Source organism: Barbus barbus (assembly GCF_936440315.1).
Source record: "Barbus barbus genome assembly, chromosome: 16".
NCBI lineage: Eukaryota > Metazoa > Chordata > Actinopteri > Cypriniformes > Cyprinidae > Barbus > Barbus barbus.
Window position 1 is genome coordinate 8,707,817 of NC_136744.1, and position 114,100 is coordinate 8,821,916.

Genomic DNA, 114,100 nt, shown 5'->3' on the forward strand with positions numbered 1-114,100 from the left:
CTGTACAGTTTTATTTAGCAGGAGCGGTTATAAAAGCTTCAACGCTAATGTAGTTTTTTTTTCCGGTTTCATTAGCTGGACCCAGTGTGCGGTACCCTCTACCCATCAGCCATTTTCTGAGATCACTGCCTGAGTACTGATACATTAAAATCTGCTCTGACAGGTGCAGTTAACCTAACCGACTGAAATCCAGTCCCATCTATAATGATCTGTCCTCCAGGGTGGCACCTTCCTGTTTTGAATAAATATCATCTATGTAACATCTCTAACTGAAGGACATTCAAATCCGAGCGGTTTGGGAGTTGCTTTGATGTTTGAAAAGAGGAGAGGAAACCATGCATGTCAATGTCCTCTCACGCGCTCTTGTTCCAGGTCCTGCTGTTACATAATTTAATAGTGTGGGCTACAGCGAGTGCACACGTGCAGGAGAACAGTCAAATCAGATGCTTCTTCAGATGCTGCGGCACTCTTTAGGCTGATGTTTCAGGGGCGGGTCAGTCGGTGGTGGGCCGAGGCAGCAGGGGCACAGGTGAGGTAGCCTCTATGAGAGCTGGGTTCAGAATGATTGGCAGGGACATCGGCGGGATGCCCACTTGCAGCGGAGAGGCGAGGGGTTGCAGGATGAGCGGAGACTTGCCCAGAGGACGCGGCTGGGACTCAGGAGGACTCATCTTTGCTGGAGTGGGCATCGGAGGTGTTGAGGGAGGAACTGGAGATGATCTGTCTGATCCTGCACAGAGGAAAGAAAGCAGAAAAGTTCACAAATTTTGACACTCTTCATTAAGAATTTTTTTTTTATATATACAATAGAAACTAGAAATTATGAATTGGTGTGACAGTTAAAACTATTGTAAATAAATGCTGTTCTTTATAATTTTCTATCCATTAAAGCAGGGGTGTCAAACTCAGTTCCTAGAGGGCCGCAGCCCTACAGAGTTTAGTTCCAACCCTGCTCCAACACACAAACCATGTCGTTTTCAAATAAGCCTGAAGGAATTGATTAGCTAGATCAGGTGTGTTTAATAGAGTGGGGGAACTATGACGTCACTCTGTAGGCGGATCGGCTGTTGGCATGAAACTGGTTCCCTCGACAAAAACCCAATAGGATTTTCCCATAGGCTTTTGGATAATCGCAAAAAATAAGCTCTGTGTTCAATCATAGTTCATGAAACTTACACGTTTTGACCGATAATAAAAAAAATAATGCAAATTTGATGAATTTTGAAGCCTAAATACAAGCGCCAGAACTAAAAAGCTAACATTAGGCTATAAACAAACTACAGCACCACGGTCGCTCTCCTTCAACGTCACCACCACCATGTTTCCGACCACTTTTAAACTTATTTTTAGAAACATTTTCCATGATAATTATTACTCTGGATGAATTTTAATCCAAAAGAGCACGAGACTGTAAAAGCGGATTAGAATGAGTTCCTGTTGGGCGTGATGACGTTGAATGTCTCCGACAGCGCCTGTAGTCCCATTTAGCAACTTGTTAGCAACCGTCTTTTTAAAGAAACGTAACAGCTTTAAAAAATCACGAGTGGGGTGTAACTGGTGTGTTTTATGTCGTAGAATAAAACGTGAAAGTATCTTGAGCCTGTGTAAACCACAGACCTTATTTAAGGGATTTAACCAAAATCCCATTCAAAAAACCCCTTGACTCTGGGATGATGGAACCGGAAGTGCTAAAATGCTAACTCGCTTCCGGGTTTTCGCCTACAAAGTGACATCATAGTTCCACCACTCTATTAGGGTTGCATCTAAACTCTGCAGGGCTCCGGCCCTCCAGGAACTGAGTTTGACACCCCTGCATTAAAGGGGCTGTTTGCACCTGGTAACTTCATGCGTTTTTTCTGATCGGATAGCTATCCGATCGTGAAATGCCCTCCGAAACGCATTCAAGACAGATATAAATCCGATCGCTCAAACCACTTCAGGAGGTGGTCTGGGTCGCATTCCAGATGAAACTGGACAAGTGTAAATGCATCTGGTTGTTGAAACCACATATCCTAATTTTACTCCTCCAAAATATTAAAATAATAAACTTGTGAGAGCGTTTTATAGGCTAGCTGAGTATCTCTTCAGCGAGCCGACGTGCAAACTGCCGCGAATGAAACAAAGTAATGCTGCATTCACGTGCTATCGGAATTATCATAAATACTAGCTTCCTAGTCGGAAATTGGACATGAACGGCCTCATATGGCCAATTTCAGACTAGGAAGCTAGTATTTACGATAATTCCCATAGCACGTGAATGCATTAGTCGCAGACACTCATCAACACACAATCATCTTCATTAAAAGTAGTGAGACTAACCTATCATTTCAGTGCTGATGCCGCGAGCTCTCCTATTGCGGTCTCTGATATTGAAATTAGCTGATAATGAATAAAATGCAGCGCATATCTATTTCGTTGGCGTGAACTCCGTTAAATTTGCATATAGCGCGGGAATTGAAAAACGGATTTATATCCATTTTGAGAAGACATTTATGTGGCCAAGTGTAAATGCATGAAGTGACCAAGTGTAAACAGGCCCAAAGAGTCATAAATGTATCCATTTCCACATACCAAACAGCCAATTATTTTAAATAATTACTTCTTTTTTTTTTTTTTTTTAAAGAAGTCTTATGCTCACCAAGGCTGCATATATTTGCTCAAATATAGTAAAAAAATATATATTATACAGTAAAAAAAGTAATATTGTAAAATATTGCAATTCGAAATTACTGTTTTGTTTTGGAATATATTGTAAAATGTAATGTATTCCTGTGATGCAAAGCTGAATTTTCAGCATCATTACTTCAGTCTTCAGTCACATGATCCTTCAGAAATTATTCTAATATGCTGATTTGCTGCTCAAGAAACATTTATTATCAATGTTAAATAAAACTGAATTTTGTGCATTCAAAAAAATAAAAAAATGTATATAAAAATTACGCAATAAAAAAAATTATATTAATAAAAAAAACTTGATAAATGTTAATAATAACAACCACCATTATTGATACATGAATACTACTAATAATTGAGCACCCAATCATCATATCAGAATGATTTCTGAAGGATCATGTGACACTGAAGACTGGAGTAATGATGCTGAAAATTCAGCTTTAATTACAGGAATAAATTACATTTTTAAATTTATTATGATAGAAAACATTTAAAATGAACAATTTCAGAATATTACTGTTTATAGTGTATTTTTTATTAAATAAATGTAGCTTTAGTGAAAAGTAAAGTAAACATTTTGTGAAAACTATACCCATAGTAACATTATACCACCCAGTCCAATTCATTATGTTAAATGTGTCTAAATGATGCTTACGATCACCGTTGGCACTAGGTGTGTGCGTATCCTGAGGTGACGCAGGTCTGCTGGGGATGTTTGGCTCTACGAAGGCAGCTGGCACTGATGAGGGGGCTGGCACAGGGGGAGAGGCTGCAGGCGGTGAGATAGGCTCCACAGGAACATTACACACAGGTTCTGTACAAAAAAAAAAAAAATAAGATTTCAGCTAACCAAATCCAAACCTGTGTTGTACATGGTTGAACTCAAATACTAAATGTGAGTATTGTGTTTGAGTGCCCAGTACCTGGAATGACAGCCTGTTTGAAGAGCTCCTCCTTCAGACGGGGCAGGAAACAGTCAATTCTCTCCCAGGTGATTTCCCACAAATCTGAGTAGCCTGTACGAGAGTCTGCGCTGTGAAAGATCCCTGCTGTGTCCATCACCAGCAGCATGTTCTTCAGAGACTCAGGGATGGCCTCCAGCTGTGCACCAAAGTCACACACACACAGATTTAAGAACTTTTTTGCTGTAAATCTATGAACATCTTATCTAGGAGTAATTGATATCAAAATAACAGAATCTGCCCTATTGTCCAAATCAATACTACACCTTTGTGTGAAGAATACACTGAAATCTTAGTCATTGTTAATATAATACAGGTTTGAGATGACGTGAAGGTAAAATGAAGAGAACATGTTGGGGTGTATAATTTCCTTTAAGTCAATACAGGTGATTCTCGCTATCCGAGAGCATCTTACCAGAAGGTCGCTGGAGCCAGCGTGCATGTACTTGTCCATGAAGTCTAAAATGGTGAGCCAGAGGGCGGCAAATGTGGGAAGAGAGAGCAGAGGAGAGAGATGCTGCAGGAACACCTGAGGAGACAAAGACACTTACAGTCACTCTTTAAATAAGGTTGAAGTTATAAGGATTAATGAGCAAAGAAGTCCAAGGCCAGACCTTAGAAAGCAGTGTGCAGGCCCTCATCCTGGTCTCCTCCATGCCTCCCACATCAGCTGGACTGATGTTGTCTAGGAGTTTTGTTAGCAGAGGAAACAGGACCTGAAAAAATATAGAAATCACCATAATTTCTTAGTTTTACATATTACAGTTTTGTAAAAATTAAAATGCATGTTAAACTAACACTATATAGCCAAACAGAACTAGTTTACCTTGTTGAAGCAGGACTCCCACTCCACTGCATCTAAAGTTTGTAGATCATGTACAAGAAGTGCCCTTTGTAGGTAGGTGAGAGCTTGCATGCGGACTTGCCTCCGTGCATCACAGCACAACCAAGCCATACCTACAAGGCCAAAAACGACAAGTTATAGAGCATCTCTGAACATACACCTCCTTTAAAAGGGATAGTTCACCCAATCTATCATTTACTTTCTTACCTGTAAGACTTTCGTTCATCTTCAGAACACAAATGAAGATAATTCTAATGAAATCCGATGTCTGTCCTTTCATTGACAGTCTACGCAACTACCACTTTGACACTTCATGTTCATAAAGAGATCATAAAACGAATCTATATGAATTCAGACAATCACTTTATATAATGAACAGAATTTAGGCTTTTTTATTTATTTATTTTTGGCATTATTGCCTTTAATTGACTGGACAGTAGTGAGATGGGAAGCGAAGTGGGAGAGAGAGGGGGGATATAAACTATAATCAATGCACAGTGATTGGGTCTCTTCAGTTTCAATTCATATAGGTGAGTTTAACAATCTCTATTATTTTTTTTTGAAGCATCAAAGCGGCAGTTACGTAACTGTCAATGGAGGGACAAATATTTAAGATTTCATTAAATGAATGAAAGTCTTACGGGTTTGGAACGACATGATGGTATGACAATTTTCATTTGTGGGTGAACTATCTCTTTAATGCATTCAGAATAACATCAGATATAAGAAATGAAATGATCACTTATTTTACAACAAAATCTTTTTTGTTATTCTAAGCGTTTGTAATTGACACTGAAGCTTGCTAATATGTTTTTTGGCTAGTCTCTGACCTTGAAGGAGAGGACACCAGCAGCTGGACCATAGTGTTTGAGAGTCGGCCTCGATCTTTCTGCCAGTATCCTCGAGATGGCGCTGTTCCTCTGCCCACGAGCTGTAGATGCCAGCTGCTCGCGTGTGCAGTGTATGCATCAGGTCTAACAACTATATGGGCAAACAGGCTGTTTTAATAATCACTGAACACTCAGGGGCATATCTGGTGTATTAAATGAATATTTGCTTTTCTAACAGACTCACATTCATCTTATTAATAGGGACAATAGAAATGAGTTATACAACCACTACTGAGACATAACAGGTAAACAGGTGGAAAGAACATGACAAAAGACAAAAAATCATGCTATACATTTGATACTATGTTCAGACATCACGATATTGTTTTTATGTGCACTATTCAGGTTATGAATATGGGGAAAGCATGCTTCCCCGTGCAAACATCACAAAGACATGTCGGGTCATATTGCAACAGAAAATGATAACTAAATAAGGCTATATTTAAATAATTAACTTTTTTTGTAATATACCTTTTTAAATTACAATTAAGAGCATATTTGTATCAATATTTAATGACAATTTAAAAACCTGAGTCATATTTTTAACAGCAATACAAAATACTACTATGATAATTGGATTTTCCTAATGTACTTTACGTATTGAAATAATATTTTTTCTGCATTACTGTAATAAAAATGAGATTTTGTAAGCAAGAAACTAAGAATTAGGAGGTGTGAAAAGTAGTCATGAATAAAAAAAATCTCAAAAATAGGCTTGATTTTCTTTAAGCAAAATAAGGCAATATGTATAATAAATTAAATTCCATAATAATATAATTGTATATATAAAAAATTGTTGTTGTTATATGCATGTGTTAATTTAATTTAATTTCTTTATTTTCTTAAATATGTGGGTAGATAGTATTTATAGAGTTGTAACTTTTTAGTTTTAGTTACTTTTTCTTATTTGTAAGTCGCTTTGGACAAAAGCGTCTGCTAAATGACAAAAGTAAAGTAAAGTAAGTAAGTATAAAAAATTATTAAATGAAAACATTTAAAGATTAAAAAAATGAATACAAAGTTAGCCTTAAAGGGAAAAAGTACAGATAATCTTAATGACAATGCAATAGCAGTTGTATCATAATTTGTTTTGTATCATATTATTGCTTACTTTAAATCAATGTGTACTTAATTTTGAAATTGTTAATTAACTTAATTTTTTTCATTCATTTTGTTATTTAATAATTCACATTTAACTTATTAAATAAAGCTCTGCTCGAGAGCATTTTGGCTTTTTGCTGTGGTATCAAAACTTGTTTAAGAAATGTGAAATTGTACTGGTATTAGTTTTGACAAGTAATATTTTAAAAGTTCTAAATTGAAACAAACTTCAAAGCACAGCATGAACATTTATTTTTCTACTATAGTCTAGAGTTTCAAATGTGAAATGATCACATGGCTCTCCCCCACCGAGCAGATCGGCAAACATGACGATGGACAGATTTAGGAATTAGGGTAAGGGCTGTTATACTTACGTCCAGACTAACCTGAAAAGACACCGTGTGGTAACTGGCCGGCACGCCCTCATCTTCCTCATCGTCGCTATGGGAACGGGCGGGCCGCTGACTGGACGCTTTGGTTCTCCGCGATGTGCCTTCCTTCTCGCGTGGCTTCTTTCGGAGCCGGCTGGATTTGGAGTCATATTTGTGGCTCTTTTTCTTCTCGTGGGCGCGGTACCCTGCGAAGGGTGTGAAAACAATCAACAGAGTGACTAACAAGGGAAATCAAATTAAGAGCTTTCAAAAGCACGCTGCCCCATTCTCACAATTGTCAAGCACGGTAAAAGCCTGCACCGCTTGATGAGAATGAATCACAGGTGCTGATTTTTTTTTTTTTTTGCGACCTTTTCTCCATGTGACTGCCCATCTTCACACCCTTTCATTTGCTGGTTAGAAGAACCTGTCTCTGACAAATCTTGGTCAATTTTGGGATTGCAATCAAAAATATTGTGTTCGGTTTCAGTGAAAGAAGAACAGAGCAGATATCTACCATATCATTATCGCAGTGCTGCATCCATTAGATGCTCAAAACTCAAAACTTTGATCTGCCGCCCTCAAAGTGAGCATGTAAGCCCCTGATGACAGCAGGTATCTCCCCAAGTAAACAGAGGCCTCCAGCTCATGAAAAGCCCATGCCGATTGGCAGAGCAGAGCTACAAAGTGCTGAATGAGTCTTGACTAAGCCTACTGTAGATCGCAGACCACCCCGGATAGAAGAACTGAGAGACAGAGTGAAGGATAAATGGAGAGGGCACACAAGACAGTTGAATTGCCCCCAAGTTAAATGACTCACCAGTGGAGCACAGCTCAAGATACAGCACTAAAGAGTTTACAGGCACTGACACATCCAATTACAAAGCCACGGAAGTGAGGCAGACACTCTAATCCCCCAAGGAGTCAAACTTTCCAGATGAAGTTCAAATAAAATGTCCTCCAATGGGTTTGTTTGGAATGAAAATTTCAGTGTTTGAAATGTAACCTGTGCTATGGCAACACTCAATATTTTGTTAATGTGGCAGCATGTAAACTGGAGCAATGGCTGTGTCATGAGGTTATGTAAAGATGATAATTCATATTCATTAGATAATTCCTTTGTTTCACACAAGATGGGCAGGTTTCAGTGTCAATGATCCCACACCATATTCAGCAATGAAAGTAAACCAGAAATATCCATTTCAGATCGCATGCATAAGCAGGGGGCATTTTTATCTTCATAAGGGCATTTGATTTCTAACTGTATTAAATATATTTGTCAATAAATGCAATTAGAAAAATACACTATAGGGCTGTTACCAATCAAATAAAATCAGTATCAACAAAAGCCATCGTTGCACTGCAGAGGTGGCCAATTTTTTTAATTACAATTGCATTAATAATGCTATGAGACAGGGGGGGGTTATATATTATATAAAGCAAAAACCACCAGTTAGTGGCAATAAGTTACTGTCTTAAGTGAGTCTTTGTATCATTAATTCAACCAATTAGTTGAAAAAAGGCTGATTCATTCAGAAATGAAGCAAGTGACTGTTTTAATTAATGAGTCATTGAATCATTAACTGCATTTCAAAATCAGAACTGCAATTGTGCTGATATTTGTGAAAAACAACACTCTTGCTTATGTGATATTGCTTAACTACATCATATGCTTGAAATTTAACAAGCATGAATACGGGGATTTTTTTATCTTGTATCTTGAATTTTAGGGAACTTTTATTCATTTCAGTGGTGTTTTTACTAAAAGCCCCAGTTCATTTCTGACTCTGGTACTTTGTTGTATAAGAAATACATACCTCCATTAAGGCTAGCCTCCACGAACACTCGTATGGCTTTAACACAAAGTTCAAAGTTTTCTGGAGTGACATGGGCGGCATCGCGTACGATGAATGAAAGCGAATCCACACACTTGATGAGGGATTTGGTGTCATGCAGACCCATGTCCTGCCCAAGAGTTAAACTGTACTGGTTAATGAGAGGATGGGCCAGGGGCTTTGAACCTGGAGTCACTACTGCCTTAGATCCATCCAGATCATCTTTACCCACCTGCCCAAAACAGAAAGAAGTTATATGTCTATTCAAGTCAACATGCATAATAATGATAGGACATACACTGCCCTTAGTGAGGGTGGATCTGTCTCTAACAGACTTCCTGTATGGGGTTTTATGTGAACACTTACTACTAGCCAGCCCACGTCCACATCGGTAGCTGAACGAGGTATTCTGGATTTGCCGTGCTCAGTGTAAACCTCAGAGTCAGACGTATATCCCCGGTCAAGACTAACTTCACTATGATGATATGAACTCAGTTCGCTATCTGACTGAGCACCTGGAACAAAGGGATTACACAAGATAAGCCCATCTGGAAAAGGACTTTAGGCCACACTCGACTGTGTCTTGAGGTGCATTAACAGATAAAATGGTTAGCAATGACCGAATCACCTGTGTCATTGTCTGGGTTGGTGTTGGCAACCTGCAGGGCAGCCGGCGGTTTGACCCCAGCCCCAATGCACTCCAAAAGTGAAAAGAGCGTGTACCAGTCATCAGTGCAGTGGATGTTGGCAGCATTGGTTTTAAGCAGCTCATGCAAGCCATAGGCCACCTCTCGACAGACTCTGGACAGGACGTGAGGCTTCATCATCAACAGTAAGCGAAGAGAGAGGAGAACCTGTGCAGAGAGAGGGAAGAAACCACTTAGCTGCCCATTTGGCCCGCTTCCCACATTAGAGCTTGTACTGTATGTGTTGAGTTTGTGTACCTGTGAGCCTATGTCCTCTCTGCGCAATAAGCGTATAGAGAGTCTGAGCAATCCCACCACTGCTCTCTCCACCAGGAAGCAGCTCTCACTGGCATGGACGCATAACTGGTACAGATGATCCCGTACCGTTTGCCAAACACATGATACTCTGTCCCTGCAAACACAGTCATCTCTCTATTAAAATCTACAAGCTGCTGTGTCTTCGTCTGACTCCATGGACTAGTAATTCTCAATGACGTAACGCAATGTGTTAATGAGTGCAGTACCTGTTTTCAAGAATAATACGTAGCAGCATCTCCAGACAAAAAGCAGCATCTTCTTCATCATATGTTTCCTCATCAGGGGTCACCGAGATGAGAGCCTAAAAAACAGAATATTACATAAACAAACCTTTAAGTAATACTGTAATTAATACACGAAAGAAAAAAAAATGGTTTTGCTCTTGTATACACCCAGCCTTTCTAAGTGGACCTCACCTTCATGAGTTCCTGTAAAGACTCCAATTGCAGAAACTTGCTTTCGGTAATCAGCTTTTCTGGGTCACAGTGCTGACGTGAAGAAAGAAGAAATGTGAGAAAATACTTTTATTCACGTAGGCCAGCATATTTTTCAGATGGAGTAATGATTCAGACCGACTTTTATTTAACCGCAATACCTTTTATAAGTGAATGTGTTCTGTACCTTTATGCAGAGCAGGGCAGTTTGTTTGGCCTCCTGGTTCTCAGTGGAGGGGCCTCTGAGCCCAGACTGTTCACTCAATGTTAACCAGCTTACAAAACTCAATACAGCTGACTCACCCCTGACAGAAGCACAGCAGTAGAAAAGAATAGATTAACTTAACTAAGTCATCCAGGACCTTCAGGCACCTCAAAAAAAGAGCTGTTTTAGGCCCCATTTACACTAAACTTTTGCTACGGATATGCCTATCGTTTACACTACTCCTGCGTTTTCGAGGTTCAAAACGGAGACTTCTGAAAACACTGCAGACCCCGTTTTAGTTTGAAAACTCCGGGTTGCGTTTCAGTGTAAACGGACCAAAACGGAGACTTTTGAAAACGATGGCGTGGCTGCCCACATTCGCACTGCGTATCCTTGATGACCGCGTAAACAATAACATCATGCTCATTGTTGTACTCATAGATATGTATAGGTAGATTCCCCATTCGCACCAAGCACGTAGACGCATCCGCCATCTAAATAATAGGAAATCTACCTATACATATAACTATGGTTGTACCTGCATGAATGGTCACGTGACATGCTTTTTCGGTTGTGTAGTGTAAACGGAGATCGTTTATGAAACGCAGAGGAAACGAGGATCGTTTTCATTCTAAAACGCAGTTTTAAAACTGGTGTAAACGGGGCTTGAGATTTAGATTCAAAATCAGATTGACCTGAAAATGGCAAATGACTGTGTGGTTTAAACACACATTTCCAAAAGACTGGTCAAGATTTGGGCTTTTTGAGATTTCCAGCAAGATTTAGATATCCTGATGGGGTGGATTACAATTTGACACAAATTATGATATTTTACAGATCACGATCAACATTATTGTTCTTACAAGACTTATAAGACTGATTTTCACTGAAAGTGAAACACGTTCATCGACTACATAGCATACCCAATCTCTGCAGCATCATTGTACATTACGGTTTGGTGAAGAAACACTAATAAAACAGCAACACTGATAATATGCATCTTTACATTAATTTTCAATGTTTTAGTACCTTGTAGAATCAAATAAATGTGCATATAAACAATTTAAAAAATGCCACATTTCACAAAACAAATGTGAGAATGTTAAGTTAAGAAGTGCATATATTACTGCACAAGAATTCACAGGTATAATAACTATGTAATAGCTGTGTATTAACTATTTAATAACTAAAACGATGCATTATATAATAATAACAGATCTTCAGAGCCATAGTGCTTTTAATGTCAATCACTAAAAGCAGCTTGTCTAAAGAACCTGGAAGCATGTGTGTATATAAAAAAAAAAAAGCTTAAGTACTTTCAAAAGATTATCTTCAATATACCTGTTCGATGGTGTCTCTTCACGTTGTAAGGAAATCTTCTCATTAGGGTCCACAAAGTCCTCAACCTTTCAACAAGAATGGCAAATTGTGTCAAATGTGACAGTAGGTGGCACTATTGCCTGATTTAAATAGGACTACTTTCTCCTAAGCATGCAAGTGTTTGTTGGGGATTTAAAGTGATATGTTGGCACTTCCATCTCACCTCAACCATGGACTTGGGTAAGAGCTCAGCCCTAAAAAGCTGCAGCATGGAGTCCATGATGTTCTTCCATCCTTCTCGTAAAATGTCACCATGACGATGGGCCAGGCTGAACACGGTCTTGGCAGCAACTTGAGCCTTCCTGTTACTGCCAAACACAGTGGGCAGGTTCTCTACAGACTAAAGGCACACAAATCCCAATCAGATCTGTTCACTCATGACTTAAAGCTGCTGCAGGAGACTGTATGCATCTGATCAGGATGCTTTAGGTCTTACCTCAGAGCTCAGAGTAGTAAACTTGCAGAGTGAAATGATTAAGTTATCAAAGACATCACTGAAGCCATAATGTGCAGAGATCATGGCACATTTCCTGAAAGAAAGAAAAACGAGTGTGGCATCTTCATCAAAATAGTTTGTAGAAACAAAACTCTGGCAATCATTAAACACAGTTTAGTTTTGATTTAAACGCTCTGTGCAAAGCCAGTCTACCAATCTGCAGGTCTTACCTGAACCCAGCGATGGCTTTCTGAATGATAGTGTCATCTAGGCTCTTGTCAAAAACATAGGAGAGAGCAGCAACGGTGGGTCCCCAGGTCATGGTGAAGAGGTCACGGTCATAACTGCTTTCAGGCACATGCAGGAATATCCCTTCAGACGAGGCTCCTCTGTGCAGCAGAACACTCCACACATAGTTCTCCTTCACCAGCCCCGTCTGCTCGTCAGGCATCACTATCTCATCGTTCCTGCAGGACCACATATGTTTATTTCGGCTTATCACGTTTGAGCCATTGTATACATCAGTATATCCATACACTTAAAGACCAGAGACATGAGGTTTATAACAAAGATAATAAACATCAGAGCTCAACAAGAACTTTTTCAGTTGTTCAGAAGATTTGAACTTGTTCTTATAATAGGATGCATAAAATTGATCAACAATTAAAGTAAAGATTTTTACATCGTTACACTGTTGCTGATCTCGCAAGAAGTATTTTTCTTATATTAGAATGATTTCTGAAGGATCTTGTGACACTGAAGTAAGTAATGTCTTGTGACACCGGAGTAATGTTATATATATATATATACATACATACATACATACATACAGGTCCTTTTCAAAAAATTAGCATATTGTGATAAAGTTCATTATTTTCTGTAATGTACTGATAAACATTAGACTTTCATATATTTTAGATTCATTACAACACAACTGAAGTAGTTCAAGCCTTTTATTGTTTTAATATTGATGATTTTGGCATACAGCTCATGAAAACCCAAAATTCCTATCTCAAAAAATTAGCATATTTCATCCGACCAATAAAAGAAAAGTGTTTTTAATACAAAAAAAGTCAACCTTCAAATAATTATGTTCAGTTATGCACTCAATAATTGGTCGGGAATCCTTTTGCAGAAATGCCTGCTTCAATGCGGCGTGGCATGGAGGCAATCAGCCTGTGGCACTGCTGAGGTGTTATGGAGGCCCAGGATGCTTCGATAGCGGCCTTAAGCTCATCCAGAGTGTTGGGTCTTGCGTCTCTCAACTTTCTCTTCACAATATCCCACAGATTCTCTATGGGGTTCAGGTCAGGAGAGTTGGCAGGCCAATTGAGCACAGTAATACCATGGTCAGTAAACCATTTACCAGTGGTTTTGGCACTGTGAGCAGGTGCCAGGTCGTGCTGAAAAATGAAATCTTCATCTCCATAAAGCTTTTCAGCAGATGGAAGCATGAAGTGCTCCAAAATCTCCTGATAGCTAGCTGCATTGACCCTGCCCTTGATAAAACACAGTGGACCAACACCAGCAGCTGACATGGCACCCCAGACCATCACTGACTGTGGGTACTTGACACTGGACTTCAGGCATTTTGGCATTTCGCTCTCCCCAGTCTTCCTCCAGACTCTGGCACCTTGATTTCCGAATGGCATGCAAAATTTCCAGTGCTGCTTCTCTGTAGCCCAGGTCAGGCGCTTCTGCCGCTGTTTCTGGTTCAAAAGTGGCTTGACCTGGGGAATACGGCACCTGTAGCCCATTTCCTGCACACGCCTGTACACGGTGGCTCTGGATGTTTCTACTCCAGACTCAGTCCACTGCTTCCGCAGGTCCCCCAAGGTCTGGAATCGGTCCTTCTCCACAATCTTCCTCAGGGTCCGGTCACCTCTTCTTGTTGTGCTGCGTTTTCTGCCACACTTTTTCCCTCCCACAGACTTCCCACTGAGGTGCCTTGATACAGCACTCTGGGAACAGCCTATTCGTTCAGAAATTTCTTTCTGTGTCTTACCCTCTTGCTTGAGGGTGTCAATGATGGCCTTCTGGACAGCAGTCAGGTCGGCAGTCTTACCCATGATTGCGGTTTTGAGTAATGAACCAGGCTGGGAGTTTTTAAAAGCCTCAGGAATCTTTTGCAGGTGTTTAGAGTTAATTAGTTGATTCAGATGATTAGGTTAATAGCTCGTTTAGAGAACCTTTTCATGATATGCTAATTTTTTGAGATAGGAATTTTGGGTTTTCATGAGCTGTATGCCAAAATCATCAATATTAAAACAATAAAAGGCTTGAACTACTTCAGTTGTGTTGTAATGAATCTAAAATATATGAAAGTCTAATGTTTATCAGTACATTACAGAAAATAATGAACTTTATCACAATATGCTAATTTTTTGAAAAGGACCTGTATATATATATATATATATATATATATATCTCATTTTAAATGGTAATATTTCATAGAATTATGAAATAATGAAAAAAATCTTACCCTAATTTACACCAAACTTTTGAAAGGTAGTGTAATGCACTCTAAAGGTATGTAGAAGCAAATATTTTTTTTTTTTTTCCACTTGTAATTAGAATTAGCTCATAAACTTTTGCTGCCAAACAATGGCATAAAATTTGATCTGTCCAAGACAGTCTCACAAATCTCTCACTGATCTCTACAAACTAACATACTGTGTGTCAGCCAAACAGATTACTGTACTTTAGTGCCAAATTTATATCAGAATTCGCAACAAAATTCAATACAAAGAAAATAAAATATTAATTTTGTGAGCCATTTGTACATTATCAACAGTCAGGGGTCATCCGTGTTGTTGAGCCCTAACAGTTATATTTCATAAAATCATATTACAAGTGTTCAATAAGTAGGAGATAATGAAAACTATATGTGAGCACTAAAGCAATAACTAACTTGATGGCATTGTAGATGTCTTCCAGCATGTCTTGATCAAAGTCATTTCCTCCATTCACACCTTTGAGATTCTTCTTGAATTGCTAGACAAATAAAACAAAACAACAAACAGGAGGAGGAAACTGATTAAAATGCCTTCATTCCATCCAATTACAGCGACATCCTCCAACTATCACCTTTCAAATCCAATAATTGGTCTCGGTTTATTACTGCTGGTGTCACTTAATAGGTGTTAGTGTTAAGCAGGCACCATGGTCTAAGGCCAAACTCAGCTCAAATAAACACACAGAGGTCCGCTGCTGAGTGATGGCGTTAGGCCACTGTTATACTGCATACTTTCTTAATGGCAGGTAAAGCAAGGGAAACCTGAGCTCCCCCACGAGAGAGGGATGAACAGAAGGAGAAATAAACAGAGGAGTAAACAGAGGGTCTTTCCAGGACTGCATTTTCCATGGCTGGAGAGCCGGAGCAGACGCACACACGCTAGCCGACACAGAGATAAGACAGCTGGACGTGCCGTCTGCCAAAAGCCCAGTCCTGCCTCGTCTCCTGCTGCTCGCCTTTCACTTCGCGCCGCTTATCCCCTCTGTGCTCAGGCTGAATACCTGCTGATTACCATTCCCACTGCTCCCTGTATTCCTTTACAACACCAGTGCTTTTAGCAGGAAGATCTGTGTGATCATCTCTTTAAATGGATCTGGTGCGAATGCATGGAAAACTCAAGGTGTCCCGTGCGTGCAGATGAAACGATGCCACCAGCCACAGCCACGTATCTGAGCATATGTCTCATGAAAACATGTCCACGTCACATTTCACACCAAGAAAAAAAAAAGGATTTATTAATTTAATTTATTTTTTATTTTGCCTGTGTTCTAAGCCTATTTTTAGACCCATGAAGTCGAAAATCAAGCATATTTGCACCCATTCACATTTGCCATTATCATCATTACAGTAATACAGTAATTCTATACTCATTACATAATATTTTCTATACCTAATTATAGTATTGTAATATTCCTAAATAACAAATACAATACATATATGTACACACACACACACACACACTGTTCAAAGGTTTGGGGTCGGTAAGATTTCTTTCATGCTTTTAAAAGTATTTATTGCATTTTAAAAGTCTCTTATGCTCACAAATATTATTTGATTTAAAATACAGTAAAAAAAAAATGTATATTGTGAAATATTATTACAATTTAAAACATGTTTTCTACTTTAATATATTTTAAAATGCTAATTATTTATCCGCATCATCACTCCAGTTTCCTTCAGAAATCTATTATTTGAAAGAAATCTTTTGTAATATTCTTATTTTCATAGTTCTGTACTGCCATTTCTGATCCCCAAACATTTAAAAAGTAGTGCATATATATTTTTTCACATTTAGGTAATCAGATTTTTTTTTATTAATTAATTAATTAAATGTATTTATTTTTAATTATGGTAATGACAACAGGATGTTTTGTATTACATTAATGACATTTGCTTAACTGTCATAATGCAAAAAAAATCTTAACGACAAAACATTTTTCAATATAAATTCACAACTGATCACTACTTTTTTTGCTTTTGGTGTAAAACTTTTTTTTTTTTTTTTTTTTATTGTGTCCCATGAGATTCACCAGTAGTTTCTTATTGTAATACAATTGAAAATAGAACTTTAGTTTCAGTGAAGCATGATAGATAAACATGGTTAAGCATGATATACAACAACAGCAAAAAGCAAAAATTGAAAATCTTCAGATGAAGTCATTAATAATATGTTTGTAAATGTGTGACTGCTGTGGCTGAGCTTAAAGCTCCACTAAATCGAGGACAGTTGTTTGAAGCACGTAAAAGTGAGACATGGCTACACAATAGTAATCTGCATGTGTGGCAAATCTAGACAGATGGTTTCATAACATACTTACATAAATAACACGTAATACACTTATCTTAAACTGTCAAGTCATAGAGCTGAAACTGATTTCTCAGATTGCATGTGTGGCCCTAAACATGTGAATGACTTTTGGATGTCCCTGTGGTTAACAGGAACATGTGTGGCTCACCTCCAACGTCATGGGGATGTTCTGCTTTCGAACGTTATGGTTGTGCTGATCGGTGTTTAGCATGATGACTGCATAAGCCAGGGCGAAGCCAGCGTCATTTAACTGGAAGGGATTACTGTTCACTTTCTGCACACAAATGAACAAGGCCATACAATTGACTGCGAGCACAAGAATAGCATCATCAAATCACCTAATATGTACGCTCATCTTTACAGGAGCTTTTTGAAGATCATTCGCCACTAGAAAAACATAAAAGGGCACAGTAATTCCTCCGGGATCTCCTACTAGTGTAAATGTCAGACACTGAATCCATTCCAGTTTTGATACATCGCTGCTTCGGGGAGGGCACAACCCTCTAAGTCTACGTGGCATAATCATGTAGTGATTGAGAATGGCACATAATCATGTAGTGATTGAGAATGGCGCCTAAGAAAAGAAATTTCTACGAATACTTTCCAGGTCACACGCAGAGAGCTGCCTTTAATATGCAGTCAGTGAGCATGTTCGAAATGTCCTCGGATCGCCTGAGCTGCTTTCTGCAGGCCAGATGGATGTGTCTCACTTCCCAGTGCAACATTTTCCTCTTCCCCGATTACCTGCGTGACTAATGACCCCGTCCTTGATCCCGAGCGAACTGCTGTTCTGCTGTCCCTAATTACCTGATGATGGGGCCAGTTGGTGGCCAGGATTGCCTTGGAGTGTGGTAATGGAAAACTGTAAGAATGCTTGTGTCTGTGACTGCAGAGAACCTACAACCTATTTAAAGAGTATATATGTGTATTCCTGCTCGAGTGTAATATATATATATATATATTCATATTCATGTCAGTCCTTGCCAGTACATGCTTGTGTGTATGTGTGTGTGGCAGCTGACTTACTTGCCAGTTGTCAGTGAAGGTTTCCAAGAGCCGATGAATGACAGGCGCTTCGCCAGGAAGACGGAATGCCTCCAGATACAAGCGGAGTGCCTCGTCTATGCGAAGGCCTTGGAAGGTGAACGTGCTGAGGAAGAGATAGAGATGGCCTTAAAATAACTTTAAGGTATAATTATCCCAAGCTCCAGACTCACAGTTACTTTGAGCCTGATAGTAATCATGAGCGAGAATAACATCTATAGCTAAAGGATCACATCCAATTTTCAGGTATTAGACTCAGACAAGAAGTTGGAAAAACAAGAAGTTGGTGTTGACGGATGTAAATGCCACAACCATCTCAACTACCTAATTTAATGGTCCTACCAACTCGTTTTAAACCTGTAATAACTCTATTTATTATTTTTTTTAGGACCATGACCATATTTATATACACACATTATACATATTTACACTATAGCCTAAATTAAATCTGTACATCACATACAATTATTTCTTCAGAAGGCCTGGATTAAACCGCTCGACTCTATGAACTTTTTGAAGCTTGAAAGTTGCATGGACTTTCAGTGGAGAGACAGAGGTTTCTCAGGTTTCATTACAAATACCTTCATTTGTGAAGATGAAAAAGTCCTTGAAATTACATGAGGGTGAGGGTTTTTCTTTCAAGGATGAGATTTTTGATGAAATATGCATTTAAATATTCAGTGGTTATTCTCATTAGATTTTTTAAAACTGTAAGAGAGTACATTTTCCACATTTTATTCCATTATAATAAATACATTTTTCTGTTAACACTTTAGTTTAGGAACCAATTCTCACTATTAACAAGTTGCTTATTAGCATCCTTATTATTAACATTGGCTGTTTATTAGTACTTATAAAGCACATATTCTACATCCCTAACCCTACCCAATACCTAAACTTAAACACCTTACTATTAATAAGCTGCAAATTAGGAGTTTGTTGAAGCAAAAGTCATAGTTAATGGTTTGTCAGTAGCAATAATTAGACCTTAAAATAAAGTGTGACCATTTTTCTTCAAGTAATCCTAAAATGGGTTTCATTGTTTTTAAACAGAACATAATTGATTTTTTCTTCAGGTGTGAAATATGACCTTAACAATTCCTCACTATTTTCATAAGATTTAACAAACCACATCTCCGACCGATGCTTTGAGTTGTCAATATGCAGCTAGCCTAACCCTCATACCAAAAAACATGTTATAAAGAGTAGGTTTACTTGACAAAACTGTCGAGTAAGTCGGTGTTCCTGCGGTCGCTGATAAACTCTCCGATCATCTTCTTGTCCAGGCGGGGGTTTTCTCTCAGCCACTGGGCCACTTCATTATTGTCCATGGGGCTGCTGAGCAGGCCTTTCTCCTGCAGGATCTGAATGCCCTTCTTGGGCTTCTGATTGAACTGCTCTGTACCCGTGATCAGAAGCTTTGAAGTACGAAGAATGTAATTTTAATACAAATTTGAAGGTTTTAATATTCACAAAGCAAATAACTGCACATGAACAGCTCACCTTCTTCTTGTTCTTGATCTCTAAAAGTTCCTGAGAGTCTGGAAGCCAGCTGGTGAAACGATGAGGCTTCAAGCTTTTCTTCTCTGCAGAATTAAGACAAAGCAGCATTTGAGTACTTTAAATCCCTGAATGTTTATTGCAAATCAGTGAGTATTTTGTCTTAGTTGTTTGTTGCATTTCACAGGCAAAACATCAGTAATGTACCCGTGTCTGTCTCCTCCTGGTCCTGTCTACCTAATCTCATCTTCTCTGCCATCAGATGACCACTGGTGGGAGGACAGGCAGTCCTCGTGTCTGACACTACAGCATTCTGCCCATTAGAACTGGGTGAAGATTTGCCAGCCTCTGTATGCAGTGAACAAAGGAAGAAGAGTTTGCCATTATGAGAAACAAAAAAGCTCATTCCTTTTTTACATTACATTGCTTCTGTTAGTGTCTCTTTGGGATTCTTGATTCTGCCCACCTGTTGTTGAATCGGTGATTGTATTATCTCCTTCTACTGTCATTGATTCTGACTGGTCCTGCTGTGCAGCGCTGTTGAGCACTTTGGCCTGACAATGAGCCTCTGTGCTGTCAATCACTGTCAGTAGGGCTTCGAGTGACAGGAGATGGGTTGTGTAGAGATGCCCAGACACTGGAAAGGCATTCTGGAGTACAAAAACACTATTAATCAACTTCATAATAATGTCAGAAATGTGCAGGGATTTCTATTTGAGGTGAAACCTCTCCTGTAAAAAATAATAATGGTAACAAAAAATAAAAATAAAAAATAAAAGAAATGACAGCGTAATGCATTTTGCTAAAGCATGAAAAGGGTTTCTTTGAAAAATTCAAATTGGCAATGCAATCATCAGCCCATGACAGTATAACGATTTAAATGTTGTAATTGTTATGAGCCAGGAGCAAAGAATCATAATACAATGGTTTATATAAATAAAATAACTATTAAAAAAATTCTCATTAAAAAAAACAAAAAACAGAAAATATAATTTAAAAAAAGATTATAATAGTAGTCTTAATGTTATTAAAATAACACTGATACAAAGTCGAACCAAGTGTATTTTACACAATTGATACATTTTCAGTCCATTATATTGTCATTATGTGAACTAATGATTGATTTTTTTTTTAACTGTGTAGCTCACAAAATTTTGTATCAAAAGGTAATGCAATTAACTTTACATAACTAGAGGCACCGAACTGTATCCAAGGACTATTATCAAACTCCAGATCTATTTCTTTCTCACTAGTCGCTCACCTTAGAGAGCAGTTTGGTGAGGTCCTCAAACATGTTGGAGCAGTAAAAGTCACAGTCATAATTTATGTAGAGCTCTGTGACAAAGCTGGGGATTCTCCAGAGTTGCACGATGGCCTCAAGGGCCATCTCCTTCATCTCATAGGGCATTTTAGGGTTCTCTGAGGTAATGATGTCCATTAGCTTCTTCAGGTACATCTGTGGAGACATACAAAGAGTGACTTCCTGCATCTAAGATGACATCTCACCACAGGAAGATCATCATTCAGTCACGTACCTCAAGCTGAAACTTCAGATGTTCTCGCATGCTTTCAAAGAGAAGAAAGCACACGCGTATGGAGGCGGCATACAGATTCATTCGGTCCACGCTCAACAACTACAAAGAGACAGAATACTTACTACAGCTGAAAACATCCAAGAAATGCACAAGTTAGGTTAGAGAAGAACAAAGTTTCACCTGTATGAGGTGCCTACAGAGCTCATCTTTGACAAGGCAGAGCAACGACTGGTAGGGGGCGATGTGTGCGGCTTCTAGGGCCACATTTAACAGCTGGAGGCCCATGTGCATCATCACATCAGTGTTATGGCGGTCATGTGGGTTGGTGAGAGAGATGAGGAACCGGAAGAGCTCTCTCAGGCACGGGAGACCGTACGGGATTAGAGCAGCACCTGGAGAAACACAATGGTACCAATTGGTGTGAAGTCATTTTGTTGCCAGGCCTTTGACGTGAATTTTGGATACACTATTCCTCTTACCCTCTTTCTGGGTGGACTGTGTAAAGCGCACACCTCTTGGGTTCACGTAATCCATGTCATGAACCGATGCCGAATCCGACTGGTCAGCCAGCACGTCTCGGTCTTCCAGGACTTCAGGAATGGACTCGACTGAGGCCGACTGGGCACGCTCCACTTCCCTGCCCTCAGACTGATGACACAGTACACCATACCATCAAGCTCTGAACACATGCACTTGGATAGTTTATTGACGGTCTGAGGGATACCTGTGATTCCAGTCTGCCTGGCTCTGCGGAGGGTGTCATGGGAGTGGTGGCCGTTGAGCTGCTCTGCTCCAGGTCTGTGAGATCTTCCTTTGATGTGGTTTTAGAGCCGGTGTCTAAGCCACTGTCAGTGGTGGGGCTGTCAATGGAGGACGCTGCACTGTCTGAACCAGGAAGAGTAGAAGAACCTCCACTGTGCTGCTCTATGAAAGGAACTCCACCTGAAATAGACACGCTGGGATGAGGACAGGGTGACAGCACATGCTATTCTGCTTAACATCAAAACAGGATGATATACTAAATGTTCAGAGGATGATTATGATGGCAAAATGCATTGTACACAAAATACATTTCGGTGAAGTCTGGCAAGTAAGAGAGTGTACTCAGAGAAATTAATGTTTTTTATTCAGCACGGATGCATTAAATTGACCAAAAATGACAGTAAAACATTAATAATGTTACAAAAGATCTTGGTAACACTTTACAACAAGGTCCCATTTGTTAGAATTAGTTATTGCATTAGCATAACACTAAGCAAAGCATTTGTTACTGTATTTATTCATCTTTGTTAACATTAGTTAAAAATGTGTAAAAATACAGCTGTTTATTGTTAGCTCAGCTCCATTAAATAATATTAACAGATACTTTTGATTTTAATAAAGCACTAGTATATTTTGAAATCAACATGAACTAAGACAAATAAATGCTTTAGAAGTATTTATCGTTAGTTCATGCTAACCAATGTAGTTAACTAACATTAACAAATGGCACCTTGTTGTAGTGTTACAAAGATTTCTATTTCAAATTTCCATTTTTAGCATTATTTTAAATTATAACAATATTTTACAATATTACTGTAAATGCGATCAAGTAAATGCAGCCTTGGATAGCATAAGAGGCTTCTTTCAAAAACATTTTAAAAAAATCTTATAGTCCCAAACTTTTGATCAGTAGTGTAAATGAAAATGACTTAAAACACAAGTTGAATCAAACTGACTTATGTTGGTATACCTGAAAGGTTGTTGGTGAGGGTGCTGGACTGGCCTGTCTCCATCTGTCCTGAGGGACTGTGCACCATGTGATGAGGGGGGCGGGGAGAACGCTTCTGTTTCTTCCACTTGGACGACTCGCTCATTCCCCCGGCTCTCATCTTTAGCTTCAAAACAAACACAGACTTGTTAAATCAAGCCAAACGCTGCAGTTCACTACACAAAGAACCAGGCAGGAGCGCAAGATGAAAACATAATCTCATGACACCTCAAATTACCATAAAAAATAATGCCACCACTCAAAAGGACGCATAAGCACACATAGTCATGTCATTTTATCAAAAAACTCGGGTCTTTATGTAATGCTGAGGTGATTGTGTTTTAAATTTGCAAAACTAATGTGATTTACATATAGGATGTTATTATTTGTATAGGGATGAGAAGCAACAATTCTGGTACCAGTTACTTAATCACATTAATGTTTCTTTTATTATTTTTGAAGAAACATCTAACAGTAGTGCACCCTCGCATGCAGAACAGCAGAACTGAATGATATGTTTCTGGAGAAAGATGGGTTTTTTTCCTTATTTTTTGTCAATTGTTAAGCAAAAATGTTGTATAAGAATATAGTTACCCCCATTTCCATAATTCGAGTAGCAAAATTATTTTCAACAGTAGGTTTCTACAGTAACAAATCAACACAATTGTGGTAATAATGGCTTTTAAAAACAGAGTTTGTCAGCATAGTGTTATAACTGTATTTCACATTCAAGTGAATGCTACCCATTCATTCTTCTACAGGGAATTTCAAAAAGTCTTCAAAGCAAACAAATATTGAAAATCGGACAAGACAAAGGTACAGGACTGTGTACTTAATGGCTTTAATTTGGAAAGAGCTAGAAGCCCATAAAGTAGGGCTGCACGATTAATTGTATTTTATTCATGATCACAATTTCTGCTTTTCTCAATTGATTTAATATAATCGTATATAATATTATATATATTACTACTATACAATATAATATTAATATAATTGTCTGCAATATTTGCCCACTGGTTATTTATCCTGAAAAAGGCTTTTTTTTTACATTTCCTTTCTCCTGAATTAGTAACAAGCCTCCACAAGCTTTCATGCTTGTGGTTACCAGATGTCAAGAGTTTAAATTCCCTAATCAAAGCTTCTCTTTTAAATGGATACGTTTTCGGTCCAGTGTTTTACTTTATCTTTCCAAGCTGGCAACCTTGCGCACATGCTCTCTCCACACTAGGTGCACTTACGCAACAGCTGTGCCACAACATAATGTGTGTTGTTTTAATAAAAGTTAACAATTATTGTAATTACCTAAAAGGAGTTTAACTACTTTTTAGAAAACCTTCCTGAATGTTTTACAGGTTTTCATATAATATAGACTGTTAATGAAGATGACAAATATAATAAATCAGCAAACTACAGAAAGGTAAATTTATTCTCTTGATTTATGCTTATGTGAAGGTGCAATAATTATAAAAAAGAAAATTAAGTTTATTCATTACTGTGCAGAATTAAAAAAAATCATCTGATTGATGATTTCTTTACAGAATCTTGGGTAACATACTATATGTTACCATCAATATACCATCAATTAACAAACTCCGTTCACAGTAAGTCTATCTTTTTAACTCGCTGTTAAAAAACAACTCCCCTATGGAGAAAATGAATGGGATTATTACTTCCAGAACCTGATTATTGCACTCTATAGTGGTGCAGGAAACCGTCTAGCATTTTAGTATGGTTTTTCATATGCATTAGCAGAATGCAGTTAAATGCGTTTTTAATAAAAAATTCAAAACAAACTAAAACAGTATTAAATAACCATCTAATGCTTGTCTCAGCTTGTTTCACTAGCTTTCAAGAAACACTGTATTCAGTGAATTCTAACATCAACACGAGACCAAAAATGTAACAAAGAACTTCAACCTGGACCTGTTATACTGTCAAAACACTATCATAGGTTAAATACATGGGGGTTGTGCAAGGTTAAAGTGAGTCTGATCAGAGACGATCTCTTCTTCCTTACCTGCACTCGTTTGTTTTTCCATAAGATATTGTAAGCCTCAGGAGAGAAGGGGCAGGCCCCGGGATTAGTGATGGACATGTCACAAGCTCAGAGGGAGACGCATGACATGGGAGCACGTAGAACTTCATGCATGGGGTGTACATGGGAGAAATCGACACGCATACCAGGACGACATCCATGCACACACATTCATTATGAGGAACTCAATAACACTCCCATTCAACGACATTAACCCGATGCATCTCTGACAGCATACGTTACAAACAAACACCTTTTAATTGGGGAGACTAACCAAGAATAAAAAATAATAGGTGCAATAAACAGACCAGGAACACACAGAGCATGCAAAATGGCAGTCAAATAGGATTCCTGGTCTTTAAAGAATAAAACAAAACAAAAACACTCGAATGAATATAAATTCAAATACAGAAAGTAACATTCAAATGAAACTATGGAACCAAAATGAAAATATGAAAATAAAAGCCCTGATGTGGTTTCACCTCAACTCAGTGTATTTGCATAAAGTATAACGCTGGACCTAAACTATAGATATGTTACATTGTTTACCCATGACTGTTCATCTAATATTCTTTCTTTAGAATGAGACTTGTCTCTAAATTCACTTCATACTCCTGTGAAGTATTATGTACAAACCCTAATATTTCCATATTCAAATAACTTGAACAATCCATAGAAATAGCTACTTGCATATTTTCATATATATATATAGGGATGTTTTTGGTCTAGAACAAGTTAAGCTTCATTGACAGCATCTGTGGCACACTGAAATTGGAACAGGCCAGGGGTTCCCCAAGTTTATTGCCAGCCAAACCCCTTCGGCAAAAGATTTTCTTCAAGCACTCCCTCAGATTTTAAGTTAATAATAATTTAACAACACATTTGCATGACATGCAGAGAAACTTAACATTTTGTCTTTGTAAATGTTTCGATTTTTATATATATTTTTACTACTGCTATCAAACGATTAATCGTGATTAATCGCATCCAAAATGAACGTTTTTGTTCACATAATATATGTGTGTATTATGCATATTTATTATGTATATAAACATGCACATGCATGCATATATTTAAGAAAAATGTTGTTTATATATTAAATATATTTTTATATAATATAAATTATATGAATATAAATATATATACATAAAAATGCATGTCAATTTTCAAAATATATACTGTATGTGTTTGTATTTATATATACATAATAAATATACACAGCACACACACATGTAAACAAAAACTTTTATTTTGGATGCGATTAATTGTTTGACAGCACTAATTTTTACTATTTTTAATTTTTACAATTATTACTTTTAAATATAAAGTAACGGGCTGCATGATTTGGTAGGAAAAAATTACTGGGATTAATTTGGAATGTACTCCAAATTGAACTGCGATATGATAAATGTTTCAATATTTCAAAAGCACAAAATTCTTAACTACTTTTTGAATAGTAATAGTAAAATTATATTCACTTTCAAGCTAATTTTTCAGTTTAGATAATACAAAGCATGCTACAGACATGGTCAAAATAGCTTAAATTGTATTGGATCGAGAATATCCCTATAAAAAGATGATGAGAACTCATTTTTGTTGCTATGAAAACTAGCTGCTTTAATTCCTTAGCGAATCTCCCCTCCATGCATTCAAACATAAAGCCATGCGTCCCGGCGTATTTAAATGCACTAGCTGCGACCCAATAAAAACTGCTGTTTTAATGCATGTAAATGTGCTATACCCTCTCTAAGCCCGTCTGATTGGTGTTTCTAGGCTGATCTGCATAAATAAAATCCTGTGTGTCCAGAATACAGCCTGGGATCTGCGAGTTGGAACAGGCAAATGGGCACAGGATGAACTCAACAACAAAAATCAGGTATGAAAAGACAGGAGAAGAGAGAGTATTTGATCCCTAAATAATTGAGATGAAAAGAAGCAAAGGTCTTTCAAATGCAGAACCAACTGTGGCTGGAAAACACAGTTAACTCTCACTATATACTATTTTCCATCTCCTGACCTGATGGATGACACACACACAGGTATAATAATTATGCAACAGCAACTGACCTCACTTATGGGTAAGGACACCTCTACATAACAAAGCTCATAAAGTAAATGAGAAATGAGGAAGGCAGATGGGAAACAGGTGCAAAGGGTCTGGAGGGAGAATGGAGATCTAGGGAGGATTTTATATTTACCTTCTTCATGTTAGTGCCCACATAACTCTTGGCCTCCTCTTTGAACTGTGGCAACCTGAAAAACAAATATTACAATATTACGGAGAGATACTGCATGCATTTATGGCGACACTTTTTTATGAGTGTTATAGAGGTGAAGTGTGACATTTTTGAACTACTACTAGCACAAATGCAGAACCACTGTCTAAGTTGCCCAGCTGGATGTGACATAATATTGAACCAGTTGCATGAGTTTGGGATGAAACCGTGTTTGTCTGAGCAAAGACAGTTTTCAATTTAATGCAAAGTAAAAATTAAGTGCAATATAAAAGCCAATTATTTAATTTTGGAATTATGTCTTCATAATTTGATGCTTAACTTTCTCACAAATTATAAATAGGTCTTTACGCATGTAATTTTGAAGATGACATATGCGTCATATATTTTAGAAAAGGGGTCTCTTGCAAAGGTTTGTGTCATTTTCTGGGGCCTTTGCCATTAAAAAGTCTGAAAATGAAATACTACAAATGTTCAGAGTAAAATTCGAGCCACATCTGGTTTCCCAAACCGCAGATTAACTCACTCGTTCAGGAATCATTATTCTGAGAAACCTCTCTAAAAACCAAAACGGAGGAGAGACAATATGTCCGCAGAGTCAGCATCTCTGTTCCCAGGGCGTGACTTTTGACCCCCTGCGCTGGTTCATTAGCTGAATTAGATGGACGATGTTCTCAGCCTCGAACGCATTGTCTGCATGTGTGCGTGTTGTGTGGACACTGCAGCTTTTCCTCGAGTGAGATGTCAGCGCTAACACAGGCAGGCTGGGAGACGGTTCCTGATGTTAACTCTGCTCCGCGTTAATGGAGTGTTGTCTTGCCGGCTTAATTATAGGATGATCTGTGAGTACAACAGATTAACATCCCTAATGCTTTCAGCAGGCTGCTTAAGCCTCCTTCTGAGCACTCAATAAGATCCGCTGTTCATTACTCTGGCTCTCTCAACCACACACACACACTACATTCACTGCTTATTACCCTTAGGCACACAGAAATACACACACTCATTATTAAGGCCTTTCACACCCTCATTGTGAAGGCGACGTGGACAAGAGGGTCTGGGCAATAAGAACATGCACAATGGGAGCGGCAAACTGGTGTTGTGAGTTTGTGTGTGCACGTATTCCTGAGATTAAAAGGTGTTATCAGCTATAATTAAAAATTATTAATGAATGTTACTCATCTGAAGGACATTTACAGTGTGAGAAATTATAAAAACAAACAGAGGATGTTTACATGGTTTGAAAACCGGGTCAAAACACTGTTATATTATTCAGACACTTCTTTTTAATGCAAAAATATGATCGGTTCTTTTTTGATTAAGCATTTCATAAGAGACCAAATTTTGTCATTATGTCTTTGTTGCACGTACATACGTGTGTGTGTGTGTCCCTCATCTATATGCAGATGGGTAGAGTGAGATGTGCTCCGCGGTCTCATCCTCTCGTCTGTGCAGGATGTGACTGGAAGTCTAATGCGAGTGGATATGCACCTCTGATAAATGCCACCCCATAATCATGTTATAGCATTAGAGCAGCAGTACACTATGACCTGCACGAGAAGACTAAGGGCTTCAAGAAGAAGAACTGCATGTTAGATATGAACTAGTCGGAGCTCAAATTTAAAACTACATACAGTATTTCTAGATTGTTCATGATTATGATATATGGGCCATTTCAAGTCCATAATAATGTCAGTGAACTATATATGCATTTAATACTTGTATCTAGACATTTATGGCCAAAAACTTGTTAGAAATTTCACAGAAAAACGCAACGTTTGAATATCACCTTGGAATTTAATATTCTTAATATTCTAACATAGACAAATGATATCGTGAATAATTTACGGTTCTAAAGTAGGCCCAGATGGTGAACTTTTGTCAACATTTTCCACACTGATTTTAAGGGAACGCCTGTGAAATTAAGCAGCATTCATTTACTACACTCCTATTTGTAGCTTTTTCTATTGGACATATAATTGATTTAATTTAATAAATAAATACAATTCCATTCAACATTTGAGGACAGTAAGGTTTTTTAATTAATAAATTATGTATTTATTTTTTTAAGAAATGTTTTAAATGATTAAAAGTGCTGAATTATTATTAAATTATTAACATTTTAAATTATAATTGACTAAAGTAAAGTTTAAATTATTAAAGTGACAGTAAAGACTTTTACATTGTTTAAAAATATATACATTTAAAAAAATGCTGTTCTTTTGAACTTTGTACCCGACAAATCCTTACAAACATGGTGTCCACTGTCCACAGAAATATCAAAGCCGCGCAACTGTTTTCAACATTAATAATAAGAAACGTTTCTTAACGCAGTAAATCAGAATATTAGAATAATTTCTGAACAATCGTGTGACACTGAAGACTGGAGTAATGATGCTAAAAATTTAGCTTTGCACCACAGAAATAAACTGCATTTTATTGTAATATAATAATGCAGATTTTTGGTATTTTTGATCAAATAAATGCAGCCTTAGTGAGAATAAGAGACTTCCAAAAACCTTACAAATTTAAGGTTTCCCCCCATACACTGTGGTCCAGAGAGAGGGCACTGCAGAAACCGATTCTGTGTGGGCCTGGTAATTAGCCATGCTTTGCATTGTCAGAGTCTGATGCTTTCACCTGTCCCTGTCTGCGTGTGAGGGGGAAGTCGGAAACCTCCGGAGGTAATTGAGAGAGGCCTGAGAGTGAAACTAGAGCCTGTTAAGGAGACAGACCCAGTTCCTGTAATGTTTGGTCTCAGGTTCGGTTTGATTATGTGAACAGCACGAACACGACTCTGTTCCTAATCCCCATCTCTGCATCCCCTCTTCCATAGTTACCTGGAGAAGAGCAGCTGCACCATGTCCACCAGCGTGTGCTCAGCTGACTTTCTCAGCAGCTCTGTGATGAGAAAAGAGCAAAACCAGAGAGAGAAAAAAAAAGAGAGAGAAAGTAAAGGAAATGTTAGTCCACAGGACAAGAGCAGCACCTCAGGGGCTCAGAGTCCAGACTCTGTTTGGTCAGGATTAAAGAATGGGTTTATCACAGTCCTGAGAGCACAGGAGGCAGATTCACATATTGAGCAGTTCAAGATTCAGGATGAACAACATTTATATTTTATACAAAGCGATTTACAATGCATTTAAAGCATACATTTTCCCCTGGGAATCAAACTTATGACCTCGGCATTGCAAGAGCCATGCTCTCCCAGCTGAGAAGATAAAGAAAATTGAAAATCACAAACGGAAAAAAAAATAATACACTTACCACTTAATCTCATTTCAAAGCATATACGGAAACAGGACTGCATGATCTCACAAACAGACTCATTGGTCAGATGGGCTCCAACTGGAGTCAGCAGCAAAGTCCTTAAAACCTGGAAATAATCATATAATTATTAATATAATAATGATTAAAAAAAAAAATTAAAATCTTGTACTCAAGCCACTTATCTGGATGCATTTCAGACTAGTACGTAGTACTGGTTTATCAGATTAATTATCTGATTCCCCAGATTTTTGCGTTTTAATATGTTGCAATTCTATTTTATAAGTGCAAATATTACTTGTTATATATACACTGATGTTTATATACAGATTAAACTGAGATGCAAGACATTTATAATGTTACAACAAATTTCTATTTAAAATACTGTTATTTTGAATTTTCCATTTATCAAAGAATCATGGTTTCCACAAAAATAAGCATTAGAATAATTTTCAATAGTGATAACACCACAAAATCAGCATATTAGAATAATTTCTGAAGGATCATGTGATCCACTGACGACTGGAGTAATGACGCTGAAAATTCATTAGTGATTTGTGATCACAGGAATAAACTATTTTTAAAATATAATAGCCAATATTTGAAGTGGATCAAAAAAGTTCCTCAAAGTTGTCCTAAGACAAGAACGCATTTTGATCAAAGGTATTGATCCACTTCAAATGTTGACTGGTGTATATTAAAATGTGAGCTATTTTAAACTGTAATATTATTTCACAGTTGGATTGTTTTTACTGTTTTTCAACCACCTCAATTTTGAACGGTAATGTACTTTTACATGTATTTAAAAACAAATAACAATTATTTAAAATATGTATTAAGATATTGTTTATTTTATTATTTTAATATATTTATAATGAATATTATTATTGAAAATATTCACAATAATTAAAAAAAAATTATTACAAAACAAAAAAAGAAAAATTGGCACCACCACACAATATGTAAGAGATCTAGTGTGACTGTTTTCTAGTGCATTACCTGGAGGATTTTCATCAGCACCACCTCATCACTGGCAGGGTCAGTGCCCACAAATCTCGCATGTGTGACTGCATCGGCCATGTTCTCGATGCCCTCTGCTGCCCCTTCATGATTGGCATCTGTGGAGGACAGGGACGGTGAAATTTAAAACAAACTAAAAATGTCCTAATATATTCCCCCTCACTCTCTCATTAATGTTCCTGATTCTCAGCCAGATAAGTTGTACGTGGGTCATAATGACATGACCATGGTTACATGATTAATCTTACACAATTAACCTGGTCACCGGTTCAACCCCCACATCGCTATCAACTGACCACGCTCCATGTGAAGAGCGCCGAACAGCCATCTGACATCTAATCACCAGATGTGTACGCTTTTGTGGACGGCCTGGTAAATTGGCCGTCTAGGCAACGATGTTTTGAAACCCAAGTAGGGCCAGATAGCAGGCTGGAGCCAGGCTGCTTTTTCTTTCCCATCGCCTTTAAAGAGCATTTCATTAACTAATAAGCACAGGCTGCCTGGGGAGGAGGCTGGGGCTGTGACTGCAGGTAAAGCCTTGACACAAGAGTGCATTCCACTTATTAGCAGGCAAATAACACACAGAAAGACAGAGAGAGAAAGACTGAGACACCGGACAGCCTTTACTCTGAACTCTGAGTGACAACCCAGATAGTTATTAAGGTCTGGAGAAGGGCTTCAAATCGCCCAACTCTTGAATAATTGCCCAGTGATTAAAAAGGAGGGCAATATACTGGTTGAAGCCAGGTTCATTTCTACCACCGTTATGCAAAGTGTTGTCAGATATGGAGGAGAAGCTTGTATGGTGTTGACCCTCTGCTAAGCCCCGCCCCCTGTTACTGCTACCAACACTTTCAAGCGTTACTACAAGAGTCTGCCTGTTCTGACACTATTAAACACAGAGAAACAACTGGATTCATGTATACAAAAAAACTATTAAATAATGTGCTTTTCAATTTTTTTGCACTTAAATGTGTTTATTTTTTTATAGTAATTATGCTTAAAATGATCAAAAGTGTAAAGAAAAGAAAAGACTTTTACATTGGAGACACTACAGGTAAATAGTATAAAAACTAAATACAATTCCAAGTTACTACTCTTATTACATTTTTGTTGTATTACGCTGATGCACATCCCTAATATATAGACACGTCCTCTTCCAGGCAGTTTTATAACATTTTATATTGATTGGAAATTCTTAATTATTGCCCTGATGGTGGAAATGGGCTTTTCTTAAAGCCACTTCACTAATTTGTGAAGCTCAATTATCTTTTTCTGCACATCAGAAATATGTTCTTTGGTTTTTCTCATTGTGATGGATGATTAAGGGAATTTGGACATTGTTTTCCCTCCTATTCATATTTCTGTGAAACAGGAAGCCATGGCTGGATAATTTTATGCTCACAATCCCCCTGGAGTGCTCAAAATTGTAAATATTAATGGGAATATACTTCAGAGATATTTTACTCATAAGAATTTCTAGGGGTGCCAATAATTGTGTCCAACGTGTATTTGAGAAAAACATTTATTTCATAATGATATTTCCCCCATTTTAAATTCTTATTATTCAATGAAAGGTTAGATTTGTGTGAATGTTTAAAATAAAAGATCAAAAGGATTAATGCAGATTAATTTTCACAGCCTTCTTTGATCATATTTACCAAGGGTGCCGATATTTTTGGCCATGACTGTGTGTGTGTGTGTGTGTGTATATATATATATATATATATATATATATATATATATATATATATATATATATATATATATAAAAATGTAAAATGTATTATTTTCTTTAAAACATTCTATACAAAGAATCAATAAATAATACCTCATGGATCCCACAAAAATATCAAGGATGTCAAAATGTTTATTGATGTTTGTTTAAGAAACGTTTATGTCCAAATGTTTCTTGCACATCAAATCAGCATATTAGAATGATTTCTGAAGGATCATGTGACACTGAGGACTGAAGTAATGATGCTGAAAATTCAGCTTTGAATAACATTCAAATACTGAACAACATTCAAATAGAGGACTGTTATTTGTAATAATATTTCACTAAATTACTGTTTCTACTGTATTTTTGATCAAGTAAATGCAGCTTTGATGAATATATATTACAATATCATATGGCCTCCTGTACTGCATCTTATAGCTATATATGATTACTAGATATGCGGTAGGGCAGGCTATATGAAAACTAGGGGTGTCCTCGACTAAGGATTTTCATAGTCGAATCGGTATTTTCGGATCTTGCCGATAGTCGACTGATAGTCGAATCATATGTTTGGGGGCGGGGCAAAATACATTATCAAGAGTCAAGTCAGACATTAGACAGTCATAAATACTGACGATAACACACACGGAAAATAGTCTAACGGACGCATCGCAGATACAAACGGGGTAAATAATGTTTTATGTATTGATTAAAAGATAGTTAACATTAAACGTCAACGAAACCCTAATAAGAATTCACAACATTTGTTACAATAGTGCTCTCGTTATACCGTTATTTATATGACATAGTTATTAATGTTCAGCATAGGGATGCGCGGTATACCGGTATTGGAAAAGTACCAGTATATATTATATTTCAAACGGTACGATATCATAATTTTGCTCAATTCGGTATTTCATACGCTACGGTTGCAAAATGCACCTGTAGGTGGCAGTGCTTCCCAGTAACAGCTGCGCAACCGGTAAATGTGACAACAGAACAACGCGATGGATCAAACAGATCAGCGCACCCGAAATTAATAAACAAAGAGAACAGTAGAAGTGAAATATGGCATTACTTTGGATACAAAACAGATGACAAAGGTGAACGAACTGAGGTTACTGTACCTGTATGCAAGCGTTGCTTTAGGCCTAAATCAAATCTTTAAGCATTTGCCGCTTGCTCATCCTGATCTTTTCAGAGAATTAAGAGATCCACAGGTGAGTGCATCATTCATAAATTCAGATTTAATTTGAACTTTTATTTACAACTGATCAGCGCACATACAGGCATGATACAGTAGCTCAAATGTCCGTGTGAGACACGCCAGAACCAGTTAGTCACGTAATATATACACTTTCATACATTTCATACAGTCGAATATTAATTGGATTTGAATTGAGCAAGAGTTTTGCTATATTAATTTTAGTATCAATGATATGAAGGGGATGTTTTTGCTAATATGAAGCAGCCGAGAGAGTGAGATTTATATTTAATGCTTTTTCTTTGGCCGAGTCTGAAATCTGAAAAAAAAAAAAAAAACTGAGATAGAGAGAAATAATAACGTGATTTTGAACATTACTTTGACTGTTAGAATAACACTTTACAATAAAGCAACATTTGTTCCATTAATTGCGCAACTTCAGTTGTATTTTTTTCTTCAATTGCAGTCAAAATGTAACCAATGTTCCCTGTTGGTTTTTTGTTAGTTTGATACAAAGGTATTAAGATCTGAATCTGTTATTGTTATTATTATTATTAAAATTGTTTTAAATTCACTTATTTTTTGAGGCTGGTTATGTCACCTATGGTATCGAGCCATCCCTAGTTTAGCATTTCTGTTTTGAACTGCGCGTGCTGAAGATGACCAGTAGAATGAAGCATATGATAGCATTTTTTTTATAAAACAATGGGATTTAACTCATTTATGTCATATAGAATACGCTTATTTATACAACATAACGTTAATATTACGACTTTTAGGCTATCTGCACAAAATGTCCTGAATGCAGAAGTGAACGTGTCTGCACGGCTCTGAATGAACTCCTTTTGTGGACGCGTTCTTCACGCAACAACGTGCAGAAACATGGCAACTAAACTCTAAAAACTCACAGCGTTTTATTATAACAGTGTTCTCATTATAATGTTATGTATATGACAGTCATAGTCATTATTAATATTATTGTTGTTTGTCCTGCTCGCGCTGCGTACTGACGACATAATCACCGTGGTACTACAATGAAGTGCTTTACTGCAGTGCAACTCAACCAAATGCATCTCATACAAGATAAAGAATATATACACGTATATATAAACCGGCCAAAATGCTTTGAAATCGCTTGTACCCTATCTGATCAAAGAAAATCCAGTCTTTCACTCTGCCTGTGTCAGTTTGAGTCGTGTTAAAGATTTAAATGCCTGCCGCCAAGATACTTCTGTCGCTCATGGGTTATGGAAAGTGAAACTTAAATCTATATGGGTGGTTGGATTTATTCACGCACGTTAAAATATTTATTTAAAGCTTCTTTCTTTTCAGATTCTTATTTACAGCATTATCATAATAGGCTGTATATTAACTTATTGGGAGAAACCCGGTAGTTCTATTGTGAAATCAGACATTGAGCACCCCCATATAACCAAAATGGCATGATCATAACACCCGGCGAATATTCGACTGTGACATTGGGAGTCGAATCAGGCTCCTCATATCGAAGCATCAAATCTTTGACTATTTGGGGTCACCCCTAATGAAAACACAAATGCTTTGTAAAATTAAAGCATTTAAATGGTTTTAAACATCAGTATACTTTTTTTTTCTTTTTATAAATGACTATTTAGAGTTAAATAACATGCTGACGTGGCACAGTGACTGAGCAACTAAATTTCGAGTGAAAATCTATGAGTGAACTGAACGGCAATGAAGAGGCAGGCTCACAATAAACACGGGACCCCCTTCCAAACAGCCCATCTCCACGGAAACAAGAGCCATGGTCTATTCAGCACAACATCAGAAGTCATCTAAAATACTAATCCTCACTTGGCACGGTCTACACAGCCAAGCAGGAGAGTCATTGTTGAAATAACTGAAGTCTGGGTGGGGCTGGAGGGTCTTTGTGCATGTGTATGAGAGTATCAAAGAGGTTCAAACAGCTGTCGTGTACTAAAAGGTTAAGTAAAAGTACATTCAGACACCAGGGTGTCCCTTAAGTGAAAGAACTGCTCATCGCAGAAAAGCAAACCTGCGTTAACCCCTAAACCATGTGTGCATGGGCACTAATCTGGCAAAAAAAAGCTTGTCCATTTTTGATCTGCTTTAAATCTGGTGTATTGTGTCACAAATTATGTAACTTTTTTTAAAATCCGGTCCCTACTTTTTAACTCAAAACTTTGTAGGATCTGAAAAGCACTTTACTAAACACTCCACGTACATTGGTGTGTGTGTGTGTGTGTGTGGCTGTTGTAGTTTTTAGAGGGATAAGTGGCTGTGTAAGTGAGCCTTCGGTTTGAGTACCGGCCTGGGAAAAAGAAGAGTGGGAAAGGGAGAGTGGGAAAAGTGGGATCTGGATATCTGTCAATACGGCCATCCCCCCGAGCCCACCGACCTCAGGCCTGAGATTGAGGGGAATTAGCCCTCGCCAAATAAATTCACAGGGGGTGTGTGTGTTTGGTGACAGTCAGACCCCCCAGTGTGCTGTAAGAGCCCAGGTCTCACTGTAAACCAACAGCAGGACAGGCCTGGTGCGTCTGACTGATAAAAATCAGATGTTTTGACTCCTGGTGAGAAAATATAAAATATTCCTGCTTCAAAAGAAGTGCTCAGTTTGATCGTTTGGCAACCAAAACTGCAGCATACATCAAGAAGAGCTGGTCACAACTTCAATGTGCTAATGTAGGACCGGTGAATGTCTATGAATTCTCTATGGCAGGGGTGCCCAAACTCCGGTGTCCTGCAGAGTTTAGCTCCAACTTGCCTCAACACACATGCCTGGAAGTTTCTAGCATGCCATGTAAGAGCTTGATTAGCTGGTTCAGGTGTGTCTAATTGGGGTTGGAGCTAAACTCTGCTGGACACCGGCCCTCCAGGACCGAGTTTGGGCACCCCTGCTCTATGGGGACCAACACAGAATGATCACTGTATTCATGTGTCTGGCCAATAGATGGCAGTCTTCGGTCTCTGTACTGTCATGGCAGCGAGTTGAACAGTCACTCTCCAAAGAAACCTCAGTAACCTCACGGGACAAGCAGCTCACTTCTGTCCACTATAGAGGACATTTGGGTTTTGTCAAGACTATGCATGCATTTTAAAGAAGACATCCCAGACTTTTCAGAGAAACCAAAGGTTTAAGAGTTTGGACATGAAAACCTGATTTTAGGTAAATAAAAAAAAAGAATATGAGATATTCGAAGTTACCACTCTTATTACAGTTTTTGTTGTATTACAAGGTTTCTCCAAAACACATTAATACAACACTGTATTAATACAAAACCAATAATCATAATGTGTTAAATTGAGAGAACAATTTTTTCCATATAAAAAAAAATTAGGAGCACAATATTATGTAAACTAAATTTTTTTATTAAACAAAAAACAAAATCTGTAATGCATTTCATATAGTCGAGCACATACGTGCATACTTTGGTTCATGTATATTTAGATATTGAAATTTCAATGTTCAGGGAAATAATAACAAACAACAATAATAATTTTCCTTAAGTCCAAATGTCCTCTACATGTGATATACAGCAAAATAAAAGATTTTAAAACTGTAAATAAACAAATTAATAAATGCATTAAAATATAATATGTATTATATATATATATATATATATATATATATATATATATATATATATATATATATATATATATATATATATATATATATATATATATATATATATATATATATAGAGAGAGAGAGAGAGAGAGAGAGAGTCCACAAATGATCATTACTCATGATCATTACTGTTATAAATGAATAAACAAATAAATACATTTGTCAATAATGACAAATCTTGTTTTTTTTTCGTGCTGGTTCCCAGGAGTAAAAAGTTAGTCTTCAGCATCTCATCCACACAAACAATAAAATAAAACCCCTGAAAGATCCGAAGAGTCAGTGATCAATTACAGTCTATAACCAACATCCAAAGTTAAGAGCCCTGTATCAGAGCAAGTTGTGAATCAATCAGGGCTGTTAACGTAAGGCCTCTATAGCGTGTGGCTGTACTGTATGTCTATGGAATGCTAATTGGGAGTAATGATAATGTCACTCTTCATGGCAGATTAGTGCAGTCTGAATGAGCATAACCCATCAGTCAGCACACAGCCGCTCACATACCTAAAGGTCATTTAATCACACACTCATACGAGTGCATTAATATGTCATGCTCGTCAGGAGTGCTCACCTGGGATTATCACAGCTCTGCGTATGTGAGAGAGAAGAAAAATAAATGTGTGAAAGAGTACTGAAAAAAAAAAGACTGTTACTCAAAAAAGAGAGCCTGATTACATGCGAAATTGTGTTCTTTCAATTCATATAGTATTTTCCTAACCTGAAAGAAAATTGTTTTTTGTTTTTTTAAATGAGCATACTTAATTGATTTCAAAAATGCTATATTTACAGCAGGTGTGCTTCTGCTAATACTGATTGAGAGCATGACTTCATTTGTACTGTAGGAAATGTATGCATTTGTGACTACTATGCCTTATCCTAGATGTAAAGAGAGACAAGGTTTGGAGCACAGGTTGCCATAGCAACCCTTCCTGAGTTTCCTGACAAGATGCTGGCATCATGGCAGATTAGGAACAATGGTGCATCTGGGGTGACAGCAGCTCTCACAGTGTCCAGGATTCATTTATTTCATCTGTGTTTCTGTGTCAATTGCATTCCAATAGAAATCTGTATGATTAACTTGCGGTGAAGTTCAGTTATTTTATTGTCTAATTTATTTATTGTTTACTTTTTATTTATCTTTTTACTTTCTTTTCCATGTCACAATGTCATTTTGTTTTCTTAGTGTCACACATTTACTCGTTTGATCAATGACCAACGAAGGTCTTACAGGTTTGGAACGACATGAAGGCGAGTAATTAATGACAGAATTTGAATTTTTGGTTGAATTAACCCCAAGTCTTCTTGTGTTTTAAATCATAACTTTGCTTTTGATTAACATTTTTCTAAACCCTGAAACTCTTGTTTATTTCCAGGTTTAAATTAGATCTTTATTCAATGTGCAATGTAGAAAAATCAAATGGACAAAATATCTACATCTCAGACATACACTGATTCTGGAACCATGCTATATTACCTTAAGGGTTTGAGCACCTTTAACATTTGTAAAATCATCTTTTAGTTGTGCAAAGCATACAGCTGCTTGACAACTGCCATCATAGTATTTATTTATTTTTTAAATTAGAGACGGCTTGTATCTTGAACAAGGAAGAGGACAGTCTGTGCCGATGACAACTGCTGCAAAACAAGCTCTCCTGCGTCAGTGAGAAAATACAGTCCATCCATCAGGAACAGCGACTCTGGTCAAGTTTCATCAGGACTTCACCACTGAGAAGTGCACTCGGTAATGTAAAAATGTGTTGTTAACATTGACCAATGAACTATGTTTTTATGATTAGTGTTAAAGTGTAACAAAAATTAAAGACCATTAAAAGGGATTCAATAATGCATTCTACCAAAAATCCTCATGTTCCAAACCAAATATGTTGTTTGTTATTTTCTTTTTTTCTGAACTTTCTCATTTAAATTTGGTACATCATGATTGGTTATGATGCATGTGAATACATAGATAAGACTTGTGTCATTTTTGGAGCCTGACAGCCCCTGGACATCATTCATTTTCAATGTATGAAGCAGCTGCTAAACGTTTCTTTAGTGCTTCACAGATGAACCCAGGTGAACTATTAAAGTTATCAATATTTAGGCTAATATGCATTAATATTTATACAGTATACACCACCGTAAGTTTCTGGTCTGTAAAATGTATTAAATGTTTTTGAAAGAAGTCTCTTATGCTCACCAAGGCTGCATTTATTTGATCAAAAATAGGAGGAACAGTAATCAGGGCTATACAGTGAAAAAAGCTATGAAAAAACTGCTCTGTGCAATGAATAAATTTACCACTGTAGAACACGTGTGATACAGTTTTGCTTGTTCATAACACAGCCGCTTAATAGTGTGAAGGGATTTCGTTGTGCTTGTTTGTGTGTGTGTGAGATTGATTATACTTGGTAGTTAGGGGTGTGCGATATGACCGTTTTTGATCGTGGATGATTAAAATGTCTAAATGCTTTTGAAGAAAGTATCGTGCTACAGCGCACATTCTATCAGAAGCAGTTCTGGAGTCTTCGCCTCATTTACTGTACAATGCGACAAACATAACTCTGCAGTAGAGTTACACTCACCAGACACTGCACTTATGCCCAATCACAAAACTTCATATTATTTACATCTGCTTTAATGCCTTGCGGGTTAAACATTTAATACACGTGCTTTTCTGACGTGCGCTTTTTCTGAGTGCTTACATGAAGCACGTGCACACCGCTCACTAAAACAGCGCCTGATTACTGGACGAAGTTGTCTTTCGCGTCTGATTGATTTTGCGTCTAATACTGTCAAAAACACATAAGGTTTACATATAAACACAGTTAGTTATGTCTTAGATGAAAGTAAACAGTTGAGAGAGAAACTGATGTGTGCAGAACTAAACATGCTGCCGCTTGTCAATAATGGAATAGTTTACCCAAAAATATATATTCTGTCATTATTTACTCACACACATGTTGTCCCAAACCTGTATTAATTTATTTCTTGTGCTGAACACAAAAGATGATATTTTAAAGAATGTGGGTAACCAAACGGTAGCTGGTCCCCATTGACTTTGATATAGGGGGGAAAATACTATGGAAGTCGCTGTGGACCAGCAACTGCTTGGTTACCCACATTCTTCAAAATAACTTTTATATTCAACAGAAGAAACTAATTCAGGTTTAAAACAACTTGGGCGTGAGTAAATGATGGTAGACAAAATTAAAACAGCGTGACAATTGACAGACAGATTACAGAATTCTCATTTTGAACTATTCTTTTAATGTTAATAAGACAACAAAACACAGAAAAATCACTCACTGCTCATGACTGATGAACTTTAATACAGTTGCTTTAAAAATGTATCATTGATGCATATAGTGTATATAGTGTTTTATTTTAATATTTGTTCATTCGATTTCTGAAAAATAAAGCACTGCTTGTGTGTATTAGTAATGTATCTGTTTGTTCTTATTTTCTAATAACAAAAATAAAATAAATGACAGATTTTTTATCTTCGTCCACTTTGGCCTAAATGTCTGCATCTGTTTCTCAGGCATACTAAAAACTTACCTATCAGGCCATATGACAAAAACTTGTTGACTGATGTGAGAGCAAGGCCTGTGATTGGTCCAGTTGTGTCCTCTGAGCGGACCACCTCCAGAAAAGGTCTAAGAAACACGTTGGGTTCCACATCGGAAAGATCTGGAATGACAAAAGGGAAATCTCTAGGTCAGAGGGGGACAATTCAAACTACTGACATAAACGCATGACGAATGAGATACGAGTCAGTTACTATGTTCTGCTAGTAGGACAAATTATTCAATTGCTAAAAATAATTTTGTGACACACAATATACATGAACAATGATTTAGGAGAGGTTTGTCACAACAAACCTGTGTGCATACATGTGCAAAAGATGCAACAGGACAGAAAGGTACAGCCAGGGAGCGGGTCAAGCGAGGGCTGTTTCTTATTCACCTTGGTAGTGCTGGGTATCTTATTACAACTCTGTTTCCAAAAGCTCTTGTTTAAAGCAGCTGTGTAGGATGTAGGATTTAGCATTAATGAAAATGACTGAAATGGCCAGGGTGGGAGGACTCTGCTGCGAGTACGCTAAAGCAACAGCTGCTGGGAAAATTAAAGCCTCTCTCTCATCATTAAGGATGCAACAATATCGTGTTTTAGAGAGAGTAAGAGCAGTACTTTTCTGGTCTTTGCCGCTATTGATACATGTATTTTAAGTAATGCTATAAAGCCTACTGTATTATATTTGATACACACATTTCTGAGGCTTCTAAATGATACTGTTTTAACAACAAAAAAACGGCCTTTTAACACAATTGTAAAAATGTGCCACTTCAGGTTGTGGTTCATGTGTCTTTTTGTTGTGATCTCTTTTGATTTTTACTAGAACGCAAACTTCACAATGTTATCATATTTCAAGATTCTGAACTAAATTAGGCTTACTTTATTCATACTTTTTTTTTAAAGAAAAATTATATTAAATTTGTGTGCAGCAAATGCGATCCAGACTTTTGAGAAGTGTTTACTTGCACATCTCTCAATAAACACTGTATTGTATTGTGTTTCATGTTTTGCCCTCCACAATAAAAACTACAGATCTCTGATCATAAACTAAGCATTTAAAATCTCACATATTAATGGGATATAAAGAGTGACAACTGATATTTACATGCCTTTTATTAAGTAGTCTGCTACACTGTTTAAAGAATGTCATTGATTTATATTATCAGAAATTTAATCTATTAAAATTGCATTTTATTTTTTGACCACATAAATATCAGCGACTGTAGCAAATTACAAAATTCTGTTCAGATTGGGCCTCAGAACAATTTTTTTTATAACATTCTAGCCATAAAAGCATGATTTATCAAATTAAAAAAACACATACACAAATTCGATTTTTTTCTGAAGGTTCAAAAAACTGCTGCATATTTAAAACGAATGTAGATTTTTTTGGAGTATTACTTCTAATGTCAGGCTTTGCAGGGTCAACATGAAACAAGGACCAAATTTTTTTTTGTGTGTTAACCACAGTCTGTTTTGTGCAATGAATTATTGGCTACAGAGAGAATTAACCCACCACATTTAATAAAACAAATACTCAATTTACAATATTTTTTTTACAGTAATACCATTAATATTGGTTATTATATATTGGTTATTGGTTAATATAGTATAATAATATACACACACTACAAAAATAAAATAAAATTGCATAAAACATGCATATATTAAGGACGAAATATCAGATACATTCTGCACAGTGTGTCCCATAAGAGACATTTCTGATGAGAACAGCAGAGGTCAAGAAATAAACGGCCAGTTGCACGATACAAATTCAGGCCTGGAGCACTGAGTTTATTGATGAGCTTTTATAAGAAATAAGCCGAGTTCACCACACATAAAGCCTTAATCTAACAGAGACAACAAAACAGCTGCAGCCGAGGATGCAACATACTTCATTATCTCCGCCGAGCTCTTTATTTGTGGATGGGAAAGAACCCCGGACCAATCCACCCGGGCGCAGGGAACAGCCCCTCTGAGAACGCCAGCGAGAGGGGGTGAGGGTTACCAAATACAAACCAGGTAAAACAACAATGGAAAAATTAGTGGAGTCACGAAAACCTGCTGCGAGTATCGAGCTGGGGCGCAGCTTGCCATAGCAATACTGGGCGGATTAGGGTTCCCCCGAACAGCTACTTTGACGCAAAAAAACAACTCGTGACTTCAAAGCCCAAGTCGAGCCTCAGAGCGCACATATGACCGCCGAGTATTAGCTTGTGATATCTAATACGCCTGCGGCTTGTTTGGAGATAAAATATAAAATCATTTGGAAATTTCCACACTTTGTCTTATCCGTGGGCAAGTTGCTTCTAGACTCTCTTCCAAAAGCAAATCTTCCCTCGCACACTTTCGTTGGGGAACTTGATGTTTTCTTTGTATTCTCATGGGGAAAGGCTCAGTAATGCTCCTTTCCTACAGTGAAAACTCTTTGACAGTGCTGCTGTATCTGATAACAAGGGTCTCAAGAGCTTACCACTCAACCCGAGTTCACGAATAGAGAAAGAAATCGTGGACGGCAGAAGAATAACAAAAGTTACTTTGAAATCAAGTCGAAGAAACGTTCGCGAAGCTTCAAAAACACAGGACAAATAACTCCGCGGTTAACGCATTTCATCAACCCCAGAAACTTTTAAAGGTGGGCTTAGACTATATTACTTTACAGTGGAAGAGGGAGTCTGGAGTGAAGTGGGGGTGATGAAGGGAGAGGGATCTCAAATTAATCTGTCAATAGAGGCTAATAAAGTCTTCATCAGAGGCGATCACCCCGTAAGTGCCACCTTCACTGCATCTAGTCTCTCAGATTGGAGAACTCAATTGTGTTGTATTGATCCGGCCGGCCATCGGCGGCCTGTCGTTCTGCCTCCCCCCACGTGCAGCAATCTTCTTAAATAAAGGCTAAATATGACTCAGTACTTCAGTGCAATCTCCGGGGCCACGCAGGGAAATAAAGTAACCGAGGTGGTGGACCATGATGGTGAGACAATCAGAAAGTAACCAGGGTGACCTCTGTGTGACATTGGCCAAAATAAAAAAGGGATTAAAGTCGGTTCCATCCATCCATGTATGCTCCGGCTAAGGGTTTTGAGTCTCCAAGTATGTGCGTGTCCTTGGAGAACAAGCTCAGAGAATTGAGCAACGGCACGGCAAGGCTCCTAACAATCTCCCTTCAGATTCAATGTGCCTGTACATAACTAGCAGAGGAACGGTTAGCAAAAACAGAGACTATATCTCTCATTTCCATAGTATTTATTGCTTCATTATGCACAAATACCCCATTTTCATTAGATTTCAAGTTGTGGAAAACGTCAAGTTTTTCCCACCGCATTGGCAATTGTGCAGCTGCCCGTTCTGTTGTGCTGGCTGTAGGTCTAAACTCTGATGAGTGGACCGAGTCTGGTTTAAGAGCCGGCCTTTGCAGCCGAGTGTGACTGGTACCTCTGCAAATAGCCCCGGACCCTCAGGCCCCTGGGAGCACCTAGAGAAGAAGATGCCGCCGCCACACATTACACATGCACATCAATTGGCAGTGGTGCAGAAAGGGCTTAAAACAGAGCACAGTTTAAGCGATTGAGGGTCTGAGCTATAAATGTTAGTAACAGCAACGTCGAGAACAGCATTGAAAAAAGCACATAAAAGCAGGGTTTAACTGACTTAAATGCATCCAGAGGAGCAGTTAAAGCAAGTCTTTTAATGTCACCTTATAAATGGGTTTGAATTTAGGCTCAAAACATACATTTCATCATATAGGTTTTATTGTTTTAAAGTTGGCATGAAATGAAAATAATGAATCCAGATACCAATGACAGACTTCTTTCTGGTGACGTATACGACCTCTCCAATTATTTAGTGCAATTAAACTCGCCCTATATGCTCGCGTTTATCTGCTTCTATTTTTGAGCACGATTCCCACATTTCAAAATCCAGACAACAGACATCCTACGGTTTTTTTGTTTTTCCAATAATCTTTTACACTCGTATGTACGTCAAAATACAGAAGAAAAAGATCTGTTGCTTCTTTGGATTTGCTATGCCCTTTGATTTTAAAACCCTTTATACTATAAATAAATAAATAACAATGAAACAAGTCAAATTATTTATCTAATGATTTATCATTAGTTTTAATTTGACTTGTTCAGTGTTTCTTACAAGATGTTATTTGATGTGAACCTGATGCCAAACTTATTCATCTATTATTTAAATGTAGGCATTTAGCAGATGCTTCTATCCAAAACAATATATTTTAATGCATTGAAAATATAAATGAATAATATCTTCATATTAGATGTTTATTTATTTATTTTTATTATTTTAAGGTATTATTTTTAATCCATAAAGCTCCAAATAAACTGTAGTAAATATTCAAATCATCATTCAATTTAGTAAATTATTCAAAAATAGGTATTATATAATTTTTTGAATTTCCTGAAAAAATAACAATTTTGACATTTATACAATGATATAAAATGACATCAACATTTTGGTCATACCACGCAATATATATAATATATAGCATTAGTAGGTGATTATTTAGAGACTATAAATATTCTTCTGCTCTCAAAGGAATGAAAAAGAAAACAGAAGAGATTTAAAATGACCCAAATGATCCAGTATCCAGTTTCCTAAACTGTTTGAGCTTTCCCCCCCTGCAGTAAATGTAACTAAAGCACCGACAGATCAGAATTCCATAAGAGCCGCATTACATCACACAAACAAGAGGCAATTTTCCAACTGTCTTTATAGACTAACATGTGCGCGCATATGTGTGTGTGTGTGTGTAGGACACAGCTATTCAGAGCAGCAAGTGATCAGGCTACAGCAGCAGTAATACAAACAGTGGCTGACTCTCAGTACTAGACCTGCTGGGCCTTTGTGTTTGCCTAATTTAAAATCACAAAAGAATGAACAACTTAATTTGTCAGACTGCTGTGTCACATATTTTAGCCAATCATACGGGCCAAGTGTCTTCTGTCAGGCTGAAAACAGCTATGGTTGATTGATCAAACTCTGTTCAACTGAGGATTGCAAGAGCATATAGAAAAACCTGTTTGGAAATTTGTGTAGCATTTCTATACTCTTTGAATAAAAGAATAAATGAATGTGCATCGGACCTTCCTAACCCACTCACTCCATACAGCCAAGAGCCAATTGAGACTCAATTGAGACACGGTTCACAAGCTCACGGTGAAAATTACCTCCAAACAAAACGACCCTCAGCCCACAAGCGTTGCGAATGGGGTTGAACAGGGGAGGTGGGGGGTGGAGCATCCCGTGAACAAGCCAGCAGCCCAAAACCAAACACTGATGGTTATTGATCTGCTAGGTGGAATTAGAGCCGGGTCTTTCCAGCAGCCTGCTCTAATGCTGCGGGAGATGGGACGAACTAACAAGGCCAACACGGCTAAGGCAAACCCAGGGAGACTTCTCATCTCAGGCCCCAAAACACAGCCTGATCCATCTGCGGGGAGGAGTTTGACGCATGTCAACATGCCTGCTCTTTTCTCTCCTGCCTCTTGAAGAAAATTGGCACTTGTCGAAGAGGGCAATTAGGTTGTAACAATGTTATGGAACTCCATATGGTCGTTCGATACAACCCACAGTGGTGTTTTATAAATGCGTTGAACAATGCTCGCCACAACCTAAACAGGCAATTTGAAAGCCCCAGAGAAATTAAAACTTTTCAGAGAGCTTCCAAAGTAACTCATTGAAGATTTTTTTTTTACCCTCACAGTGCGATATCAAAGCTGTATTTTAGCATGAAGGGATGAAATTTATATTGCACAGGATGTCATCTGAGGGTACATCTGATTTTGCCATTCGGCCAAGAAAAAGGAAAAACAGCTTTAAAATACATAAACTTAATAACCTCCCCAAAAAGCTTTGAAAAGTAAAAACTAACAAGAGCTCTTAAAAGCCAAACTCAAGTTGAATATTACCATTCAAAAGTTTGGAGTCAGTTATTTTATTTTTTTATGAATATCAAAAATAATCAAAAAGTCAACAAAAGAACATCAAAAGTGGCAGTAAAGACATTTATAATGTCACAGATTTTAAGATTTTTATTGCAAATAATTGCTGTTCTTTTGAAATTTCTATTCAAAGAATCCTGAAAAAAAAAGCATCACAAAACGATTGTCATAAGCTATTTCCACAAAAATATTATCAGCAATAAGTGTCTTCTATAACAATACAACAATAATAAATGTTTCACGATCCAATTCAACACTTCGTACACTAAGTAAAGTCTGTAAGATTAGGGGACCAATATACAGTTAATAAAGGAATTTCCATATATATTTTTTTCACAGGTATTTTCCCTGTATTAAGAATTATGCATTTTGTATTTTAGGGTTGAAGGACATGTCCATAAAATTAACAGATAAAGTCTTGGCAGAAAATGAACAGTACCTTTTCTACAAAGTTTCTTCTTAGTGTATTATTTCTTAAAGATCATTTAACACTGAAGGGCTGCTAAATTGTGATAATTTCACAATACTACCGTTTTACTGTATTTTTGATCAAATAAATGCAGGCTTTAAAAAAAAAAAAACTCGCTACTTTTGAACAGTAGTTTGCCAGTAAAAAAGCATAGAAAAAGAGAAGAAGAGAGGGTAGGCCATTATAAATAACATTAATTGTTGCAATGCATCAAGAGGCCTGTTCTTCAAGATCAAAGCTCTTAACATTAGGTAAACTAATGAGAAGGGGGTCTGGAGAAGTGGTCTTACATTAAACTACTAATGACCGGGAGCCCAAAGCACAAGGAGGAGTGTGTTTTTTATGTGAGGAATGAGAAAGTGACAGCACAGCACTACCTTCACTGCACAAAGATAAACAACTGGCCTGTTTAGCTAGCCCTCACCCCTAATCCCAGCCTTTTCTGCTCTCTCCTCCACCTCATCACTCTCTCCTGCACTCGAGGGGTGGCCGGGGCTTTGTTTGCTGCACCTTGAGGCTGATATTAAAAAAAAAAAAGTGCAGAAGAGATTTTGAGTGACAAAAGTAAACAAACAAACAGCAGGGCTAAGGGCGACCTTTGACCTAGGGGGCTTTGTTCAAATCACCCTCCAGTCATTCTGAGCAGATTCAAACGCTGTTAGTTTGTTAGTGACAGAGGTAAAATGCTGCTAGTGTGAGAATGAACTCTACTTTGAAGAGGGAAAAAGACAAAAAGAGGGAAGAAGGGAGGGATAAATGAAGCTTTTTTTAAAGAATGACATCTAGACAAGAAAAGAGACCCTGATAAAACCATCAAAAGCTACAGATGTCTTTTTGTTTCTGACATTGATAATAATAAATGTTTCTTAAACAGCCAATCAGCATAATAGAATGATTTCTGAAGGATCAATTGACACTGAAGACTGGAGTAATGGCTGCCAAGAATTTATCTTTTCCATCACAAGAATAAGTCACATTTTAAAATAATGAAACAAAAACTTTTTTCATAATATTGCACTGTATTTTGATCAAATAAATGCAGCATTGGTGAACATAAATTTATTTCAAAAACTTTTGAACAGTAGTGTAAACTGATAAATAGGTTCAGATTATGGTTAATAACTAATAATGCTATTAAAAATCGAATTAATAATATTAATAATAAACAATGTTCAGAATTTTTGTTGCATTTACAAAACTTGTCAAAAACGTACACTTTGGACCTTACATGTCATTATTAAATGCTGTATTATACTATATTATAACTTACAACTTTCGCAAAACATTTAAGAGCTTTAATTTATTCCTTGATGTAATATTTATTTTTAATTGGTACAAAACCAATTATTAAGAACTTATTGGGGAAACAACAAGAGGACCCCAGTCCAAACATGATGCATTCACAAACCATGACTTCATTAGTGCACATTCCCTGCCTAGCCAGCACCTGTTATCCTGCAAATAAAATGTATTTTTTATGCTGCATACTTTGAACAGAAGCCACATTATTCCGGCTGACCACAGAGCGGAGAGGAGCCGGGCAGTGAAGAGCAGGCCGGAGCATACAGTAATGTGTTTCACAGCTTGCTGTCTACTCATGATGGATGGACTTGTGCTCCAAAATACTTTACGCTCAATCACCTTATAAATAACGGATGTTTTATCATGCTGAATTAAAACATTTGAAAGATGGCAAGCATACGGATTCCAGTTCCGCCGAGTGTGCGTGTGTCTCCACCGAGTGCTTCCTGAGGAATGTGCTGCTGAAGGTTACTTCCTGGGCTCCACAAGTCTACGGTGGGAAGTCTCCAGGAAGCATCCCAGTAGCGTTCAGAGTTGATTTATTGTATGACACGGTGGCAGAATGATGTAGCCATCATAATGTGGTAAGAGTTTCAATTCTGATACATCACTAATCATGTAAAGCTGCTACAAATTTTACAATACCACTTGCCTGATGTATCTGGACATGGAGATTCTTTTCTTCTGATGCAATTCAGTGTATTAGAGTTCACATTTGGAAACATCCAAGTCCGTCTCTCTTCCTAGGAATATCCCTTTATAAAACATCAGGATTCCAAACACAACAAATCCATATAAACATTGCTCTGTTTCTAAGAACATGAGCGAGAATCGGATATTATGGCTCACTCTATGTTTTTTGTTGCATTCACTACGACACCTGATGAAACCCCATTTGTTTTGTTGCATTTGCAACAATTTTAGTCAACATATACATACATATCCCTAAGAGAGTCTGAAATATTTTCAAACAAACTGATGCATAAGATACAATTCTTCATGAATCAGACATTGTTTATTGTTGCATTGACTGCGATGTCTGACAAAAGCTCATGTTAGCTCACAAAATTTCCCAACTGTCACCAATAGTAACTTTAAAGGGTTAACTAAACTAAAATAACATTTTAGTCAGTCTGGAGCATTATCAGACTAAAGAAAAGGCTACATGATCACTGTTACCATAACTTACAAAACAAAACATTCTTTTTCTAATAATAATTTCACTCCACTCATGCTTGGTTGTCTAATTAAATTTAATCCTTATCCTTTTTATTTAGAAATGGCGCGCTCAGACGTCCCCCAGTGTGTCCTTCAGCCGAGGCGGCCCCAAATTAGCGCCTCTATTTAGAGGAAAAACAAACAGCCGATATGAGACCCGCTGTTTCCGTTGCCTCCTTTGAACGTGTACCCTTGCAGATACCCTCCTGTGTGTCTTGAGTGAAGGTATGGGCATCCGTGGGGGGTTTGACTTGCGTACAGCGAGGGGTTAAGCCTGGGAGAGTGGTCAGCTCGGTACAATAAATCACCACACATGCTCTGGCTTGGAGCTCATTTCACACCACTCCTGATGACTACTATCATCCACAACAGCATGGAAAGAATGAAGGAGAGAGAGCGGACTGAAAGAGGGAAGAGGAAAAGAACAAGGGAGCGAGAAATGGAAAAAAGCGAGGTGACGAGAGAGAGAAAGAGGGAAAAAAATCTGGGCCTTATTTGTTTCACCTGCTGTATTCCTTCAGTTCCACACTAATGGCATTCCCATGGGGTGTGAGAGCATATCCTGCAACCACGCACTGTAGATTTAGACAACAGGCCTCGGCTACTGTGTTAGCAAGACACTGTGGCGCATACTAAAACAAGCCCTGCCTACAATTAGACCGCGTTTGAGTCAGTATACAAGGGGAAGAACAAAGGCTGAATGGTGTGCTTCTGTATTAAAAAAAATCCTGACCTATATTCCCTTTGAAAAGTTTGGGTTCTGTAAGGCTACATTATTTGACCAAAACAGTAAAACTAAATTTTAATTTTAAATATTTTAAAATGCAATTAATTTCTGTGATGACAAAGCTTAATTTTCCGCATCATTACTCCAGTCTTCAGTGTCACATAATGATCCAACAGAAATCATACTAATATGCTAATTTACTGATCAAGAAATATTTCTCATTATTATCAATGTTGAAAACAGTTGTGCTGCTTAATAGGCTGTTTTTAAGGAGACCATGATGCATTTTAGGATACTTCGGTAAATTGAAAGTTCAGAAGAACAGCATTTATTTGAAAAAAAAATATTTTGTAACATTTTTAATGTTGTACTGTCACTTTTGAATAACAATGCATCCTTGCGGAATTAAAGTATTAATTTCTTTCAAAAAGAAAATAAAAATAAATCGTTACTGACCTCAAACCTTTGAACAGTAGTGTAGTTCAATTCAAGTTGTTAAAATCATTCCTGTAGTGAAAATCATTTTTTTTATGTTGTTTATTTGTCTATGTGGTGTTTTTAATATGCTTTTAGACAAACCATGTGCAAATCCATTAAATCAACACCATTGCTGAGTATTGTCTTCTTAAAACTGTAGTTTCCCGGAGTCACGTGACGTGCTCATGAACCTAGTCGCACTTGAGTAGAGCGCCGTACGTTTGGCCTCTTTTTATTGATTTTTTCGTTTTGTTTGAAGTTTTATTCATCTGTGGTGCTTTACCTGATGGCATGCAGTCGTAAACAGCAGGAGTTGTCTCCATCGGCTTCTCCGATTAAGAAGAAATCCAAGCTACCGACCGCGAGCGATATGGTGGACAAGATGACGAACACTGATACACACTTTGAGGACATTCTAAGAACCGAGTTGACAGCGATGCGGAACGAGTTCGCTTCTCACATGTCAGTTGTTCAGTCGCTATGCTCTAAACTAGATCTGCTTACAGGGGAGATGAGAGAACAAAAGCATGTTGTTGCAGATCACGATAGGCGAGTAGCCGTGCTCGAGCAACAGGTTGTGGACTTACAGGATCGCAATAGGCGCAGCAATCTGCATCTGGTTGGATTGCCTGAAGGTTCCGAAAAGGACGACCCTATGGGCTTTTTGAAAAGATCGCTACCGACGTGGCTCCTGTTCTCTAGCGGGCAAAGAGATTGAAGTGGAGCAAGCGCGTTTTTTACACATACACATATGGGGTGCCTTGAAACTCTCAACTGCCTGTTCACCGATTGCACAAACTAATCCTTCCTTCTGAGGAATCTCCCTCCTCTGCTGTAGTCATCTATCTCTTTCTTCTTGAGCATTCATACAAACCTTTATCTATCACAACTGTTTGGGTTAAGGATCTTAATGCGGATGTGCATGTTTTATTTTCCGATCAGGTATGGGGTATGTTTAAATTGTCTTCTAAAAACCCTAATCACCAAATGATTCATTGGAAATTGCTGCATAGGGTTTACTTGACTCCAATGAAACGTTTTTATATGAATCTGTCGTCTTCTCCTAAGTGTAATCTCGGTTCCCAAGGAGTTTTAGGCACATTTTTGCATTTTTTTTGGGAGTGCCCCTCTCTCTCACCTTGTTTGACTCCGCGCCATTTTTTCATGAATGACTTTTGGGACTTCACCTTGTCCGCCCAACAAAGATCTTTACTGTTAGCTGCTCTCACAGCAGCAAAAAAATTGCTTGTCAACCGCTGGAATCCTCCTCACACAATGGACAGACGAACCTGGACTGTGTATTTGTTGGACATTATCTCGATGGAACTCTCTTCTCGTATACATGGATCTAACGTGAAAACTGTAAATTCATGGCATTCAGCTTTTAATGTTGTGTCTTCTTTTCTAAAATCTTTGTAGAAGTTATTTTGTTGTTTGTTTATCTATTGATATTAATTCATATATTTTTATTATTATTTTATTTATTTATTTAATTGTATTTAATTGTATTTAATTGTATTTTTGGGGGGTCTACCAGGGGGGTGGGATGGGTTGGGGTGGGTTCTGGATTTGTACGGCTGCTTTTTGGTTTTGTACTGCTCTTCCACAGAGTGAAGTTCAATAAACAGTTATTTTTAGTTTCCCAAAACTTTGTAGTTTCCCAAAGGCTGAGCCAGAAACACGGTTTGAAACAGCCCTCGGTTTGCTACGTCACAAAATTCAACAACCAATCACGTCAAGGGATAGATTCCCATCACTAGCATGCAAAATATATTAATACCAGCACAAAACCCCAAATAAATTGGAGCAAAAAACCCATTAAGCCGTGGTTTAATGTGAATTTAGAACCGCTAACTTGCATTATAACCCACGGCAATAGTGGAAAAGTAGCCCGGAGTCTCTCCCGCATCAGCGTCTGCATTTGCTTACGCGTATGCTCGCGGGCTGGAATTAGAATCACAAACGGCTGTATTCACTGTAGTTGTCCGCTGGTAAAAACAGTTTTATCAGTCATTATCTGTGTATACCATTGTTTTGCGTTTACTACAGTTCAGTGGAAGTGGAGGCGGGGCTGATTTGCATATTCATAGATCGGCGTATATTAAATGAGGCAAGGGTGTAGAGTTACATTCAAGCATGAGAAAACTATTTTCACAAGAAAAAACATTTCAAAATTTAATTTTGATGATCAAAGATGAGTTTTAAAAATATTTGACTACAGGGGGACTTTAAGTGCACTCGTTAGTTTTAATTGTAAAAATAAACACTTTGAATTGTTTAACTCCTGCAAAAGCAATGTCAAATTGAGCGCTTCAGCATATGCCGGACTTAAATTTAGGCGTTTTCATAACTGGTTTGATTGCTTGGTTTGAACTAAAAGTCCAATTTCATTCTCGCTTTACAATCTGTACTATAATAAATGTGAGCATACAAATACTCAAATAGTCAATTACAGCAATTCAAAGCTTCCAAAGCAACTAAAACCCTGACATCAATACGATTGTTTAAATACATTATGAAGAAAAACTGCAACAATGCTGAATAGATAGACATTATCTTGACTTTCTTGATCAGATGGTAGAGTGGAGTTGTCAGTGTGAGTTATCTACTGGGCCGTGACACTGGCCGATGTCCAGCAGAGCTCTTCACTGCAGAAGAGTACAGCTGATTAATCTCAAAGGTGCTGAGCTCTTTGTCGGCCTCCTCACTTTAAGAGAAGCCAGCTGTGTTGCTGCTACTACAGCCTGACTACCATAAGCCAGAGTGCAAGGGATTCATAGCCGCTTGAACCCAAAATAAAAATTCTGCCTTTCCTTACACCAGGGCTCTACAGTGCGACCATTTCAGTTGCATTTTCGACTGAAAACTACTGCGTGCGACTATGAAAAAATATTTAGGAGCACCAGTGCGACTGACCTGATCAGCATATTTGTGTTTGTGCTGAGGGAGCTTTAAAGGTTTCTAACGTACTAGCGTGTTTTTGCAGCATTGAGTAATGTATCACAGACGCATCCTCTCATTATAACAAAAAAAAAAAGTGTAGACTGAGTGTAAATAAGAGATTCATTGTGCAGTGTAAGGAGCTTCGTTGATTATAATAGTTTCGTAAGATCGCGATGAACTAAGATGAGTGACAGCTTTTAATGATTATTAAGGGAGTTTGCAAATGTGATATTGATTTAATACAACAGTTCATTAAACAAGACGTTAATATTAAGTGACTTATATTGTCTGACGACAACACTATTGCCTTATTTTGCTCTAAAATAGTTTCAAACAAAGTCCCAGGCAAGCCGCTGCGCATCTATATTCAAACACAGCGGTGTTTTGTTTATGAATGAACTGCGTTTTTAAATGAATCTAGTGAGTCAATTATTCAATTCCCTATTCATAAAGAGAGTCACGTACTTCAATCCTGAATGAATCAGCCGTTCGAACGAATCAAATTAATGATTCAGTGATAAAATCAGTGACTTAACGCCACCTACTGGCAGTTTTAGTTTAATTTTGAAAGTATCTTTTCCGTTATTTAAATCATTTAATATTTCTACATTTCAAAATTGTATATTTAAAACATTAACCTCAACATGAATTTATGAATTTAACTGCACTTATGCAACCTCTGAGCCTCATTAAACATCTGAAAATACACTTGCAAGCCACTTGTGTATTCTTCTGTGCCACCTCTGTAATACAAATGTATTTCTTGAATACTGATTTCATTTGATTGATATCTTATTCTACTTGTTTTTATTCTGTTGTTTTAATTAGAAATTATAAAAAACTTATAAATATATTTTTTTGAATTTGACAAAAGATTACATACTTTTAATGAAGTTAGAAAAATGCCTTTACAAAGGTAAAAACAAAATACCCTGTAAATCACTTTGAGTCAAATATCACCTCATAACGGGAAGGTTAATTTTTGATCAGAATTTTTGATTATTGATTTGAAGGTCCTCCTAAATTTTTGACCGTGCTCCTAAATTTTTTAAATTAGGAGCACAAACGCCCCTAAAAAGAAAAGTAAGCATAGAGCCCTGCCTTGCACGTCTTTTCTTATTTCCTTGTTCCAAATTTCTCTGACTTCCAGAGCAGAAAATGTAACTTGAAAATTCACCACAACAAAAGTAACTCAATGAAAAAAGTGTGAACAGAAACCTTTTACCTTACAGTAAAACAGCAAATTGAAAACTGCATGAAGGGTAGTAAATGATGACAGAACCATAATTTTTTGGTGACCTATTCTTATCAGCATGAATTCACCTAATGTAACATGGATGCTTACTTTCCAGTGAAGGCCTCTCTGTCCATTCACACTCCAGCTCAACACAAGCTCTTCATTTACATTTCCCATTCAGGGAAGCCTTAATCAGTATTAAGTGTCAGAGCGGCCTGTATTTATATGTGATGCTGTGTTTCCAGCCTCCAAGCATTGACAGCAAATCCTGTGTGTGTGTTTTATAAAGCATGGTGGTTAGATGGGCTGGATTAGGCTCAAGTCACCTAATGACTATATTATGAGCCGGTGCATTAAGGAGGATTAATCTTAATCTGAGCTGTTTCAGTTTGCTGTGTGTGTGAGACCGAGTAAGAGGGCAGAGGGCCTAGTGAGGAACAGCCCAAACACGGCAGAACAGCATTAACGAAGACCTCTGGAGGGTCTGAACTGATCAGTCCTGTGTGGACCGTCTCCCAAAGGTTGTACGAGACAATGACTGTTTATATATAAGGGGTCTGTGTTCATTAATTGTGGATCTGAGGACTTAAGCTGTGCTTGTTCTATTCATGACGACTGCAGAAAGAACACTCTACTGTCCATGAACTGCCTGTAACCTGCAACAGCAAAAAACTATTTGGAATTTGTGGGGAAAAAAGTGAACCGGAGCAAAAGCCTTCACATAGTGTGGCAATATACAAACTAAAATTATTGTGAACAGTGGTATGCTGCTTTTAAGCTTCCAATCAGAACTGCATAAGATGGCATGACATGAAATAATGCATTAAATACATTACACATTTTTGTAGTTGACCTCGCTGGTTGCCCACTACAAACAAACATCAAAAGCAGCATATCTGATTCACAAACATTTTCAAACCAAACTGAACAAAACCAAACAAACCCAAAATAAAAGCTGAAATGTTAATCTCTCATCTCATATTCATCTTTTGATGTCAAACCCAAATGTTTTCAGTCTACAGCAAAATTAAAGGAATTGGCCTTACTGTCCCAATACTTTTGGAGGGCACTGTATATACACACATACATGCATACATACAGGTGCATCGGAAAAATTTTAATATTGTGAAAGTTTTTTTTTTTGGGTAACATTTCAAAAAGTGAAACTTTCATATTTTCTAGATTACATGTAAAGTAAAACATTTTTCTTAATTGTTTAATTTTGATGATTAGACCTTACAGCTCATGAAAGTCAAAATATTAGAATATTTCCTAAAATCAATCAAAAAAAAAGATTTGCAAAACAGAAAAGTTCAAGTTCTTTAAAGAATGTTCATTTCTGCACTCAATACTTGTTCGGGGCTCCTTTAGCACAAATTCCAGCATCAGTGAGGTGTGGCATGGAATTGATCAACCTGTGGCTCTGCTGAGGCACTACTGAGACTTTAGCTCATCTGTATTGTTGGATCAACTGTTTCTCATCTTTCTCTTGAAAATATCCCATAGATTTCATATGGGATTCAGGTCAGGCATGTTAGCTGGCCAATCAAGCACAGTAATATCATGGTCAGCAAACCACTTGGAAGTGGTTTTGGCACTGTTGGCAGGTGCTAAAGTCCTGCTGGAAAAGGAAATCAGCATCTCCATCGAGCTTGTCAGCAGATGGAAGCATAAAGTGCTCCAAAATCTCCTGGTAGACACGTGCATTGACTTTGGACTTGATAAAACACAATGGACCAACACCAGCAGACGTCACAGCACCCCAAATCATCACTGACTGTGGAAACTTCACACTGGACTTCAAGCCGCTTGGATTCTGTGTCTCTCCAGTCTTCCTCCAGACTCCAGACCTTGATTTCCAAATGAAATGCAAAATTAACTTTTATATGAAAAGAGGATTTTGGACCACTGAGCAACAGTCCAGTTCTTTTTCTCTTTAGCCCAGGTAAGACGCTTCTGACATTGTCTCTGGTTCAGAAGTGGCTTGGTAGCCCTTTTCCTGAAGACGTCTGAGCGTGGTGACTCTTGATGCACTGACTCCAGCTTCAGTCCACTCCTTGTGAAGCTCAAGTGTTTGAATCATCTTTGCTTGACAGTATTCTCAAGCTTGTGGTCATCCCTGTTGCTTGTGCACCTTTTCCTACACAATTTCTTCCTTCCAGTCAACTTTGCATTTAATATGCTTCGATACAGCACTCTGTGAACCGCCAGCCCTTTCAGTAATGACCCTCTGTGACTTACCCTCTTTGTGGAGGGTGTCAATGATTGTCTTCTGGACCACTGCCAAGTCAGCAGTCTTCCCCATTATTGTGGTTTCAAAGAACAAGAGATACCTGGAATTTATACAGTAGGGATGGTCATTTATTGTAACTCAAATGTAAATATTCTAATATTTTGAGCTACTGGATTTTTGACTTTCATCAGCTGTAAGGTCTAATCAAAAATTAAAACAAAAAAACTTTTGAAATGTTTTACTTTACATGTAATGATTCTAGAAAATATGAAAGTTTCACTTTTTGAAATAAGTTACCAAAAAAAAAAAAAACTTTCCCACGATATTCCAATTTTTTTAGATGCACCTGTATATGTATTTGTGTGTGTAATAAATTATATATATATATATATATATATATATATATATATAAATAAAACAAATGTGGACAACAAAGACTGGTGTTAAAAGAAATGCCATTTGAAACTATATTTACTAAATATTTATACTGTCGAATAAAGTTTTAACTTTTAAAAAATCTGAACAAAAAATAAAAATAGAAATGTTAATGTAATTTAACAAAAAATGGTACGGGCTACACAGCATTGAAACTGTAATACTAGAAAAACAAAAGCAAATTGTCAGGAACAATCAGAGTATAATCATCCACCAAGACCAAAGGAACTGAACGTCTGTTAGTGCCAGTATCTCTCTCCATGGTAACAGCTGGTGACTTTGAACAACACAGGGTCGGGGACCAAATTTCTGTGCAGTGATACCACAGGGTCTCCACAGTGGGCAAACATTAAAGCCTATCGGGTGTACTCCCAGCGGGATGTTGAAATGCTATGCTGAGAGTGGCGGGCAATGCCCAGCGCAGCTTAGCAGACCAAGGCGACAACTGTCATAAATTACTCCCCTGTGGGTCAGCATGTCTGCAGTACTGTAAGCAGCCCGGCATGGAAAGAGGGGTGAGAGACCGCAATGTGCTTTCCACAGGCCGAGACTGACATCAGCTATGACCGGTTCAACTACCGTAGCTCTCAAAACAAAACAGCAAGCACCGAGACGCACACACACAAAGCTAGGAGAGCTGTTCCGGGGAAGAAAAATTATGAAGGACTTGAAGACTCGTGCGCGGCCTCAACTCCCTCTTAGTTTCCATTCATGGCTGAGAGTTTGAAGAGCAAAAGCAAAAGTACTCGAGCCAAATTCCCATCCCATCTCAACCTTTTCTAGTGATGTCTAAAGTGCACTTCCCTGGGGCTTGCTGTTTGTCATAAAACATCTCTCAGCACATAATTTACCCCAAACCGGAGAAGTAAAAAAGAAATACAAACACAATTTACAGAAGTGGTGGTGGACCAGAATACTGCAGCCGTTTGCCAGCAGTGCGGTAATTTTAAACCATGCGGCGTTAAGTGGCTCTTCCACCATACTGTGTGGTAATGTGGGACAGCTGAGCACATTGGCCCCTGGCCAGGGAGTGCATTATCTTTATGAATTCATGACAAAATTATTCCTAGATAGCAACGGAAAGATATGTGTTTGTAAACATTCAAGCTCCGTTTTCACATGAGAACGTTTTGAACAAATGGAGAGCAAAAAGAGACGTCTATGCTCTACGCAAGCAATCGGTCATGCCCTCCTAGTCGCAAGCCAACTCTGGTGATCAGCTTGCTTTACAAAATCACTAAATTAACTACAATTTTTTATTGTTTTTCATTTTTATTGTACATTATGTTATTGACCGCCACATATTTTTTTGAATAAACAAATAAATATATTTTTTAAATACACAATACACTTTTTATACAGTACATTTTCAGGATTTTTTCATGACCTTTCCAGTCATTTGTGAATACTAAGGAAGGGTATGAAAACTTCTGAATCAGGCCAACTCAGAAATGAATCAGTAAGACTGTTTTAACGTAACATAACATAAAATAACATAACGTAGCATAGCCTAACATAACGAAACAGCCTAACACAGTGAAACATAATACATTTAAAGGATCACTCCACTTTTTTTGGAAATGGGCTCATTTTACAACTCCCCAAAAGTTATACAGTAGAGTCTTATCATTTTAAAATCCATTCAGCCGATCTCCAGGTCTGGCGTTATCACTTTTAGCTTAGCTTAGCATAGATCATTGAATCGGATTAGGCCATTAGCATCGCACTCACAAATGAACAAACAACTTCGATATTTTTCCTATTTAAAGCTGGACTCTTCTGTAGTTACATCTTGCACTAAGACCGACGGAAAATGAAAAGTTGCGATTTTCTAGGCTGATATGGCTAGGAACTATACTCTCATTCCGGCGGTGTCATTCATGCTATGATCTCATCAATAATAATCAAAAAGCAATAATGCTGAGGAAAAAAGAAAAACCCGTAACTATTTTCTGTAAACTTTCGGATTCTTAAAGAACACTTATTTTAAATAAGTAATTGTTTAAAAAAAGTAGCCTGCTTATATAATAAAAAAATAAAAATAAATTTTGCACAAAATAAATTTGATATAAAACGTATATGAAAATGTAGGCATGTGCAGTAATATTGAAAACTGAGAATGTGACGCATTGTGATATTGAGTTGCTAATGATAATCGTAATTGAACTGTATTGTGAAACCAGGGAAGATTCACAGATGGCAGTACTAACATAATGAGATTCAAACTATAAACAAAAAGCATAGAAACTGCAATTTTGGTTAAAATGTAAAGTTGCTGATGTATTTGCACAGCAGAAGAATTAATTGGGGAAAAATGTAGATCAAGAATCGTTTTGGAATCGGATCGTGACTCCCAGAATCGGATCGGATCGGGAAGTGCCTGAAGATTCCCACCCCTACTGTCTGTGCGTTTAAAATGGAAATGACTATCAATTTCCAAAACTTTTCTAGCCTTGGACCAAACAATTAAAAAATTCAGAATTTGTTTTTTTTTTCCCATGGAAAGTCTGACCATGAGATCTCGAGTAATAGAAAACAAATGTATGCATGCATTTATTATGTTTTAATGCCATATCAGCAACAATGGCTCTATTCATAGCAACATTAACAGTATCATTTCTATACATCATTTATAAAATAAAATTTCCTTAAGAAACAAATCACTATACAAAAACAAGTAACAACAATAGTAGTGATAAAATCATATAGAATCTTTCAATTTAATCACTGATAAATTCTAAAATTCTTCTGGGAGAGATCTTTTTAAAAATGTCTCAGAGTAGAAACCTTGCCTAATATCATTTAAAACTGGACATTCTATTAAAATATTTTTACACTCAATTCTTACACAAGTTGCAAACTGGTTTCTCTTCGCCTTTCAATTAATACAAATGAGTGAGTCTTGAATGTCCAATTAGACATCTCGCATAAACATCCTGGTATTCATCTATTTTCAAAACAGTAATTACTTCTTTCATATACTGCTGGATTAACCTCATACAGTTTGTTGTACATGCATTCATTCCATTTATATAAAACAAAAAAATATGTGAAATTAAATTAGAAAACAAAAAGAAAGAAAAACAAATTGTGTGAATAAAATTACATTGGAAAAGTTTGCTACCAGAACACTATGAACGCTATCAGAATCCACATGCCAACAATGCTCAGAAGGTTTCAGACTAAACTTGACACAATGTTGCTTACATTACAGGCTTTGCTAGGCTTAGTTTATAAGAGCATAATTGAGAACCTCATTTTCTTTCACACTTGTCAACTAGCTCCGTTTTTTTAGCCAGTCCCAAGATAAAAGTATGACATTGATATGTATTTATCAACCTCACAACAATTAATTGACTCGAAGTAGATTTTATTCATTTGTTCTTTGTATGAACTATGTATAGGAAGACTGAATAATTACACAATGCTTCGACAAACATATCAAATTATTGCAATGCGTTGTTTTGTTTGGGTTTTTTTTAAACTTGTGACAGAACTCTTTCCCATAAATCGAGTTTTTGCAGTCTGTTGCATCTCCATCTCGGCCCGTTCGTTCTGCACACGCCAGGCTGCGCCTATCCAATCCGACTGGCATCACTGCCATGGAATGCTGAAGTCCACATTTTTCCCATTCAGCAAGGAAAAACGGCCTTTCAAAACCAATCAGCTAGAAATGTTGCTTTGTTTTTATTTTCAACTGAACTTCCTGGAACCTATTATGAAGCTGTCAGGGATGTATATTTAGCTATGGCAACAGTGGGCCTCCTCGCCCACTTGCGCCAATGGTCATGTCACCTCAGATAAACAGAAAAACAATTGGCTATCCCCTTTGTCACCTTAAAAGTAAATGGCCGAAAGAGTGTTGGCAGAGAGATGGCTGATCACAGGCAGAAGTAATGGAGACCTGATGAATACTATGGGACTTTTACAATGGTTGATCAGTTCCTTGTGTTTCTTCTTTTACACAAGATTAACTATTCATTAATATTAACCTACAATTTAGATCTAACTTTGAGGGCCCTTCCATAATCAAATAACATCTCTGCCTTGCCTTATAATGATGACCTTCCTTCACCAAGATCTGATGATCAACCTAAACTGATTAAAATTAACTGAATGGAGTCTGAAATTATATTCCTTTTTTAATAAATAAGATTAAAATTACAATTAAGAGATTCCATTCAGTTTCCCAACCAAATTTCAGTGAAAAATCTGATACCCTGCAAAAAGAGGAGTGTCGTTTATTAGCTTGCTATATTGAGAGCAGACCCATATATCTGTGCTGTTGAGTTTGGAATCTGTGCATTGAGCTCAGGATTAGCCCAACCTAAACCTGACTAAACAGTAACAAGGGAGCCGACTGGTTCACAAGTTGAGCCCACTGTGCCCACCTTCAGCCCTCTTTAAAGAGAAAAAGAAACAAGACACAACGACTCAGTGCATGTTCCCAGGTCATAAATTCAGGGTCAAGATTTCATCACTCATAACCACCACCAGCACTGCCAGTTTAGCAGGAATTTTTACAGTTTAAAACCAACACGGGCTTATGTGCATAACTGGGATGGCTAAAGACTGACCTATACATACCGGAGCAGCTCAACTTTTTTTTTTATGGGGGATGGGGGGGGGGGGGCGAGACATGACAGAACGGCCATGTCAGTCAAAACAACCACCAAGACGGACTGGTGCTAAACATACTATCAGGCATTTCCATGTGTGCATTTGGTAGATGCGGTTTTCCTACGCGATTGCGAGGTGCACATTTGACCTTTAGAAATTTGCTGGGATCGCACCCATGACTTCAGACATGCTCTTCCAGTCGAGCTTGTTAAGTTTAAATCTCGGTACTGTCAATTTCACGTAATTCTGTTTCATGCTATTATCGAGACATTTAAAGTGAATTCATAAACGGTGCTAAATACGAAATGAAAATTCAGTTAAGTGTTAATTAGTTCAAATTAGACCAGCCATTTGTAATATTAAAAATGTTTTGTTAAAAGATGTGATAAATATTGCAGTTTCTTAATACTTATTATATTAGTGAATATAAATGAAAATAAATATCTTCAATATCATTTGTTTATTTAAGGATAACAAGTGCGGAAAATACCTTGATTATTTTACTCTACTAGATTTTAACAGTTTTAATTCATGCTTTAAGCATTCTCAATCTACTTGGCAACAATGACTATTATTATATGATCTTAAATAATGTGTGTTAGATAAGTATTATGTAATAATGTGTCATTTTAGAGCTAAAAAACATTGATTTCAAATTAAATGACAGAATGCGTATGCAATGATCACTATTTGATTGAGATATAATATAATAATAATTAACATTATTATAATATGTAGGTCCTAAAAACATTTTGCCACACCTGCCAATGGCCAGTGAAAATCCACAGAATATAATTTTTTTTTACCAGCCATGAAACTGTATGTGAATTATTTCATTAAACATGCAGGTAGAACAAACTGGGGAAACATCCAATTTCAATTATTATTATTATTATTATTAAGATTAATTCTATTTTTTTAAATCACTCAAGGACTATTGAACTATAAAATATTTAATAATCATTTAAATTTATGTAATAATAATAAAATTATTATAAAAATAAAAATGTAAAATAATAATAATAAATTTATATACAAAAAACAATTACAATACTAATATTTATTTACTAATATTTGTTTTCTTTGCTTTCAAACATTAAACCAGAGAAAGAGTAAAATTATTATTATTAGAAAAATAATTACTACATACTCATATACACATAAAAACCTTGATATTCTCACCCTTTATTACTATATTTGTAGTTACATCACTCATCCCGATTAACAACGTTATGTTCAAATGCTGTTAAGTCTTTGTCTATGAGTGGATAGCACCATGCAAGGCAGTAAAAAAAAAAAAAAAAAGCACGAGCACGTGGGGAGGGATGTTGGCACGCCAGAGTACCAGCAGGTCTATTTTGCTTTCAGAGCAGTCATCACCTCCTTGTTGCCCTAGGTTGTTAGCATGTCCCCCAGTCAGCTGTGGGGGCTGTGCCCGAGCTACTGTCTCCTGTCCCTGTCAGCATGATGGCTTTTGTCAAAATTTGTAATCGGCGGCGCTGATCTGATTCTATTTAAGAAGGGCTCGTCAACAGGTTTAAAAGAATGGCCGCACATGTCACCTCTTTTGATTGAATATTTATGCAGCCACCCCCTTCAAATGAATGGCTGGCAGTTGTTTAATCATCTGAGAGCGTCTGTTTCTCCCCCGATGGCGACAAGAAAGTTCTGACCCATGTCACCTTTATGACGAGCTCTGCTCTAAACTCAGCTGCTGGCCTAAAATAGGAGCGGTTTTTTAATGCCAGGCCGCTTGAATGTTATTGACTTTGCCAGCGTTCTGTTCTTTGCCGACAACGGGCATAAGGCCTTTAATCGTACGGTTGAGCTTTGTCACAGCATTTCAATGAAGAGTAATTGAGAGTGATGGGCGTCAATGGACAACTTCCACGGACAGTGATTAATGAAATGCTGGTTACACATGGGCTCTTCAAACATGGACGCCGAATTATTCCATACATCTGTCATGCGTTTTACGATAGTACTCATGTCTTTTTAAAGAAACCGAAGTTGAAAGCATAAGGAAAAATCCATCCACTCCCCTTCAGATGAAGAGTGCAGTCATTTTTATTAGGCGAAGAGAGTAAGATGATGGTTCAAGGAATGAGTGACGGCCACAGCTTGACAGTGGAGACCCAGAGGCTCAAAATTTCAGCACAGAAGGCTACAAATGTCAAAATAAGCTCAACGGCATTTCTGTAATCAAGGTAGAATTATTTTTCCCATTCATTTTCTCTTTAAGTATTTTTTAAAAATGCTTCTGTAAACCAAACCAACCAGCACAAATAATCACAACATCAGAACATTTGATTTCAAGCCAACTATATGCCTATGCACAACATATACTGCAGCTACAAAAAAAAAAAAAAATACTGAAACATACTAAATAGGTTTTAAATATCTTTCCCCAAACCCCATCCTAACTGTCCCTTCACCAGCTCACATGCCCTAAACACTTTGTATAAGAATACAGGACTCAATCTCGAACCCGTGATGGTTGTCATGTTGATCACCACAGCAATGTTTTGGCGTCTCATGGCTGTAAATAAGAAACTTGGCTGCCAAGAGTGTATCCCGTTTGGGTGTTAGCCATTTTTGATGAAAGACACATTAGCAACTCGAGGCATTAACATCCGGCAATTTTAAGCTAAAAAAGATATAATTCATTTTAAAATTGTCAACGGAGTTATGAGATTATATTAAGTTAATGACTATCCCAGGTCTAGAAATCAAACTTTTAAAATTAGGCTTCTTCATACATCCAAGTGTTTAAAGGGGTGGTTGATTACGATTTCACTTTTTTAATGTTAGTTAGTGTGTAATGTTGCTGTTTGAGCATAAACAATATCTGAAAAGTTACAAAGCTGAAAGTTCAATGCAAACAGATATCATCTTTTAAAATTATGGCAGTTTAATGCCAACAAATACGGCTCGTAGGGACTACAACGAGTTACTTCCCGGGTTCGTGACATAACGAACCCAGATAAACACCGCCCCCGGGAACATGCAGCAAAGGGGGCAAAGCCATGCTGCACTGCTTTAGACCAGAGGAAGAGAAAACTAGGGGTTCACATAAAAATCTATTCTTTTATGAAACACAATTCTGTCTTCTAACGATTCTAATGGATTTACAAATTTCAAAAAAACAATGTTCTAAAGCAGCGTTTCTCAATTCTGTTCCTCATATCCCCCTGCTCTGTAAATGCTCTGCATCTCTCTCTCTCTCATTCAGATCATCAGCTCAGCTCTAACAATGAACTGTTCCAATTATACACATTTTCACATAGCAATGAGAAGCGACATACATGGACGAGCGTGTGGTTGCGTTTGCTGTTCTGTAGGGCTGCAACAAACTATTATTTTGATAATCGATTAATCTAACGATTATTGGAATGATTAATCGTCGATTATTTCACTGATTAATCAGTAGACTTTGATTATTCGGCTTTTGCAATAACTTAAAATATTAAGTTACACATTCTAAAATAAATAAAGGTCGCTTCAGCTTTAGAAAAGCATATTATGTAATTACAATTATTATACAATTAATTGGTAACACTTAACAATAAGGTTCATTAGTTAACATGCACTAAAAATGAACAATACTTCTACAGCATTTATTAATCTAAATTTCAGCATTTACTAATGTATTTATAAAAATCACAAGTTGTGTTTTTTAACATTGGTAAATGCACTGTGAACTAACATGAACAACTGTATTTTTATTAACCAACATTAACAAAGATTAATACATAAATGTAATAAATGCATTGTTTATTCATGTGAATTAATTAATAGATTAACTAATGTTAACAAATGATACCTTATTGTAAAGTGTTACCAATTCATTATACCAATATATGTATTTGGCACACAAAATTAGATGACAGAGACACTCTCTCACCAATTAATTAGCTACATGAAAAAGTAACTGAATGACACATTATTCAGTCTAACATCTCCTTTTGTAAGTCATAGATAAGAAACAAAATAAAGGTAAGTGATAAGACGCTTTGGATAAACTATTTTATTCACAACATAATGTCTTAAAATACCTTATAGGTTTATGATAACCAAAACAGTCCTGAGCTAGATCAAGCTTTGATCTCTGTAAACCAAACTATCACTTTAATGAAATATATTTTTTCCCACTAATAAAAATATTTTATCATTAGCTAGCTTCACACTGGAGAGCTGCTTTATAACAGAAAATCAAGTTGTAATTCTGACTGAAAGCGACACTGACTCTGGTTTTTCATGTAAACCTTTACCGCAGGTTTTACCGTAAAGCTGCTTGAATACAGGCTATTGAATAAAGTACTATATAAATAAACATGATGTGACCGGACTTTAAACATGATGTGACCGGACTTTACTGGAGTAAATAACTGAACTGCAGAGCTCATGCAAACATCCACATCGTTGTAATCAGATGCATTTTTAACTGCTGCTTTCACACTGCTGTCAGTTTTTGTTGTGTTTATTTCGTTACTGAGAGGAAAGCGCTCAATATATATTTACATATTCATCCAAACGCCACTCAGGTTTGGCTGCATTTGCTCTGAAGCGCTGGGTGTGTCTTCTTTTGAATTGCATCAGGAGGGCTGAACTACAGTCTTGCGCTACAGCGCCACACGTCCCGGGGCCCGACGTCCCGGGGCTATTGTGTTTTCCAGTCGGGCTACCAAAATGTATCACTGCCCTGCCCGACGGGCTACCTTAAATACAGGGCTCCCACGCATACCCCTTTTCCACCAAGGCAGTTCCAGTGCTGGTTCGGAGCCAGAGCCTAGTTTCAAACCGGTTCTTTGTTTTTCGACATCCAAAGCACCAGCTCCGAACCAGGAAAAGCGGTTCGTAAGTAGCACCAAAACATTGCTGACGATTGAATATGACAAAATATGACATACAATTAATAAGGCTAGAAAAAACATTGCCTAAAAGGTAAAAAAAATGCACCTGTTAATCAGGAAAAACGTTTGCACACTATTGTTCCAATAAGCCACTTTGAAACTCTCCTGTTATTTTCTGCATTTTAATTTTAATTTTAATATAGGCCTACGTTATGAAGAGAACTTTGATATTTCAAACATACTGAAATACTTTAGCCGTGGAGTGAAGGCGTAGTGGTGTTCCTGAGATCAGGGAGCGAGGAGTGAAGCGAGAGCGGGAAATGGTGAACCTGGAGTAGAGCTGGAGCGGAGTGATTATTAAATGCTCGGAGCACGGAGGGGACATTGTTGCCGCTTCACTCCACTCACATACTCTGGAAAGTATCCCAATTCTACAGGAAAATCATGGACTTGGCAACACTGGTTCTGTACATCCTACACTGTTTAAATCCTAATGTGATTTTTCAGGTCTGAATTTGAGTGCAGAATGTGGTTGTCACTTGTGTAAATAACCAAACTATACAGTACTTTTACAGAATGGGATTACAGACTCAAAAGAGTAGTAACAGCCACATTTACCTGCAGTGTGCATGTGGGCAAAGTGTGTTTGATCAGTTACACACCATTACAATAACACACAATTTCTCTGTATTCTCTGCCTGCACTTTAATCTTTATCCAAATACAGATCTGGCTTCATGATACAATGACAAATTCCTCAAAAAAATGTTGAATAAAGGAGGAAGACTTAAACAGGAATTCACTCAACAGTACATTGAATAAAATAAACTATGCAACATACTATAGAATGTATGGAATAAACCAGGCCTATATAAAGTGCAAAAAACAACAGCGACTCAAAACACTGTCAACATTTGCCATGAAACCTCATCTGCCCATAAAATGATAGCTTTTGTGTGTATGCTATATGGGTGACAGTGAAAGAGTGTTTGTCCTAGCATTGCCAAAGCGAGAGTGGTTTGAATTTTATTCGCCAATAAGCCTGTCAATCTGTGTGTCTGTGAGCGCGTGTGTGTAAGTGTGTGTGTGTGTGTGTGTGTGTGTGTGTGTGTGTGTGTAGAGCAAGGAGTGAAACAAGACAGTTGGACTTGAATGCACACACACCAATGCCCATTTAATTAGAAATGTGTATTAGAATGTTCGTGGTCACAGGGTCCTTATGGGGCATGAAATAACAAGCAGCTGTGTTCAGGGGGGGGGTGCGCGTGTGTGTGGAGAGGTTTATTAGCTCAGTCCATAAAGGCAGTCTGGGATTCGCACAGGGACGCCCTAGGCTTAAGATCTGAACGCCACACAAGCAAGGCACTGCCTCCGAAATACTAATATTGGCCCTTATTTCTGCAAACCCCCCATCCCAGACCATTCCCCCTCTACTAGGACTTAGTCTACTGCTGGTCTGCTGTGCGCTTTGATTTCTCCAGCCTGACAGCCTTGCAAAAAGCAAACCCTCTCAACATCATAAGACTCTCCATTGCCAATAAAATCGGAGTAACCTCAACTCTTGCTCTATCGTTACACGTTAATCACACACCTTTCCTCTTTTAGCATTACTATTTTGGTTGGGGCTTTACACTTACCAGATGTAAGAAACCAGAAAGCACAATGCCTGATATACTTTTTACACCTATCAAAAGGTAAATCACTTTTGTCAGCATCAGAGGCGCTTTGTATTAATTTAACCAGGCCTACCCGTAAGCCAGATTTAGAGAGATTCAGCGTGACAATTACAGTTATGCCTCCCGCATGTAGCTTGCATCTTTTTCTAGCATTCACATGTGGAAGCTGACTAAAAAGAGACAATAAAGTGCTCTTTACCCAATTTCCTAAAAATCCTGCACAGTGTATTTTCAAATCAAAACAAGCTATATGAAGCCTATTATAATACTTTGATTATGTGACCACATATGTGCTGATTTTCTTAACTATTACTACAGGTACGTGTGCTTCAAAGACAGTACCATTCGAAATGTTGGGGTTGGTAACATTTTAAAAACATTTTTAAAATGCTAAAATGTTGTGAAATATTTTATCAAATTTAGAAACTGTTTTGTAATTCAATACATTTTAAAATGCAATTTATTCCTGTGATGAAAAGCTGAATTTTCAGCATCATTACTCCAGGCTTCAGTGTCACATGATCCATCAGAAGAGACCGATAATGATTTCAATATTATTTAATTAGAACATCTTTAATTGTTTGTAGCAGCCATCTACATTTAGAATCGATAGAAAATTTAAAAAAAAAAAAGACAACTACAAACAAATGGCTTCATTCTTTTAGTCTTAACTTGGCACCTTACTGGTTTACTGGGATTCAAGAGGATACAAGAGCATGTCTGGTGCACATTCTCTATTATGACAGGAATACAAATGGCTTTCTTCAAAATGATTGATCAGATGTGAAATCATGCTGGCAGGAGACACCAACAATACAGCTGATAAAAACAACCCATTAAAAAAGACAATTAAGCCACTCAGCCTTTGCTAAATTTATTCCGGCCTCCTGTTGGTTAAAAATAGCAACAGTATGATTTGAACATTGAAAACTAGCACATGGCACTCGCAGAAACTGCAGATACCTGGTCATTTTGTCAGTCTAGGAAATGCCAACTGTCCCGTCAACATGTCACCATATAAAGGGCTGCGGGACAAAGGCAGAGGTGTTGAAATGGCCCAAAACCCACCTTAATACCCATCAGTTTATGAATGTCCTCGGCTCCCAGTGTAGAGTTATGAGGGGCCATTGCCCTCTCCTTTTGCGGTAACAAAATGAGCAGGCGTCTAACACAAGTCTCCCAACTCCGGACCAATTACCACCTCATAAGAATATGCTTAACAGAACATTAAAGAACAATCCAACACAGCCACACAAAAACACTCAATACTTCTGCCAATTACGGCTGACATCTCACATTAGACAGGTACAAGAGACTACACACTAGGGATGCACGATATTATCGGACTGATATCGGAATCGGCAGATAATGGCTTTAAATGTGGATATCGGCATCGGCCTGATATGAAATAATATGCCAATATGTCTTGCTGATAAGAAGAATACATTAACTCACATAGTGTATCTTATTCTTGAATCAAAGTTTTGTCTGAATGACGATTAGATTGACTGTTTTAGATCGCTGCATTTAATCTGTGAAAGCAGTACAGAATGACACGTTCGGTGTGTGATAGAGTAAACAGTAATAGCAAGTGCAGCGGCAGCCTTCCCCAGGTCCTAATGCCTGTTCGGTAAGGAGTTTTAATCTGTAGGGGCACTGTTGGCCTACTTCTAATTAAATTAAAAGTTAAGATAGCCTATAGAAATACCATTTAGACTGTTTTTCTGATTAAATAAAGCAATATTTGATGTCATAAAATAATGAGTGTGTTTTGATTTGATGGTCAGAAGCTATAGCTTACATTGAAAAACAAAAATAATAATAATCACAAACATGACACTTGTAAATTAAATAATTTTATATATACTGATTTATTCATTAATGTGTAATATGTTTTATTTTTTAAACAAATCATGAGCTCTAAAAGATTTTCAGAATTTTTACAACTCTTGTTTTAGACCATCTACAAATGTTAAATCTTAAAATAAAATGGTAGGGTTAACACTGCATCTTTCTGGGGGGGGGGGGGGGGGGTGCAGCGATTGATACAGTTTATTTATAGTTATTTTCAAAGCTTCACTTGTACTGTTAAAGAACCTTCATTATTTTTTATTTAATTCTAATAAATAAGTTCTTGTTAAAAAAATATTTTGCTTATAATTTCTGCACAGGAGAGACTTGGTGTTGTTTCTAAACAAAAGGAAATATATCAGTATCGGCCAAAATGAGTTGAAAAATATCGGCATATCGGATATCGGCAAAAATCCAATATAGTGCATCCCTACTAAACACCAACCTGTAATAACCCTCTGCATTACAGTAATGAGCCTCCAGTGAAAATAATAAAAAAATACAAGAATAAAATGTGCACATTGCAGTAATGACAAAAAATCTTCATGTTTCTACTAGAAGCATTATTTTCTTAAAGCAAAATATGCTGTCTGTTATCTCACTGAAGAAAACTCCCTTACATGAGCATCTCATGTCTCAAAGCCAGTTTGAAGGACATTTCAAGCTGCATACAAACAGTGCTTTCAAATCAGCAGAACGTCTGTTTACATGAGAGTAATATTAATTCAGAAGGCAGAAAGTAATTAAGCAGTCTTGTTTGCTAATCATCATCTGCTGCGCTGATGAGGGATTACGGCAGACCTCACAACAAAAGCTGCCAGTGTAACTTGAGTCAATTTGCATGTCTTCGCCACTCTCTACAGAAGGAGCTTGACTATTTTGAGAGTCTCGAGAACAAATCAATTTTTCTTCGGTGCCGTGTTGAACAACTACAGTACGTTTAGGTGACAGGATCTATCATTGAAGCAGGAAATTAGACAAATGGGCAAACCGAAATGGTCTTGTTAAAATAGCACATTTAAAAAAAAAAATAATAAATTAAATCACTACAATATTCCAGAGATACTGATATTTGCTTAAATTTACATTTAACAGTGTTATTAAATTATTAGTGCTTTTCAAATTTATTGACCATTAGATAACACTGATTGTGGTAAATTGCTAAATCAATCTCTAATACTGGCTAATAACCATTAAGGTACTTACACACTATTTTAACCTGTAACACACTATATGGAACCTTTCTCAAACAGAGCAGTATATAATTTCACTTCGCTGGCCCCTATAATTGTTTTAACCTTGCAGTTCACATTTAACGTTTCTTCTAAAGCACTGGGTTGGCCAAGTCAGACATTTAGGTCGTGGGGTGTGGACATGCTGCATGGAGTCGGTCGGCTTGTCGTGCTCCATCTTGTCCTCTGCTCCTGTCAACATAACAGCCCACCAACGCCACCTCCACCTCCTCCATACACACGTACCCCACCCCGTGAGCCTTTCATAGCACAGAGTATGATTAATAGTTGTGTGCTGGGCCCCTCCGTGCACTCAGCACATTGTTGAGAGGCTCTGAAACAGGACAACAGTTGCATCCCCACCTAACGCTGGGCCTAAGCCCTGACTGTCAGTCCCCGGTTAGAGCACTGTTAACTGGCCAGATTTACAGCTACTAACCAGCACTGGGTTGCTGCTTGGCAAAGAAAAGACAAGCATCCATCATCACGACTTATGGAGCGTTTTATTACAGCGGGACTGAGGCCATGATGAGCACGCTGCCACCCTGAGTGACACCAGTACAATGCTGTGGGTGTTAAACTTACCACAGGGACGGATGACTTGCATATGAAGCATGTACTGTGGATTTACAGAGCTAAAGTAACACTTCAACACACCTTCGGAAAAGCATCTGCGCGACTTCAAGCAATGCATTTCGTTATTCAAGCCCAAGCGCTGCAGCTACACTAAAGCCTTTGCTATGCAACCTACATTTAATACAAGGAACACCCAACAAACAAAATGGGGAAAATAATACCATAACGTTACATTCGAAGAATAAACGCTGTAGTTTTTGTTTTGGGACTCTAGCTAACATAAGTGAATTAAGTAGTTTCGATATCAATCGGCTGTTGTGTCACCAAACTAAATTTTAACATTACATTACTCCCCATCGCACACTGGGCCACTTTCATGAAATATTAGTAGAATATTTTTTTGTAAATCATGTGCAAAGCTGTTCTGATGTACATTTTTGGATTCATGACTGTATATTTAAACTTTCAAAACGTAAGTTGGTATGAAAAACAATTTACACCCACTCCCAATTATAAGTAAATGTGTAAAAACATCTGAATGTTTTTTTTTTAAGTTTTTTTAGCCAAATGGAAATATTCAACGTATTAATAGCTGACAAAATTAGTTGTGAAAAAAAGTTTCATTGATAAAAAATTATTTAAAATAGCCAGTCAGTTTGCCTTCTTATCATAAATTACTATTATTCTGAGCACCAGATGTTTCTGCAGTCTTATAAATTTAATTAATTAATTTTTTGTTAGGCATCTCCAACCAGTCTCTTTTGCATCAATGCAATATACTTGAGGCAAACCTGAAAATGAGCGATTTCTTGAGCCAATATTACTGTATCAAGCTAATCAAGACGATGCAAATAGCGTTATAATGTTTTGGGGCAAATTAATAAACAAATTAACCTAAAAATTAATAGTTGGATGTTTTTGCATAATAAACAGGGGCTAGGACAAACATTTAAAATTTATTATTTAAAAATAATTTAATGTTTAAAAATGTAATCCTTAAATACTTCAGCTTGAGTGAGGTTTCTCAATTTATAATACATAATCATTAGTGCCATCAATCGATTAAAAAATTCTGAAATGAATCCCACCTAACATTGAAGTTTTTAAATATACTTTACTACTGCAATAATTTCACATTCAATCTTCAAATTAATGTAGAAACAAAGACATTATATTTTAAATATATGTTTAATGGCATCTTTTTTATGACTGAAGGTGAGCATCACTGATACCAATATGTTTTTTACCCCTAAATATTTAACCATTGACTATAGCCATTCAACATTAGAGTATAATTGATAGCTATCAATTTTAGACTTTAGTGAACTTATAACAATTTCCACACAAACCCATTATAATAAATATCATATTTAGCTACCTGTGCCCTTCAGCAAGTAGGAATACAGAAATTGAATAAAGTTATCAAACACTAAATTCTAAATATAGATGAATCCAAAAAGTTACAAAAGTTATTGATTTCCTTTTTTTTTTTTCTTTAGTTCTTTGATTAACAGACATTACAGCAGCTGGGGTATTAGGTTATTTTGGCTGCCATTACGTTAAGAGCTGCCGCTGCTGAACCTGACGCAGCTCTGACACGCATCGACTGATCGCAGTTCACTGCTGTTCTACTGAAGCTCCCTGTCACCGGATTGTTTTCCATGCTTGTTTGACTAGCGCTTGGCGCTGAGGTTGGAGTGCGCGTCTGAAAAGCCCCTTGTTTGATGTGGTCTTAAAGACATTGTTCGTCAAGATAAACGTAACTCTTGTCAAGAAAAAAAACAGAAGCAGCAGTTGTGAGTGGGGTTCCCAACCCTAGCTCTGCCCCTGCATTAACTGTGTTAAATATTTTTTACCCGTTAAATAGAAAAAAATATATTGCATGTGTTAACATGCTAATTGTGACAGCACTAACAATCATTAAAAAAATTTTTTAATTTACTCATGACAATTATTTAGGCTTGTCAACACAAAGATATCAGACATGTGTGGTATTAGTTACAAGGTTAAAACATTAGCAAGTGTTCTCTTCTTATCTCTCATTAGGACAGGAGATCAATGTGGAGAAGAGGAGCCAGAGACAGTCCAGAATTTTGATAGAAACCCAGGACAGGAGATTGGGCGTAATGGAAGGAGGCCTCTCTCCTCAGGGGACAGCAGTTGTAAATTCCTTCCAGTGAACCTCTCACTATTCACCAGGTTAGGTCATCTCATCTCTTTGACATTCACATCGGGACAGTAACTCTGCCTTTAAACCTTCAGCTTAGCAATAGAGGTTAACGAAAATAATTTGGATATTACGTATGTATCACAATATGGTGCAATATCAGCATGAGGCAAATATCAAGGCTGCTCCAGTGACCAATTACTGCTGATACGACTTGTCAACTTGCCTATCATCATGACCCATCCTTCAAGCTGAATTCAGTGAGGCTGACTACATTACCACCTTAACTCAACTGAAAAAAACAGAACATGTTGTAAAGAAATAAAACAAATAATTTATTTCTTAATATCCGCCCTAAGAGTCATTACTGTTCTTTCGGCCTATATTATTCTGTAACTTTAAATCTAAGTGACTTCCCTGTAGAAGCATTCATCACATTGATATTGAGAACACGCACACTCTACTTTATTTGTTTGCAATCTCAGATGACGTTACCAAGGACATGAGTGGCAGACCCTCATGTTTTCTTTCCTCTCCCTTCCCTTGAAGGGGATAGGGAATTTATTTGCTCCACTTGCCATGGTAAGTAAACATATTTGCATTTGTGTCAGTCTGATCTAAATTATGACTCTGCTCTTTTTTTGTGCACATTCTAACAGATCATCTAGGTATGATATACATGAACATATCAAATGGCAGAGGAGTCCATAGGTCCTCAGATGAGGAGAATATTCCCATGTGCCCCGGGAGAAACCCTTGTTGGGACGCCAGCACACAGGCACAGCTGTGAGCCAGAGACGGTTCACACTTGACCTTGAGCTATAGTTCACTTTACATGCGTGTGTTAAGACTGAAACAGAGGACACCAGTGGCCGGCTGCACAACAGTTAGTCATCTAAATTTTTTTTTTAAGACTGGTCATTATTTTTTAAATTTGTTTACAAAAAGGTAGGCTGGTCTAATTTGAATATGAATAGTAAGACTGATTACCCCTTGGCTAATTAAAAAAGGGAGATATAGCCTATTATACAAAACATTTAGAAAATAAAGCCCATTTTAGAACCATTAAGACTTTTTTCACTGTTACAGTCATGGCAATAAAATCCCCATTCTCATCATAATACATCTTTTGAATTTTGGATTATGATTTTTTGTGCATTTTTATTATAATTGAATTAATTTAAAGGCAGTACAATGAACATTATGATATAAAATAATTTAATCTTGAACCCCATTGTTTAAATGTAAAGAATGAGGAATGTGTGCTTAACTGTCATTCAAATAAAATCATGGTGCAAAAAAATTTAAAGGGTCCAAAAATTTAGCTTTTTTCTTTAAGCAAACCATAATTTCCTACTACAAATCCAATGCATTTTGATTGCTCCAAATAGCTTAGCAACTTTGGGGAAAACACTCCCAACCATTCGAGCAGAAAATATTTAACATGCGCAGGTTGAGATGTCAAGTATAGTTTCAAATATACATACGTATGGAGACAAGAATTTGCAAATACTGTACTCAGGACCTGTCAAAGGCATTGCAAATTTCTTAATCAAGAAGAGACAGTCAAAGAATTCCTCCACAGCCCTTTGTTCAGGAGATGAAGAGATTACGGAAAGTGCCTGAAAAGAACCAGCGATCAAAGTATCACCGTGATGTTTACTACAAAACTCAGTCGCTATCCAGTCATCGGATGGTGTGGTCTGACCTATTAGAAGAGGAATTTCTTTAGTACCTGAAAACCAAACGAGAGGAAAGGCTAGGAGTACAGGGTAAGTGAGAGAGTTGTCAATCAAACAAAGCTCTGGTATTGGATCTACTGGGTGGCATCTTTAAACCTGTATTTGTATGAATAAAAATGAGAGGATTTAGTCTGTCTGCCTCCTCTGCAGACTTGTCAAAAAACCTGACCTTTGACGTGAAGGGAGGGGGAGGGTTTGAGGAAGACTCAAAGCTTTAAAGGACTAAGGCTCAGGCTGACTAGTGTATAAAAAGTGAATACTATGAGCAGGTGAGACATCTTCATTCAATGTACAGCTTCAATGTACAAATGGCAGCTTCATTCAAGAACATCCGAGTGGCTTCTGCTGCCTACAGTGGGCTATTGTCGTTTATGTTTATTCTATATATTTCACAAAAAAAGGCTACTGTAATTTTATCCATTTTCTATTAAAACTTAGAGAACATATAAACATATTTGGACTTATTTGTAAATGATTTCAGATATCTTTAAGAGCAAAATATTTTCTGTATGTGTTTCTTTACAAATTGGACCCCACCGACTTTCATTGTATGGACAAACCCTGGCTGAGACACGGTAAAAAACGTATTTTTCACAGAATAAAGTCAGTCAAACAGGTTTAGAACAACAAGAGGGAGAAGAAATTACTACACAATTTAAATTACTTCTTAAGCAACATGTCCCTTTAACATATTTTACAACATCTAAAATCATTCTATATAACTTTCCCCAAAATTAGGGCAGAAAAGGCAAAAGTCTGCAGAATCAGCCTTGGCCTGCTTCTCAGCAACTAAGCGCAGCTCACTCTTGTGCAAATAACACCAGATGAAATGGATCATTGCTGTCACCACCTTCATGCTTGAGATTCCAAGACAAGAGACTAATCGAACACTCGAAAAGCGATGACTTCAGTACGTCCTTAAAAAAAGTAAAGTACTTGTGGCATCTGTAACAAAATGTAACCTATGTTCCTGTTAAAACAGAAAGCCTATTTCCAGAATTTTGCCAACATGCAAATTCGATTTTTGTGGAGAAAAAAAAAAAAAAAAAACTTTAGTCTTGTTTAGCACATTTTACAACCACACTAACTGCTTGATTCAGGTGTACTGCACGTGTGGGTGAGGTAGCATGAACATGTTTCTGACGTACTAAATTCAGGAAACTCTTTTTCATAAATACAAAAATGGCCTTATTCAAGAAGAGAACACTTTTTTGTGGAACGAGAGACAGCATTTCCTTTCCCAGAACAATCTATCTCCCGGACTGACAAGCCTCCCTGCTATATTTACCCAACCTAAACTGCAGATGATATACTTCCAGCTGCACTCTGCCGCCATACGGCACATGTGCCTGCCAATCAAACGACTGGTGCAGAGGAAGGAGAATGAAACCTTTATCAAGCCAGCGAAAGTGGCTAGTAAACCTTTAGGGCTAATCCACATTTCCTTCAGCGGTATCTTTTGTTGTTGGCTAAGATAAAATGGCCACAATGTATCTGGAATTACTAGGCTTTCATTAAAAAGACAGCTGGGCTACAAAAGTCCACCCAACACCATTTAAGATACACACACATAAATTTAATTCACAGTACAATGAGCCAAAACACTGGCAATATAATATGAACCCAATTCAACTTACTTTATCATTCTTGAAAAGGCATTAGACAACATTTATGCACACTCACTAAGCACTTACTCTTTTGAATCCATTATTAAGATACAAATAGTAAAACAAAGCAGTAAGGTAAAGTCTGTAAATCAAATGAATGTGTTTAATAGGCCAGAAATAACTTGACCCATTATTGTGCATCCAAGAGTACTATTCAAAAGTTTGGGATCAGTAAGTTTTTTTTTTTTTCTTTTTTTTTTTTACAACTTGTATTCAGCAAACTGATCAAAAGTTAGAGTAAAGACATGTATGATGCTACAAAAGATATTCATTTCAAATAAATGCTGTTAAACTTCCTATTCATCAAATAATCTTGGTTTCCACAAAAATAATAACCAACTGTTTTCAACATTGATAGTAATAAGAATAAGAAATATATATATTGGAATGATTTCTAAAGGATCGTGTGACACTGAAGTAAAGAGTAATGAAAAAAAAAAGGCAAAAAATTCAGCTTTGCATCACAGGGATAAATTACATTTAAGATGCTTTACAATGTAAATTAAGTCTTTTACATTTTAATAATTTTTCTAAATATTTCTGCTATTTATCAAATAAATGCAGCCTTGGCGAACATAAGAGATCTTCCTGACCCCAAATTTTGAACAGTAGTGAACCTAGGCTTGGAAAACAAGCATCATCTAAGCAGGACTATTAAGTAGGTGAATGAAAGTCAACACTTTCTCAACAGCGCAAGAGAACTAACAAGGCCTTTGCTGCGGGTCAGAGGGGGAGTTTAGCAGATTTCTCCCTGTGTCCAGACACAGCCGCTCCTGTCCATCTCCGAACAGCACTATTCTCCAGAGAGAGGACTCCCTGTCCAGGGCTTCCATTACAGAGGCATGACGACATGCAGACAGAGTAGAGAGCTGCTGCACATCTCATCAACTCACACCCCTCCATTAATACGCACTGAAATTCACTATGATGAATCAGGCTGGCATGCTCAGCAGGACTTTCAGCTACCAAAGGGACGTCATGTTAGTCGAGAGTTTGTGCCCCTCTTACCCAAAAGACAGTCTAAAGGGCTTGTTTTAATCAGTCATCACACTCATTAAAGTTACTTGAACTCATAAGCCCTTAAGATTCTACTGTAATTCTGTAAACAAACCATAGGTGTCACTGTTGTGGTCATATGTGAGCAATTTATAGTAAAATATAATAGGAATTGCTCTCTTAAGTTATTTGGTGATTCACTTTGCCTTCAAAAGTCATCTTCAACCAGCTGTCATGACTTAATAAAATTATTATTTTAACATTAAAATCAATCAAATAGTAGGAATTTCCATTCAACATTAGTTATAAACTGATTACAATACCCCTTTTAAAGGGAAAGGGAAAGGGAAGTGGTGTCTGGCCAAGTATGGTGAACCATACTCAGAATTTGTGCTCTGCATTTAACCCATCCAAGTGTACACACAGTAGTGAACATACACCCGGAGCAGTGGGCAGCCAATGCTGCAGCGACCAGGGAGCAGTTGGGGGTTCGGTATCTTGCTCAAGGGTCTCACCTCAGTCGTGGTATTGAGGGTGGAGAGAGTGTTGGCTATTCACTCCCTCACCTACAATCCCTGCCGGACCTGAGACTTGAAATCACGTCGTTTGGGTTACAAGTGCAACTCTCTGTCCATTAGGCCACGACTGCCCCTATAATTATATTTAGTTCAAGAACATCACAGTAAGGAAGAATTTTCATTTCTTTTTGAACAGAGGAACAATTACATAAAAACACAGCATAACATTTACCTTAGCTGTCCTATTCATTAAGAGGCATTTGTATAACTAGATGAACAAACACTGACATAGTTTCAATGGGACCCCAAAAATTATGAGGTGCCATAAGAGCCCAATAGTAAGACATTGAGAAAGATAATATTGACTGATTTGAAAAGGCCATCCCTTTCCTCAGAGGAAATTTATCATACACCTGGTTAAATATGCTTTCCTTCTGTAGCAGGAAAGAAGCACTTTTGCGAATGCTAAATGAGTCAGTTTAGTTTGATCCTGCCTGACGTGCTTCATTCGAGTCTCAAATAAAGGAAAAGAAGAAATTGTGCTTTGGCAGAATGCAGCTTATGCCTTTGTTTGTGCTTTTTTTACTTCTATCAACCAAATCTGTATTAATTAGACTGATGGAGAAAAGTGCATTTCAACAGTTGCTATTACACTATTAAGAAGCTAGATAAATGGACTACAAAAATGACAGAAACCTGTCCAAACACCTTGTTCAATAACTTAGTTAATTACTTATCTACTGGAATCCTGAATTTGATTGGTCTAACCTTTTATGTTATTGAGGGTCTCTTTCAAGTGGCTGAAGCTGTTGAGTAGTGGGTCCTGTTCTTCATCCTGTGAAAAAATGAGAAAATCGTCATTCCAGTCAGTGACAATTTGGCATGTTATGATTTCTCTAAACAAAATCATTTGATATTTTCATGTTATTTAAATATGGGATGCATTGTATTAATACCACATCAAGTATTGGCCAATATTACAGATTTTCCATTAATCAGTGATTTGGTATTCTATAAAGGTTGATTTTCGATATTTAATTATGCATGCTAATTTCCTGTTATCACATTTAGATTACCTTTGCCATCATCTAAAAATCACTTAAAGCAAATCTTTAACATACATATTTAACATTTTATATAATTTTTTTATGTTGTGATGCCTAAATTCACTTGTAGCATTAAAACAACTGATTTTTTATATTTTATTCTTACTTGCTTTAAAATGGTGTAGAATTTTAATACCAGCCATAACATGAAAATAATTATCTGCTTATCAATTTCAGTGTATCCCTAAATTAAATATTAAAGGGGTCATGTGATGCTTTTTATAAAGATCATTAGCCTATTTTGTGTATTTGGTGTAACAGAATATGTTGACATGCTTAAATGTTCAAAAAACACATTATTTTTCAAATACTGTACATTATTGAAGTTCCACTATGCCCCGCCTCTCTCAAACGCATTGATTTCTACAAAGTCCCTCCTTCCGACAAGTGCAGACTGCTCCGATTGGCCAACTGGCCCAGTGCATTATGATTGGCCGAACACCACAAGCACTCATCGGAAATGTAACGCTCCTTTCATAATCACGAGCTTCATCTTTCAAACTAAATGTAAAGACAGTTAATAATGTCCTTAGTTTTACCATCAGTTCAAGCCCGAGAGGGGAACAGAGTCGCGTGACCGATACAGTGATGAAGCTCATATGTGTTTGCAGTACACAAGCCGCGATTAAGGCAGCTGACTCCACTGTGATGTGACCCTGTCTTTAGGCGCGTTTGACTTGAAGCAGCGCTGCGCAGAATGATAACTGTATGACATCAAAGTACCGCGAGAGCGATTCGAATGCATAGGATCCGTCTGCTCTCTTATCTTTGATGTCATACTGTCATCATTCTGCGCAGCAGGATATCTCTTTGGTTTTGAGACTTTAGTCTTTGCAACTTCAGGGATCTTATCTATACACAATCATATTGTAACACTCCAAAGAGAAAGGAAAACTTGAAATCGCATCATATGACCCCTTTAAAGAATTATGAGAAACATATGGTCATAAAGTGGCCGTTGAATATCATTTTAAATATCAAACATCTGACATCAGGCCGACATTTCAGACAACTATGTTATTATAATAAAACTAAATTGGACAACTTACCAAAGGAGTATGGGTACTCCATCTGGAGTTCCTCTTGATAGCAGCAACGACAACAGAAATCTCCCCTTGAACAATGTATATATTCTTGTCCACCATAGTGAATCTAGGATTTAATTAGAAATACACACAAGTTCCAACTCAACATCAAGCATATATAGTTTTTCTGAAGGCAAGAGGGACATATGCACATTACATATGATCATCCTAGTCAGCTCAAATAGACCACAGGTTATATAGCAGAGCTTAAAGCTGGATGTAATCTCTGTGCAAAGCATCAGACAATGCAGCAGATAGGTAGTAGCAGCTCAGATTTCATTATTCAAGATAGTGCTTTGTGGGGACAAGACAGGCATAATAGAAATCACAATGTTTTTGAAGGACGTGTTGATGCAAGGATATTTCTCTCAAAAAAACGATAATGTTAGAAATACAGACGATTCATAAAACTATGAGGCATTATGACAAGAAAATGTATTTAAATAGCAACTTCAGAAAGTAATCCGAACACACAAAAATCTATTTGTTTATGTAGAAAGACAAACATTAGGCTCATGTTCTGGAAAAGTGAAACTGAAACCCATCTAACCCATGGTATTATGAAATCTAGAAATAACAATCACAGTGTTAAATATGTGAATAAACCTGCATGTCAAAAAGTCGTAAACTACCAATACGTTTTCTGTGATTCTCAAAGTTTTACAACTATACATACTGCATCAACAATTTTGCATTAGCATTCAAGGCGGCAAAATGTATGCTGTTAAGCTACAAAACTACCAAATGAAAGCATTCACCTTAAATAACTAATGCACATTTGGAAAATATAAAACAATAGGTTTTAAAGGGTTCTATTTTAACCCTAAAGTCCACAGGATCATACTGTATGATATTCTAGAAATAACAATTTCTCAGGCCTCTAAATTATCAACATAACCAAATCTTTGCTGAACAACTGCTGTACACAATCTACTAGTCTTCTGTCATCTAGCCTAATAGTTTATACTTTTTCAGCAAGTAACAGGCCTTTTAGTACAATTGTGAAAAACATCCCCCAACATGAGTCTTTTTTTTAATTTTTAATTGATTTTTATAAAGTAAAAATACACAAAAGTGGAAACACTTCAGGAGTTTCGAAGTCGTCATCGGATTGGTTGAATTATACAGGATTTCTGGGAGACGAGTGTGTCGCGTTCTTTAACGCTCCGCCTGGAATCAAAGATGCCTTGGCACCAAACCCCCTCATGAAAGAACAAATCCGTCGTGTTTACAACTGTGACGACGAGCGCTTATCAGGGTCAACTAAACGCTGGATTTTCAAAAGTATGTGAAATATTTCAAGTTTGTGACATAGAATCTTTAAAATGCGTCCGAGAGTTTTACACACCGGTCTGTTATTGTGGCGACATTTCCACACCCCGAAAGTGACGCTGAACGAAACGAACTGTGATTGGTTGTTTGACATGTCGGTCAAACGACCTCATGGGCAGGCCTTTGCCAATGAAAGCTGCCATGGATTCCAGATCTTCACCAGTCAGTCTGAAGGTCTGGCTACGCGAGACTAAAATAAGAATACCTTTTCATTGTTAGTAGGGCTGCACGATAAATCTAAATGAAATCGAAATTAGACACAAGCTGCGATTGTCATGCGTATCTTTCAGTGAAGCACGGTTCTGTGATCAGTAGTAAATCTCCATCTGAAGGCCAGAGGGCGCTCTCACGTAGAAACCCCAAATACACCCCGAAGAAGAAACCCAGGAAATACCAATCCTTGCAGCTGAATAAACAGAAGATTTAACTGCTTCTATTGATTCAACGTGACTAATAAACCCACGACTACAACAATATATAGTTTTCATTAGGGATGGGCGATGTGGACTTAAAAAAATATCACGATAATGTCTGATATTTATTGCGATAACGATATCAACGATGATGATTCAAGGAATCTAGTGCATCAACAACACAAAAAATAAAAAAGAACCCTGTTTAGAAAAGTATTATCTTTCCTATTTTTACCCATAATAGGGTGTTGTGAGCATTACTGAGTACACACATAATGTAACAACTGTTTAACTCATACTGGAATTCGGAGGGCGCTCTTGCGCAGAAAAACACATGCATCCCAGAAGTAATAGCACGGACGACGCAACAGGAAATCCCTAATATGGACAAAGTATTCAGTTATGGCTGAATAAAACGCAGATATAGAAATTTTAACTGATGAAACTTGAAGACAATAAACATACGATTGCGACAATATCTGTGTTCTTCAAGCAATCTTTGGCTAGATAAAGGATAAAGTATATTTAAAACGCAATGTTAATCAACATAGCCTTTATCACTGTATATAATACTATAAAATAGTATGATTTACGCCTCATTCTGTGATATAAAACCATGTCTGGTTACAGAAAGAAGTTAATTCAAACACTCGACTGATGTTATGAAGTTAATATGAAGAAAAGCATGTAAAAAAATGGTATCTTTGTTGGACAACAGGTTTGTAAACAGACTCATACACATGCAAAACTGTCAACTGTACTGCATTTATTCATCACACAGACTGATTTTTTGTGCACTGTACAGCCCTGAACAAACCAGTTCCAGATCGTAGAAGGAGCTCCTCGTTTAGCGATAAACTCCGCCTTCCAGTCGCACACAGAAATGTCAACAACTAGACTTTATCGTTATTATCACGGGAACACTAATTCTTATCGCAGGGAGAATGTTTACCGGTATATCGCAAACAATAAGATATCGCCCATCCCTACTTTTCATTATAATAAAGTACACTTATAATGCAATGCCTTTATCACTGCTTGGTTGTGTGCCTTATTCTGTGTAAGAAGCCACATCATCTCACAGAAGGATTTATTTTAAACACTCGCCTGACGTTATGAAGTGAGTTTGGAGTAAAAACATGTTATTGAATGTGGTATTTTCACATGCTTTCAGATCAGAGCAGCATTTACTACACAGAGCCGTAGTTCACTGAGAAGCTACGCAAACAGCTGTCATTATTGCAAATGATTTCATAATCGTGCAATAATATCGTCTGTGATTTGTTTGCGTGCCTTGTCAGTCTCTGTGTAGTAAATGCTGCTCCATCTGAAAGCACGTGATGGAGATTTACTGCTGATTACAGAACCGGCTTTACTGACAAAGTGCGCATGGAAATCGCATTCGATTAATCGTGCAGCCCTAATTGCTATACTAGTACTATTTCAAGATGAATACTTACTGAAGCAATGGACTGAAAACAACTATGGTTTACTTGATTATTTTGCCTCCCTACACAGCTTTGATCATAAAACTACACATTTTAATATCATAATAAGAATAGTAATGGGAAATATAGAGTCATACCTGACATTTATGCATTTTATGCAAGTAGTCAGCCATACTTTTAAAAAGATCTCTCTTATTTACAAGCAATCAGAATGTATTTTTTTCATAATTTTTGACTAAAGGATCAACAAGTTAAAAAATATATATTTTACTCTGACTATTATTGTATATGTCAGGCTTTACAGGGTTAAGTGTAGTTCACTGCCTGTGTCTACATACAGCATCCTCCTCTAGACCTACACATATTGAAGAAACGTTTGGGCTACAATTACACTCTGTAATAAAACATCTGTGCATAAACATCAACCCATCTAATAAATCACAAATTGTTTGATCAGATTGTCAGATACTCCAACGAGAGGGCCTGTATCATTCATTGATGATGGCCACGTACTACAACCAGCATCAGGATGCTCCAGATCAGTCACTTCTTCATAACAGCCTCAGGCACCCCGTTATCTCAACACCATTAACAATATCAGCTTCCTTTCATTACAAACGATCTCTCTCTCTTCACTATATGGTGTACAAAGGTTGATGAGGAGTGTGAATTGATTATAGTTGAATTGATCAGTAGGCCAATAAGCTTAGCGAGCCTGCTAGCAATGACAAAATATAACATGTTAAGCGATCTGGAAATCACAATGTGAACATAAATCTTCAACTGTCTTCCACATATCTTCTACTTCGAGATGCGACAGTGAATGAAGACACCGAAAGACTTATGAATAAACAACAAAGTTAATGATGCAGCTAGCCAACCTGTCAACAAGCTAGCAAGCGGTTTGTCATACTGACTACAGCTGTTAACCACCACAAATAAACGTGTTAAATGTGAGCTCGTGACCCTCTCGTTGTGTTTTATAAGAACTTGTTCCTCTTTCTGCGTGTATGCGTCTCTCAAAACAGAAAAACAAGAAAACACTGCTGCAGACTCTCAAGGCAGCGAATCCAAAATGGCGTTCAGATTCACTTTGGCTAACTAGTTTAGCAGGCTACCAAACCCGTTCAGACATATAATAATGCTTCGATAACTGCGTCGAATAAAGGCTTACATTTTAGACAGTTCCACGTAGTGTTGTCATGCCCTGCTGTTTTTCTGTAATAGCACTAGACAGATATTCTGTCACTGGAATCTCCTCCACAGGCAAACTTACTGACGTGGAAATGGTGCAGGCGCACACTACCATGATATTTCCTGTCAACTGACAGCTGTTTTCAGCCAATAATCTTTTGAGTCCGGTACCTTACTTCCCGTGGATTTAAAAAAGGTTATGTCGTTATTTGGAAACAATCACACATCAATTGCATACTTTTAAGATTGTCAGTCTTTCGTGTTTGTGCACTAGAAAGCCAGTTAGAATGTTTATCACTGTCGTAACATTAATATTCTCCTGTTATCGTTCAAAATAGGGCGGGACTTCGGTGAAGACGCGTCCAAACATGTTTGGTTGAGTTTCAGTGATATAACGAAAGACTGGTGTCCTCAAGAGTTCATAAACACAGGCTTGTTTTTCTCCTGTCACAGCCTACAAGAGCTCCAACAATGCAGTTTCCAAACAGATATGTATTGTTAGATACTAAAATACTGAATCTTTCGAAAAGTACAGAAAGTTCATATCCACATTCAACATTGCAGTATTGTTTGACTTCAAGTTTTGCATGACTCCCATCATAATCCCTACATAAGTTAGTCGTATTATGTATCAAATTGTCATCAGGAGTATAGGCTACAGCAAACATAGACATCTTCAAAGTCTAGGATATCGGCGTTTTTTATAATGTAACGTTATTTAGGTGCTGAACCTTGAACACCTAAAATATTTCGTATTTATTAAGACTGAGTGTCTGCATTGAGTGTATGTAGGCTAGTCTTTTACCTAAAGAGACAGAAATATCTGTCTAAATATATTACGCAGATTTGATTGATAAGTAAACATAAAATAATGACTCCTCAAGAAAGAGCCTTAAAATAGCCTAATTAGATGGGGTTTATTTACAGTATTCTAGATTTAAATGTTTGAATACTATAGATGGATTTTTGTGTGAACTATTCGGTCTAAAATTAAGGTTTAACCCATTTTTCTTAGTGTGAAGAACATTGTAATAATCTGAAGAAGTATTTTCCCCATAAAGAACATTAAAAAGTTCCATATGCAAATAAATAACCTTTATTTTAAGAATGTTGAGAAGACGTTCTATTTAGAAGGAACAGACGGCGTATAACACGTAGCCTATATTACCACGCACCACGATAACTCATATGTTCATGTTTTAAGTCCTCATGTATAAATAGCACGCCAAAATAAAAAATGAAAACTCGTGGTACTGATTCGCAAAAATGGACTTTGGCGTGTGGGGTTAGGGTATGGGGTAGATGCGTATCATATGCACGCCAACAAATTTTATATCATATGCACGCGAAAACTGCGTATTATATGCACGCCAAACACGCGCGTGTCATATATACGCCAAAGTAACAAAAATTCGTATCAATACCACGAGTTTTCATTTTTATTTTGGCGTGCTATTTATACGAATTTTCATGAGAACGGGCTGTTTAAATCTTAGGGTTTTGAAGAAGCTGTGCAAGTGAGCTCGGGATGATTGACCGAAGCTCTGATTTACTGTGCTTATGTTTAGCGAGCGCATGTGTGAGAAAGAGAGGAAGATCGTGGGAGAGAGCGAGAGAGAGAGAGAGTCAAGGGGTGGGCATTCCTGTCTTCCGCGGACCTGTGGCACGAGATATTTAGCATAAAGTCAGTCCCCCTGCATGGGGATCAAGCCTTCACTCTCCGCTAAAAACCTATGACAGACAACACCGAGAGAGAGTTTGTCTATCTCTTTTCGTTTGCTCATTCTAAGGAACTTTCTACATGACGACTGCATCGTTTCAGAAGAGCAGCTAACACGCGTAAACGCAAAAGTTGTAAATTTTTTCGAGGATTACCTCCACTAGACCGGGATTCATGTGAGTAGATGCATGACAAAAATCACTGTGGTGCTGATGATATGTGCTCTCATGCGACAGAGGAGCTGTGGGGATGTTGTCTCCTTAGTCTCACTTAAACAGGTTGAGTCCAGACCTGTCGTGTTAGACAAAAAGGATCGTGGCACATGTATCGCTCATGAAGATCAGTTTGACCTGCGACTGCGGAGAAACACGAGCGCGCGGCCTGAAGTTGATGTGATGAACCTAATGTACAAACCTATAAGTGCAGCATGTATAGTAAACTATAGGGTTACTTTAATTTTAAAACATGCAATCTTATTACAAAACTTAATAGTACTAGGTTGTTATTATTTTGCGGTTTTAATCTAGGCCTGTTTATTTCAAATATGGATTAGGTTATCAGAAAAAAATGTTAGAACAAAACCGAGAAAGTTTCTACAAAATGTGTGTATTAGCTGATTTTGATTGAACAACCCCGGTTTAAATGTTTTTAACACGGGTACAATTTTTTAAGTTTAACTAATGTTTGCCATGTTAAACTAAAAGCTTATATTGATTTTTGTTAAAGTTTCGGTTTTTTTACTCATCGGTTTAATATAAACACAACTGTCATACAGCCAGCTCATCTAGCAATAATATATTGAATTACAAAAACAACATTAGTAAAATAAAACCTCTGCCAAAATATCTCCAATCTCCTCTCTCTGTATTGCTGTAGGCTATAGCCTATCACGTTTTTTGGGGGATTGTCTGTTATAGGCTAAGTGAAAATATTTATGCAATATAGCCTACCCAAACTGATGGGTGCAGGTGCTCCGAAGCCGTAAGAGACCAGAGAGAAAACAGACTCCCACCCGCGCAACTGAGATCTGTTATTTTGTATAAAAACGAATTTTAAAAATATGCTGAGATTATATTTTAAAACAGTTCGCTTTACAAAGTGCATTAAAGGAACAATGGCATGCAACGATTTAGCCGACTTCATTCGATGCTTGGGGGCATTTCTGTTCGTCAAAAATAAAATGTAAAAAATACTCACCTGTTTATCTAAATTTACATGCGGCCAAATACTCAAAGAAGATTGACCGAAACATTTTTGCCAGAGTATCAAAAACGTGAGATCAAAAATGCATCCGATTAGGCTCCTTTTTTTCTCAGTATTTCAATTGTTGATCTTTTGTTTATGATGAATGCTTGTTGAATATTTGTCAACAATATTTATTTATTTAGCCTATTTATTTTAGAAACGCTAACTATTCATATAACGTTATATATTAGGCTAATGTAACGTTAAAATAAAACATGCTCAAAAGTCAACCATACAAGCTAAATATCTATATTTATATATATATCTATATCGAAAAGCTAAATATCTATTATTAAATTTCTAATACATTTTAAAATAAAAAAACAATTTATGCGTGTGGTTAAACCACACACGGAACAGTGCGTGACGCTCTTGTGTTTGGTCATGTCTCATGTTGCCTTTAAACACACTTCTGCTTCAGCTGCAGTCATATAGCCTAATCTCAAATTAGGCAACAAAAACTCAAAAATTAGGCTACAAAAAAAAATCCCAAGAATTGTTGTGGGTGTGATGTTTTCCCATTTCAGAAGGCCTATCCCAAAAACATGTGTAGCTATCTATCTCTCAGTCGAGCGTGACTGGTGCGTGCGCACTGTGTAATGGAATAAACACGACCGGTCTTATATAGATGAGCATCTTCTCGTGCACGGATATTCGGAGCTGTGCGTGCAGGAAAAGCCGCGCTTTGACATACACAGCCAAATGCAAATGGGTGTTAGGAGGGGAGAAATTAACATCTACAAACACTGGGTAGAAATCCATCTGCCGCCGGCTCGAGTGGGCCCTTAATAAGTTCTCAGACAGCAAAGTGACACACATCTTAATCAACTCTTAATCCAAGGAATTAATTCTAAACGCGTTTATGAATAATTCCTGAGATAATGCAGCAGCCCGTGGAAATGTATGAAGTCTGCCTCTGTCGAACCAACAGATGGGCCCAGCAATCTTCTGAAAACGAGAGGATTTTACCTCTATTATCTCTTCTCTTATTAGATATATATATTTTAATGAGATCGATGTCGTGTATATAAACTGCCCCTCACTGACATGCATTCCAGCCTACGAATATCTCAAAAGCAGCATAAATTTCCTTTCTCCAAATGGCATCAACATGATGTGTGCCACCGAAGAGAGACATAAAGTTTGAGCCATAAAGTTTTTAATGAAAAAGATTAAAACAGCATATCAAATTGTCATAAATATTATAAATACTGAATTATTATTATTATTATTATAGTCCATATTAACCTTTTAACAATTTGAAAATAAACCCTTTGGATATTCATGGACAATTGGTTACATAAGCCAACTCTATACATAACCATGAGATAAACTAAGGTCAGAAAAACCTGGTCACTTTCCCTTTTGGTCTCTCCATTTTTTACATTTAAGAAATCTATCAGTGCATCTGTGGCATTTGCATGGAGTCTTTGATCACTGGCCTTGTTGGCCCACAATCCTTAGAGGACCCTTGATAGAGTTTGAAATGTAATAATGTCACAAGTCCTGGCAAGGGTGGGGGATGCATTGACACCTTTCTTAGGATGAAATAACCAACTTATGTCATAGCTCTGGCCAAAAGATACAGCATCAGAGCAGCCTGCCTGACAGATAACCATTTATCAAAGTCACTCTGGGTATGTGTTGAAGTATATCTATAGTTGGGATTGTAATTCAGCATTCTCGTGGTAGCCTCCCCACAGGCCAGCTGCACTTACAAGGCAAGTTACATCAATTGTTTATTATATTTAAAAGAAAAGTGGTCATATTTTATTTTTTAAAAACGACAATTTAATTGATAATTAGCTCAAGAAAGTGTAGTGCTAGAACTGTTTGTAGAATGTAGAAAAATATGATTTTTGTGATGAATATTAATTAATTAATTTAGTTGACCATATCATATAGATCTGTACAACCTTTGAAATCAAATGGCATGCCGTCCTGTGCACTGAAGCAAATCATTATAATTTAACAGGACACCCTGTTTTAGTAAAGCACATATTTGTTATCCAAATGTTTTCTTTTAAGCATTCGTTACATATTGAGTATCTAGGCCTAAGTGTTTTCAGCACATCACTCAACAGTCTGATGTACAATGAACACTTTTTCTTCAATCTAAATTAATGTAATTTGTACGTTTTTTTTTTTTACTTTAATTTGATAACAACATATCTACTAAACATAGTCCGTCCTATTTTTCACAATATAATGTCACTGTTTATCAACTAGTAGCAAAACATACTTGGAAATGTGATTTGGGACTATAGTAAACACTAGTTTTAAGTGTAGAAAGTGATGAAAATCAGTGATATAACATGTTAACCTTTTGGTCAATTTATCACCACTGATAATCTCTACATCCTCAGGGTCTGTCACCTCATGAATACTGATCACTTCTGTGATCACTAGTATATGGCACTTGTTTGTTATTGAAATCTGCTTTCTTAATGGATGGAGGATTCCATGTTTTATAGGTTTTATTGGTTTTACATTTATTTGAAATAAAGAAAGAAAGAAAGGAGTGATGACGTTCTAGAATTCTATTTAGAATAATGAATATACATTTTAATGAATATTTTACAAACTTTTCAATAATATTCTACTAACTAATGAAAGTATGGTCTGAATAAGTGGGCTGGTGTATGCATTGAGACACTGTTGATGAACACAGTATGCTCAAATAATGATGGGAAAAGCGGTCATAATAATGCACGATGTGTAGTAATGGCCGATTTTGTGTCGCTTGTTTTAAGTAGAACTTTAAGCGCGTCTTTACGGGAGCTGTCAGGTCTAAAGGTGCTGAACTAAGGTCAAAACTTTCTCCAATGTCCACAATTATTTAACTCCCTATTGCAGGAATAAGGCGGAAATGTTGCCGAACATTGCATAGCGCAAACAATAAATAAATTGCATGTTATATTGTCTGAAAGTTATTAAACATATGTAATATTGTCAAAAATATCACTTAAACGTGAATGCTGCCATGGTGTAGCTAAACACAATAGTAGCCTACACTGTTACTAAAAGTTACAAAAAAATGGGCGATGAAAAAGGGCACTCATTTAATAGGCCTAATTCTCACTAAAAATAAATAAATAAATAAAATAAATACGAGTATATTGTTGTTTTTATCAAATTAAAGGCCCACATGAAGGGATCTGCCATGGAAATTCATGCATGTGGCATGCGCAGATTGTGGATTATCATTTTAAATTAGTTTTTAACCAATGTTTTTTATTTTTCACAAGTTTAGAGTAGATTCTAATTGAATGTGTGTATATTTATTGTTCTTTAATCTCTGTGAAAGCAAGTGGACCTGACCAATCCGTTCTTTTATGAACGTTTTTACGCGCTATTCAGATAATGATAGGCTACTTTTGGGAAATGTATACGAAAATGCCCATGTATCTCCATGAGATATGTTTCACTTAATAATAGTTGTTGGAAAATGGGATTAAGCGTGCATGTGTGTGTGTGTGTGTGTGTGAGTTCGTATTGATAAAGAAGTTTAATTTAAAACAAAACAAACAAAAAATAAAAATTTCCTCAAGAGAATATTTGGAGGTCAAAGGTGTAAAGAAAAAGCCCATATATTTGAATTTTAATATTTATTTTAATTTGATCAAATATCAGTCAAACCTTTACACCTTTAGCAATTTATGAATCTTTCAAAAAGAGGTGAAATCCGATAACGAATAAAAAATAGGAAATCACACTTGTTGGCGTTCAGTTCCGTAAAATCTCTTCGGCACGCGAGTTTGGGTGCTGTTTGCTGATTTCTGATCTGCTTTCTCTCTTCATCCAGTCACATCACAGATTCCAAGACGCAGTAAATCTCTAGGGTGCAACATAAATAAACAAGCTGTTATTTTAGGCTCTATTACGAGGCTGTTATTTAAGGCTGTTTGGTTCGCGTAATTTTGAACGTTGGTTGCTCGGTGTCTAAAATCCAAAACGTCTTCAGACGGTTGTAAACGCATAAACCCTACCTGACATTTTGGAGATTTGCACGATTTGCAACACAAAGCAATGCGCCGGCCTTCATTAGCCTACTACATCTCATTAGATATTATGAAACATGCAAATAATTCTTATTGCGCATTCGGTTTATTGTTGCCTATCTGTTTTGATTAATTCTAGACGTGGGTTTATTTAATAAGGTTTCATTTGTTTTAGTCTGTTTTCATCTGGCTTGTACCATTTTTGCGCTGGAAAATCTTACAAAAATTTACCAGTCAAAATAAATAAATTATTAGGCCTATTATTATTATTAATAAGAATAATAATAATCGAAAGTCTACTGACAAAAACATTGAATAATTAATAGACGGACAGTCAGATTGTGAAAATAATTTTTCATCATTACAGCCATCTGTTACCATCCATTTAACCTGTTCATTTCTATACTATTATATTGGCTCTCAGAGTTTCCAATACATTTTCCTCATCTGAGATCAAAACCATGGTTGTGGAAACCAAGGGTTCTGGCTTTGCCACCAACTTTGATTGAACATTAGCAAAATAGAGTAAATTAGCAAGTAGCCTTTTTTGTTTTTTGCTTACCATGTAGCCATACGGTAATTGTGTCGTCCTCTTTTTTTGATTCCGCGACATTGATCAATCATGAAATATTATAGGCTATGTATATTTAAGGAATTCTGTTTATAAAATCCAAAAATCTATGGATAGCTAAATGTATTTTGTGTCTTTAATTTAGCTATCACAACTCAGAATATGAGCTGCGCCACAGTGAACCTGAGCAAACAATGCAGTCTCATGTGTATTAGCCAATAGCCCGAGCTTGTGTATCTTTATTTGTGTATCATCATTAATGTAAATATGCCTTTGTGCTGTTCACAGAGCCTGGCGGTCGAGGTGATGGATTTTAACCTTCTAACGGACAGTGAGGCCCGTAGCCCGGCACTGTCTCTGTCAGACTCCGGGACTCCTCAGCACGATCCGGGATGCAAAGGCCAAGACAACAGTGGTCAGTTCATATTCATGTTTAATTAACACACAAAAACGCGTTCACGTATTAGAGCCTATTTAGCCTAGAATTAAAAATGAAGTTGCGTCTGCACTCTTAAAAATAAAGGTTCCAAACGAGGTTTTTAACAGCGATGCCATAGAAGAACCAGATTTGGTTCCCTAAAGAACCTTTCAGTGAACAGTTCTTAAAAGAACCATTTTTTCACTGTAAAGAACGTTTTGTGGAATGAAAAGGTTCCATGGATGGCAAAGGTTCTTTGTGGAACCACTGATGCCAATAAAGAACCCTTATTTTTAAGAGTGTCTAGAATTTGATATTTTGTCAATTTTCATCGTAACGCAAACCCTCATCTTCTAGTTTTAAGCTATAGTCCATAATCATCTATTCGACCTATATGCATGACTGAACCGTCTGAAGGCTATTATAAGCTCATTCTGTAGGGTATTTTAGATTTAGAGCACATTGTGTTCTTCCCCAGTTAATTCGCGTTCAATTTGAATTGGGCTAGTAATAACAGCACCGCATCTTTGGTTGTAGTTTTGAATAATCTTGGGTCATTTGAATGTAGGCCTACCTTTTACAGATGTTGGACAGTCTTTCTGTGCATTGTGTACTGATGACAGTCGCCATTTGAAGGAGAAGATCCCGGCTAGCCAGTCACGTGCTGAAGGAACGGTGCATAAATTATTCATTTCTGTGCCTCAAATTTGGTATCCAAATGATTCAGTCAGTAGGCCTATGCGAATAAACCTAAGCACCTGTGAAAAGAGCAAAGGTCTGAAGAAGATGTGCACTTCACTGAGACACTGCATGACAGAGGTTTATGTAGCCTAATCCTAAACAAACTAGGAAAAACTTCTATTTATCGACTTAAATTACTGTTAATAGGCTTACAGGCAGGCTGTGGTAAATACTAACGCGTTACAGTTTGACAGAGTTTCAACGCGCAGGTCGGTGCTAAAATGAGGTCGACTGTTAAAATGTATTAACAACATGAGCAAAGCGATTTTAGTGTTACGTGCTTTTTTTAATGTTGAACCTATGGAGGTCTACTGAAAAAAAAAAAAGTTTTATGTTTGATCGCAATTTACATCAGTAGAAGATAGCTATAGGCCTAATTAACCTAAGAAGAATTTGGCTTTGTAACGTTTACATTTTTAGAAACATGGGCTATATCATAAAGAGCGGATGCGCGCTAATATATCATGAAAAACATAAAAATAGCGAACGGCACTTAGTTAAAGCTGTTAAATTATAATCATGCATTTTCACCTTTCACCTGGTTTGTTTAGACCTTTTACTCTTTCCTTACCACATTTCTAAAAAAAAAAAAAAAAAAAAAAAAAGTAGCCTACTGCCTATTAAAGTAGGCCTATTATTATTATTTGAAGATTTTTTTTTATTTTTAAACATGGCCCCGATCAAGAATTTTAAAATCACTCTGAACATCATAGGGGTAAAATAAAAATAAAAATCTAAATAATACACTATATTAATTTTAGCATATTTAATTTAATAGAACAGGGTTTTTGCTTGAGGTGTTGAACGAATAGCGAACACGTATATGTCTCATCAATTTCTTCTTTCATCCATGTTGTCAAGTTACAATAAATGAATTTAATTAAACACTTTTTTAGTTTAACTTAAAATATATGGATCTTGTTACTTTTAATATTTAATATTTAATTTTATTTTTGCGTCTTCTTAATGGATGATGGTGTAAGAGTTAAAGGGTATCTGTCCATTGACAGATGGCAGCATGATGTCTTGTTGGTTTTCCTAGAGGCCCTGCGGAGTCCTGGAAAGCTTGCTGATTAGTTCGAACTGCTCCTAGAGAGTTAAGCTCTTGTCAAACAGCCCCAAACCTGCCCTGTCACTAATGGCAGATCCCAGGATTATGTGGCCAGCTAATTTAGCCCTTTCTGTGGGGTCTTGAATTTGCAATTTGCAGAACTCTACACCACAGTGGGACGATTTTCATCACACATTCAAAAAAACACTGCAGTTTATCTTGTTCTGTTTTCAAGCCAAACAGAAACTAAGTGCTTGTTTTGTATTTAACACATATATGTTTATCTACATCTTATTTTATTTTATTTTCTAATCTATTGTATTTTGTGATAATAGTGGGACTCGTGTATATGTACACAGGTTCCAGAAGGTTTTTAGTTTTTTTTGCAATTTCATTGAACAGTTCTTAATTTTTTTCTTAGTTTGAAGAACATTTTACAATCTAAAGAACCTTTTTCCACTATAGAGCCTTTTGTATAATGTTAAAGGTTCTTCAAGGATCTAGATGCCAGTTTAATCTGTTTAATTAATGCATTTTCCTGTGACCCATACAGACACAGAGAAGTCCCATCAGAACCACACAGATGAGTCGAACCCAGAGGATGGCTCTTTAAAGAAAAAACAGCGCCGGCAAAGGACACACTTTACCAGCCAGCAGCTCCAGGAACTTGAAGCCACCTTTCAGAGAAACCGCTATCCTGACATGAGCACGCGAGAGGAGATCGCTGTGTGGACCAACCTCACAGAAGCAAGAGTACGGGTACGTGTCCCTGCCAAGTTAACCACTGCATAGCTACGGCACATTGCGATTCAGAACAATGTGCAGATGTTATAATCAAAACCACACTGAGTTGACACGCTGACTGACAAAGATAAGAAGTTATGTTCACTATGCTGTCACTATGGTGCATTTGGATACTGTGTGTAATGAAAGGGCGTCCTTTTGAACCACGGGACATAAATTATAGGCCCGGGCTATTCCAGGATTTTCAGGAACACTTAAACAAAATGGCTTTGGTATTGGCTGTGGCATTTTTTTTCTGTTTCCAGAATACTGCTAAATTGAGATTTGTGATGTAACGCGAACAATAGTTTGCTTAGAAAAGCCTAGAAAAGTTTTGTGACCTTCTGTTCCAACAAAAAGCAGAAGTTTGATGGGTGAAGCACACAAAGAGAGCAGGTGGGCTACCATTCTGATGGATGACAATACAATCGCTACCTCCTTGGATGGCGCGCATCTAATGGATCAAATTCATGTTGGCCAGAGGAAAGGTCACATAGCACACAGTCTTGGTTGTTATTTTGAAAGAACAACAGAGGTAGAGATACCCCTTTCCTAATGTCTATCAGTGGCCTCCTGAACCGTGCATGTATTTCAGTAATCCCAGCTGGAACCTTATGCCACATATTCTGCATGCTTCTGCTGTCATATTGATTTACGCAATTGATAGAGTATGTGCTCCTAATAAACACACAAACCCTAAATCATGGCCCTGACCTGATGCCAGCTTGACCCAGGATACTTAAAAAAAAAACACAATGGACCACACATGACTGCAAAGGTTTCTTCTCCAATTGATGCTGGTTTTTACATTCATTATATCAATATTGAAAGGACGAATGTACATTTGTTAACCATTCACTCATGATTTTGTCATTTAAAGTCAACAGAACTTTGGAGATGGTTGATGAAGTTTCCACAGCAATGCTATAGATAAACCATTTTAAATCCCTAAGAACCATTTTTTAGTGTGAAGAATAATCGAATTAACCTTTTTTCTGCTATAAAGATCATTTGTGTATTTGAAAGGCTCTGTAGATTATATAGGTTCCTCAATAAAAAAAAAACTTTATAGCTTTAAGTACACATTCTAGCCATTTAATATTTCATGAAATACCTGTATGCCAAAAATATAGAGAACGAACACACCAACCACTGAACTATATTTGACATTCAGTTATTTTGGAAGGCTTTAAACACCATTGCCGAAGTGTCAGTGGAACATTCACAGAGGAGGGTATTCCCTCTCTCCCAATATAAACTGGTATCATTTACAGTACACTGGATAAAAGATGTCATTAAATATTCCCAGAAAACGGGCAGTATCACAAGCACAAGTGCGGCAGTGTTCAATCATTATCTGAGATTTTCTTTTAATATATGAAGACTGTAACTTTGAGTCATAATATCCATGATTGCTTATGTCTTTATCATATTTCTTTAGAAGTTCCTAATATAAAAAAATGTCATGAGTTAGCTATAGGGTTATGAGGAAGGCATTTTTTGTGCTGCTGTCATATAATGGATGTTACTTTTAAAGCAAACCATTTACATAAAGGACGGTATTTACACTGCTAAAACCTATTAATTAAAAGGAGTTCTTAATTTCTTATTTTCCTCCCCAGCTTGTGTTTCTTACTAATTACAGTCTGTGAACACATTCAAAGGGAAAAGATCGACAAGAAAACAGCTTTATAATTTCTCAGAGAGCTAAATGAAATATATTCATTTAAATTTTCCCATTAAAACTTTAATCCACCCAATATCCCTTAAAAATAGGATATAAAATTGACTAAATGTGAGGGAAGCTCTTTAATGACATTTCTCACTGGGGAAACTCATAATAAGTGAATAAATTAGTTTAATAAATGAAGCACTTAAATTCTGCCTGGCGGAACTTTTCTTGTTCAAATCGGAATATTAAAGTTCTGTCTTTTATATTTTATATTAGGAGCATGCTATGAATATGGCGTTCAAATGTATTGTTTTGCACGTATTACATTGACTGTGGTAAATGTGCATCCGTCGTAAGCCTTGTTTTTAACTCTTTCCTCATTGCCTTTCAAAAAGGTGTGGTTTAAAAACCGCCGTGCCAAATGGAGAAAGCGAGAAAGGAACCAGCAAGCCGAACTGTGCAAGAATGGCTTCGGCGCCCAGTTCAACGGACTCATGCAGCCGTACGAGGACATGTACTCGGGCTATTCCTACAACAACTGGGCCACCAAGAGCCTGGCCAGCAGCCCGCTCTCAGCCAAAAGCTTTCCTTTCTTTAACTCCATGAATGTAAGCCCGCTGTCATCCCAACCAATGTTCTCCCCGCCCAGCTCCATCCCTTCCATGAACATGGCCTCCTCCATGGTGCCCTCGGCAGTGGCAGGGGTGCCGGGCTCAGGCCTCAATAACCTGGGAAACCTGAACAACCTGAACAGCCCCACCCTCAGTTCTGCGGCGGTGTCGGCAGCGGCCTGCCCTTATGCCACCACGGCCAGTCCGTACATGTACAGAGACACCTGTAACTCCAGTCTGGCCAGCCTCCGGCTCAAGGCCAAACAGCACGCTAACTTCGCTTACCCGGCCATGCAGAACCCTGTGTCCAACCTAAGCCCCTGCCAGTATGCTGTGGACCGGCCAGTATGAAGTCCTAACGTCTAGCACTCCGGAAAAACCCAACCCGAATTTCAAGCTCTTGTCTAGCCAACCCCACATTTGACTCCGAGGCATCATGAACTTGTTATGGTTTCTGAAAGGACAGAATAGGAATAAGCTTCACGAGGAAAGGAACCTCACAATGGACCAGGACTCATGCGATAACATGTCGAGACTTTGTCGCTGAAACGACCAACTGTTTAAAAGCTTTTGTTCACTGCATGATTAGAGAGAAATACAAAAGAGGACCTAAACACTTCCACTGCGCTCACGGGAAGAAGTTGCAAAGCCAAACGAATACCTGTTTTCATCATCAGTACAGAGGAGAGGATGTACATAATGGACTCTGTATTGTATGTGCTAAAAAAAATAATATTTCGGACATGTAGTATTTTAATGATGAGAGGAGCATGTTCCTCACGAGCGGATGTACCTCCTTGAGGAATTTTAATCTTTGTTGTGAATTCCATTCACTTAAGGTCAGAGGTCAAGGGTCAAAGGTTGTTGTAAGATGACGAGACGAAACCTAGCAGTGAGTATTTTCAGATGAAAAGAAAAAATAAATACGGAAGAAAAAAAGCTATGAAAATTAGGACTTTTTTTAAAGAATTAACTAAAAAGCCATTGAGTAAATAGATTTGTGTGGTGTTCTAAAAAAAAAGGGAGTCTGTGACTGTAATATAATGTATGTAAGAGTGCAGTTGTTATAAAACAAGCTTTTTCTGGTGTAGCCTGCTTTGTCTCATTAAACTTAAAATAAATGATTATTTGTTTTTATGAATAACCCATGCTTTGAAAGCAAATAGCACTCACAACACTGGTCTGGTCGAAAACACAATGTCCTTGTGACATAGCAACGCAACCTCAGATCCATGGCAACGTTAAACAACAGAAGTGACAGCGCAGAAGGAAGAGAGATATAGATGTTCTAGTTGGCCTGCCACTGATCTGTTTGACCTACAGTCTTGGAGGGGCTTCCATCAAGTCCCACTCACTATCCTGTAACGGGGGGGCATTCTTGGTGCGGTGCCTCGTACTTCCGAGGGAATGCTGCCAAGATTACGTAAGTGTGTGAGAGGCATCCCTCCGGAGGAGCTTGCTCAGGTTTACAGCTATTGCAACCTTATATCTCCCATTGCACCTCACCCAAGACAACAAACAAACAAGAACTTACCCATCCTAGGATTTTTACAAATAAATTGCTGTGTTATTTGGCATTCCATTACAGAAAATTACGTATAATTTCTATCATGACAAAACTAATTGAATAACTGCAAAGAAAAAAAAGTTTGTGCTTCTTGTAAAATAGTAATATAATAATAGTAAATACACACACATACACAAACATTATCCTTCATCGAAAACCATATTCACTTGTATTGCTTAAAATACACATGCAGCATATGAAATTCAGAACAAAAACATTTCTTATGGGATAAAATTAGACATTACTCAAAACTAGTGAAATGATCTACAAAAATAAAAATGTGTTGTTTACTAAAACACTCGTTTTATATATATTATCTTGTTCTTACAATATTATATTAACACTATTTATAGTGAAAATATATAACAAACAATCAAATAAATAAATGTATTCTCTTTCCTAAAGGAAAGTATTCATTTGTGTGTGTATATGTTAACACACACACACACACACACACACATATGTTGTTTTTTGTGGTTTATGGGGACTCTCCATAGGCGTAATGGTTTTTATACTGAACAAACTGTGTGTGCTATTGCCCTACACCAACCCTACACCTAAACTTAGCCCTCACAGGAGACTTTGTGCATTTTTAGATTTTCAATTTTCAATCATTTAGTATGTTTTTTAAGCCTTTTGAATTACGGGGACATAGGCAGTGTCCTCATAAACCACCTTCATATTGTAATACCTCTGTCATACCCATGTCATTATACAAATTTGTGTCCTCATAAACCACATAAACATGCACACACACACACACACACGGGGGACAATATTATTATTATTACATATATTTTATATATAAACAAATAATATAAATAAAAAAAATACATATTACTACTACTAATAACAATGACAAATAGATTCTCCTTCTATGTAATATTCTCCTTCACATGCAGCAGATGAAGCCTGGGAACAAATTAGACATTACACAAAATAAAATTACATTTATATCATGACAAAACAAATCAATTGCATATGTAAAAAAAAAGTTTTACATTAAAACACATGTTCTTTTATAGGATTACAAACATACATTCACCTACTTTTCACTTGCACAAATATACATGCAGCATATGACATACAGGACAAAAATTGTCTTTGACAGATAGTTATTCTTGTCTATTTGCCAGATGCATTTTTTTATGTACAATATACTGTGCAAGTAAAACCAGTTTGGATAGATACAAATATGATGTTTAGTGTAAAAGGACATATATACAATGCAATGAAATTAAACAATAGTGTGACAACGACATATTATTGCAGTTTTCTGGCATGACGGATCAGCATTTGAAACAGGAGTTGGGTGAGGCATCCTTTAAAAATGAATGGTCACACAAAGTAAAAGCAGTGGAGTCAGTGCATTAGTGCTCACACTCATGATCCACTGAGCACTACAAATCAATATCTCACTGCAGAGTAAACATCCACTGCTCCCTTATGTTTACCTCTCAAAACACATATGAACTGAAAAGAAAACACATTTACAATATACATGACCTGCTAAAATCCCATATCCTGAGAATCCACCTTCAAACATTGCTAGTTTTATCTTAACAACTGCTTTTATTTAATTGGTTTTGCCATTTTAAACCAGTGTGAATACAGTAGGCCTATATGTGGCCTAATGGAAATCATGCAAGACATTTATTTAGCACCAGCAGAAAAAAACATTTGAAATCAAGCACTGTACCCAAACAATGACTCAAAGAGTGCTGAAGCATGTGGCCTTCAAGCGTGACACCATGCAAAAGAGCCGGGATGCCTCAATTACCTTGAAGTGAATGTAAAGCTTTCAGAGACAAAGAAAGAAACATTTGGATACTCAAAGGCTGTGATAATCTGTATTAGTCTCTTAAGACTTATTGACAGATATAATCACAACATGAAACTATTGCGTATAATACAGTTTGATGCTTCAATTTCATTTGAGTTTTAATTTCTTTTTTAGAATAGTGTTGCTGATGCCAATAAAACATTACAAATATAAATAAAATCATCTATGAGCATGAACCACCATTGAAGAATATGAACAGAATATTATAAAACTTGTAACACAAAGGCTGACTACTTTTGAAATAATGAAAGCTTATTATTAACACTTATATAAGACAGTCAGAAAAGTATGGCATTTTATATAAAGAACAGCTCCTCAATTGGATAATTGCATATATTGTTGGAGGTCGGTGGTTTAATTAGGTTTTGATCATTTTTTCAGTCCATGGTACAGTGAATTCATGTCATGGGGCACTAAAACGAAATTAAAACTGAAAATTAGATAAACGTAATTGAAGCCTGAACAGGTTGCCTTTGTCATAATAATTAGTATTGAAAATAAAAACAGACAGACAGATAGAATGAAGAAATGTCATGTCTTTTTATACTATGTTCCAAATGAGGATTAAAGAAATTAAAGTCTGCCTGGCTCCCTCTCCAGACTTATTAACAAGACAAATTGATCAAAGACAGATGGAGCCTCTCTTGTCTCAATAATACTTGTTTCATGACCTGTTTGCACGACTTGGCAAATGATAAGTATATTTAATGAACGTTTGAAATCTGCCTGTTATTGAGAAAGTTCATCAATAAAATTTGACTTTGAAAATGAGAAAAACACTTTAGTTCCACTCAAAAGGATCTGTCTAAAATGCTAATCACATTGCCTGAAATAAAATGAAACTATACTATTTTTAAGCATTTTCATTTAGAACAGCAATAATTATGTATTTACACTAAAAGGCAAAAAATAAGTGTGCTTAACTGTACTGAATAATGTACTTCAAATCTTAAGAGTACTTTGAAAAAACTGTACTAGCAGATAAGAAAGTTTCCTATTAATGAAATAAAAGGCTACTTAAGTGTACTTAAAGACAGACATTTACATTTTGTTCTTAACATACATAAAAAAGTGCATTTTGTAATAATGTCAAATTAAAAGTTTTACTTTAAAGTTTTATTTTGATGTGTTGACTGACATAAATCACATGTGAAGTACTTGGTGTTATATTAGCCTATATATTACATTAAAACATTTTCTTTATTAAATTTATTACGATAGGAGAGATCAGAACTGACAGGAAGCGAAGTGATAGGGCAAAGGTCCATTTAAAGTAAATATATTTTAAATGTAGGCTACTAAATTTCAACTTCGTCATTACAGATGTATTTAAAAACATGATATACAACTTTCATCAGAAATAAATGATAAAGTTTACCATAAATGATTGTCAGTACATTCTGAAATACAAAATATAAAGATGTATTAAATCCTACTTAAGTGGACCAAAAAAAGCACTCTTAAGTTCCAGTAACTGTATTTCATATAAACTTAAGCTCTAATATTTTCAGTTAATTGCAACTGACATGAACATCCTGAAAACATTTACATTCAGTTTGCACTTAAGCATATTCTTTCAAAGTATATTATCTCCTTAAGTTCAATCAAAACTTGTGTTCCACAGAAGAAAGTACTGCTTTGAAATGCCATGGGGGTGAGTAAATGACAGAATTCACTTTAACCCTAGCTAACATTATTCTCTCAAATACACAACTGACTCAGTTACTTCTGGATAATGTATTGTAAATGGACGTTGATGCTCAATCCGTACAGCAGACTGTATAAATGACACCTGGAGCCTTAGTTTGCTTACAGCCCAAATTCTTTTGTCCACAGCTCTTCCAAAACATTTTATCCAAAAAAAAAAACCGACGGTGTTAGCAGGTACTAATCTGCCATTACATAATTAGTCGCAATTGCTCTTTGTGACCTATCAGAATGAACTTAGAAAGTGGATACAATAGAAATGGTTTGAGCGGCCCCACGCACACAGATGCCTGAGGCAGGTGTAAATTCACAGACCACACAGCGTCTCACACCCTGGGAGAATACGAGCTCAGAGCTGTTCCCTAACAATTACCAGCAGTTTCACTCTCCCTCCTGTCCCATCTCAATAGGGATCATTACTGATGTTTCCATAACAGCAAAAAAACACCTAACCATTTTGCAAAACTTAAGCATGCAACAAAAGTGTCCTGGTTCAACATTTCATCTTGTGTGGATTACACAAACACATATGTGGATTACACAAGCATGATTACCATCTGAATTACTCTTCCAATCACTCCTCCTCTAGATAAGAAACCTTTCTGCCCTGGAGAGCGTGTCTGAGCTGCAGTCCAAACCCCCGACTGTAATACATTAACAGGATTAAAATTCCACAGGTAAATCCTGAAGAAACTGCCAGGTATCTTGCACTCTTCCCTTTAGCATGAAAAAGAAGTGTGCTTAATTGCATAAGTAAGTTTTTTTAAACTGTGTTTGCAGGTAATATAATATTAATGAAATGAAAGGCTACTTAAGTGTTCATATCTTTCATGTATACTTTATTGACTGATTCTTAACACACTACATCTATTCTTAACACATTTACATCCCATGGAAGTCAATGGTTGCTTGGTTACTAATATTCTTCAAAATATATTATTTTGTGTTCAACATGAAAAAAAAAAATCATATAGATTTGGAATAACTTGAGGGAGAGCAAACGATGACAGAATTTACCTTTTTTTTGTTTTGGTTTAAGTATACTTGAAAATGACTGTTTTAATAATCTTTTGTCATGCTTTGAATAAGTACACTTAATTAGAAGTGTTGACTAAAGCACATTTACAGTGCTTTACAGTACAATGTTTTTTTTTTATATTACATTTAACGTTAATACATTTCAAATGTACTAAATCTTTACAAATGTGCGATTATACTTAACTGGAAAACATTTAAGTTTATTTTACTTTACCACAAATGCTTGTGAATACATTAGTACACTATAACTATATTTTAAAGACAACAGAATTTTGAAATGATGGTTACACTTTAGTATAGGGACCAATTCTCACTATAGTTGCTTATTAGCATGCCTATTATTAACATATTGGCTGTTTATTAGTACATATAAAGCTAATTTTCTGCACGACTATATTCTACATCCATAAAATACCTTAAAACTACTTTACTAATTATTAATAAGCAGCAAATTAGGAGTTTATAGAGGCAAAGGTTTTAGTTAATGGTTTGCTAATAGTGAGAATTGGACTTTAAAATAAAGTGTGACCAAAATTACATATAAAGATGTACTTAAATCCCACTTAAGTGTGTCTAAAAGCACTCAAAATATCATCTAATTGCATTTAATATAAATTTAATCTATAATCCATTTACAATCAATTATAAATAGCACACATTTAAGTGTCCGAAAACTTTACATTCAGTTCAAGCGCAAGTATATACTTCCAAAGTGTTGTATTTCCAAAATAAGTACTCTTTTTAAAAGTATGCTAAAGTGTACTTCTTTTTCACAAGGGCCTGCTTCATCTTGCACGCCATTTTCTTTCTTCTTCAATTATCCATATTTTGTTCTCAAGCAATATTATGAGTTGCATAGAACAACACAATGATAGGTGATGGCATAAACGCTGGTATATTAACATGTCTCCCTAACCATTAAAATATACCAGCATCAAAACCTATTGTGCTACATCCGGCAAACCACCGCAGTCCTGTCGGAGCTGTTGGCCTCACCCATTAGGCCCACAATGCACCAGACACCTTTCATAAATCAGTACTTGCACAGGTACACTCTCACAAAGACAAAAATACCTTGAGGGTATTTTCAAATAGGATTATCTTGGGCTTGAGAACCAATTACTAGAAAGCCATTTAGGCATCTCATCTAGCAGAAATTACAGCCTACGCCTCAATTGTTTTACTTTTGTTTAATATTGCTAATAATTAGCTTTATTTGCGTGTACACCTTCATTCTAACATTCTTACAAGAACAAAGACATAATTAAGCCATCCAATTACATCCATTTGGCCTACATGATTTAAGCATTTTGGCCCATAAGAATTACAACTTTCTATAAACTATGTGTGATAAACCATAATTTGTTTATGAGTCACAAGCATCTGTTTTATTTCAGTTGCTGTGTTTATTTATTAAATTAGTTATTTTAAAAAATACCCAAGAAATGCCGAGAGATAGAAAGAGAGCATGTGTGCATAATGCAATCTGCTGCCATCTATTGGTAATGAAGCTTAATTGTCAGCAACCAGAAGTTATGAAGCTCAATATAAGGAGATTTTCATTCCTCCAGTCTGTCATACAGAGTAAAGCATGTTTCAACCCAGTGTTTTATACTGCTGACTACTTCTAACCATGTACTTACAATTATTGTGCAGTTTTTCCATTAATCAATATTTTGGAAGTAATACTCAAAAACAAAGGAAAATAAAAAAAAACAATGCATTACTATGCAATACATCCATATACTACCAAATATCTGGAATACGTTTCTATAAATGTTTCTAAAATAAGCCTCTTATGCTCACCAAGGCTGCATTTATTTGATTAAAAAACAGTAAAAAATGTAATAAATTGCTACTTTTATCATTACATATGTGTAATTTGGTCAAAGACGAGATGTCCCATTTTGGTATTCACATCAATTTACATTTACAAAAGTGATCTGTATACATAAAAAGCATATTAAAGTAAGTAAACTCTCTAATTTTTTAAATAACTTGTGAAAATATGGGTGAAATAATGATCCTTAGTCATTCAAATATAAAGCTGTATTAAACTTTCATTGTTTTGATGCTTGAAAACCCAGTTTTTCAATTTTACAAATTTCAATGATATTAAAGTATATTTTAAAGCACATAAATGTCTGAATGCATTGTTTCAAGAACACATTCAGCACACTTAAACCATATTTCAAAGCTTTCAACCAATTGCTTTTAAATATAACCTATGATACATTTTATTTAAATAACATGCATTTAAGGATATTCTTTCCATAATAAGTGCTCTTATAAATATGCTAAAATGTACTGCTTTTACACAAGAAAAGTGCTTGTTTAGGTAATATTTTGAGAGTATTTAAGCAATGTGTTTCAAATGTGGCTGCTGGTTGTTGGTGTAGGAAGTAGTCATACTTTCAATTTTTCTAACAAACATGTTATGATTCCTGAAACTATGAATTTTTAGGAAATGCCAATAGACAAAACAGCGTATCCATGCAATTACTAGCCAACCAGTTGGACCCGATTTCTAATCCATGGATATATTGACAAAGGCGATGAGAACTGGCCTGTTGACTCGTGTAAGGACTTATTAATGGCTGGTGCGGGACAGGGTGGACAGGGTGAAGTGTTTTCAAATCCTTTAATTTAAATGCACTCGTCTGACATCCATCTCATGTTGACAGCTGAAGATGTGAACTAGTATGTGTGGACTGGAAAACAGTGGGTGGAAACTCTACACTCAGACAGCCAATAACATGAGAGCGCTTGAAACTCACATGATCTCAATATATATAACAAGCTAAAACAAGACATCCTCACAATTACCCAAAAATGTATGTCTGCATGTTGAATGATTAAAACATATCTCCTAATGTTTTGCCAGTCTTTAGATAATAATATAGTCTTGTGAAGCATTTATTTAGAGTTAATAGGCTTCCACGTCAGCCTCCATTCATATCAAAACATCTGTCATTAGAGTGGAAATTCACACAGACAGAAAACAGCACATCACACAAGGTCATAGTTTACACTCAGTGGCTTCACACACAGCTTATACTGGATTAAATAAAGCCATATTCTATTATATTCCATTCTATTCTGTTCTGTTCTGTTCTTTTCACCCATTCTGTAACATATTTTTCAAATTTTTATAATAATAATAAAAGCATCTAAATAATACAAATTATTTTAAAGAAACAATAACAAAAGCATCAAACTCTAAATAAGACATAATTATATACATATTATTTACAACTGTTAAACAAATCAAATCTTATATTAGAGCTATTTTTTTGTCTATATTCTAGCTCTGCTCACTCTGTTCATTCTCTCAACCAACTTCATGAAGTGCATTATGAGAAACTTTTAAAAACAGTATTGTAACTCAAATGAGTTTGCATGAATGCTTCAAAAAATAAATACATAAATATGTACACTACCATTCAAAGGTTTGGATGGATTTATATCAAATGCATCAAATAAATGCAGCCTTGGTGAGCATAAGACACTTCTTTCACAAAAAAAAAAATTAAAAAAAAAAAAAAAAAAAAAAAAAAAAATATATATATATACATATATATATATATATATATATATTTTTTTTTTTTTTTTTTGAAAGAAGTGTCTTATGCTCACCAAGGCTGCATTTATTTGATACAATAAAAACAGTAATATTGTGAAATATGACTACAATGTAAAATAAATATTTTCTATTTGAATACATTGTAAAATTATTTCTATTTGAATACATTGTAAAATTTATTCCTGTGATACAAAGCTGAATTTTCAGCATCATTAATCCAGTCTTCAGTGTCACATGATCCTTCAGAAATCATTTTATGCTGATTTTATGCTTAAAAAAAACATTTCTTATTATTATCAATGTAAAAAATACATTTTCATCAGGATTCTTTGATGAATAGAAAGTTCAGAAGAACAGCATTTATTTGAAATAGAAATAACTTGTAATGTCTTTACTGTAATTTTTGATCAATTTAATGCATCCTTGCTGAAATAAAAATGAATTTCGTCCTTTCAAAACCTCCCCTAAAACTGTACAGGAAATTATTATTTCTCTACAAAACAAATTTCAAGCATTTAAAGCAGAAATCTACAGTTTTTTAAGATCATGGAACACATCACTGAAGTTTGTCCAAATATTATATTATTATTTGCTTGTCAAACATATAGAAAATGGATGAATTTTGGGCCGTGCAATTGATATTTGAAGGTTGTTGTTTTGTTTCGTTTTTTAGGAATGGCTCATACAGTATCCAACCTAAATTGAGGAAAACACATGCTTGGCCTTTACATGATATTATTTGACAGTGAGAATACTGTTGAGAAATTTTGCAGTGTTACTGCCTAATTTATGATACATGATTTAAAACAGAACAATTAGAGATCTATAACATTCCTAACAACACAGTGACATTTTATATTCGCATTAAATGCCATAAGATTTGGCTCTTTAGGCAAGGTCTCCTGTACTTTTAAAGACCACTGATTAGTATGACATGCGTTATACGGTACATTATGTATTACACCATGCCATAAAAACTAAGCATCGTGCACTGTCATACACATATGTACATGCAACTGGCTGAGTCACTTTTAGCAAAGATAGCAGGGCATCGGAGAGTTTTGTGGAGCAGAACTACTGGTTAAGCACCATTTCAAACCGACAACAGGTTTCTTTTGAAATCAGCTGGAGTGGGTTAGTGGATGGGGGTGGGAGTGACATTGCGGCTCAAGTGGCAACATTTGTGCAATTCCAGCGGGACGGGATCGGAGGCCACAGCTGAATCTGTTCTGTTTGATCCGTTCGATGAGAAAGACTGAAGGAGCCAAAGCTACATAGCTGAAACTCTTTAGACGCATGCTGGTTAACTCATGGTGTGAGAAAACAAGACAAATCCCACTGACCCATACTCTGATCCTTCTTCCTCTTTTCCATTCATCCCTTCATTCGGTTTATCTCCTTCTCCCTGTTATTTTTTACTGTGCTCCTTCTCCAGGTGCTTGAGACGACCATCTGAGAGCCTATAAGCACTATAGCGACAGCTTCCAAAGCCTCAAAGGTTTATGTGATACCGGTGCTCTGACAGAGACAAGTTTGGGTCCGTAAGTGGGATTTTACCTTGGTCCGAAAAATACAAACCAAGCAGAAGATGTTTGTGAGTTGTTCGCTAATAAACGCGAGTGTCTGCAGGTCTAATGTGAAAACTTTAGACAAAGGGGGGAGGTTGAATTGGAGACTTCAGGGACCACCTGTTATGGCTGTGAATGGTTTCTATGGTTTTCGAAGTTGATTTGGGCCCAAGCCCAGTGGATGGTTTCTGCTGTGGCCGCTGACAGAGGGACCGTATCTGCAGCTGTCCCTGTTAATTATACTGTTATTCCGAGTTTGGGAGGCGTCCCAATCAAACTGTGGAGTAGACACAGAGCATGACTTCACTGACTCCTCGTCCACAGGGAATGGCATCTCCCATTTTGCTCTCCTCGTAAATGCCTTTGGGTGTGATTGCTTTATCTAGCTCACACCTATAAACTCTGCTGTTCCCACACTGTAAAGCATGGTAAATTACCACCCTCCCCTTTGAACAGATGGTGTACAGTCACATAAGAAAAATAATCGTGCTTTCAAAAATAATACAATTCATAATTATGACATATAAAGCCACATTTCAACATTTTATCTTATAATTTAGATTTTTATATCACACTTTCAACTTCATCTCATAATGACTTTTATGAATTTTTATCTCATAATTGTGACTTTTATTTCATAATTTCAATTTAAATCTCAATTATGACTTAGTATTTCATAATGTATCTCACAGTTTTGACCTTTTGTCATAATTTAATCCATTTTGTCATAATTGGTTTTATGCTATAATTTTGACCTTTTATCTCATAAATATGATGTTTAACCATTTTGAATTTTTATCTCATACTGATGACTTTTTAATGTGGTAATTGTTTTTATGTCATCATTTCAACTTTTTGACTCATAATTATGACAGTGGTATTTGACTGTCATAATTTCAGCTTTTTGTCATAATTGATTTTTATCTCAAAATTGTCATTTTTATGTCACATTCTACTTCATCTCATAATGACTTAGAATGTCATAAATTCAGTTTTTATCTCATAATTATGACTTAGGTATTATTATGTTAACTTTGCCATAATTATGACTTTTATGTCATAATTTCAATTTTTAATCACAATTATGACTATCTCATAATTTATCTAACAATTTGGACTTCTTGTAATAATTTAATCTTTTATGTCAGAATTGGTTTTACGCTAAAATTTTGACAGTTAAAAGTCAATCATTTTGATTTTTAATTTCAATTATGACTTAGTAACTCATAATGTTGACTTTTTCGTAATAATGACTTTTCATGTGGTAATTGTTTTTATGTCACCACTTCAACTTCCCGCCTTATAATTATGACAGTGGTACTAGTAATTTGTCAAATAGTGACATTTTATTTGATAATTTGACTGTCTTAATTTCATCTTTTTCTCATAATTCATTTTTATGTCATAATTTTGACTTTTTGTCTCATTGATATGACTTGGTATTTGAACTTTTTATTTGAACAATTTCAACTTTTTATTTCATAATTATTACTTAGTATCTCACAGTATTGACTTTTTATGTCATAATTATTATTTACAGCTGCATTTTTTAATGTGGCCAAAATAGGCTTTCATACATGAGAAATAAAGTAGACATATTAGATGGGTACACAATAAACCCATTGTAATTGGTTTGAATTTTACTCATTTAGTCTAGAAGATCCATTCAGGCTCTGTCAGGCTGAATTGAAAGCAGCGTTTCAATAGAGTCTGGGGCATTGAGTGACGTTCAAAGACTTTCCCCAAACGCCAACATTGCTTTGTCTGTGTTTTTGTTGTCATTGCTAAAAGTAGTCTGCCAGAGCCAGACGTTTGATTTGCAGCATTAGGTCGAGAACACTTTGTGGCTTATTTGGTCAATAACTGCCAGCTTAGACAGAAAGAGGCCAACCACAGTTCATTTTGTTTTATGTGTGAGGCAGGTTTATTTGAAACTATTCAGTCATCCTCTACTCCCCCTCATGTCATTTCAAACCTCTATGTCTTATTTTCTTCTGTAGAACACAAAATAAGATTTAATGAAACAATTAATGAACATCCAGCTGGGTGAACTTTGCCACCTTGTGGACTGGAGTGTGTAGTGCTAATGATGACTGCCATGATTTTACAGTGCAATTGCTTAAATACCGAGTTTTCATTCATAACCATCTGAGCACTTGGAAGATGATTACTTGGTTGATGCTGCTGACACTCTTGGGTGCTTCAAGTCACAATATGTTGCCTTTATTTAACCTTTAAGGTTTGTAAACCTTCAATTAGTATCATTGCTGACTGCTTGTTCATATGAGAACATAAGTTCAAATAAACTTGAACTATGTTAAAATATGTGTTAATAACAATAGTAATAATAACATTAACCCCCAGTTTCACAGACAAGGCTTAAGCCTAGTCCCAGACTAAAATGTAAATCTGAGCTGTTTCAACTGAAAGGAACTGGCACTGACTGATCTTAAAATCTATCAGTGCCTTTGTTTTGTCTCAAGAAGCACACTAGTAATGTTTTTTTCTAAGGACATTTCTAAAAATGACTTAAAATGTCCTAATTGAACTTTGGCCAAATCCTGGTTTAGTCTAAGCCCTGTCTGTGAAACCGGGCCTAAAACTAGTACCTGAATGTAGGTGATACTAAACAATTCTTACATGGACCTGTCTGATTGTTCATTGTGCATGTTTTCACATTTAAAAGTTCCCGACATACATCTGACATCTGATGAATCCTTGAGAGATTACTTTTGAGCTGACATGAATTATTGTGGAGACTGTAATGTTATCTCTAACTGAAGCACAACTGATAGCAACTCTAAGCTTCCTAACCAACTCTGGATATATGAAAAGAGCAGTGTATGGACAGTTAAGCATCACGCAAACTATTTATATTTATTATTAGCTGCTTTTGACTTGTTCAAAACTAAAGTTATTATATCCCAGATGTCTATTAAAGATCTCTTGATCTGGAAAGCATCTGTTGTCTACAAACATCTGGCAGATGTCAGTTTTTCAGATGACATCTTAAAGACATCTAATA

The 114,100-nt window shown here is 36.8% G+C and overlaps 2 protein-coding genes across 3 annotated transcripts; one reads left to right on the forward strand and one right to left on the reverse strand.

Annotated features, from left to right (window-relative positions):
• Window positions 1-322: 322 nt before the first annotated feature.
• On the reverse strand, window positions 323-87,084 carry LOC306882698 (Golgi-specific brefeldin A-resistance guanine nucleotide exchange factor 1-like). Its single transcript, XM_079437529.1, is given in 41 exon segments — window positions 323-511; window positions 513-730; window positions 3,329-3,487; window positions 3,597-3,774; window positions 4,051-4,164; window positions 4,250-4,351; window positions 4,462-4,592; window positions 5,310-5,460; window positions 6,845-7,047; window positions 8,659-8,908; window positions 9,043-9,191; window positions 9,305-9,530; window positions 9,621-9,774; window positions 9,887-9,981; window positions 10,097-10,168; window positions 10,302-10,419; window positions 11,661-11,725; window positions 11,863-12,039; window positions 12,136-12,229; window positions 12,366-12,602; window positions 15,047-15,129; window positions 17,107-17,232; window positions 17,985-18,108; window positions 19,218-19,420; window positions 19,506-19,588; window positions 19,710-19,850; window positions 19,969-20,152; window positions 20,764-20,958; window positions 21,038-21,136; window positions 21,218-21,429; window positions 21,517-21,685; window positions 21,762-21,979; window positions 22,770-22,914; window positions 27,021-27,075; window positions 29,897-29,957; window positions 30,324-30,432; window positions 31,323-31,441; window positions 41,457-41,588; window positions 81,147-81,213; window positions 82,534-82,636; window positions 86,937-87,084. Coding segments are annotated over 40 exon segments (5,574 nt in total). The 5' UTR covers window positions 82,630-82,636; window positions 86,937-87,084; the 3' UTR covers window positions 323-451.
• A 263-nt stretch (window positions 87,085-87,347) lies between these two features.
• Window positions 87,348-100,908, forward strand: pitx3 (paired-like homeodomain 3). Of its 2 annotated transcripts, none has more exons than XM_079436985.1 (4): window positions 87,348-87,448; window positions 94,782-94,908; window positions 97,257-97,462; window positions 99,554-100,908. In XM_079436985.1, exons 1-4 carry the CDS (start codon window positions 87,428-87,430, stop codon window positions 100,118-100,120), a joined length of 921 nt encoding a protein of 306 aa, XP_079293111.1. In that variant the 5' UTR covers window positions 87,348-87,427; the 3' UTR covers window positions 100,121-100,908. The 2 variants fall into 2 exon arrangements, with proteins under 2 accessions (XP_079293111.1, XP_079293112.1); XM_079436986.1 differs by lacking the exon at window positions 87,348-87,448 and adding an exon at window positions 88,560-88,852.
• Window positions 100,909-114,100: the final 13,192 nt, after the last annotated feature.

Excerpts from the sequence above, each read along its gene's own strand:
- pitx3 (XM_079436985.1), top strand. The coding sequence starts at position 87,428 with ATGCAGTTTCCAAACAGATAT. Across the intron at positions 87,449-94,781 it reads TGCAGTTTCCAAACAGATAT|AGCCTGGCGGTCGAGGTGAT; the intron begins GTATTGTTAGAT and ends TGCTGTTCACAG. Across the intron at positions 97,463-99,553 it reads TCACAGAAGCAAGAGTACGG|GTGTGGTTTAAAAACCGCCG; the intron begins GTACGTGTCCCT and ends CCTTTCAAAAAG.